Here is a 121,512-nt window from a genome sequence, read left to right as displayed (position 1 = left end):
TATCATTGACCTTCTGCTTTTTATTTCTTCTAGGCAGAATACATGGCATTCGTATTCTGGCAGCCTGACTCAACATAAGGACATTCAGCCGAGTCAGTAAACTTTTTGGTCCTTGTTAAAGACACAGCAGCTCACTCGCCATGGAACAAGAGTGGCACCCAGTGGTCACAGAGCTTGGCCTAACATTCATGTCCCGAAGTTTCTGCCTTCTGCATTTTATAAACCCCCTTCCCACATACTGAAGACAGAAATCCTTTCATGCTCGAGCTCCCAGACCCAAATCCCACCTCTGGACTTGAAATACAGAAACTAGAGAACTGAGGCTAAAAGGTTTCCTCCCTGTCATCTTTTTTCATGTCACATTTTCTGGGACCATAAACAATCTACCACAGCTATAAGGCACTTATAAAGGGTATTGCTTATTTCTGAGGGATCAGGCAGCAGCTGACTTGCCTGACACATGCAAGGAAGATGAGGAGTTCAAGGACCTCATCTAATCTAACGTTGTTCAGTGATCCAGATGAGGTAAACATGTTTTTAAACTGTCCTGCAAAACACCTGTGGCAGCAGGAAAGCAAAATCAGGGACATAGTCTGTTTTGTGATCTCCCCTCGTGGGGGACATACAAGGCTCTGTTCCACTCCTAGTCCATGGGTGGGTTTAAGAAGACCATCAATTAACTATTGCAAAGGAGGCACAGCAGGAAACATGGTGTGGCCATGAACCTGTGTGCTCCTCAAAGATTTAGGTAATTTTTTACTTATTTTCTATGATCAGAGTACAAAAGCCTGGGTACCAATTGAAGTGGTATGTTGTATTTTGAATGAATATCTTCATGGGAGCTGTTGCAAGTGACAAAGCTTTCCATATTTTTAACTTGGGGATACTTAATGCTTAAAACTGGACTCTTAGAGCACCTAATTATGATTCAAACAACTATTATCCTCAAGGGAGCATACTCCAACACAGACACTTGGATGTTGGGTGAACAAGACCAAGCTCACTGAAATACCAATGTTTCACAATGCTTTAAAATTCCCAATGATAAATGGATGAAAAGGACAGCTGCTGGCAGTACTGTCTGTGGTTTTAAGTCCTACTTGCAAGGGTGAAAAACCCCATTTCTACAGAAGTCACCAGATAATGTAAATGAGACCAGTCTTGATTCTCATAATTCCTGACATTCCCCAAATTTTAACCCAAATTTGCATCAACTGGTATTTCTTATAAATGCCCTACCACCTAAAAGGGCATGATCAAGTGAAAGTCAAAATTGTCAAGTAGAAATAAACTTTCTAGTGTGGATGGCTACAGCTAGAGCTTTACAATGTGACTGAGTTAAGTGGCTCACAAATAAAAAGGCACATCAGAAGAACTGAGCAGTAAAATAAATTCTAATACTTTAAAATAAATATAATGATTTTTAGCCATCTGCTATGACAGTACAGAAAGCCGTGGATCTTTGTACTTTCTGAGTTATCTTGGGAAAGAACTCAGCAGTCTGGACAGAAATTTCTGCCAGATTTTTTGTTAATGTGAAGTCTTTATTCTTTGAATGTTTAGTTTTGCTACACAACATTATTGAAATGGTAACAAAAAAACACTGTTCCTGGTCAAAATGTGGCCTGACAAACCCACAGTGGTAGACTGACATAAGAAGGAAGATTTCCTCCACAACTGAATTACTTGGCTCTACCAGAAAAAATAGCTGAAGTAATATTCAGATTTATTTTACACTGAGTATAAATATTGAAGTGAGCAAAACATCTAAAATGTATCGCCTCCACTGTCAAAGAGCAAGAAAACATATTACAGAGCCTTGACAGAGTTAATACTGAAGAGGTTTCATAACAGTTTTGTACTTTTTTTGCAGCTCATGGCTCCTAAAATTACTGTGACTACACAAATGTACATCTCTCTGCTGTTATATTCCCTAAACTTCTTCCCATTTGCTAATTTATTTTCCTCAATATTTTATTTGGTCACAAAAGCCTTGCTGAGAGAGTCCAGTCACTGTATTTGTTTGTACAGTGCCTGGTGCAACGGGCTCCTATCATCTATTTAAGATCCTTATGAGGTAGTGCAACAGAAAAAAATAAACATTTTATTTTAACAAACAATAGAAAACAGTGTCTTTGAGAGCCAGCTGAAGAATAGAGGCCTTGTAGTACGAAAATATTTCCAGCAGGGTGAAAAATACAAGATTTTCTGCCTCTAAACCCTTTTGGGTGCTACATTTCTTTATCATTTTACAATATAATCTGGGCATTTACATCTTGTTATCTTATTTACCTTAACTTGATGTGAAATAACTGTCAAATAGATTTTTCTGTCTCAGAATTGAGTGGAGTGTGGCACTTCAAGAGCATGGTGTGGAGTCTGTTTTTCACAACAAGATGCCATAATGTAAAACTAGTAACAATATTCCCAAGCAACAAAACATTTAGCTCAGTAAGGCTGCACTTGCTTTCAGAGGGAGTTATTTTAAAAACCTGAACATAGGACCAGTAAATAATTAGCATCTATGAATGAGCTCAGCAAGTCTGTAAAATTAACTTCCCACTGGTGAACATGCTTTTTCATCATTACAGGCACAACTTTGGTTTCAAACCTTGCAATGCTGGCAGGTGAACCTGAACTGAAGCTGTAGCCAAGAGAAGAACTCCAATTGATCCCAAGATAGTGTCTGCAAAACTGATCTCAGAACCTAACCCTGAGCTTCTTCAGATGCTCAGTTTAGCTTTCTCTGGCATCCACCTGATCTGTGGAATATGTGGTAAACGTTTCATTGGCTTAAAAATTACAGGCTCTGCATGTAAGGTTAAGACACGATCGAACGATGAAATAAGCAGATGGTGGATCGCTGCCATTCCCAAAATAAAACATTCTTCCAGCACTCCAAAATTCTCCCTTATTTTGTTTATTATTTTTTTTCCAACTGCTTTAATCCTGGAGGAATGAAAGAAAATAGATTAAGAACTTCTCTAGTAGATTGTTGGGCCAGGTTCCAACCTATAAAACCAGTATAAAAATGGACTTGTCCAAAGTCTGGGAGGTTAAAGTTTTATTATTACTATTTATACAAGTGCTTTCCATATTCCATCCTCTTTCTGCATATTTAAGGACTGCCTTGATTGTGGTGCTTGTAATCCCTTGTTGTTACATTGGTACCTTTGTGGTAAGTAATCAGAAATATTTTCGGGGGACAACTCCAGCACATCAAAGGACAAAGAGACTGGAGAGTCCCAGGGTGGGTGGCAGGCACTCACAGGAATGGACAAATTCCTTCCAGCTTCCTTCTCTCACATCTCTTTTGTGAACTCTGTTAGGACCATCAGAAGGAAGTTCTCTTCTAACTGGCATGAAAGGGCTGGAATAAGGAGAATAAAGAGATGAAAGCTTGGAAGGCTCACTTTTCCTCTTGCATAATATGCAAAACTTAGCTGGAGACACCTTCTAGAAATGACCAGTTGTTGTGGTTTAAAACCAGACAAAAAATTAAGCTCCAATCAGCCATTTCCATTGCCCCCACCCTCCTTAAATAAGAAAGGGACAAAAGGCAGAGATTATGTTTTGAGATAATAATTTACTGGAAAAACAGCAATTAAATATGGAAAACAAACCATAACAGCAATAATACTAATAACAACAGCGTATAGAATAGGATGATTGCACACAAAAAATTCCTTGCAGAAGTCTGACCGATCCAATATTGAGATGGATCAGCAACACGGTCTGAAAACATTCCAGCTGTAAACTCAAATTGTTATTTTAGCAAACAATTTTTCTACCGAAAAGTTTATACAGGTGAAAGTATTAGCAAAGATTATTGGATTTCATTCAACTATATCTATTATACTTTGTTACTACAGTAAGAGTTACGACCACATTAAATAACCTAGAAACTTTAATGCAAGTGCATCTAATCAAGAAAAAGCACGTACTTTTAACATGTGAGACAAACACTTGTATACAAAGACTGAGGAGATTTGAGGTTGTGAGATGAAAAAGTTCAGCCTTGGTGACAATCAAGTACGAAATGCATTATTAAAACAATGTTCTGATGTGACTTTTTTTACATAGAGACAAACTTAAAATTGGCATCTTGTTTTGCTTGAGAACTAAAACAGCCTTGGGAGCTAAAACAGGATGCCCCAGCTGGTCATAAAGCTGCTTGATCCCATGCCATTCTCATACTTGCTTCTCCTGAGATGCAGCCCATATTCTTCATATTTCTCCAGATTTTAAGCAGAAAAATCACCATTATATCAATTTCTTGTAAAGCCCTTATGGAACTGAGATAATCATAGAGCTAAGAGCAAGTATAATTTGAAATCCCACATTTTCACCAACAGGTGGAGCTTACATTTTATATTTAATTTATAATTACTTTAAATTCAAATAATATATATTAAAAATGATACTTTATACCTCACAGACTCAAAACTCCAGTGTTTCAGATAAGACTAGGACCATGAGAGTTTATTTCAGTATTCCACTGTATGCAAGTAAAGCCTAAGCCAGATCCTTTTCTTACTGATGTCAGTTGCAAAGTTCCCTGTATTTTTAATGACTGAATAATTAGATCCATTTCCACTTCTCTGTAAACATGGTTCCTCCTATTATATTCTCTCTCCTACTGACACCACTTTTTCCCAGTTCTTCATACACACACAGTTTTCTCACACACACAGGTTTCAAATGTAATAAAGTTTATTGATCTCAAGGCTGAACCCACGGCTGTAAACAGATATTGGTGCAAATATTGTGTATCAGCCTTCTTCCATTTGCTTCTTCACAGGACAGCAGTAATATGCATTACAACATCTGCTGCTATTATTTAACTGGAGCAGGCTGTTGGTGGTAGAAGCTATGCCTAACACAGAAAACTATTTAGAATTACTCCCATTATTTCCCCTGAGTGTGAAATTAGTTCTGCAAATCCTTTAACAGCCTTATTTCTTTGCATCTACCTAGTAATATCCTTTATTATCTCTGGCTTTTTAGTACAGTCTAGCTTCCAGGAAACACCTTCTTAACATTCTTGGAGTCATAATAACACGGAATATTACAGGCAAAATTGAAAAAGAACCTTAAAATCAAATACTTGTTTAAAAGTGCTGTGGAGAAGGGAACTTCCTTAACCCACTGTGACAGAAGATAGAGCAGAAATGCTCTGCCAAAATGGCTTTTGGCGGCACCAGTGTATCTCAGCCCGAACGAAACAAGAAAATGCCTGAAGAATACATCCCTAAATATAAATACACCTGCAAACATATGTAAGCACACGCACTTACATAATGTTATTACGCATAGGAACACTATTATTAAATCCGCTTCTCCATTGCTAATTTCCCACTCCCCCTCAGAGCCCAGCCCCACCCACGACTCCCACTGCGCATGCTGGGTAGCACGCGCGGCTCCGCCTCGCCCACGCACACCCAGGTAAGGCGCTGGGGCAGCCGCATGCGCAGCGCCGCGCCCCTTTCTCTTCCGGGTTGGCGCCCGCTGCGCCCCGTGAGGAGCCGCGGCGCTGCCGGGACACCGCTCCGAGCGCCCCTTTCCGCTGGGAGAGCCGGGCAGAGAGAAATCGCGTGCGGCGGCGGCGGGGCGCTCCCGGCCTGGCCCAGCCCAGCCCGCTGCGTGCGGCGGCAGTGCGCGCTGCCCCACCCCCGCGCTGGGCCCGCCCCAGCCGCGCTGACGGCGTGTGCGCCTGCGCAGTCGGACGGCTGGCGGAGGTGTTCCGGCCTTTCTTAGGGACGCGTGAATTAAGCACATTGTGTGTTTACATGGTGCAGTGAGGTCGTTTTGCTTACTGAGTCTAAAGTAATGAAAGATTGACGCCGAGTATTTATGAGAGGGCTTGGTTTTACCTGAGGCTTTGGCAGATCTGCAAAATGGACTTGCCTAAATACCCGAATTAGTGCCTTTCATAAACACTGCACCCAGAAGTCAAAGAAGTGATGTTTTGGGGTTTAGTCCTCCTATAGTGATTTGTAGATCACGCCTTGGTTTGTAAGCTTAGTAGTGTTTTTGGTATTAATTTTAATTTGTTGTTTGTAATAGAATAATATTTTTGGTGTCTCTCTAGGAGGAAGGAATTAGAGTTTTGTCTTATGGCTGCTCCAGGAAAGGTGGCAGCTTTCCGTCTGCCTCCCCTGCCAACTATTGGAGAGATTATTAAACTCTTTCGCCTTAAAGCACTGAAACAGCTTTCCCAGAACTTTCTACTGGATTTGCGATTGACAGGTTAAATATTTTATTCTAATATTTTTAGCTAACATAGGACATGTATCCCAGTTTTTGTCAGAATCCAAAGTATAGCTAAGAAGATGTTTGCATGGTATCATTTGTCAGAGTAATGCCAGCTCAATTATAAATAATAAAGATCTCTTTTAACAGTAGTTTTACGTTAGGTTAATTGCTTTTACTTCTCAAAAATAGGTTTCTTAATAAATAAATTGAAGTGCAGTTTTTCTTACATAGAAATGATATTCCTATATAAAATATGGGTTATTGACTGAAATGCAAAAAATCTATACCAAAGTAGTACTTGGGTACTATTTTGGTTTATAAGTTTGACTTAAAAATTAGCATTTCTCTATCAGATTATTCTCTATTGTAGAAATTACGTGACACATCAGGCAGTTTAGAGTTTGCTGTGTGCTGTGGATAGGAGAGTCATTTGTCTCAGTTTATCAGAAATGTAGCTGGTTTGAAGCACTTGCATTGTTCTGAGCAATTGATTTTTTTCCGGCTTTGTGTCAGCAGTGGGTGACAAAGCTGGCACTGTTCTGTCAGTCAGGGGTGGGTGTCTTCACTGGCACAGTGGTGGCTAGATTTTGCATTTAGATATGCAGTGCCGTTTCATGTAGCTAATGATGTGATTTTGATGAATCAGACTGATAAAAATTCAGAACATGAAACTCAGTTCCACTTCCTGAACACCCAGACTCCTACCCTGGAGTACAGATTTCTGCATGCCGTTAGTAAAACTTTACAGGTACACAGGTCTTCGGATATTTTTTATTGCAAACGTAAGAGGTCATGGAGTGAGCAGCATAATTTCTGTCTGGGTCTTCTCTCCATGCTTCCCAAGGATCCCTTCATTTCATTAGCTAAATTTTCTAGTCCTTAATGTGTCTTCTTTCCTGTCTATAATGCTTCCTAATGTTGTATCGTTTCACTTACATATGGGTATTCCTTCCTCACCCTCCAACTGCCCTGTTTTCTATAGCTACCACTTGCCTGTGTTCCAGCTCTTCATTTAGTCCAGTTTCTCCCTCATAAAATTGCTCTGTGCATAACATAATCTTCAAAGATTTACTGTATCTTTCTTAAATTGCCTTGAAATAGAGGTGCTGTAGTGAAATACCTTTATAAGGACAAGTAGTGAGACTTTAGGATGTTGGACACAAGTGCTTGTTTCCAGCACAATAGTACTGCTAGTGTACAGATGAGTAATATTCTCTTTTTATTTGATTCTGTAATGAACACAATAAATACTAAAGACATAAAACTAAAAGTAGCTTTTTTTTTTTTAATAGCTCAGTATATCTTGTAGTATGGAACAAATCTGAATTCTGTGCAGTCTGGCAGGCTCGTGATGATTTAACTGGGATGTGTCACTGTTTATGTCTGTTCTGAGATAAGCATGCTTGTGCTTGTGTAACAGTAAACAATGAGGTTATCTTGGTGAGCTGAATCTCCCAGAAAATAAAGGCTTAGTATGTCCTTTGTGTCTTGCAGACAAGATAGTGAAACAGGCTGGTGAGCTGAAGAATGCCCATGTTTGCGAGGTGGGCCCTGGGCCAGGAGGAATTACCAGATCCATTCTCAGTGCTGGTGTTGAACAACTCCTTTTAATTGAAAAAGATGCTCGATTTATCCCAGGATTGCAGGTACCAACTGGAGAATAATTTGTGTACATATAACAACAGCACTGAATAAGAACCTTCTGAGAACTTAGAGAGATTCCAGGTGTCTTGCTGGAATCTCAGCACTGAAAATAGGTTTGGTTCTGTGGCAGAAACCAGAGCTATAATTTGCTTGAAGATACACAGTATGGCAATTCATTATTCCTGCTTTCTCATAGGCCCTTTAGGACCTTATCCTGCAAATGAGTTACTGGCAAGGCTTATTGGTTTTGTCGGGTTTTTTTCAGGCTGAGACATTTCAGGTGCGTTCATCGTGCTGGTGAAATCATAATTTGAAGGCTGTATGTAATGTCCTTATGTATGGTCTTCATTTTAATCCTGATAATTATGCTTTATAAAATTGGGAAGGCATATCTCCAGTTAATACAGTCAATGTGGATTAACATCCAGGTAGAGAAGAATAAAGCAAGCACGTATTTTACATCTTCAAAAAAACATTCTTAAGCTTTTCTTCCTTTCTTTTAAAGTTGGTATCAGTTCACAAATCATTGTGCCATTTTCAAACGCTATCTACTTGTGTTGCTGGATGTTTATGGAATTTGGCTGTATAAATCCAGCAAGAAAAATATAATCCAAAAATCTTAAAATTTTACTCTTTTCTTATGTCAAAGCAATCTCAAAGCAATTCAAAGGGCTTTCATTAAATTGTGTGTCTTTTTCAGTAAATCAGCAGTGAAAATAAATAAGCAGTTCACTTGAGAACTGCTACTGTTTCTTTATATGATAAAAATAATGTAAAGTATGAATGAAACTGCTCATACCCTGAAACTGAATGTTCATGTAATTATGTCTTTGTGGGATTAGCCATTAATAACGTATAATATGCCATATTCATTTTATGAAATGTGAAACCATGTTTTTACTTGAGTGGGGGCAATCTGTATTTATGTTTTAGATTTTTGAGAACTGGTTTGGGACTGGAGAGAATTTGAGGTTAAATGGCACTTGTTTTAGTTAAGAGAGCTTTTTAAGTACTTGGATGTTTTTTTTCTGATCTTCCAAAATGCGTCCTCTGCAACAGTTTTATCTGAATAAAAGTATACTTCTCGGCATCTAAAATGAGCTTTTGGTATGTAATTATCTTTACTGTTCAAGTGACATAATGCTAGTCATTATTTTTAATTGCTAATCTCCTCAGAGTAGAAGTGAATGTCTGAATGAGGTTATTGAACATAGAGGTGGTATAACTCAGTAAGAGCGGATGTGAATGAGCAAGAAATGTGTTGCAGCCATTAGTGTTCAATTTGGTATTGCTTTTTTTCCATACGAACAAGATACATAACAGTGAATCTTTCTTTTCTAATAATATGAGTTGTAATAATTTTTCTGGTTTCCAAAGCAAAGTATCAAAACTCATGCTTATAAAATGGTTGAGATTTGAATAAGGGGAAACGTCGGAGATGAAAATAACAACTGGGGACTATTACTAGATACTTTTAAAATCACTGATGTAAAGCATACAGCATTTTTCATTAACTGTTTTTCAAGCTGTGGTCTCTCACAAAACTGAAGTGAGGATATTCTTTACTGCAAAGCTGAAATACAGTGAAGAACATATGTGTACTGAGTTAAAGTTTACACCAGCTGAGCATCTGTCAGTTCTGTCTCAGTCTTAAAGAATCCCAACCTTTCTATGCCATATGCCCTAATAGTTTTTAGGCTGGAAAGATTGATAAAGAGAGAAAGGGAACAAGAGAATGTGTTTAATATAAAATTATTCCAGGAACACCATTTCATGTTTTAAACTTATGCCCCTTATGCTTCCTTTGTGCCCTTTTGTATGTGAAGAATGAGAGTATCTGTATGATGGAACACTCTTGGCTGGTCTCCTTGATGCACAGCAGCTCCTGGGGCTGTGTTAGCTGCACACATTTTCCCTTCAAGTAAAAAAAGCTTCACTGGGTTTCCAAGTCTTTATTTCAAATTAGAAATATAAGACAATGATTTTCTGGTCACAAATTCAATGCAATTCTCAGTTACGTAAAGTGTGTTATTCAGCAGCCCCTAAACTCAATCTTGATAAGAAAACTGTTATTAGCAAATGACACTATTTTCTAACTTTATTAATCTTACATTATCTTTCAGTATAATCCTGCTAGAGCATTTATAACAGCTTCAAAGAAAGGTTTGACAAACCATGGCAGATTAGTGAATTTGTGTGTCATGTAATTGCTAGTGTAATGCTGAAAAGTCCATTAAGTGGTTTGGAGTTGAGATTAGTTGTATTTTTTCTGTTTGGAAGTAATTGCACTTAAAACATGTAGGAACACTTCGTTTTTTTTTGTTAAGCTTTTATTGCTGTACATAAAACTTAGCTTTTCTGATAATTAAAAACCCTAAACTTTTACTGAAAAGAATTTCATTACAACATTATATGAACAGTAGGAGAAAGCAGTATTTTCCTTTGGCTCGGAGAATTGTGAAAGCTCTTTGTGCCCCTGAGCATATAAACATCATTCAGGTTGAAAATGGTAGTAACAATGATGAGCAGTTTATTTTGGCAGTTAAGCCACTGGCACTTAACTGTTCATGAATTTGGATTTCTGTGCAAAAGCAAAGTTGTTCTTTAAGCCATTTCTCATTGTTGTCTTATAGAATCAATAAATATCCCCAAATGTCATCTTTGAAAAAGTCTCCACTGCTTTTGAGTTGTGCTGGTTGTGCATAGTTTCATAGTGTAAGAGAAAAGATTAGTACAACATTAAAAAAGCTTAACTAATTTTGATTGTGGGAACTGACACCAGAAATTAAAGAATTGGTTGTCAAACTACAGCCAGCACTGAGTTTGCATATCAGCCTTTTTTAAATACTAGATAAGCTGTGCTAGTGCACTGCAGAAGCTGACAGTGGAGATGATTTTGTACTGTCTATGAAGATAGAAATTGTTGAGATCTTCTCTCCTGCTAGGTACTCATTCCATCTTTTAAGTGGATTCCTTATTTTTTAATGGTATAAGTGTAGGCTACTACAGGGAATATAATCTCTTCCACATTTTTCATGTAAAAGGAAAAATTAGTATTTCTGCAACCTTGTATCGCATATGGCTGAAATTGGATAATAGGCTCTAAGGCTGTGGGGGAAACAGAATAAATAACATGAGGTCTTATTTTCATAGGTAATTGATCTAAACACCTTTAAAAACCTCCTGCTTGCATTATTACTTAAATCAGGTGAGGTCCTGCTAGTGACCTGGGAGTTGTTAATTGTTGTTGTTGAAGAGACTCTTAGGAGTCTTTTTAAGTTTGAATTCTCTGTTAAGAATTATACATTTGTGAATTTTTAAGTGTTTATAGAATCACACATTAATCTATATCTAGTGTTTGCTATTTGAAAGTCAATACTTACTAACAGTGTTTTCAGTTCTAACTCCTACTGTGCTTTGTTGTGTATTGAAGAAAATATACAGCAATGGTTTAATTCCTGCAGTGGCTGAAACTGGAAATCAGTTTGTTTAACACTCACTGTTTCTTTACAAACAGATGCTATCTGAAGCAGCTCCAGGAAAAGTGCGCATCGTTCATGGAGATATCCTGACCTATAAGATGGAGAAGGCTTTTCCAAAGCACTTAAAAAAGGACTGGGATGATGGTTAGTATTTGAAGTTGGTTTACTTCATTTTTTAGGGCTTTTGAGTTAGTGTTAAGTAATGATAAAATTGAAGTTCGCTCAGTGCAGCTGTTACTCTCTTCTGGGACATGTTGAAGATAAAGAGACAATTGTTTGGTTTTTTTCCCCTAGAGAAAACCTCTCTTCCTTTTCCAATACAAAACAGTGGAATTTGTGTGACATTTACCTTAGTTTAAACTGAGAAGCTTAGCAGTTACTAACCTTAGAGTGTCTTGACTGCACAGGAATGACTTCTGGAAAGCATAAAAGGAGATCAAATGGTGCACTTCCTGGCTTTTTCCTCTTTTTGAAGAAGTCAGAAATCACCACTGCTGCTGTTCCACTGAAGAAATTTCTGTAACTTGCTTTGAAACTTTTGGAAAATTTGCGTTCAAAAATGTAGTTTTTTCTTTGCTTTCGTTTCAGCTGGATATCTTTGGCAAAAGTAGCATCTCATCAGGATTGTAATTTTTTTGCCTTTTTTTTTTTAAGCCTGAGGTTGCAATAGGGCACTCTTTCATTTCCCTTTCAAAACATGTATTACTATTAGATAAATCAGATATAACCTCCCAGTCCCCTTTTCCAAATTTATTAATATAAGGTAAAGTCATTCTTTGCCATGCCTGAAGAGCAGTAAAGTGCTTTCTGACTTAGGACATAAAAGACCATGGCACATCATGTTCACCTAGAAAAAGTGTATGTTTTATTTGCCTCATTGCAAAAGACAGGTGCTTCACAGAACAACTATGATAAAATGTACATGTGAGAGTGTAGTGCAGTTTTAAAAAATTACCTTTCTTGAACATAGAGTGACTGTTAGGTTTTGAGCTAACCAGTTAGAGGCAAGATACATTTCTTCTGTATTATTGCCATATGAAAATCTCAAAAGCTGGTGGGTTTCAAAACCCATCATCTCTGATAAATGTGTAATACCACAGATAGACTAGAAATATCAGTCTAAAAAGTGGTAATAAGTAAAGTGTGCCAGAAAAACAGCTTGAATTTGAAATTGTCATCTCTTATTCATGTTATTAAACATTGTCATATCCAAGAAACAGCACACTGGTTTTGGATTTTGCCCACTTCTTTGCACTTCTCCTTAGACATAAGAGTCCCTGCTACTGAAATCCCCATGTTGTGTTGTACAACACACAGAGATACTGTTATGATGCATAACTGAAAAACAGGTACCATTCTTGTTGCTAAGTTTTGTACTTTAACACCTTTTGATTTCAGAGGACTCTGTACAGAAGGAGAGCTCTTGTCCACTGTGAGTTAGGTGGTTGTTTTGAGGATTGTTGGGATTCAGTAAAATGCATCTGGGAGGATGTGTTGGACAGAAGTATGAGTATGGCTATTTACTCTTCACCTAATAGTCATAGTTTGAAATCCCAAGAATGCTGTTGTGGTTTTGCCATTCTAGAGTAGCTCAGCTGGAATTTACTCATCAGCTGAAAATCATCTGAAAGTTACTGATTTATTCAAATGTAAATAAGAACCAGACCTAACCACTTTTTTCCAAGTAAATACTGAGAACAGTAATACAATTTTGTCAGTGTAAGATGAGTATAAATGGACAGGCATCATTTTGGTGTGACATGATAAAAAAATGTTTCCATATTTTAAGTCTAGGTTGATAGGATGTATCTTTCTTGTATTTTATTTCTTGGCAAAATCTTCCTCAAAGCTTTTTCACAGCTGTTTTTCTTCTGTCAAATGTCAACAGAACCACCAGATATACATATCATTGGGAATCTGCCCTTCAGTGTTTCAACTCCTCTAATCATCAAATGGCTGGAGAATGTTTCTAAAAGGGATGGACCTTTTATTTACGGCAGGACACAGATGACGCTGACTTTTCAAAAGGAAGTTGGGGAGGTAAAGTTTTGGCATTTTTTCAATTTTGCATATTGTTAATATGCAATCTTTTGTTTAAGACTACAACCCCGGTCTTAGTTGACTTTGAAAAGAGAGGAAAAGGTTAGTTCAGTTTTTAGTTTATGTGGTTATAAATTGTGAATTTCGATGTGTTAATTATCTACTCTGATCCTTTCACAAGAATGTAATTTTTTTTAATGTCTTATGCAGGGTTATATTTGATTAAGGTGCTCTTTCTGTTCTTTTTTGTAGTCTGATTTGTTTAACATTAATAGATTGCACAACACTCTTCTGTTTTCAAATATGTTTATTCTCTCACAGTCATTTGTGCAGCATGTCATCAATCTGTTTTTCCTTACCTTTCATTTATCTCAAGAAATACACATATTTTTCTTTGTCCTCTATATTAAAATAATTTTTAAGAAACTCCTTCCTTAAAATAAGGAAAAATTGAAGATTAGCATTATTTCCACTTGTGATTAAGCACTTAAAATGCAGGGGGTGTTTGCCAAGACCATGGAAATTGGCATTGACTTTCTTGAATGAGACTTGATATCAGAATTATTAATGTATTCTGCCATTCTGTGTGTAAAAAGGCTTTAATTGACTTCAGTCACCACAAGTCCAAGAGCCAATTGCTCTTTTACTTTGTATTAATAGTTAGTTTCTCAAGAAAGGCCAGACTGATCTGCAGTGTAGTAGTGTTAATATTAGGTCAGTTGATACTCGGTTGGCTACTCCACAGTGCTTTCAGACTTAACAATTTATTTCTATTGACATTGCATGAAACATATAAAGCATAGAGAATGGATAGCTTTTTTGCTTTGCAGTTATGGAAGCAGTCTGGCTTTCAACAAGCATCTCGCTTACATTTATAATGAAAAAAAGGAGTTGCACATCAGCCTGAAAACTGAATTTCCATCTTATTACTTCAGTGTTTATAAGTGCTGTGTTTTGTCTGTGCAGCCTCAGTGTGTATGTTGTTGTAATTTTAATCCTTCAAAGTAAAAATTCGAATAGGAAGATTTTGCTGGTTTTTTTCCCACTGTGAAAATGAGTAATTATATATGTGAGTGGAATGTCTGCTGTAATTTTTTGGGTCAAAGAAAACCATGTTGTGTCATCATTGCCCTAGCCTTGCAATCATGATTGAAGAAGTATTTCCAGTAGGTGGCTTTAGAGAACACTAGGGACAAACATTTGATATGAAACAAACCAGATTTCTTAATATACCTTTCTTAATTCAGTTCTGGGCTCATTTGGTTTCAGGCATTACAGAATCCAGGTCTGTTTCCCAGAGGACTTCAAGTCATGTGAGATTAGGCCTTGTTGCGAAATATGGCTAATAGACTGTGATGTAAAATGCAGAGTGATGATAGGTAAGATGCATAGTTTTGTGACAGAAAAATTCACCTAACACTGTGTGAGAGCACTGTGTCTTTTATATTGCTGTACCCAGCTGCATATGTCATTGGTGACATGCAGTTTACAGTTCTTCTGCACCCAGCATAGCTCAATTAGGTGCAAAATCCCATGCATACTTAAGCTCTTTACTTAAAACACTGAGGAGTTAGAAACACTAGGAAATGGAGTATGTTGTTCAAGGTCATACAGTGAAACAGAGTTAATTGTTGAGTTTACAGTCTGAGATCTCTTGATTCTTGTTCAACACAGGTCTTCCTCAAAGACAAACTTGTTCATGGTTTTTGGTTTGCATTTCCATTATTGGTTTGATACCATGAAAATAAATTGTTGTAAAGATACTATTTTATTTTATGATTAGGAGAAAGAACAATAATTAGGCTCTGTGTCTTTTCTCCTGACCCTCTGGAGTTGCTTAAGGTATCCACTGTAAATTGGTGTGTACAGGCATAGTCAGCATGAGGAAAGAGAGAACAGTGTAATGCAGATCATAGTGAGTTGCTACTAATATTTTGTGTATCTCTGGATTTATAGTCCTGATAGGGGAATTTGGTATCCTCCCTGGATATTTCCAAGCTAAGAACCTGAATATCAAAGAAAGTCTGTGTATATGTCATAAGCTCAGCGAAAGCATAAGATGCATCATGGAATGTGACGTGCTTTATAATTAGTTAGGATAACTCGATGTTGACAGTAAGAAAGTGAAGCAGTGTACTCTCTTATTTATGGTCAGACTTTGTTTTGCCAGTATAACAGAGAAGTTGATACCTTTGCCTTTCTTGCTGGTATTTTCTTGCTTTTCTGTTTTCTTGTAGCACAGCAATGTTGGTGTGAGTTATGTCACTAGACACCTACAACTGCAGCCCACTCTGCTCTGGTATGGTATAAATAAATTGATTAAAGCTGATGAGAACCAGCAGGTATTTTATATGCTGAATCTGAGGCCTGTTAAGGAAGAAAAGGCCAAATACCCACATCAGTGAAAATAGCACTTTTGAGTGTCAAGCAGATAATTTTTTTCTTTGTAGTTTACATTTGTAAAATTGCTATTCACTTTGTGGCTAAGAACTTTTGCTTTTTCCCAAATTCTTCAGTGCTTCATCTTGAATCTGTCATCCTAGGCCAAGTTTTTCCAGCCCACTTACTCTAAAATTGATCCTCTGACAGGGCCTGTTGCTGTAGAACAAGGAGTAGTGGTTTTAAGCCAAAAGAAGGTTGATTTAGATATAAGGAAGTAATTTTTTACAGTGAGGGTAGTAAAACACTACAGCAGGTTGCCAAGAGATGGGGTGGATGCCCTGTCCCTGGAAACCTTCAAGGTCAGGCAGGGCAGGTCTCTGAGCAAGCTGACCTAGCTGCTGCGCATGTCCCTCCCATGGCTGGGGCTTTGTCTGGCTGATCTGTGCATGGGTGCCGTACACAAGTATGCTCCTGCTGCTGTGGTTGAAGTGGTTTAAGATGTTGCTATCCAGATGTTAAGTTATCCCTTCTGTAATTGAGAAGCAGGAGCTTACTGCATGAGTCTTGCTAGTTGGTTTCTGGGAGAAGTAAAGATGGGTTTGTTTGAATTGGCACTGGAAGTATTGCTACAAGTGTTGCCATTAGGTCAGTTTCATTTCCACTGCAGAGGTTAAGGAAGTGCGTGTCAGATTGCATTGTTAGACTTTGCAGTCTGGGTTTTTTTTAGAGAATAATCATTTCCTCCGACACAACAATGAAGGTAGCTTTAAATGCTGGCATAGGCAAAAAGAATCACTGAGCATTCTTTCCAAAAAGTCGTTGAAAAGTATTTGCTCCATGCTGAACAGCTTTTAGGAAGAGTTGTTTGAAAAATGTGAAACTTTGGCAACTGGTTTTACTTTTAGTTTTCAAGCATAAATTTAATCAGCATGACAGCACTTCATGAGTAGGCTTTTCATGTGGAATTACGTGCTGTACAAATATTACCAGATATGCATATTGGGGTTTAGTTTTTATTTTTTATTGAGGTGGTGGAAAATAAGAACATGAATCATCTTTATTCTATTTTTGCATGTGTTGGTGAAATGACTTCTGTAATTTGAGTCTTGTTTTACAAGATGCTTTATATGCTTAAATTTTGTTTGTGCTAGCAAAACAATAAAATACATTTCTTGCCAGGTCACAAAAGTTTAGGAAATCTCTGTCCAGGTTACTATTTTGAAAAAAAAATTCATGGGAAAATCAGAGAATACTTAAATTGAGTTTTAAGTATTAAATGCTCTCACTGTTAGGCATTCTAAATTTATGTAAAGTAGACCCAGCTTCCTTGCAGATATTGTAAGCGTAGACCAGTTAATTATGAAGAACTTTTGATTTCTAGCTTATCTTGAGTTTATGAAGCTTTGTTTCGTCTTGAAGAAGAAAAAGAAGTAGTAATGTTTTATACAGAAACAGTGGAAGGAAAGGATTGTGAGAGTGCTGTCAGCTGCTGTTAGGTTTGTTTTGAATCCTGCAGTCAGAATAGTTTTAGTTTTCTCTTGTATCCATAGAAAATTCTTTTGACATTCATTTAGATCTGCAGAATTTCTAGGAGTTCCTTTTCATGTGCATTTAATTGCAGGACTGAGGTTGTAAATCAGCGTGGTATCTTAGTGAAATGCTGCTATATTGGAGAAGAAAATTTTAGATTAACTGGGCATACAATTTGGTACAAGTTTTTAATGATTAACTGGTGTCTTTTTCTTCAATTTGATTATACAGAAAATCAAGCTTTAATACAACTGGTCACTTGGTCAGTTCAGTATCACTGATGTACATGTTTTGATTTTCCCATAGAGACTTACAGCTAATCCAGGAAGTAACCAACGCAGCAGACTGTCCATCATGGCTCAGCATCTCTGCACTGTGGAAAACTGTTTCATAATTCCAGGTCAAGCCTTTGTTCCAAAGCCAGAGGTAGGTTTTCCTGTGGTTTTTTGTAGTTTTTGTTAATATGTCACTCAAGCAATGTATCTTATTTTCACTAAGGAACATTGGTGGCTGCTCTGTTTGAACATCTCCATATTACGAAGTGGAGGGATGTAAAATTCCTGTAAATGAAGCATGCTTATTCTGAGAAAGTGCTTTTTCCTTTTTTTTTTTTTTCTTCTGTTCCTCAGAACTTGGCTTTCACCTTCAAACCTATCTGCGAGGTCAGCATACTTCTTTGGGTGTTCTGGAGAGGGAGATTGGATTTAGAGTCAGGATAGTCTGCTAGGATTGGAGTATTTTTCAAAAGCCTGCTATTTTACAGTTGTCATTTATAAACAGTTTGGGAATTGTGCCTTAAGGATTTGATGGGTCTTTTGAAAGACTGTGGTAAGAAAAGCTTTTCATTTTTCACCTTTGTCAAACATCTCTAATTTTACCCTTTCTATAATCTTTATGTTTCACCCCAGTCATCTTTAGCATATTTTACTCCCTCCTATTTGCTACAGCACTTTGTCAGCTGAATCCCACTAGTTGTTTAAAAAAGTAACAATCTTTTCTCTCTCTTATATGTTCTTGAGTGAGTAGAGAACAATCACTTTGTTGTCCTCTTATCTACTGCCCCTGGTTTTTATTAATAGCCATTATGAGTACAGGAATCAAAAATTAAAAAATAATTTAGTATTTTAGACAAGAAGCTTGTTTTGTTTTGGGTTGGATTTTTTTGTAAAAATTTGTGCCTGACTTTAAGTCATGTCTGTGTCCCTGAATGTGTGTGGAAATCCTAGGCTTATAGAAATATTTGGTTGGAAGGAAGGTCATTTAGTACCGTTCCCATGCAATGAGCAGGAACATCTTCAACTACATGAGGTTGCTCAGAGCTCTGTCCAATGTGATCTTGACTGTTTCCAGGTATGGTGCATCCACCATCTCTCTGGGCAATATGCCTGTGCTATACCAGCCTCATTGTAAAAACCTTTTTCCTTTTATCTAATTTAAATCAGTCCTTTGGGAGTTTAAAACCATTACTATTTGTTCTATCAAGTTGTCTGTCTGTTTCAGAAGTGAACTTGCGGCTTCTGAAAGTTCCTCTTTAATTGGTTGGTTCAGCTCTTCAGTACATCTCCCTTCTCCTTTATCAGTCTCTCTCTCTATTGGTCCTTTTTACTTTTCTGGCATATCTCTTGAGACCCTGTGGGAGGTTATTTTCTTCTTTATCACAGTGAATTTTAAGGTCTCTATCTGGATATATTTTGATGATAATTTAATGAGCAAGTATTTTTTGAGCAAGTTTTTTGAGAAAGTAATTGTTCAAACATGTTAAATTACAGCAATCTGTTGTGAAAGAAAATGACCATGCTTAAGAAATCTTATTTTTTGCTTTGAGGTTTTGGCTTAGGTTTTTTTTCCCTGTTTCCTAGCTGGATGGAAAATAATTTCAGGATGCCCTCTCACTGTCAAATATATGAAATAGTTTTAAGTAAGGCTAAAATTCCAGTTTTATGGTGAGGATTTCTCAGTGGTGGGTACAACTTGAGTGCTAATAAAGCTAATGCTGTTAAAAGTCTTGTGCAGACTGTGTCCCAGAATTGGGAAGCTCTAACTGATATTTCCATTTTCCTGTACTGAAAAGGCCGTAGTTGACCAAGAGAAGTAACACACAGAGTACAAATATCTTGATATAAACACATCCTATAGTCAGTTGGTGCTCTGTTGAATAAAAAAAGCAGTACATAAAGGCAGGCATACTTTTATTTGATGTATTTTTTGAGTTGAAACAAGTATTTCTTATATTGCAAAAACAGAAAGTAGAATTCTTTAAGACAGGACTGGCACCTGTTTTCACTATTATTTTGTTTCCTTCACACACCTGTTGTAGACCAATCTTGTGTTTTGTCCTTGTTCTTTTAGCTGTAGACTGACTTGGTTTTAGATGTTACATTTTCTCATAGAATTTATTTTATTGGAAAGCTCTTGCAGCATACTGTGAATTAGATGGCTCCATCCTTGATTTTTGTTTCACAGCTATATGAAGTACAGCTACTTTTTATATAAAGTTTCAGGAAGAAAAGTTTGCAGTATGTGTAACCAATGAACTTCTTGTTGTGCTCATGGTATGCTATTTATTACCTTTTTCTTACACCCTCCTGTAAAAATGCCTCTTGATTATAACTTTTTGCAAAAAGATTTTACTCACGTACATGGTAATGATCACAGCTTAGTGTCATGTCAAACCCCTTTCTGAAGGTGAGATGCTTGTTTGTGAGAAGGGGTTGTTTACCTCATTTGCTCAATGCATGAATATTATTTCAGCATTTCTGTGAGTGTTGAGACATAAAAGATTCTTGGTTAATGGAATGGTGCTGCGCAACATAGTGTCTAGGAAAAAAAGAAATTGGCTTTTTGGTTATAATGAAGTCTCTGCAATACCTAATAACTGCTGATAGTTGCATTAGAAATGGGAAAAGTCAAGCTCCTTGATTAAAACATAGAAAACTCAAAATAGGTATGTAACAGTAGAATAAAAACAAGATGTAATGCCATTCTGCACATGAAAAATGAAGACACTCTATGAATAAAGACTACCTACATATTAAGTCCATAAAACAGTCCACTTTACCAAATGCTGTAATGAAACATATTTTTCCAACATACCAAACAAACATTTTATGTTTTGGCTCCTTCATGGTCTTTTAGCAAATTTCAGACTAGTACTGTGGAAAATGAAAGTTGTGTATAAATATGCAGAATAAATAGCAGTTGATTTTATTGAGAGTCTCATCCAGCATCATATTCCTAAATTTAAAGGTCTGTGCCATACCCATTTTCATGCTTGATTTGTTCTCACTTAGGCAAGTATTTAAGTAGAACATACTTTGCCAATAACCAAAACAAAATCTGTGTGGTGAAAGAAAAGGTGAAAGGATTTAAGGTAATTATTCAAAATAAGGCAGTTAAAATAAAGAAGCTGTTTCTTTTTCACTGTTGTATAGTACATTTTACAGTAATAGAATACCTGGGAGTGGGCCTGGAGCAGATCCTACAGGAATAATTAAAATAACTTAAAAGGTTCTTTCAGAAGGTCAGAAATGTAGAAGGCAGTAAGTAGTTACTGTGTTATTTGAGCTGTTAATAACTGCCTTTAACAAGTGTAAGCCAGAATGTTTACAGATTCTTGAACATAGATAATTTGGTTTCTATCGTGTTACAGTTTGCAGGTGTTTTGACAATTATGGTTACATTTCTCTTGTTGTATTGCTCCTCATCTCTGACATTCACTGTGTTAGTAGCAGTTGGTGACTGTCCAGCCTACTTTTCTTTAACAATAATAAATGAAACCCACAGCAGGTGGCAGTTTGGGGCAGGAGAGCTGGGTTTGGCAAGAGCTGAATGGTACTGCTGATCCTTCAGCCTGATACGCAGAGTATACAGTGCAGCTAAGGTTTGGAGCCTTGAGCTTTTGTTGTGGATTTGTTTTGGTTGGTTGATTTTTTTTTTTGTATTTTTTATTTTTTTTTAACAAAATCTAGTTACCACAGCAATTTAGAATTGAAAATGAAAGGCAGATGTGTCCGCTTTTTTAAAACCTTTGAAGTGGGCTTCTTGGACAAATAGTTTCTGGGGTTTTTTTTCTTGCATCATAAATAAAATCAAGATAAAAATGTGAAATACACTGTAAAATGTCATATGTTATTGAAAGTCTGATTCACTAAACAGAAAGCAGTTAGTTTTTAATCGTCTCTACTGTAACAAGACATCGATGCATAAATTGTACAGTCAGTTATGTTTTTAAAATAGTTCCTTGTTCTTCAATAACTGTAACTTGGGAAGTCAGAACGAAGGGTTTGAAAAATCAGCAAAATAAAGTACTCTTGTAGCAGACAAGTATCTCTTCCTACTCCTTCCTTTTTGTGGATGCCCCTGTAAATGAAATACCTTGCATAAGCATAACTGCAACCCAGATACAGGAAAGATTAAGTGCTATGTTATACATTCATTGAAATAACCAAACTAACTTAACACACAAAAAACCCCCTTGAATGAATAGAAATACTTCAATGGATAGAAATAACTATTTATACATAGTCCTTCAGGCTGTAACCTGCATTGCTCTCCTGCTCTGTGGATGGAAAATGGTGCTGCTTTGGAGGGTAAATCCATGCTCCTTGCTGCCTTTTAAAACAGGAAGAACAGAAGATCACACCTGCGATAAGCAGAAATCCTGCTGAGATGAATCCAGTATAAACTGCGCCTCCTGGTTCATGTTTACTACTCTCTGGAATGGTCTGGTCCAGAAAATTTGAAATAATTTCTCTCGTGTACCAGCACGTTGGTACTAATCCAAAGATTCCTGCAAGAATGAAGCAGATTCCTCCAGCAAAACAAGCGTTATTTTTGCTGTCAGTGTCGCCTCCTAGCCTTGTGCATTTCATTCCGACTGTAGTGATGCAGATCCCAAAGGCTGATAGGATACACGACAGCACCATGGTGGTCCGTGCAGCCTGGATGTAGACGGGGAGAGAGAGAATGGAGTATTTCAGGGTGCAGCTGAACATCCCCGTGCTGTACCATGTGCAGTCCATCCAAAGTCCTTGCATCTGTGTTATAGCTGTTATGATATTTGAACCAACGTCTGCATTTACCTTCCAGTTTGGTAGCAAGGTGGCTGCGATATCTCCAAAAGCACCAAACAAAGCCAGAATAAAAGCAAAGAACTGCAGGCTTGCTGATGCCATGATGGTTATCTTCTGTCACCTTTTGTCTGCCTTTTCTCTCGTGGAATTGAGTAACTGGGAGCTTCGTAGCCAAGCTGTGGCCGTCTGTGCAACAGGGAGGAAAGGGGGGGAGGAGAATTTCAAGGGGGAAAGGAAAAGAAATCAGCAAACAAAAAAAGCTTGCATTTAAAATTAGAGCTATCTGAATGAATATCTGAATATGACCCTGCAGCAGCTGAGTTGCTGTACACAAGGTACTTGAACAGGGATGATGGCAAATGGACTGCGCTTTAGAATTGCTTGTAAAAAGGAGCTGCTGCCCTTTCATACATGATTGCAAGCCATCAAGCAAAACTTATTTTACTGCAGTTGGTTTTGGTAATAGCGTACAAATTTCAGGCTTACTAGACAAATATACATTGTAAATGAAACACTAGAAACTTGCAGATTACAAGTCATTCTGGTAGGAAAACATCCTGGTAGAAAATATATTGTACTCTTCAGGTGCCTTGTTTGTGTTGGTAGCTGTAGTCAGTTCCTGTTGACTTTTTTATAACAATGGGCACTGTTGTACTATCTCTTATTTAAATTATGATTAAACGTAACTCCTTATGTCTGTTTTTTAAATATTATCTGTTCATGTTTTTAATAAGTATTACAAAATATCTTAGCTTTGGAGGAGAATTAAATGGAATTTAGTTTTTGCATTTTCACAATTAGTCACGTGACTTTTCTAAATCAATATTATATTTTATTTCATTTTAAACTTACCGTTTTTTTATTTTCAGTTATTTCCGTTCCTTGACTTAGAGCAGCAGTATTTAGGAAGTCATAAGAGTGAATATGATGATCTTCTGCTTCTAAAATGTTTTTAATACTGGTATGAAACAGCTCATTTGTGGAGATGCCTTCTTTGAATCAGTCACCTGTCTGAAATAATTTGCAAATTTGCCATTTGGCAAAACTGCCAGAAGTGGCAGTTTAAAAAAAATTATTTAAAAAGCTCCTTGCTATTCTTTTATAAAGAGTCCACTTTTATTTGACAGATGAAAACATTTTGGGCAGTGTGATGACTGTGCAGCTGGGAAGACAGAACTGTTGCTGGCACCTCAGCTGGACTGTTGGGATTGCAGATGCAGAACAGTGGATTGAAACCTCTGAGAGGAGGATTAGAAAGTGGTACCCTGCTTTGCCTTTTGCCTAGGGCTGGATAATTGGCAGGTTTCATCTTTTATCAGTGGTAGACAAAGGACAGGCTTCTGTCTTAGAAAGCATGATTCAGACTTTTTATCTAAACATGTGCAATGATATTAAAATTGTTCTTCAGCATTAGAACTTTTTTCAAAAGCCATAATAATAAGGAATAAAATTAAAATAAGGGGAATACAAAATATCTGTAGCATTGTACTCTTGTTTCAGTTCATTATGCATAACACAACAAGGTTTTGATCAATATGTATTCTGTCTTTAGTGGCATTTCTGAACTAATTTATGTATTTATCCTTTATAAGTATAATGCTGTTATCCTCTATTATAATGTATAGTATAAATCTCTATATTCTCTCTATATAATTTTTATACTTATACTCTAATCTTTTCATATTGTATTTATTTCAGGTAATAGTTCAAGGATTTGCTAAATCTGTCCAGCATATATATATATATATATATATATATATATTAAAAATGCTTAAAGTTAAGGTGAAAATATTAGCAGCTAGTAATTGTTAAAACCTTATTTCAAAGATCTGCCTATTTCCAAATCCCTTCAGTTTGTTCAGGCTGGGAGGAGATGTTCTGGAAAATACATATAATTTGCTGTACAGGCCCATGGCAAAGATGGCTTAACTTCCTTTTACAGAAGGAACTGACAGGTCTGGGTTAGCTCAAAACTCATTCAAAAACTGATTTGTATTCTCATTCATATTCTGAAAAAGCTAATTAGTACTCTGAATCAGCCTTTTTCATTGCTTCCTTTTTAAAACATCAGTATATAAAAACATGCAAGCATAAACTAAAAACACTTCAAATGGTAGCCATACATTACATTTAGTGGGGTGAACCAATTTAAAGGCATGATAAATTCAAGTATAAGCACTACAGTTGTAATTAAAAATACAGTTATGCTTAATTTCTGTTTGTGTAGGACTTACTGCTTTTTGTGAGGTCTGAGATGTTTTCTTCGCTGTAGGTGTCCTGGTAAATGCAGTTTCTCTTGAATGCAACTATCCCTTCTCATATAAAACTGCATTGGCATGTATTAACAAAATTTCTTGGAATGTTGTTTTTTTTTCTGTTCTCCACAGCAAGTGCATTACTGCTGTTTGTTCCCTCTCTTAGTTCCATCTACCCGAGAATAAAGGAGTACTTTGTTTAATGAGTTTTGTTTGAAAAACACTCAGTAAGGGAAAGCAAAGAGATTATGGAATAAAACAGACGGCGGCCCTTAGTCCTAAATACATAATGATATCCAGGTTCTGTGGTGGAAAGTATGAGCAGTGATAAAATGAAGTAAAATCTTGAGAATCCAGAAACTGTAGACTTACAGACTAGGGGGAAGAATCATTTATGTTGCACTGAGAGTCAGAGAGTTTTCTTGTTTGTCAGTTGTTGTTTTTTTCATCACAGATAATCTTATTAAGAGTTTAATTTTCCCAGAAAAGAAGTGTGCAATTTGTTTTAATTTGTAATTGGAACAGCAGGACACTTCTATTCAGCTGCAGGCTTTGCTTATCTGTTCTTGATAGCTTTAGCCTTCCATAGGTTATCCTCTAACTTGTTACCTTTGTGTAAGGCTGTATAAAAGAATAAGGGAATAAAGCTGCTGGTGGGGCTTCCATGGTAAATGCAGCACATTAGAGAGTGGCCTTGACAAGTTGGTGTGAGAAATCAAGAAGCTGGGAGAAAGGTCTTGCACATTGCAGCAGTGATAGATCCACAGTTTCCGTACCTGGCTTGGGGTTTCTTGTGATTCTGTTTGTGAGCCTGGTGTGAATGGAGTTACTAGAGATCTTCTTACACAGAGGTAATTTTTATTACTGTAGAGACATAGTTACTTTCTGCTGGAAGTGAGCCAGAAGTGAACTCTCATCAGAACAAGATTGTGCTGCAAGTTGCACATATCTGGTGTTAGGCCTAACATTTGTTTGTAGTAGACAGATAAAATAGTGCAGAATACTTGGATTGTGAAAGTGCTGGCTTAGAACTATCTCAGTAGGATCTCAAGCAGTCTGTTTTAATGAAATTGTAATATATTCTTCCTCGGTTTTAGTTCCCTATGAGCAAATTACATCTTGAGGAAAGGTTGTGTGGGTTTGCTTTTAATACAGCCCTGTTGCAAGGTACATGTATTGCCCATTATGAGACCTTTGTTGTCAACAATTAGTAAAAATTGTCTCATTTAAGCTTATTCTGATTTAGTATGTTGATTTCATTATCAAGGCAGCAGACTTGTGTGAATTAAATTGTACTCTGTTATGTGTTCCTCGTACCCTACCAGAACATAAACCTTCATTGTACAGTTATACTAAAACAGTAAGGGGTGAATAATTGCTGTACTATTGACAGTTTGGGGTGTATCAGTTGAATGATTTCCGTATTCGTTATTTTGTAAGACTTGAGTGTTATTTTGTAAATATTTCTAAAATACTTGGTTGGGTGAAAAGTGTTACCAGTAAAATTACCAAATCAACATGTATATTTTAAGTGCTCTTATGTGCTCTGTTAGCTTTCATAATTCTACTCTCTATTTGATGCATATTAAAAGGTATGGGGAAAATAGCATATATGATTTTAAAGGAATGGCCATTTACAAATGAAAAGCTTTCTTCTGTATCTGTTGCTATAGTAACCAAGCATCTTTCCTGGGGTCCAAAGAAAACAGTGTCTATAATGGAACTGAGAAGTGCTGTGTTTGGTTTCAGAAGCAGAAATTATTGCCTACTGGCCTTGAGATTGCAAATTGAGCTGTTTGGCTCTGAAGCTGTACACTGTATCTAGATTAGGTGCTTTTTTCCTTCTGAAATTTTTGTTCAAGATGTGGCTCTAACTCCCAAAGAGCCCTTATTTCTCACTTATGAGCATTTCTGCAAAATTGAGGTGACTAGGTGATGCCACATGGACTCTGGTTGTTTTCTTACCCTAATTTTGTGGGGTAATACCTTGTTATATTTCCTGACCAAAACGTAGATAAACATATGCATGTGCCCTTAGTATTTCTGTTCAATGAGCTGATTGGACATATGAAGTATGTATTTAAAAAATTAACTTTTCTTATACTCAATGTGAGCACCAGGGTTTTTTTTCTATATCCCTGTGATCTTCCTGATAGGAGTAACCCATGACAAAGGCAGATGCTCTGAACACTTGAAAAATTAAAAATCTGCTTTGGGAAATAATTTTTGTGTTTCACTGCAGATTCCATATGTCAAGCTTTTTTGTCACCTGATTTTTAAATAACTTTTTGTGCTTCACATTTCAGTAATTTTAAGTATTTTTTCTGTTATATTTTTAACTCTAGTTTTCAGAGAAGGTGGACAACTAATGAAAAATACTCCAGTAGTATATACTTGGGTCAGCAGTGCTAAAACTGGAAGCTTGCTGTGGGGTTTTTCTTCATCAGCGCCATTAATTGGTATTTTCTTTCCTTTCTCTAGCCAGTATTTTTGCTCAGCTTTGTAAGTTCTGTCTACATAAAAAAACTTACATTGTTTGGATTTTACAATTCCTTTGAAATTTATGTTATAGAAGCATTTGTACTGGATAGATGTGCTTAATAGCTGAGCTGTTCCCACAGAAAGAACAAAATGGATGTTTAGTACCTTTGTGTCAGATTATGTCCACATCAGAGGGTGCTGTGAGCAGTTTTGGTTGAAGCAGTAGGAGGAACACTTTCTTTTTTGAAGTACTCTCATGCTCTGGGTTATCTCAAACAATTGGTACACTGAGACTGTGGTTCTAGCAGCAGCTGTTCTTTGGTCTGATTGTGTCTTTTTTTCTGTCAGAACTAGCACATGTGATCATAAATTCATGTTCTCTGAGTGCTAGTATTGACTGTCAGATATTTTTAAAAAAATCAGTAATCGCCTATCATTTTAGCAGACTCTTTTTAATAAGTGACTAAATACTTTTTTAAATCTGGCACTTAAAAATTTGTACAGTACTTGTACACATATTAAAAATTTTTCAGTGTGCTCCTCCACAGAAATGTTTCCTTTTTCTTATTGTTAATATTTAGTTTGAAAGACGAGCTGCTTTATTCATTGTTGTGCAGAACTGGAGTTTTTTTCCAGCTCCTAATTTTTAGTACAGAAGTCTGTATTCAGAAAGTTTCTATATAGTACAGTGTCTCTATAATTGCATGGCATGCATACAAACATATATACACACACACAAATATAAAAAACATAAAGTGTGTACATATTATTTCATTCTGCTCTTAGACACAGGGCACGTGACTATTCTGTGAACCAGTCTGATTTGAGAACTACAAAAGAATATATACAAGCTTATCTTTGTGGAATTGTTCAGACATAATTTTGGATGAACTGTGATACACAGTGTAAATACAGAATTGTATGGTCACTTAAACTGAGTGCACTTATTTCTACGTACCATTCCTAGAAATCTTAATACATTGAAAAGCAATTCCTTGGCTTACATTTTAGAAAAGCCCTGAAGCAACAGAAAACATATAGGGAATGGGTTTGATTTCTAATTATAATACCAATTTTCTCCAGCTGCCCTTCAGCCTGTATATCAAATATTATCTAATTTGTGCATCATGTCAGAATTATCTTGTGGAAGGATCTGAAGACAGAAGTGCTAATTACTTTACAGATTACATGAAAGTTGCTCTAAATGGACAAAGTGCCATGGGGGTAAAAAGTACTAAGTACTGATGGCATGTGAACTAATTGGAAATATGTAGATAACTAAGACTAAAATTCTGTTGGGCCTTGAAAGCTAAGGCAAATCTTTCTATTCCATACCATGCCATTATCACTGCATGGCTGGCTTACCTGCTGCAAGAATGCCTTCCTATATTGTGCCTGTTTGCTGATGTCTACTTAGAAGTAATGTCTACCTAAATTGATCTTTCTTTTCCATATAGGTGGATGTGGCTGTGGTGCACTTCACTCCATTGGTGCAACCAAAGATACAGCAGCCATTTGAGCTGGTAGAAAAGGTGGTTCAAAGTGTTTTTCAGTTTAGAAGAAAATACTGCTTCCGTGGAATTGAGTAAGTATTTTTAATGAAAACTTCCTAGGAAATGGTTTTGTAAATGCATCAGCTACTAAATCAGCTATGTGTTTGATTTTATTCTTGCAACTTTAAATTTGTCATCGTAGTTCATCAGATCTTTCTATTTCAGAATGGTTTCTGGACACAAAAGTGTGAGATTAATATCTAAAGTAATTATGTAGTAATTACTTGTGCATTTTTGTTAGTGTGTTGAAGTTGTTAAAAATCATTAGGATAAAGTGGTCATCTTTTCAATAGTTTGTCTGCCTCAGAAATGGAAGAGCCACAAAAACTACAGAATGATTGAGTTAAAAAATGAAAGTATCAAAATCCAGAACCAAAGATGGCAGTGTGAGGAGTAATCTGTAGGAAATTTTACTTATTTTGGGATGTCAAAAGGTCAAATTATGGAGTTCTTATTGGCTCTTTAAAAATCCCGCTATCTTACAGAGGGAATTTATTAGGTTCTCTGATATGAGAAACCTGCAGTCTTTTTTCCAAGGATCCTGTTTAAACTCCAGCACTGCCATGTGTCTGACTTACTATGGGCAACCCCCAGCACTCAGCTCTGTAGAACGTGTGACAGAGCTGCTGTTATGACTGGAGGCACCTCCTGCAGCCTGGGCTCCCTGAATGTTGCTGGGCATAGTTTTGGCCCTGATGCAGTCTAGAGCTAGGGTGGATACCCTACTGTACTACAAGCCTTCTGTGTCACTGTTTTAAAGGTGAGCAAAGAATTTTGCATCTAGTTTTGGGTTGTTGAGTTCTCTTTCCTTGACGCCCTGAATGCCATTGATATGTAGGACGCGGACATTGGATCTAAAATGAGTATAGATTTCTTTGTGTTAAAGTTTGAGTATGCATTTCAAAGTGTTTAGAAAATGAGGTGTCCAAACTCTAGACTGGTTTGTTTTTGACATACAGGGTGGTGGTGGTTTTCTTTCTTTTCTTCTTCTGTGAAGGAATGGTTTCTCTTGACAATGTAAGCAAAAGGCACATGCAATCAGCATATCTATGTTGTTTACAATATTGTTACCAAAGTTTAAAAAAAAACTTTCCCAACTTCTGTGTAATCTCAAATTGCTAAGAACTGCTTTACATTCTTTTGAGGTGAGGAGGGGAAAACTGAACTTTTGGACGTCACGTATTCCCCTAGCAGCTTATCATACCTTAGCCCTAGTGTGCAGCTAAAAACCACAATCCTCTTACTCTTTAGCTGACCTGAAAAAAATAGCAAATTTTGGTCTATAAAAAAGCTGTTAAGTTCATTATAAGGTTCTCTATCACACAGACTGTATAAAAACAAGGCAATAGAATCACTTTATATTTATGTATGAATTCTGGGCTTTGAGATGTGAAATATAAGATTGTGCTATGAAGTCCATATTGTACTTTGAGTTGTGGTTCATGATACTTACAGGATGGTTCATAGTCTGTAAAAAAAGACTAGATAGACTTTGCTCAAGGTATGTTTTTTAGCTACGGAATCAAAGAGGGATATTGAAATAAAAATTGACACATTGCTGACCTAGATGCTGAACTAATAGGAACATTTTGACAAAGGCCTGAAGTAGCATATGCTTCAAACAGCGTTCCTAGAAGTTTCATTTTTCATTTGTAATTTTAAACTCCTTCTTAACTTCGCTACCAGCTATAATTTCTTGCACAAAGCCTTTGGACTAGTTTGTCCAGCCAACCAGCCAAACACATCTGGTGGATGGCAGGGAGGAGGGCATGTGTTATTGTATTAGATGCACAATATTTTTAGGTATTATGTATATAACACAGATAGAATTTGAAAATTGAGACATGCCCATGAGTCATGTGCAGATTTTTTGCCTTTCTGGCCTATTTTAGACTGAGAACTACTGCTAATAAGAGCTGGTCCTTTCAATAGTTTGCACTGTGTAGTATGTATTTTTGTGTGACATTAAAAATCACTTACCTAATACCCTTCATTCAGATTTGGGGGACTTCTGAAAGAGAGGTGGTAAAGCCCTAGAATAAATGTACTTATATGCCTGTCTGTGAACAAAGCTGAAAACAAAATCTAGGACTCCTGCCACATTCTCCCACATTCTAAATACTAAAAAGTGAATGGCAATTATTTAATTGCCATATTTAATTGCTCCTTTTCTTATTTTTGGCTTTTTTTTTTCCTGACATTAGAATTAGGGTATTAATGATAAGTGATACTGTCTTCTCTATTGTAATGAAACAGTCTGAAAGAAAGTCATATTTATTTGAATCTGATCTGCTTTGCACAGTTTAATATGTTGTTGCTTTCTAAATACGAGTCTAATTGTAAGAAGGCTCTGTGCTTGTAATCATACCCAAAGCTCTTTTTAATGTTAGTAATCATGAACTTACGTGCATGTGTTTAGTCTGTAATGTATGTATGTGCTTTCCTATGGTATCATAATTTGCATTGGCAGAAAAAGGACCCGTATATGCTTCCATTGCTCAGATAATGAAGTATGTTGAGTGCCAGAGCTAAAATAGTGACATAATTAATATAGGTTTACTATTTAATTCCATGTTACTCTTAAGGGAAATGTAATTGTCTGTCTGAATTGCTGAAATTTTTCTTCACCCCATATCTTTTAGGACCTTGTTTCCTGAAAATGGGCGCTTGAAAAGAACAGAACAGCTGATGATGACAGCAAATGTTGATCCAACTCTTCGTCCTTTTCAGCTCTCTATGTCACAGTTTAGAAACTTGTGCAATGCATACAGGAAAATGTGTGATGAAGACCCAAGCCTTTTTGTGTTCAACTACAGAGAAGAACTACGGCAAAAGAAGATGACAAGAAGTTTACTTGGAAGTACTGGTCAACCTGAACGGACTGAAGAGGAAAATCAGCTGTAACAGCACAAGTCTGACTTTTTTTATTAGTTTTAACTCCTTGATCTACAGGTGTTGACCTAATAAAAGAAGGTTTAGATGGTCCTACATTTATGCAGCTATGAAAGACCTACTTTTGAGAATGTGGTAGAGAGAGAGGGCATCTCTCTATTCCATTCAGCAGCAGACAAAAGGGAAAAGGCAATCCAGGTTCTTTTTACTTCAGGGAAATGGCTAGAACACATACCAGGAAACAAGGTACGTTGTGAGAAAGGTAATTAAGTTGCAATACTTCTGATATAATTGAATTCTGTATAAATGCAAGTGCTTTACTGAAATTGAAGAAAAATACTTTTCAGACATCACTACATAAGATGGTGTTTGGGTTTTTGTGCTTTTTTATCCTGGAACATCCTCCTGTGCAGAGTAATTTAAAAAACAGAAGCCAAGACTCTTATAAATACACTCACGTGACTGGCTTACGGGAGGATAAAGTGCACCAATTGCCTCAAGGTCTGCTAATACTCTTCTCTTTTATGCAGAAGCAAGGAATTTGGGATTTAAAGTTTCAACTACAGAAAAGCAGTACAATAAAAAGTAGAAAACATGGCTAAGTACAATACTTATTTGTCTTTTACTGTACAGGCTCATAGTGAAAATAAAAAATACAGTCAAATAAAAGATTACAGGCCAAGCTTTGTTTTTGTATTTACACATATGTATAAAGTATAAACAGCATTGAAACATACAAAAATGAAACTTCTGCACTGTTGTGCACTAAAACACATTAAAATAACTTAATTGTGCTTTAAATAAAGCAAACATGAAAACCAAAGAAATAAAATGCCCAAGGTACTGAAAATTTCAGTTTGCAATGCTACTTTCCATTGTAAACCCCTCTGCCACTCACTAGCACCTTTTCCACATTACTTAAAATATTAATGAGGCCATCCCCAAGAACACTACATTGTCTTAATAAATGCTTGAAAGGGATGAACTAATTTACAAACCTGGGCCAACTTAATCTATTTTTGATCCACAATAAATTAAAATAACTTAAGAATCCTTTACAGCTGTTTTTGAGCAAAAATGTATTAGTGCACAAAATCAGATAGTAGTTTTCCTGCAGCTTCCATGAATTTACTAGTTTTAAAGCAAAATGTTTGTTGAATTTTATGTGGACTTCAAATTAATGTTTTAATATTAAGCTAGGATTTTCCATGCCTCTCCACAGCTTCATAAAAACAGTCCTCATTAACTACAGATGTTAAACTCTGGACACTAAATTCTCTCTCTAAAATAGAGTTCAGATCCAGGTTTGCAGTGTCAGAGTGACTGTCAAGGGATTGGTGACGTTCTTGCATTGCCATTAGAGTTCCTCTGCTGCGCTTTGTGCTGTTAACTTTTCTCTTCACTGGGCAGAAATGGCCGCGCACGAGCTTTGGATGCTGTGCTATCTGAAAGCCATCTTCTTCCTCATTTTCAGCAGCTTGATCCTGTTCAGAGTCAGCACTGGGTTCCTCTGAAATCTTCAGCCGCTGGAACTGTATTTCAATGTCTTTTGTAGGGCTGCTTTTCTTTAGGCTCCGATAGTCCTCATCATCATCATCATCACTGAGAATATCGGATTCTTTGACAAGAACATTAGAAAAGTCAGACGCAGTGTTCTCTGCATGTTTATCGGGAGATGAATTTTTGGGCTCCTGGATGCTCTCAGAAGTGTGGCAGCTGCTGCTCTGAGTACTGCTGCTAAGGCTGCACTCATCAGAGTCCTGGAAGGTGCCTCTCCCCTGGTCACCGTTCCACTCGCTGCTGGATGACTTCTTCAGTACCTTTAAGGATCTTGTGGAAGCTGTGCAGAGTAAAAATGCAGGTTTATTTTTTTCAGAAAAAAAATTGGTTATACCTTTTATCTTAATACCCCACTTACAATTATGATGGACATAGTCATTCCAAGTCAGATGTGTCAGCACTCTGATACTGACAGTGTGCTCCCAACGTCACAGTTTTCATTACACCTATCCTAGAGCTCTGTAGTTTCTTTCATGTGTAATATATAGCAAATCCTCCAAAAAAGTGTAATCATACACGCACTTCTGCAGAAAGAAAGTTTGACTTGGGCACCTCAAACACTGAAGGGCCCTGGTGTAGGCAGCAGCTGAACTCTTCCAGATCCTCTGATGTTAAGGGGATTTTAGAGGACTGATCTGATAGAGAACTTGAAATACTAGTAACTACTAATTTAACTAAAATTTCTGAAGCCTGTACTTAATTACAGTATCAGCTGGGATGCAGATTTAGTGCATTGAAAGAAGCAAGACCCCCTGCCTTTTCCCTGTTGTTCTAGCTGCAGATGTTATTAGGGCTGAGTTACTAAAGAGAACCCAGAGGAAAGAATGCTAATGTTGTATGGCAAAGGGTGTCCGTTCCTTCCCAGCAAAATTAATTGGGGCCTTATTAAGTCTTCTCTGAAGAGAGCTAATGACACATCGCAGTGTGGGGAAGTCTGCTTTTCTCCTCTAGCCACACACTGAGTGGTAGAAAAACTAGTCCTGCTCCAGTCCAAAAAAAAAGAAATGGGATTTGTGGGTCTGACACATGACACTTTATGGTCATGGTGATAATTGTGAACGCCCTACCAGCACTGGAGTCCAGACTCTTCAGTTTTCACTTGAGAAGGTGTTTCTTACCCAGTTTGGCTGTTGCAGGTACACGATTCTTAAGTGGGATGAGGCGATCTTTACTTTTTTTCTCCAGTGGTAGCTCACATTTAATGTGACGTCTGAAATTCTCCCTCAGAATAGAACGGATGACCTTCACAATGTTAGTCTTGTTCTCAGAATCACTGCAAGTTTAAGGAAACACACAACTTAATTTCCTTGCTGAAGTAAGACATGGGGATAAAATGTTCCCACTTCCTTTCTGCTGATGGGCTTTACTGCAGCACTTTTTTTCAAAAGCTTGCTTTAGTAGTGGGTTTACAGCTATCATAAGATCATAGAATGTTCTGGGTGGGAAGGGACATTAAAGTTCATCAAGTTCCAACCCATATGCCATGGGCAGGACATCTTAACAGACATTTCACACACCTTGTGTTTTGAGATCTTAGTTGCTTCCTGTTAGAAAATTACTTGAAAGGTAACATCTGTGTGAGGAAATCACCACTTCAGGAGAAAGTAATCTTTATGAGAAAGTAATCTCTGTTTACCAGCTGAGAGTGATAAAATCAGTTACTGTGCCCATACCATACTGGAGCTTATGTTCATATAGCTGCAGATTTCTGACATTGGATCACTACACTTAATTCACCTATTTGAATTTGTTATACTTTATGCAGTTAAAGACTGGCATAGCGCCTAGTTTCAAATAAAGAGTGCCACTTTGAAACTGCTGATGTAAAGGTCACATGGGGGAAAATATTTTACTTTTCTTTTTTAATTCCATTAATGTGATATGTGAAATACAGCCTCCATGTAAAGCTTACCTGCTGCACAACTGAAAAATTGTTTCTGGCCTGCCTTCTAGTTCTGACTTGGTGTGAATCAGTTCCCAGATACAGCTGTTCTCTGTTCCTGTGCATGGAAGGAAACATTACTTTTGCATACACTCCACAAAAACTTTGGTATTAGAAAGACCACAGCAGAGCTCCTCCACTCTCCAGAAGGCCATATTAACTCAGCCATGTGTGGAGCTACAGAAGATCTCAGCTAAGGTGGAACCCAAGAGAAAGTCCCCTGAGCTCTCTTCTTGTGGCAGCCTAGCACTGCCTTTGATAACTTCTCCCTTGGAGAGTTGCTTTCCCCATTCTTGCTGCTTCTCTGTGTCTTCCAGCCTTAACAGGCCTTCAGCCAGGTGTGCTCTGAAGACTTTGTGACACTTTACAGAACATACAGAAGTGGATAGGACTATAAAGATCAGCTTGAAAATAAACCCACAGCCCTTTACTACCACAAACTACAGCCACCTTTCTGCTGTTTGAAAAAACATGAGGATCAGTACACACACACAGCTCCAGTGTGTCATCAGGATGTCAACTACAGTAAACCACCTGCTTTTTACTGGGAATTTCCATTCTGTCATTTCTTCACATCATGTCAACACCTCCCTTAATGCACAGAAGTCAGCATACCAAGTGAAGAAAGTCTGTAGATATATCAAGCCTGTGCCCCCTGAGTGCAGAGACAACAGTGGATAGATAATACTTTCTCTAGACCTGCTTGTTTCCAGAGGCTCAGAAAGACATCTGAAAGAAGCAGTATTACAAAATTCCAGAAAAGCATTCAGTCCTAAAGTATTTACCACAAGAGAGTTACCTGCTGTGTTCCCCAGTCGAACTTGAAGAGCAGATAAAGGAATCAGCCAACGAAATTTAAATGGATCCAAGTCACCATAATTATGTACAGCACGAACATTAGTAGGCTGTAAAAAGAAAACAAAGGATATTTCTAAGAAGTAGAAAAAGTGGTGGTGTTTTGTACTACTTTTAAAAGATCTGCCTTTGAAGAAAAACTAAATTGATTAAACTTTCCTTCACTACCTTAAAATGAACTTGTAAATGTAGTTGAAATGGTGATAGACACAACCTTTGGAATTCATAATTGCTTCAACTTTTAAAAGCCATTTGATTTTAACTGATAAAAATAAAACTTTGCCATAAGTACTACCAGGGAGGAAGTTCCCTGTATGTTCTCATACAGACTGTTGATTAGCAGAACACATTAATCATGTAGATGCTGCTGCTACTTTTAGAGCTCCTCCATCTGTTACAATGAGCATGGTGCAGTATATCACCACTGGTACTTGGAACATACAATTTGCTACCTGGCTTCCACATTTCAGGCCTGTAAGTGGGTGCAGAGAAGGTTATGTCTATAATGCCCCTTTTCCTTGCCTTCCAGGGTAATCAAGGGTCCATAAAATAAAGGTCTTTCACCTGCACCCCGTGGTAAGGTAGGCCATCATAAATGCTATCTGGAAGAATTAGTGATTTCTGCATAACAATGTTTCATCTTCCACTTGATAAAATTAACATGGGCTTCACATAGAAAACGATGCGGCTTAATAAATAACAAAAAATATTTATTGCTACACAGATACTGAGCATTTGTTTCAGCAGTATAGCCAGAACTCCAGCCTAGCAAGGGAAAGTGCCCCTCAGTCACTCCCCCTCTAACACTGTTATGGTCCATCTCACATTGCAGTGATATCCTGAACACCCACCATCTCCACTGATACCAGACTTACCATTTTCTTTTTCAGTTTGTAGTTCTCCTTATACACCAGTATTACAGCCCTCTTAAAAACTGAAAAGAAAAAAAAAAAAAAAAAAGGAAAACTGTTAATTATAAGCATAATATTACAATATTCTATGAAAATACTATCTTGGAGAAGCTGATTATTATAGTCATGAGAACGTGAAGGATGAGGTAAGCAAACATTGAAAAGCATTTGCCCTGTGCTGAGATGACAACTGGGTTTTTCATCCTGCACTTTCATTCAATGGCAGTATTTTTCCCTCAGATTTTGTTCTCAATGTTTAGGATGAACCCATTCTGTACATTTATTCTGAAACTACCAGTAACCACCACCTATCTATCTTCTCTAAGTCTTCACATAAACAAATACAGAAGATGTAGGTTAGATGTAAAAATTTTCTTTCTGTAGATAGTGGACATTTTCAAGTGGAGTGAAGGGCCTATAGCAGGAGAGTGCTGTGAAGGACACAGTCTGTTCTTCCTGCAGTTCAACAGTTTGTCCTTCTGTTTGGAGCATCCCCTTCCCTAACCATGCTTCCCAGGGAAGGAGTGCTCTGAGAAACCTGTTTGACATCAACCTAGATTTCTTCTGAAGGTGTTTACCCACTGAAATATTAAAATAATCTTTATTTTAAGAAATGGATTCTTGTTTGTATTCTCTCATTTCCACATCAAGCTTCAGGTTAAAATAGTCTGGATAGGGATTTCAATGCAGTAGCTGTAAAGCAGAAGTTAGTTTGAATTCACAAGAGTAGAATAAATAATTAATTTCCCACAAGCCTCCTTTGAAAGCCTCATTTAACAGATTGTTCTAAAGACTCTAATATTGCCTCTTGAATATCTTCCATAGTTTAAATATAGGCAAGACAGCAGCTGAGGGTGGCTCACAGAGCAAACAGTACCAGCAAATAAATAAAGAGAAACTTTTTTCATGTTAGGAAAATACAACTATGTATTTTTTTCACATGTAAGTCCATCCTACATATCACATGACTGGAGGGAAGGGAGTTTGGGGCTTTTATCCTGTGAGAAGATCTAATGTGGCCATCTTCAGATTTGAAAGCACAGAGTCCTTAAGGAAGACACTTACCAAACACTGTAAGTTCAAGGTCTTTCCTTGCTTTGCCCAGCGATGGAAAAGGATTCAGCCAGGTAACTGTGGAGTGCATCAGAAGTTCTCCCATTGAAAGCTCTGTCACCTGTATTAAATTAAAACAGTATAAATATCTACAGCAGTGCTGCATTTTAGTACACACCAATAACTTTAAGGATTTTTGTTTTCTGTATTTATGTATAGAAAGAGATCTTCACTACAGCAGGAAAAGTGTGAGTAATCCATTTTTTTAAAACAGGTTACAAATATACAAAGTAATAGGCCCAAAGTTACGAAAGCTGGGTAGAAGTTCTCACTATTAACAACTTAGAAGAATATTAAGCTGATCTGATAATCTTACACTTCCATCTAGCCAGTTATGAACTGCCTGATTTATTACCTGTAAGTATCTTTAATTTCTATAGAGTAATTAGTATTAACAACACTACCAATGGCAGAATTAACGGAGGTCTTGTACTCTGAGGCTCCTTTCTTCTGTGGGACACAACATAGTGCTGAAGAATATCCAAGGCTGTCAAGTTTTGTTTCCCCATAAATGATAAGAAACCAGGTAGTCAACAGGGACAATTTGACTTTTACTAGCAGGAAATGAAACAACTGAGATGACATCTCTCATATCTGATATCCAACTTTACAGATTTGATCTGCTTAGTAATTGTTTGATGTAAATGGCTAAGTTGAGACCTTGCTGCTCCAGTTCTGGGAGATGACTGCACACAGTCTGTATAACTAATGGGTTTTGCTCTGCCAATACTCATGGATGCCTCAGCACTGGAAGTGCAGAGAATGAGAATAACAGACCTTAATGTGAAATCCCTCAAGTTGCCGTTTTCATTTATATGGGTGAAAAAAATATGTTAAGAACTTAAGAACTCAATAGCATAAAATCTGAATGCCTTGGGGCATGGATAATCTCTGCAATGTTTTGACAAGAGGGTTTTTCCTACTGAGAACTCTATGTACTCTGGCTTGCAATTCCTGTCAGTCCAGAATGCAGCTCTGGCAGCTGTCTGAAAACTTTACCATAACCTACTGACAGAAAGAAATTTGACGGGCAGATACAAAACAGAAGTCAAATTATTAAAGGAGAAAGGAGCAAGCCCAGCGCAAGTAAATTCCCCAGATTACTTCAGGAAAAGAAGAATCCCCTACAGCAAGCTGGATAATGCTTCAAGAGTCAACGTAATGTGCTGTTTCTTCTCTTACCTCTTTCTCTGTTCCACTTTGTTCTGCAACCAGTTGGTCAAATACAGTGCCATAATCTTCATATATCTTCTGCATCTCATTTATGTGACTTGCTACTTTTTCCATTGCCTTCAGTGCTTCTGTAAGGTTTAAATATTTCATACACAGCTATGTAATTCATTTTTATTTTCTAAATATGGTAATTTTAATTCCCCTTGAAGCATGTAAAATGATGTTGCCTTCCAAAGGTTTGGCGAGATGAATTCTAGCTCTGTGTCAATACTTTCTCATAGCAACAGTAGAAGAAAAACTTCCTGGTCAGAGTAAGTGAAAAATGCTCATGTGGTGTCTTAAGTGGCTGAAAAGGGTGCAATAAATGACAATGACAAGCCCCCAAAGTTAGCAGTATGATAGTACCATGGTTAAATTTTGCATCTTGTGGATATAGGGCCACTAGGTCCTCTGGAGTAATCTACGCTCATCCTAGAATAAGTTATCTAATGATCTTTTAGAGAAACAAATTGCATTTGTCTCATCCCAGAATGGACAAAAAACAGTGTGAGACTGTACAAATTCTTCATATGCTGTACACATGAAATGCTGTTAGCAAGATTTTGTTTAAATTTTGTTTTCCAAACAAGAATGTCACTAGATTCCATTAGATTTTTGTATTAATTCACAATGAAACTGGACAGGGATCCTTTGTTTCATCAGTTCTTAATGGCGCAGTTGTTTCATCGATTCTTAATTTTAAGTTTGGCATCTATCCTGACCTGCAAATACATCCCCAGCCCCAGCTTGTTTGGGGAAGGGAACATTATTGGAAGCTCCTTTTGAAGTCAGTAAGATTGTCGTGAGTTTTTACTGACACTGTATTTTGCCTATATCCATTTTGTGAAAATGACAGTCAATCCATAAAATATATCTCTTGATTTTCATCCACCAGGTGCTGACAGACCTGAACTGGAATTTGCCGGGGTGAAGTCCCAGGCATGTGAGCCTAGAAAAGCAATCAACTCTAATGCATGTCAGATAAGTCTCTCCACATGGGATGACTGCAAACATTTGACGAAGATCTCTTCTACGCAAGCAAGTGTCACAGAAGGACCTCTAATAACATATATTTTCTTCTGTGGTGCTCTTAAACTTTGACATATTTCAAAAACTAAGTAATAACCACAAGATGGAGCCTTGGTCAGTGTTTCTCAGTTGGGTTAAAAAAAACCCAAAAGGCAACACTGTGACCAGAATGCTCCTGTGCATGAGGTTTAAGATCCCAGTCCTACTTGCCGTGGCAAATCCTGGGCATACCTACTTCTCAAAGGGACTTGGACATAGCAAGTAGGACTTTTAGCTAAAGGGACAAAAAAAAAATACTTAGTACTTTTTAGAAGAGGGAGGGAAACCTGTCTAGGTTTTGACAGGTTCTGTGCTGTCTACCAGAATGCCTACCTGTACCTTCAGAAAGGGCAGGAAATAAAACTTAACTCAGTCATTTCTGTAGAAGAAAAGTTACCTGTCAAATGATAATGCTCCTCACTCTCATTGTCTGTCAGAGACACCAGCTCTTTTAAAAGCAGAGGATATTTCAGCACTCTCTGAACAGGCTTTATGAGATATGACTCCAGTGTAGAAGAATGTTGCTTTGTGGGATTTCGAGCATCCAGAAAGGTCTTAAAGGCACTATCTGTTTTGGCTAGATTAAAAAAAAAAATAAATAAATAAAAATTTGATCAGTTGAACATGAAAGTCATGGAAGCTACCATTATTGAAAAACACAGAATTGCCATTTGAACCCAGCACCAAAACTCTTGCCCTTTTCAATGAATGATTTACAGAGTAGCATATACTATTCAGTTCATAATAATTTCTTGCATCAAATAACATTCAAAAGGGCTGAGAGAGAATTTTATGAACATGAGATTATTACTCTCATTTTTCCACTGCATTGTAGTGAATGGCAAAGGAATTAATTCCTGATTTATTCTACCATTTGTTACTGCTTTTCTAGAGTCTGGGCCTGCAGACAGCACTAAGTTGTGGAAGGTGTTACTACAGCTCTCCAGGCTACTGCCTGGAAGTTACAGAAGGAATCTTGTTCTTCAGGTCTATACCATACTTCAACAGAACCTGTGATCTTAGATCTTCCTGTTGAAAGATACGTGATTAGTCCTTCTTTTATACCAACATTTATTCCTTGATTTTCTCCAATATTCTCTGCAAGTTGACAAGATTTGTTACAATAATTCACTGTAGTTTGAATTCTTGTAAGTGAATTACAATAATGAAGACAATAAATTACCTCTCTCAAGAACTTTCTGAACTTTGATGTGGTTTGCACAGAAGCCACTGTACAGTTTGAAGTGGTCAGCATAATACAGAAAGGAGCCACCAAGGGAAAACAGCAATTTCTGAAATCAACACAATCAAAATATTAGTTCACTACTAGAATCCTAAATAAATATTCAGGCATACAACAAGCAGGCTCAATGGTGGATTATCTGCTGTCTTTCTATACATATATTTTATATATATATATAACATGAATATACTACTGGTAGTAACTTGATGATATTTTTGTATTTTGCTGAGTGTAGAGGTCAGCCTGCAATTTTCTCCTTTCTTCCTGAGCAGGTATTCTGTTTTACTTTATATTTCAGGCAGCACAGGAACAAAAATCAGCAAACATAAAACTATGTTGTGCTGGGAAAAAAACGTGAGCCATAGGAAGCAAGGCATAAAAGTGCCAAAGCCAGAAGGGACAGAGTAAAACAAATACAGGATTGCTTTCCAACTGTTTTCCCTTTTTCAGGCAGGTGGTAATTATAGGACACCTCTGATGTTCTTGGATGAAGGAGAAGTTGGGAAGATGTGGGAGGGACTGAATCACAAGAGAGAGGTTTTAAAAGAAATGCCTACCAAAGCAAATACAAGAAAGAGGAGTAGTGAGGGAGGAGGAAAGCAGCTCTCTCCCCTCTTTTAATCAATGTTTGCTCCACAAAATGCAGCAAGTGTTCAGGAGACCTGCTAGCAATCATGCTCAGTCCCGAGCCAGTGACTCCATGGCCAGGGAATCCACTTCCTTCAGTCAGGGCAGGTACTGGGTAGTGCTAAAGCCATTTACAGTTCACAGACCTGCTTCTTGGACCTCGCAACATGGGAAACTCGTGGCATTAAACAAGAAAAGCTCCCAGTCTGCTGGGGGTTAGTTGGGCACAGCACAGAGAAGCACAGGCAGGGCAGAATTCAGCACAGTGACAATAAACTCTCCACAAAGGAGTTCTGCCTTACAAACACTGCCAGTTTATCCTCTACTCCAAGTCTACACTTTTTTTCTACAAAAACATGGGGTTTTTCCCATGTTGTAACTTTTGCCATGGGGAGGAAGAGAAGACCATGAAAAATAGCACTTGTCTTTCATTGCTGAATAGAACTCTGTAATCCAAAGTAAAGCTTCAAACATAAAAGCAACCCTATGAAACTTCTAAGAGCCAGAAACATCTCAAAGCCAGATTTTCACAAACATTTGCAGGCACCCTACAAAGTATGAAATTATGGAATATTTACCCGGAACTGGGATGGTGTTTCCAATGTATTAAAATCTGAGGAAGAAGATATTCCATCCTCAAGGGTCTCCAAAAACACCTTCTGAAAATCCAGCATTTCTGGCAGGCTGCCAAACAAGGACTCCATCTGTGGAAAACATCAGGCCATGAAGTACAGCACTCCATGGACCTAAAAGTCTTTTGAAAACAGTGGACTAAGGAGATGTAACACACAAAGAGATTGCAAAGGCTAGTAATATCTTTGTTAATACTTTTCAAACAGGTTTTATAAAAAATCCCTGCAAAAAGTGAAGGTTTCTCAGCAGTTAATTCAGAAGAACAATTACTCTTTAAGAAAAGGAAGTGATGCACACACCAGAGAGAAAGGCACTGACTGGTGCCATTCCTATTGACATCTTTGTCATTTGCTTTTTCTGTCACACACTCAGCAATAAAAAATCCAAGTCTCAATGTCTTAGCCCATAAAAGAATGACAAGGACCTTTGTCAGATATTCCCTCACCTCATCCTGAGTAAGGAAGGTTTCTTTTTGAAGGGGCTCCAAGTAGAGCTCGAAGAGGCAGCTCAAGTCCTGAAAAAAAGAGTATTTATTCACTTTTTCTGTACCATTTGGAAACTGTTCTTTATGTGACAAAAAGAGATACCCCAAGCTTACCCTGAGATAGGGGTAAGTTTGGGGAATGAACTAAAGACACAATTCCTTTTCAGTAACAAAATAGCCTGCATGTTGTCAGCACTGAAGTTACTGCTAAATTAGAGGCAAACTGATTTCAGTGTAATGTTTTTGTTTCATCCTTAAGGCTTTACAACTTTGGTTATAACAAATTATATTTTAGCCTAGCATGAGGAAGAATTGTTACAGATGTTTATTTTCGAATGAGTCCATCCATATGAACAGCATGAAGTGTCTTAATTATTTATGTTACATAAACTGTATAAATAACCACTTATTTAAACATCTGTAGTAATATTCAGAAGGACATGTAGCATTTTAAAACCCTATGAGTTATTAAAGTGTTCAGTTATGTTGTCAGGTGTGATCAAGGGCTTTTTCAGTCACTTCTTCAAAAAAATTGGTGCCACTTTTGAAGACTTACTATCCCATACCAAAGCATGACAGCAGGGCTGGGGCCCACTACAGGGCTCTCCAATCCTGGGAAGAGACACACCAGAAATTTTATGTAGAAGGAATAATGAGCAGCTCCCTGAAAACACCATAACAAGGATTGCAACCTGCCAGGATTTTTCCTGAGGCAAAATTTCACGTATATCAGTGGCCTCCATGGTCATGCTTTGTTCAAGTGATTCCTCTAAAAGAGACATCAGGTGGACATAAATGAGGGTCCAGCATATGGCTGTATCAGTGCATTGGTGGATGAAGTGTTTTCCACAAATGTTATTGCAGCAAGTACTGCCATCTGTAAATACAGGTTTTGAGATCCAGAAAAGGAGATGATGCCTCCTTGCTGGAAGTCAATGAAATTGATGTTTTCATGTTTCCTTTGTCAGACAGTCACATTATTTTAGAGTTCATGAAAAGAACTTTTTCATACATTGAACAATTTGCAGGTATATCAGTCAGAAGAGAAATAACTTCCCTGTCATGCTACAACCCACTGGAGTTGTGCCTTTTAGCTTTCTTGCATGCACTCTTTTCCACATACTCATTTGTAGGGGACTATTCTGTTCTTCTACCAGATTTATCTTCATCTTGAAAACTGGGGAGACATCCCCTGGAAAAACCCTTTTTGTTTGCAGGTATCTTCTCTTCTCCCCACAGATGACTGCTCTCCAATACAACTACAAATTAACTACAACTAATGCTACTACATCAAATCCTACACCCTCAGCTACAGGAGCAAGACTGCCAGAAACAACAGGAGCAATTAGATAAGGAGACTTTGTAGGTTATGGCCCCTGCGGAAGGCTGTTTGTGTAAAGATAAGATCAAAATATGTTAACACCATCCACAAGTCACGATCAGTCTCAAAAACAAGTGAGCCGTGTTTTTCTTTTACCTTGACGTACGATTTCTCGGTGTCCATAAGTTCTTGGATGACTTTCCTCAGTCTATCTGCATCAGAAAGGTGGCGAGCCAGTGGTCGTGGAGGTGGATCCTGGCAGTCCTTCTGTCCTTCCATATTGCTTGCTCGGACTTCCTGGAAGTTTCGGCACAACGCACTGATCTGCTCTGCGCTCTGTTCAGTGAGAAGAAATAGACAAGCAACGATGTTTTAGAATACAAGCTGTACTACAATTATTTCTAAATTCCTCCAATTTTGCTCCTCTTCCAAATTCAGGGGCCAGAGCATGCCATTGATTTTTGTCAAATATGTATCTTGACAGTCTTTGAACAGCTTTAATTTACAGCAGAACCAGATGAGACCAGTAAAAGGAATTTAAAATTGCTAGTGATTTTCCAGCACAAATTATTTTCAGTCTTCAGATACAAGCTCATAGAGTGCAGAAGATGACAAAGCACTCGGATGTATCACATACTTTTCTTATGACACTAGCATCACACTGTTTTCCACCTCTCTTATTTTGCAACACTCACTGCATCAAAATTGAAAGGATTTGCAGATAAACATCTTATAAGCATCCAGAATAATTATTTTGTATTTCATCTGCGACTTTGTCTTGTTGCTTTCTAAACAATGAGACATGAAGATGAGAGTTTAGATTCCAATTTCTGGGGGTGTCAAAAAATGGCCAGATGTTTTCTTTGAAAGGATACAACTACACGTCAAGACCTTTTGCTTTCAAAAAAGGCAACTGGAAAACTAAATATTTGATATTCTTTAGAAGAATTATTAAAACAGAATAAATAAAACCCAGAAAATGTTCAAAGATAGGAACTGAAGATAGAACAACAACAGTTCATCTTGTAATGCAAAGATGGAAGACAAGAAGGTATTTCTGACACTATGAAGTAGTTATGCAATTTGATCTTGGTTGACCACAGCTAATATCCAAGAAAAACTTTTGCAGGCCATAATCTTCAATACTCAATTTGAAATTATTCCACTGTTCTCTTTCTTACATAGTGTTTCCCTGGAAGCTAAAACATCACTACCATTACCCAATTCTACATTAACAGCATTCGGTATCCACATCTTTGTAGTACATGAAACAATTCTTTAGTGCTTTTGTCATTCAGACACTTGCACAAACTGGACAATTGCATAAGCTGTGACCTTTATCACCTTGTATTTAGCAAGTCCATTCAAATAAGGACTACATGAAGGCTGCCTTATTTCATGTGTAAGTCTTTTTATAGTGATATCAGGACATGAGTGAATTTCAGAGTTGTCTTAATTTGTACTTTATTTATTCCACAAGCTGTTTCAAGTCATCCTTTTTGGGTTTCCTGATTCACCACTGATTACCTTTGTAGCTTGGTTCACCAAAGTACTAGGTCATCAAATGAACAAATGCAAAAGTTAATCTGAAAATGAACTGAGCTATACAAGGTCTTTCAGTAAATTGGAGGCTAAATGGACTAGCAATATTTAATCTCAACCATTCCTGTGATTAAACACCTATATGATGAAAATAAATGTTAAAATGTCAGATATTTGCCATGTAGTCCATATTACTCAGTAGCTTCCCAGCTCCCAGTTTTGAAAAATGCCACCACTCTAAAAAAAAAAAAATGAAGTTACTTTCTTCACTGATATGTGGAACCCTCTTCATAATCCAATATAATGACAGTTTGCAGGACTATGAAATTTAGATATATTTAGAATTTTCAGCACTTATTAGAACCCAAAAAATTGCAATATGAATTGAATGATGTTAGTTAGAATTACAGCTCCACACTGATGGAATAAATTTAAAAATTGTAGTCAGCCTGTGACACTGAAATTAATTAGTGGCTTGCAAACAAATCCTTTAGGAAGTGGTATGTGGGGGTGTGTGTTTATGTGGGTTATTTTAAAGCACCTTCTAAACAACTGACTGCCAAAGCACTTCACTTTTGTTTTCTTTGTTTCTGATGTCAGAAAGGTTTGTATTTATATGAGAATGTTTAGATTTTACACTCTCTACAGCTCAAGGTGTGCATGGGCAGCTTGATTTACATCAGCCTGATGACTGATCAAGGACACAGGGATCAAGGATGCAAGGCAGCCTATTGAAAGCAAGTCACAAGCATCATCATCAGGCGCAGTTTTACAAGGAAGAGTTAGAAGTCCTCTATTCCTCCTCAACCACCTTTGCATATAGAGCAGGCAGACATTGGGGAATGTGCTATTTCTACATTCCCCCTTGAGTTTTGGGGTCAGTGCTGCATCTGTCACCGAGAATCACTGTATGGGAAAGCATATGGAAATAGATGATACTCCTCCATATAAATACTTTTTGATCACCTAAGCAATATAATTTTGCTGTCAAAAATTGTTCTGCATAGCTGGCCTAAGCCCAAGGCACAGGATTACCTCTCAGGTACTGCCAACAAGCACTGATTTTTATAACCTTTAATATGTTCCTGGATATGTTTGAAAATTTGGCATTAAAAATATTGCCCTTGACCTCCCTGCTCACAGGATCTTGTTTTTTCCTTAAGTCTTGCTGCTCTGTGTCCTTCCCTTTACAAGAGGGAAGAGTCTTCCAGACCACGCAGTATCCAGACCTCACTCTTTGTACCACTGTGGTATTTACACTTGAGTCAAAGCAAGCATGAAATGATTCTTAATCACAAGACAAAAGTGTTTCACACTCACTCATACACATTGTGAAGACCATAGAAGATGAGGGAACCCATTTTGCCAGTGGAACCACTGGTTTTTGATAAGGAGCGTAGTATAAATGAGAACATAGCAACAAATAAGTAGAGAAGCATAAACCAATTCTTCCTCCATGTTTCTTCCCAGAAGTCTCTTACCACCCCGGTCGGGATCTCTACCCTTTTTCCCTAGTGTTCTGGATGATGCTTTCTACCTTTGACACAAAACAATTTCCTACTCTTTAAAACTGTTTAAAACATCCTTTCTAGAAAGTCTTGAGTGACAACCACTAGGACCAGCACTTTTACATCTGACATGTGTGGGCAGGAGAGGCTCAGCCTCTGTTCTCTGTCTGGGATTGCCCTGCAGCTGGGATGTCAAATCAAAACTTGGTAGTCCAGCACCCTTAAGCCCAGAAGTCTCAAAAGGAACTCCCTCTTGATACTACACAAATCCACATCTATCTTGAATTAAGGAGGGAATTAACCCTGAATTTGCTCTGATCATGACATTGCAATGGTTAATACAGGCAGATATGACTCTCAGATAAAACTGATAAATTCCTCAAGCACACAGCTGATTCTATTTGCGCAGGACCAAGACTGTTTGTACTTAGTAAATGGTACAAAAAATATTTATGCCAACCTTTATAGTGTCCAGCTTATCAGAATAAAAACATTTAAAACAGTAAAAAAGAGAAGTCCAAATAATTGACTGCAGACAAGGCTGCAACGTAGCTGGGAACAGATAAAACCTGAAGGAGAAACTACAATGGAAGCAGCAAACTTCCTCCAAAATCCATTACTTGAGCTTGTGTATGCCGCATTCAGCAGCATGTACAGGGGACTACAAGCGGCTTCAGCTTACCTTTGGCATTGAAGAGCAGACATGTAGGGCTAAATATCAAAAAATTTAGACTAACAGTGCTAGAGGTGGGAAAGAAAAATGGAGTTTATGCAGGGCTTAAAGGAAAAAAACCCACATATATTTCAGGGGGAAGGAAGCTAAGGAGCACTGTGCTTTAAAAACCTTATGGTTTATTGGCCATATTCAAGATTTTCCAGCAAAGCTGTATAAACTGTTCTACAGATCTACCAGTCAGGGGAAGCAACATCCTTGGCCTCTTAGAAAACAGAAGGATGTGTAGAAGTAGCCTGGAGAAACATTTCTTTCATCCCTGCATGTTTGAGACTCAGGCTTAAGGTTCCATGTCCTTCTGCAAGGAGTATTCTCTGTGAATCGGGACTGCTCAAAGTAACCTTTGAAGGGAAAGTTCCAGCCCACAGAGATGTCACCTTGACCCACGGCAGCCAGCAACCACAGTGGTGCTCAGCTTGTCAGATGGAGATGCAGCACATTCCATTTTCAATAATAGTTGTGGTAAGAAATATTACAGATTATTCCCCTAAAGTGAGCAAAAACATACTCTTAGAAGGATGTCTTACAGATTTTCTTTGCTCCTTGCAGACAAGCATATCATCATTTGAGGCTGTGCTATCCCCACCAGAGTAACAAAACCCCATAAAATTAATCAGTGAGAGAGCAGAAGACATTAATCAGCAGTGGTTAAGAACTAGCACAACGATTTCATGGCTATCCTGTGACTTTTTCCTGAATTATACTGATTGAGCATAAATGCTGCACAAGGTCAATTAGTGTTACAGGGTCTCTGTGTGCTGCTGTTTACTTTACCCTCATTTATACATATCATGTACTCCACCAGTCTGTCAGGGTTTGTTTGAAGCAGTGATGGAAAGGAATATTTCAGTAGACTTAGAAAACTCTACACAACTTAAGAAAGACTCCTTGGTGAAGTGAAAGCTATGCATGTCCTTTGAAGAGTGTTCAAGATTCAGTATCCTTGTGCAGGACACAGACCATATCTATGGGCTGGATCACCAATCCTTTGAACTCTCTACCCTAAGAGGAAACATGGTCAGAAACATCCTGTAGAAATAGATTAGACTTGTGCCCTCCAAAAATGAACAGCTAACACGTCAGCTCTATCTGATGGATCTATTTCCAGGAAGACTGAATGCACCAGTCAGCAGAAGAAATACAATTACATGGAATTTTGAGCAATGAACAACTAGCCTGAGACACCTTTACATCCCTTGCTCTGTGTGAGAAAGGAAAGCTCTTGGAGAAGTCCATCCCTTTTACTTTTTGTTAGAAGCTGTTTCTCTCCAGAACAAAGGTAGCCCTGGCAGACACCATTTTTTGGTGGGTGCATCACTCTGGGCATCTCTGGCATCTCCTCAGACTGGGAAGTACTTTGTAACCAAGCAATATAAAAGGCTACAAAGTTGAAGGTTCTAGCTTTCTTAAAGACCACAGAAAAAAGTTGCTTTATTTTAGACACCAATACAGTACCTCACTTCTCTAATTTGTTCATTGAAACTTAAAAATGCCAGCAGAGCTGGCATTTGTGGCATTTTCGCCATAGAAGTCTGGGCAAAAGTGCTGCTCAGCTTTTGGCAACAGAAGCTAAACCAAAGCAGTATCCTCAGTCATTAGTTATCTTCTGCTCCTTCTCCTTCTTTTCCCAACTCCAAGGCCACTCAGTATAAACTTGTTCCTGACTGACAATAAAATTCTCCGGATCTGTGTTTGTTTCACTCTGTCTCTTGCATGTCTTTTAAAGAAAATATTTGAAACTTTGCTAAAAGAAGGGCATTTTTTTCATGTCCACTCAGATCCTTCATAGAAATATGCAAAACATAGAGTTATGTTTTAAGGAGGGAGAAGCAAATCCTCTGCACCACAGGATGAGAAGGTGCCCTGCTAGACACTACCAGATCATACAAAAGATCATACAAAAGGCAAGGCTTTAACAAGGAACTTTTGTCATTGAGTTAGAATTTCCCAATTTCAGAGAGATTTATGTTAGCAAATCAGACTGTTAACAGAATTTGATGTCACCAACCTCATTTATAATTATCACAAGTATTATAAGAAGATGGAGGGGCTGCTGACCCAGTAATTCTTTCCAGAGAGCACATGGTAAGGCCTGAAAGAAGGCTGAGCATACAGCTGTGTAAAATAGCCAAGATGCAGCCCACCCGATGTGGTGCCTGAGCTATTGATATTTGCATGGTAGCAATTCTTCCCTCTCACCGGCCACACTTTCTCTTTGAGCTCAGAAGAACCATCAGTGGTGCCTGAGGTACTTGACTGAAACTCTTGTTAGAAACCAAGTCAAGTAGTAGGGACCTGGGCCCAAGAGCCTGCATTGACCAGATCCCCAGGACAAGCAGCAACCACTGAGTTCATAAATGCTGTGTTCAGTTTCTCTAGAATCAGTCTCCAAAGTCATCTGACCCAACTCATACCAAAGTCAAAAGCAACACAGATGTGATTTCCATTGCAGGACACTAAATCCTGACTATACAAAATGTAAAGATGAGAGCATCAGGAAAAGAAAAAGAAGAACCCTGACAACCCAGGTGACAAAAAAAAAGAGTCTTATGAGACAACATCAAAGCACACAATAAAAAATTTCCCAAACCCTGGTTTTGTGAAAAAACTGTCAGTTCTTCCTACCCCAGGTCCTTATCCTGATATTGTCAATTTTAATGCAGGAGACTCATGTTATTTTTCTGCAACCTGTGTAATGCATATATACATACACATATAGATATAAACATACATATATATATATTACACACACATATATACAGCTACCTGTGCAATACATATATACATACATAAACATACATATATACGTACATATATGCACCATGTATATACATACATATATACACCATGTATACCTGTGCAATACATATATACATACCTATATACAGCTACGTGTGTAATACATATATTTTGCCAGCTTTACCTTGATTATAGATCATATTTTTCCCTCCCTATTTCCACAGTACTAACTTAATTGTGAAAAAAACAGAGAAACAGTTAAAATATTCAGGCTGCAGTTATTTCCAAGTTTCCATGAGGAATTTTTTTTAAAACCTTCCCACTTCTTGTCAAAATATGGATCTTACTTAGTCCTTTCTCTGAGATATGCAAGAAATAACAATTTGCTTGAGCCCAGCAGCAAACAGTGCAGGCAACCAACCCACCCTTCCCTCCCCCAAACTTCAGAAACCCCAAACCTGTTCCCATGCAGAGTACTGGTACAAACTCAGACCCCAGCTACACACCATGAGAATCCATGATTTGACTGCTAATGCTGGGACAGTCATTATTTATCAGGTACAGGCAGCTTGGATGCTCCTGCAGCCCCATCACCCCAGCCTCACTGAGCAGCACCCCCAGCTGAAGCCACGGCGCTGCAGAACTCACCACAGAGAGCATCCTGTGCAGGGAGCCGCAAGCTGCTGCTGCCTGCTGCTGGGTTTTGCGAGCCAGTGCTAAACTCTTAGCTCTGGCTTTACTCCTCCTGAAGGCGGGCATTGCGGCTCGCGAATGCAAAGTTTGCCAAAGGAAAGAGCCCTTGGAAGGAAGCCACAGATGTTGTGATCCCTCACAAACACACCTTCCCTCTGAGCTCAGCTGCACAAGCTTCTCTTTTGTGCCGATTACCCAAAAACAGAGAAGCTGACAACATCCCAGTGCAAGGAGGCTAAGCGGCATATGAGGGTACAGACAGACCTGCCATGCCTGCCTTTATTGCTACAAATGAAGGAAAAGCATGCTAGGTGAGAAGGTTCTTTTATAAATAGCTTGATGTGGTGAGTGCAGGACAAAGTTATGACAAGGGAAGATGGGTTTGATCTCCCCAGAAATATACCTGCCTCCCTGCCTGTGAAATTTACTGCATAAACAAAACATCAGGTGCTTTGAGAAAGTTAGCCAAATACCTAAAAATATCTAGAGGGTGCTGACTGCCCTGAAGGTCAGCATAATTTATCAATAGCACTGATGCTCTGTCAAGGGTATATGCTGCTAAATGTTGAGGCATACAAATGCTCTTAAAATGATAAAATGAAAAACAAATAGGCAGCTCTCTGGATGATTTCTTTATATAATTATGCTTGTCCTTTTTTTGAACTTTTTAGCCATAATTACATCAATAAAAAGAAATTTAAAATGAGCTCAGTAATAAATTCAGGCTTGAAAGTAAGAGTTCTGATGTTGACATATTTACACAAAACCATTTGGGTCTACAGATAGATTACTCTAAGAACAATGCAGCTTTAAATAAAACATTATAGGACATGACAACATTGAACTGGAGAGAGAAAAGACTGACAAGCAATTCATTAATAAAAGGAGAACTACACCAGTGGCATAATAAAACACAGCAACTCCCATGTTGCCCCTATCACAGCACTCCTACAGTGCAATGAAGTTGAGCTGTAAGGCTTCATTCAACACTGCCCTTGGCAGCACCTACTGCTCCCTAGGAAACCCTTTTTCTTGAACCCCACTGATACACCAAGCCTGGGTGTCTATATCCTTGGTTATGAGCGCACTGCTTCTAAGGTTTCAAGGATGTTCACCTTCATAGAAGCAAGGGAATAACACAGCTTTCTCCTTTAATTACTGCAATTAAACTTACATCCATCTCTTTCCAAATAATTAGCAAAACTTGACAGCTCAGCATTTGCCAAACTGTACAGCTCAGTCACTGAGAGGCTGCCTATCAGAGGAAAAATGATGCTGGAGCCCTGAAAAAACATGCTGCTGATAAGACATGCAGAACACATCACGGCAGCAGGAACCTCTTGCTAAGCGGATGGACTGTGCCCTTTCTTCCTCTTGGAGACATATCAGGTTCACTGGGGGAGAAGACTGTAAACAGAAAATTGAGGAAATGGTCTTGAAGGAGCAAGAGAGGTTTTGCCTGCTCCCTTACACTTCATTTTTTCAGTGGATGTACAGTCTGTTAAAAATCCAGATTCATAGATTACTGTGCAACATGTACATGGCTACTGTTCTTATCCACCATTAGTGGGTGCCTCTGCAGTAGTCCACATATCCTAGGGATCCACAGAACAAGTCTGAAGATAAGAAACAAAATTAAATAAGTAGTTCATGGAAATTAAAAGTTTAATGTTCTACATAGGGCATTTTAAAAATAACGCAGGCCAGGTCACCAGATTAAGATTAAGACAGTGTATTAAGAGTATAACTATATTTCTGGAGAGCTACTTTTTCTTTGTTCTCTATCTGCATTAGTGGTGGCACTTCAAGCTCTATTTTCCTAATAGACACATGTAAAAACACAGCTCATCCACTGGGACTGAGGAAAAAAAAAGCAGGTTGCTAAATTTCAGGTCCAAGCAATATTGTCAATCTTGATGAAAAACAATGACAGGCCTTTTTAATTCCATATTAGGAAGTTATTCTTCCCCAGATTTGCTAATTAAGCCTGCATTATTAGCTAGCCATATGCCAGCTAAAAGATGTTACCAATTAACAGCTTTTTTTTAATGTGTATTCATTAGAAAAAAGACAATTATGTTTCAGTAATCTTTCCATCTCCTATTGAGGGACTTGGACAAATCAAAAAGGAGAACAACAGAAACTAAAGCAAAGCAAATGAATGAATGCTTTTCATTTAGCCTTTCTTTTTCTTTAGAAACACACAAGCAGCACTCAAGCACTTTTCAAAAACAAGTGAAATAATCCATCACTGTGAAATATTTTTAAGATCACTGGAAAAATGACATAGTCCTGTTGTTTGTTCCTGTGTACTTTGAATAACGCACATTCCCTTTACCGACATCTGGTTTTCATCTTTCCATTTCAGTGGCACCAGCCTTGATAGTTACCATAACAGTGACATCCTTCATAATACGGGCTTCCCTCTATTGTCCCGATACGTGTAGGTGTGCTTATCTGCCTCCAGTTCATTTCCCATCCCGCTTTTGCCCTTAATGCATGAAGGTAAAAGGCTAATTTTGCTCCGTCAGTGTACACTTTGAATGAAAGCAAACAGTCCTGAGCACTTGTGGGCTACTTTGTAATATCAGTCTGGACCACTGGTGACACAGAAGCATAATTAACACAGACAACATACATATCTAGAGACACAGACACATATATTTAAAAACATACATGTACTTACGTACCCTGCACTAACAGGAGCTCCGCAATGTTAGTGCTCTCTAAGCATTATAAGCTCAGGATTAATACAGCTTGTCTCCAGACCTCTACACTGATCTAGAGGGAGTCTGTTTTTTACTTTTTATAACTGTGGGTGGATAATTTTTCTGCCTATTTTCCTGTCATGCTTATTATACTAATAACATGGTTTTTAAATGCTGTCAAAATGTGTTTTCAAAGCATAATTGACCACAGTGAAGACACTTGCTTTAATTCCAGTGATTAAAATATTGGTTAGCATTCCAAATGTTTAAAGTGAATTCTTGTTTTATTTTTAATTTCAAGCATCTTAAATATTGTTTGCAACATTCCCACTCAAAGTGTTTTGTGCTGAACGCAAAAACTTTTCTCAAGTATTGCATTAGAAACTGTAGCAACCACTGAGACATTATCTTTGCAGTTGCACTCATGTTTCACAACATAGTTTTGCAGTGCAACACCTTTGGAGGCAGAGAAGGCAACTCCTATCTGCTCTTGTTAGTAGCCAGCATTTTGCATTCCAAATGTTAAAAGATGCAGTAACTCCCCTGTAACAACAAATATAGATTCTCTGAACTCTACACCAACCTCTCCCCTAGTTTTAGCAAGGCTTTGTTTAGGAGCTACAGGAGAATTCTACTGTCCCAGGAGGAAATAATGACCATATGAGAGGATGTCTATGTCTGCTGACAATATGTTAACAAGAGACAACAGGTAACAAAACATGAAAGTTTGGTGGAACTTCTCTGTGCATCTGACTCAACTAACCCCTCACTTCTTTCTTGAATTCTTTTGCCTCTTCCATTCTTTCATGTACTTTTATTTTGCAGAATTTGCTGCAGGTCAAAAATTGACATTTTTCAGTTTTGGTATTTCATGTCTACCTTTGTCATTACATGTTCCTGACAGAGCAAAACAGGAATCAAAGCTTCATTGAAGTTATGATGGTATCCAGGATGCAGTATTTATCTGAAATCCTGTACTGAAACTGTGCAAATTTAAAGTGACTTTGTGGGCTATGAGTGACTGCTGGGCACATCACATACCTTGGCATGCACTAAAATTGGGTTTAGAGACTTTCACATCACAAGGAAAAAACACATACGTTACTGTCAACACTTCAACTGAACAGTACCTTCATTTTTAAAAAAAACAAGCCACCAAATATTCTGCAGCTAGCAGAGAGGTTATCCAGTTCCCTGTGTCTATCAGAAGTGTGATTAGATATCTCTGCCTTTCACTACAAAGTGAAACACTGCCGTCATATCCTGCACCGCAGGTGACCGGGATTGCTTTTGGAGGCGCAGGGTAGTGGGCTCCCAGGCAGCTTCCTGCCCTTCATCAGTGAAGTCACGGACATCTCCAGAGACACTGCTAACCATATCCTGTTGTAATGATTTAGGGCCCCTGTCATATGCTTCCCTTTTCATCTGCAGGTAAGCCTTATGGATTTTTCCCAGATGACTACAAAAAAAAGCTGTGTTGTAAGTCCTCTCCCACCCGCTTCCTTCATTTGCAAGCATCAACACAACACAATTTCTTTTCCTGATCAAAACCATCTGTATGTTTTACACCAAAAGCTGTCTCAGTACTTTTGAGAGGACATTTCCTTCAGTTGGAGGAAAGACAACAAATATCCCCTCCCCTAAGCCCCAGGGCCTCAATGTAATAGCACAAAACAAAGCCCCACAAGGTCACACTTCTGCACCTCTGTGCAGACCCTTTGGTCTTCTTTCCCACCATTCTTGTGCCTCCCTACCATGCAAGCCGGTCTCCATCTACAGCCTGACCTGTAGGTTACAGGCTCACATTAGGTACAGCACTTTCCATGCTTTAAGCCTTGTGATTTTGCAGCTCCTTTGCTGTGTTAGCCAAGATTCACAGCTCTTACATTTGAATTTTGGGCCATCCATAGGGGGTGCAGAACTCCAGGATCAACACAACAAAGTGAAATCCAGGACTGGGCAGTAGCACTCACTGGTAGGTTTATAGTAAGCCTTCTGTAACCTATAGTCTACCAGTTCTGGTGCTTCTCTGAGCAATAGATTAATACACTGAATAATTAATCCAATTAATTAGATTAACTTTCAAAATTCTTATGAACTTCTGAAGGGCTACAGTTTCACTGATACCCTTCTCAAAAGGCACAGGAAGAGAGCAGGGGTCTGGCAGCAGGTCCACACTGCTGGAGCCACCAGCTCTGGTAGGGTCACCATAGGCTTGGGCTATCTGCAAGGGAAGCACAATAATTAGCAGAACTCCCCACAGGCTTGTCATGCTTTCAATACAGAACAGTCCCCTCCAGACACAAATGAATCAAAGAAACCACTCCTGAGAACCATGCTATTTTCCCCTGTTAGCTCTGAGATTCCCTAAATGCATGTCACATCTGGAAGAAAATAACACTTGGATTGCAGAGGCTATACATGATTTTGAGAGTACCATGTTGTTAATCCCACTCCTACAAAGTAAAAAAAAAAAAAAAAAAAGATGTTAATTGCAGACTACTCCCCAGGCTTTTGGATATCATCAACTGCTAAAAAGAAGTTTTCATGATTAAAATAAAGGAAAAATCCTTCATGTCCTATGGATGCTGAGTAAACCTTCAGGCAGGCAGCTCTCCTGCAATTAATGACATGCTGCGCAAGTGGGAACTGCCCGGGCAATGCAAAACAGAGCTAATGAGAAGCCATCACGACATTCAGCTGGAATTGCCTACATGCAAGAAGTGGGTATGGGGCTCTGTTGAGCTTCTGGTCATTTCTCCTTGGTTTTCTTTCACTGGAGCTCAACAATTGGTGTTTACTTGGTTAGTACTAACATTCCCTTTCCAAGATTTTTAATTTTTATAGTCTGCTTAAGAAAATTATTTCACATACACTGTTTATATACATGCAGTCAGACTGGTGATCCCATACTCATCTCTGAGAGTGATGAGTGCCATCACCAGACCAAAATGAATAAATGAACCACCCCATATATATAATACATGTGATCCATATAATAAATAGGATTACATTTACTGACAGCATCAGTAGAAAGCAGTTGGGTGTGTTTTGAATAACACTGCCCTGAATTACTCCAAAGCCCAACTGCTACAGATCACAATGTACAATGTTTTCTAGGTATATAAATCATAGGAATACATCATTACTAGCATCCACTTGCATTTTTCTGGAAGAAAAAATACCACTCAAATCTTCCACAAACTTTGAACAATTGCATGAATTTTCTGTTGGGATTGGATTGAAAGTATGAGTAATGATTACTAACTACCTTCCACTCCTGCCATTCCATGCCAACTGCCACAGTTGCCCCCTTCCTCTCACCAAAAATCAAACCATGCTTTTTTTAATTCAACAACTGAGCATTCGGGCAGACCAGCAATGAGACACATTTTCTCTCATCCAAGTTTGAACTTAAACCTCAATGTATATTGTACCTAGGGATTTTTACCCTTGAATTATTCTGCATCATAAATTGATGGCTGTGGTCATACTACTAATGGAGGGGTTTTGAAATTAGCTTTAGAGATTTTGAAGACAAAATGCCAATTTCTTCAACTTATGAAAACCATGCCTGCAGTGGTGGCTATGTTGTATATACAAGTGGCCAAAATCACAAAAAGCAGCAAGCTCTTTACAATACTCACTGATTTTCATTACAGAAATAGCTGTGTGAAATCAGCCAATAGATAACAGAGTGATTTCCTGTTTGAAATCCCAACACATCTATTTTGCATCTGTTGAAAGCACTGTTTTGGGAATCTTCCTAAGGTAGCTGCATGATATTGAACTTGGAAGATGAGTTTGCTTTCTGACTCAGCCTCTCTCTGCATTCACACCTCCTGGGCACCATCCACTATGAGCAAACGAGCTGCTCAATTGCACATATACCTTTGATTGGAAGGGCTACAAAATAACCTGAAGAGTTGCCCAAGTCAAGTATGTGTCATGTTGGCTCCTTGAACACGAAAAGCAGCGCTGTGTGCAGGGAAACCAAAACCAGATTTCTCACCATGGTCCCAGACATGCTGACTTCATGGAAATGTACTTCTCACTGCACTGGCAAGTGGAAGAATGACCATAATGGGCATCACAATAAATAGAACACACAAGCTTAGAAAACACTGCAAGGATGATTTGATATTACATAGGAAACTCAAGCATCCAAGAACAAGGCTTCTGAAACACACAAGGACATATTTTTTCTACATTCTTTTTGTTCGCTATATCTGTAAAAATGGGCATTTCAAGGAGGGCTATCATATTGACCTGGATCTCATCCCTATAAAAAGCTGAAACCATTTGATGAAAATGCTTCCTCCTGCAGGAGTTGCAGATTTGCACTTGCCAAAAGTGTCATGAACTCTGCTGATCAGACTTGTCACAAACTTCCTTATCAGATGAAGGAATAGGGAACACGGTCATCAAACAGGAGGGAAAGATTAATTAGCTGAGATAATCTAAATAAGCTCAAGCCAGGGAAAGGTGTTCCAGGATTTTTAACCATAACTTCTGTTCATTGCATTAAGAATGATATTCTCAAGGGGGAAAATGGGTTTTGTCTCTGCAGTGTACAGAATTTATTTCTTTTTTATTAAGAGATGATGGGGATAGATTTGTCCTCATATGCACAAGTCATGTATGATCAATAACCCATGCTGAGAGTAAAGTGACTATTTCAAGAGGCAACAGCAAAGGCAATGTCCCCAAGTTTCTATATTCAACTTATTCCCAGGACCAATTTTACTTCATTGTTTGAAAGAAATATGGAAGCATTTCAAATCCTTACAAAGTGAAACAGTTGGCCATTCTTTAAAAAGCCAATTCTTGTTAACATTCAAAGTTTCTCACACAGCAGCTTCCATTTCTGCACCTGCAATGTTAATTTTTGAAGATGCCACCATAAAATGATTCTCATTGACTGTTTCTATAATGATTAAAAGCCATCACACTATCTATTTTAACTGAGTTTCTTGAGTTTCTTAAAGACCTCTAAGATACAGCTGAGGATATAATGAAGTTATGTGAAATATTTGCAGAGAGTATACCCTAAGGTTTTTTCTTATGATCTGTAAAATACTTAAAGTGAAAATACATCTTCCCTTCTCAGACATGCATTTATATGAAGTTACTTTTTTATGTCTGTTAGATTTAATATGATTTCAGAAATGCATCTCTCCGATGACACTCAGAAGATTCAGAGCAACCAAAAGTCAAATCACAGCAAGTCTCTTTCTAGAGACCTTAAAATAATAGGTAATTATACGGTAAAAATTCCCCTTCTAGTTATGTTTCATAAAAGATTGTTTTTCATACACTGAAAATACAAAGTAAAGATAAGCAAGTTAGTAACAGACTACTAAACTTAATCTTAAAATAAACAGTGGGCTAGAGAAACCATTTCTAGCCAATATAGTTTGCAATTAGAAATCACAGCTAGCTAAAGGACAAGTTGCATTTTTTGTTCATTCGACTTCATGCTACTGTGATGTAAAGAGAGCTTGATTCTTGGCAACTGCCACCATACCAGGATTTAAATGCGCACCAGGAGCACAGACAATTACTTCTCAAAATTATTAAACATAACTAAACCTAATTACACTGACAGGCATGCTCAATTCACAGATTTTCTGAGGTCACATATTCTTCTGTCAACAGAACATCTACATACTCCAGAACCAAGAGCAAGGACAACATGCTGTTGCCACATAAACAGTATTTTAACACAGTTTGAAAATGTACTGCAGCACAATGTGTTACAAGTATAGTATCTATCCCTGTTAAATGAAATTGAAGATAAAGGTATTAAAGTACAAATGGGGTATCCCAGAGAATACAGAGCTGTCAGAACAAATGTGCATCTGGAATGGATGGTTCTTGATATCCATATATTTTTAATAATATTTTATAACTTAAGGGACAGCTTCCATTTCCAGAATGATACTAGCCTCTCTTGCCCTCCTAAATGCATTCACTTCCCAGTCTACCAAAAAAAAAAAAATCCATGTATGACTGACTAAATGAAGGTATGTTTGAATGTAGTCCACATGCAATAAAGACTTATTTCTCTGAGATTATAAGGTACTTCTGAAACACCTCACTATACTTTCAGTTAAGATGATGCCTAACCTTAGCTTGGTATGAGATCAAGAAAATAGTGAAAAACAGACAAATGAAAATGCTCCAAACAAAAAACAAAAAATCCAGAAATCAGACATACGACCATTAAATCCAAAGCTTTAAGACTGTTTTTTATTTACTTACATGTTACGGGACAAAAATCAACCAAACTTCAAAGGAGCCTGCTCCCTCAGAGCCAAACAATCACATCTACAGTTGCTGTCAACTGGAAAGTGAGCATCTCTAGCTGTGTCTCCCCTGAAATAATCCCAAACTGCCTGTTGTTCCAGGCTGTGCTCAGAACCTCTCAGCACCACCAGCCTCTCCTCCACAGAGCTGTGCTTGCAGAGCTCCTCTCCCCCATACCATACTTCTGCAGCATCGCCTACTTGCCTACTGCACTAATGGTGTCCACAGGCGTGGGAGGTCAAGTCAGCACATGCAGGAAACAGAAGGCAAAGGAAAAAAAAAAATCCACAACCCCAAATCCAGATGCTACACTTTTCAAGGCTGCACAATTTCCTCAAACTAGCTTTTATTAGCAATAGTTATTGTTCATCTGGTAAGCAGTCCCAAATCACAGCTATAAAAACAGAAATAATTTTAATTCCTGATATACATAATTACAAAAGCACATACAATATACACCACCTGAACTTAACTGTTAGGTTTGGATTTTCTTTACTTCTACATCTATTGGGGACATCAAAAGGGTCAGACAAAAAGCTCTGACGGTAATAGGCACCCTCCAACAGAAAGACAGCAATCAATTACAAACCATTTGCAGAAATTATAGAGCTGTCACAGACTCGTTTACAGCTGCAGTCTGACTGCCTCTGATTGCCAGGCTGTTTTCCACCCTTGTACCTACAAAACCAGCACAGCCTCAGATATTTTTTAAAATGACACTAGCAGACCTGCATGTCAGCTCAAGAAGTGAACTGCAATACAGAATGGGCAATTACTTCAGCAAATCATGAAAAAGCCCTAATAACTGCTGAATCTGACAAATGTGAGGCTGGAGGGAGGGCAGGGAGCAGACCTGTCCGTTTTCCCCTCTTTTCTGAGCTTTAATTGCAGCATGTAATTTAGAGCATTGGAGCAAATTTAGTGCATTAAAAGCAGCAACTAGTGTACATCAATTGTTCTCTGTGTATTTAAATTCTCTGAACTCTCCCTAATTTTCTGGCACCTGGTGTATTTGACACAGGCAATCAGGATTGGCTTTGTTCTTCTGCTAGAGCAAAGCTGATGCCTCAGAATCATCTCCCCTCCAGCAGGATAGAAGGTCAGCATTTATGTCCACCCAGTGCACAGGGGACACTGCATAATCCAGGGGAGCAGGGCACCCCAAGGTACTCGGGGAGCCTGGCCTGGTGAAGACAGCCATCAAAGCATCCTAACCCTTGGGGTCACCTCTGCTGTGCTCCCACAAAGATCCCCACCCTTAAAGCCAGGGACAAGTACTAAAGCAGAGCAGAGAAATCCACAACACCCCTTTCAAAATTTTCTCCTCCTAAGGGGAGAAAATGCAGTTTGTTCTTGTCTGGTTGCAAAGACTTTGGGGAAGCATAAGCAATCCTCACACAGGACACAGATCATCTTTGTGGGAATCCCCTTGTGCAGCAGGAGATGGGCTGAAGACCCATAATCACTGGACGACTTCTTATTCTTTAGGGAAAGGGCATAAAATCGCCTATATAAGACTGAAGTAGGTTACGAAGTAATTAATAAAGTAAGATTAATAGCTCCTCTCAGTAGGTATGGTTAGAGGCACAATGTATCCATCTATTCCAGTCTTCTGAGTTTTAACATTCTGTCTCATCTCCACCAATTTTTCATACAACCTAGCACAAGACAGTAATATATTCCAGAACCATAAAAACTCTAACGTCATTCCTGTTATGCAAGACTGCTAACACAAGTGTTATCACAAATTTGTTTGAAGATACAACCAACCCATCAACAGAATTTAAAAACACGTTTCTGTTGTCAGAATGGCAATGCCAGGTAAAATCATGGCCACCAACTCAAAAACACTACCCACACTTGCAGTTGGGAGGTTCGAAACAATATGCACTTCCATTGGACACAGGTTGCAATTTGCCTGATTCAGAGCAAAACGGACAAAAAGCTGCACTTTGGAGACCAGTGCATGAAGGTGGGAATTCCTGCCTCAGCCCCCAAAGTCCTTGCTAAGAGAAGGAAAACCATTAGTCCAGCCACGTCAAACAGAAGCTGCAGACACATAAAAGGTCTCCAAATTAGAGAGTGGCAATCACTGTCTCTCAAACACTGCACCTCTCCAACCCTGTAGCCCACTTTAAAACCACTAACATAGTATTGCTATGGTCACTGCAATATTATCAGTAAGCTCTGGAAATATCAACAAAAAGAGAAGACAAAACAAACTGAATCATTTAGAAAGCTGCAGTAGCTTTACTGTTCGCTGCAGGAACTGGGTTCAAGCCACACAGAAGAATGAATTTGACAAGTTTCCACCTGCTTGCCATTTTCCCCCATCACACTACTCCTGCAGATGCAGCAGCTGTGCTGTAGATGCTGACCTGTCAGGGTGACTTCAAGATAGTAAAAAACCAAGTACAGCTAATATGTGTACAAATTTTTTCAAGCTAATGCCATATGGTAAATTCTTTCCAACAAAATGCAGAGCATTAATGCTGCAACATTGACTTCTGGTTCGTAAGGATTGTTGTGTCAAGCATTTTCTTACCCTGAAGGGTGGATCAGTCTTCTCACTGTGTGGCACTTGGTCCAGAGTGCCATCAGTACTGCTCCTTTTCAAACTGGATGTGATGTCAGGCACGTTACTAAAGTCTGCATTTGAAATAAAAGACATAAATAAATTAGAAGGTTATACGACAGAAACAGGAAAAGTACTTGCTCTTACCTGGCTAACATGTTCAGTGTCCAGTACAATTACAACAGCAGGAGAGAATCACAGAATCAATTAGGCTGGAAAAAACCTCTGAGACCATTGACCGATGACCTAACACCACCATGTCACCTAGACCAGGACACTAAGTGCCATGTCCAGAAAAAATACAAAATTTGCAATCATCTCCACCCCTCAGAAAACAATGGGAGAGGTCAAAGCAAGGAGCAACTATGCCTTGAAACTCTGCTTTCCAAACAGCAGCTGGACATGGGAGACTGTCTGAAGCAATGTGCATATCTGATCTACCAAAATAAATGTAACACTCTTGCTAACAGCATGCTTTTGAAGGCAGCACTATCTATAATCAGCACACTCTGTGCTGAGACAACCAGTGAGGATTATTAAATGCACTCAGCAGTTCTCCTTGGATGAACACACCATTGTTCAACATGACTTAGTCTTGAATCCTTTAAAGATTTAAGAAGAAAAGAGAATTTTGCCCTGGAACAAACACTGTAATTCATAAAACAGACACAATCCCTTCTTCTTGCAAATACTTTACCAATTTTCTCAAGTTTGGAGTCCATCTACACAGTAGCTGGCACAATGCAAAAACCAGAGCACTGCTCTGCTCTACTTACTGACAGACTGTAGCTTTCAGTAACATTCACATTTAAACTCAAAAGCTATACAACAATGCTGAGCATTCATTTAAAAATTACTTTCTTTATATTTCCTCAATTGGCTGCTGAAAATCTGCAGAGATGTTCACATGGCAATTCTAATTAAAAATCCTAGAAGTGAAGAAGTGATTTTTGATCTGCAGTATTATCAATCCATGTAGCTGAAAACTCTAAAGCAACCAATAAATTTAAAAAAAAATATTAAAAAGGATTTTCAGCAATCTCAGATAGTAAAATAGCAATAAAATAAAGGGGGGGGGGGTGGTAAAGTTTGCTGCTTTGTTTCCTAGCCTTTAAGCCTCCAGAGTATAATTCACACCCCATTACCACATTTTCAAACTCTTTCTCAACACCTACAAATTCTGAAGATTTATTTTTAAGTGAAAGGTAAGATTCTTATTTAATTGCCAACACCAGCAACTGAAATGGTAATTAAAACAAATACCACCCATCTTGCAGTGAAATCATGACAGCTTGCAATAAAGAAATTGGGAAGGACAACAGAATTTAGCTGCCTGGGTGTTGCTGTTGTCAATGCAGAGCAGGACCGGTTCCTCTCAGAGAGAACTGAACAACATGGACTGAAGCAGAGAGGAAAATGGGAATTTTAGGCCCAAAAGAGCACCTTGCAACCCACAAGGAGCCTTCCTGGTAGGACAAAACATGGCTGACAGACTCCAGAGGTAATTCAGAGAAAGACGTACAAATAACTCTGCACAATGTCAATTTGGATTTTTCCATATGTTATTAAGGTGCTCACGTCAAGCTTAGCATCGAGGCTGACATTTTCCACCCACATGCCAAATGCTTGACCACTTCCTCATTTCCCTATCCTTGCAGAAACAAGGTCTCATCACTTTTCTCCCCTCAGGCTTTGTTACCTTCTCCTCCCAGAGTCACGGGCTGATCCTGATATATAAGAGCCTGTGTAACACGCAATACCCCAAGAGTTATCACTTTTGCAGAAAAAACACATTTTATACAACTCCACTCCTGCCATCCATTGTCTGTAAGACCTTAAGAAAGAGTCTGTCAGACCTTAAGAAAGGGTCTGTCTTGTCTATTATGCTTTTACTTCTCTTCTTCCACCAAGACTGAGTAATTTCCTCTTTCCCTGTGGACTTTTAAAGTAATTTTGAGGCTTTCTTCTGTATATGAGTACACATGAATGACTATTGACTTCTCCCATTGTCAACTCCTGGGTAAGCCAACCCCTAAAACTTAAATTGACTTTTAAACGTTTTCTTCAGGGTAAGGTGATGCCAAGGATATTATTTCCTGTTGCTTCCCAAGTGAGCTCTTTTTACTTGCCCTCTGGGTTTTAATGCCCTTCTCCCCTCCAAACAGCATGCACCTGAGCTATATTTTGCAATGGTGTAAAGATCTAGAGTTTGATCTCGGGTAGTTAGCTAGTGAGAAAAAAAACCCTATTTCCCTGATTTTACAAAGGCACCATTAAACATATTTGTCCTTTATGAAGCAGTAAAACTAGCTTACACAAGCAATGAAGAGAGAGCATAAATGTGGGAGGAGGAAAATAGGGTAAAACAATCAGCAAAAAACATAAACAGAAGCAATCAGGAAAACAACACCCAAAGAAGGCAAATAGAATATTGTATTGCTTTTTCCCGATGACCCATCTTTTCTGCCTTTACCCTCATTTTGGTTTTGCTTTGTAGTTTACAGGACTCTCAGAGCTAGGTCTATATAGTCTTGCACACTTTTATAGCATTTCTTGTTGGCAGAATGAGTTGCTGACGATGGAGAAGCAACAGTAAATGTTATTTTAAATAGCAAAACCTAAAAAAAAGTTACACGGAAAGAATCCAAGGTGAAAAAAGACATCCTACTGCATCCTACATTGTATGCAGAACTAACATGGGGAGGGAAGAAAGGAAGGAAGGAAGGAAGGATGTATGGGTTGTTGATCAGTTTAGCATCCATATCCTGTCTCGTCTTCCTTCTTTTGCTGTGGAAGGGGACTTCCTTTGGATCTGCTCCTACAGACTATTCCCAAAAAGCACAGAAGCACCAATATCAGCTGCATAGCTCAACCCCCTCACCGCATCCTTCCCCCCCCCCCCAAAAAAAAAAAAAAAAAAGATACTAGAGAATGGGTAATTACAAATGCAAAGCTTAAGGACATAAACACAGCAAAAAGTTTAACACTGAAATTCTTTCTACTTCCAGTGATAAGTGCAAGGGGACTAGCAAAGCCAAACTCTACAAAATCTATCTTCTTTTAACATTAAAATTTGGATTTAGGTCTAAATAGAATTCACATTATCAAAGATGTTCACAAATAATAATGTGGAAGTATTCTGTTACAGACTGGCTAACCAGTATTCTTTCAGGTAAAACTAGCAACAAAATTGTATAGAATTTGCACAAGATTAAGAATGATGCTATCACTGTGCAAGTACAAATTTGTTCCAGTATATATTATTCTGGTTCTTTTGCTGGCCATGAGGATGGAGAAGTATACAGGGAGATATATGTTCCTAAAAATCTTTGAAATTCAAGGTCAAACCAGCACGTCCAGGATTTTTCAATCATTTTTTTAAAAAAAAACCCAAAACTCTGATGTTACTAGAATTATGCTTCTCTCTACTTAAAGAAAACATGGAATACTTCACTGAAAACATTGCTTGAGAGGCTTTCCAGCATAGTAAATGGTGAGTGTATCACAGCTAAATCTGCCCATACAGCTCCATTACAGTAGTACATTTGATTTATTCTACTGACATACTTGTGATAAAACTGTCTGGAAGAAAAATGGGACTGATAATAATGAGTTAAACAAAACATGGTTTAAATCTTTTAACATAATTTTTCTTTACTGCAGTACACCTCTGTCCTGTTTACACACACACTCATGCTTGCTGAGTTGAAATGTTTATTACTTCCAGCTGGGATACAGGAACCTCTGAAGCAGATACTTTTTCCCAGTCTAGCAAACAGGAGTGTCTCCAGAAAAGAAAATACTAAGTCAGTTTGGTAGGTTGACCCTAGCTGGACACCAAGTGTCCACCAAAGCAGCTCAATCACTGAGCTGAGCAGGGGAGAGAAATATAACGGAAGGGTCATGGGTTGAGATAAGCCCAGGGAGAGCTCATTCACTAGTCACAGGCAAAACCAATGCAACTTGGAAAAAATTGTTTAATTTATTACTAATCAAATCAGAGTAGGATAATGAGAAATAAATCCAGATCTTAAAAACACCTTCTCCCCCCCCCTCTTTTCTTCCATGACTTAACTTTATTCCTGATTTTCTCTCCCTTTTTCCCCTGAGCAGCACAGGGCATCAGGGAATGGGGGATTGTGATCAGTTCATCACACATTGGCTCTGCTGCCCTTTTCCTCCTCATGTGGAAGACTCCTCACACTCTTCCCCTGCTCCAACATGGAGACCCTCCCATGGAGGACAGTCCTCCTTGAACTTCTCCAGCATGACTCCATCCCATGGGCTGCAGTTCTTCACAAACTGCTCCAGTGTGGGTCCCTCACACAGGGTGCAGGCCTTCTGGAACAAACTGCTCCAGGGTGGATCCCCCACAGGGTCACCAATCTGGCCAGCAAACCTGCTCCAGCATGGGCTTCCCATGGGATCACAGCCTCCTTCCTGCATCCATCTGCTTTGGTGTGGGTCTTCTGCAGGTGGATCTCTCTCTGTGGGCTGCAGTGGAGCAGCTGCCTCACCATGGTCTGCACCAAGGGCTGCAAGGTCTGCTCCAGCACCCAGAGCACATCCCAACCCTTCCTTCTTCAGTGACCTTGGTGTCTGTTTTTCTCGGACATTCTCAGTCCTCCCTCCAGCTGTGATCATGCAGGGTTTTCCCCCCCTTCTTAAATATCTTATCCCAGAGGAGCTACCAACACTGCTAATGGGCTCAGCCTTGGCCAGTGGTGAGTCCATACTGGAGCCAGCTGGCACTGGGAAGCATCTAAAAGCTTCTCACAGAAGCCACTCCTGTAGGCCCCTGCTACCAAGACTTTGCAACACAAACCCAATACAATCAGCTTATTGCAAGCAAGAAGAATAGCAACAGCAGATAAATGCTAGGATTCCCAGAAAAGCACAGGGGGGAAAAGAGTGCCTCTATGTGCAAAGCTTAAACTACATCGCATGAAATGCATATTAAACATTTTTCTTGGTGTCTAGCAAAGAACCACCAAGAACTAAGAACACAGCACCTTTAGTTACCAACAGCACCACCAAAGAAGCCATTACAACTGCAATGTGTTGTGTCTTGCTGGCAGGCAGGTAAGTGACTCAATCATTCAAGAGAACTTAGAGTGTAACCACTAAAAACTGAGAGTAAACACACTTCTTAAGTCATGTTCCTCGCTGCTCAACATTCAATTAAAAACAGGCACAGAGCACACAGATGGGACAGTTGGTTTGAAAAACAAACACGTGCAGCATATCCAAGAGCTCTGTATGCCTATGGGAATGCTTCTTCCCATGTTGATACAGTGATACACGCACAAATGGTGAATGTGGAAGTTATTCATGTGTTTGTGAGCAGTGAGGTACAATGGAAACTCATCATCTAGCAGATGTGTGAGACAATAATAATCTCTGCTGCAATCCCAGCCAAGAATCCAAAGGAAATCAACTGGAAAACATCAACATCGACCATCCGGCAATTCATTTACCATAAAGAAGCCATCAGCAATTGCAAATGTCACTTATCTTTCTTCTTCTGTTTAATTAACAAAGAAGCCTTAATTACTTTCAAGTCATAGATGTTCTTACCAGTTCAGCTGCTCACTACAAAGGCAAAATCATCATGAGGAGAGAGTAGGAACTGAGGATCCTGTTTCTTTATTCATAGTTCTCTTTTCATAATGCATCAGAACTTGTTCCATTTCAGACTGCTCTTGCTGATTTAAAAAATGCCAAATAACCATCACAAGCATGTCAAGTGTTATCAAATGTCAAGCACTGTGTAGGTGGTGTAACCACCTCTTTTTTCAAACCATGGCAAGAAGGAGTGTTTCCACCTGCACTCCAAAGACAATGACAAATTGAATAAAAATTCCTTTTACATCTACATGAGAAGACAACACAGAAAAATTACATCCACTCAATCTCTCACTCCAAGACCACTGCAGGGCATCATTTTCAGATCTGTGAGGAGCAGCAGCTCTGTGCACTACTTGATAACTATCCTCAGCTGTAGGAGAGAGAGGGCAAGCGACATGAAGTCACGTGTTTTGTCAGAATCAGGTGAGGGAACTGCACCCAGGCTTGTCTCAGCTAAGGGGAGGTGCTTGATTAACAGTGAGCAGCTGTGGGTCTTTCCTGGTATCCCTGACTTCACCTGATCCACTTACCACATCACCAAACACTCACTAAAACAGAGTCAGGGTAAAACCAGTCCCACAGGGCTTGGCTGAACTAGGCTGAAATCTGTCTGTAATCAACAGGGATGAGTAAGGCAGGACAGCAATTAATGATCAGAAAATGGCCATGTCTGAGGCGGGTGCAAGCCATGCTGCACTCAAGCAGCTGAGCAGAGGACTGAACTTCAGCTCTCAACATATAAAACCTGGCATGTGAAATTGAAACTCAGGAGCAAAGATATCAATAAATTGTTCAACTGATAATGGGGAAAAGAGGATGAGGCTATACAGCCGGTGGATAACATCCAATAGATATGCTTAGAGAAAGAATGAGAATGCTGGGGTAATCTGATTTTGGAAAATACAGATCTATACCTATGTAGTAACCTTAGGCTTTCACAATAAATTCAAGGAAAGAAAAATCAGAAATGTGAGGATAAATGGACTATAACATATATACATTATGGGTAAGCAGATTGTGTCAAACTCATCTGACATCCACCTTCAATAAAGTATTTTTTTAAAGACAAAAATAAAGGATAAAAAGAACCTTCTGGAAACTTAGCTAAAAAAGAAAAAAAATAGGAAACTTTTATAATATCCCTGGGGAAATTTTTATCCAAAATGAAAAGGATAGGAATTAAAACAAGACAGAATTAGCTAGCAGGTAAGATGAGAAGAGATTTGTCTGAATTAACTCCTAGGCCTGGGAAGGGCTAGATTGTAGTTTTTGTGCAAGGTGGGTTTGGGGACTAATTTTATTTGATATTTTCATTATTTGTCTCAGCAAAGAAAGTACAATAGTAAGTACTCCAATTAAATACTCGAATCATTCAAAGTTACTACAGAGCATTAATTAGGAGCACAACTGGAGATGCATAAAGGACATGTGGATGACCTTGAAGATGAAGGCACAGTCCTAGAATGAAATCACATGGAAGACACTTTCAGGGACCTGTGAGAAGCATTGCTTCTATAAGCTGGGACTCCTGAGTTGGAAACATGAAAGGAAAATGTGGAAGTGTGGAGAAGGGGTTGACAACATGTAGCTGTGAGCTAGAGTTACTTAAGCAATGGCGAAGGTCATCAGATCCTGATCAGTCATTCCACAGGCCAGGAATATGTCTGCGCTGGCAATTAGAACACTGGTTTTCAACCATCACACAAATAAATTTCTAGAACATACTTACCTAGGCACAAAGACTGCAAACAATCTATTTTAAAATGGAATAGGATAAATGTATCAATAGGGTTGTCCAAAGCCATAACAAGCAGAGGATTGGACATGCTGAGTCTGGAAATTCCTTCCCATCCTGGGTTTATCTATCACCAGCATAGCACAAATATTACACAAATATATACATACATAATACAGCTACACAGGTTAAAATAGCCAGAAGCCTCTCTCTCTTCAGTAGAGCACAATAAATACTTTAAGTTTCATTCATACTGGTGCTTAAATATCCTGGCAAAGAATGTTTATGACTTAGAGAACATTTATATCACAAGTGCACAGGGGTAATGAGCCCCAACAGTTGACCTACCCCAGTTTCTTGCTGATTCCAGCTCTGATGTTCATTAACAACTCTACTGCAACAAACTCATCACTTTCTTGTTTGTAGTTCTCTAGTACTTGAAAGGGAAAGAGGACTCTCACTTCCTGTCCTCTCTGCTGCAGTTTTTAATCTGCAGTAGTGAGATGCTGTAGATACAGCGGCACTCAAGCAGTTATGATGGGCTTGGCCTAGTCTGTAAAAGACTGATATCCTGACAGCAGATCAGAGCAACTGACAGCATTTTTTAAACAGCAGTATTGTCCAGTGATTTCAGACAGATTGTGCAAAACAGCAATAAAATGGGCATCAACTTACTTCTGAGAATAGTAATATGAATTTTAGCTTGAAAAAAATTAGGATCCAAAAGTGTAAAGGATTGCAGGAGGTATCCACTAGCAAAGAATGTATTCAATATTTTCAGTAATTCCCAAATGTTCTAGAAACCACCAATAAAACACAACACAGCTGATCTTCGGCATGTAGGATATTCCACTCCCTGTTACAGAGAGTTTCCATAATTGCCTGTATGGTTTATCTGGAAATGAGATATTACATTTGGGTAATAAATTTAAGCCAGGTGTATGGAAAGCTGCATTTTTCATTGTTTTGCAAATTCCCCAGACGGATCAGTTAATTATGATAAGCTTACAGTTATCATATTCTTCTAGCCAATGTTACTATCAAGAGAAAAGTAAACTTCCAAGAGAAGATAACAAATATTTCCAAAATCCCTGGTGTAAATAATACCAAGTCTGAGCCAACTCTCACAAAGGAATAAAGCTTTGGTGGTTTTCATGACTTCAGACTTGCTGAAAAACAGGGAGTGGTAGGTGAACCATTCCAGCACTGCCTGGAGGTGACAAATAGTAACAGTTGATCTGAAGGAATTTATTGAATGGTTTTCAAAATACATTCTCACAATCTCTTTTAGAGAAGACATCCAAGTTCCACCAGTGAGATGAAGAGTTCTGGGTTCACTAGTTCAGCTATGAATAACTCATATGTCTTCTTATGCGAGGATAAATCTTTTCAGTTCTTTGGCTCATGTTATCCCCTGGGATCAGCATGGAAGGGGCACCCACCAGTTAGTATACATGACAGAGCCCACACAATCTCTACAGTCCTTTAGATTTTCCTCTAGGTTGCAGAGAGACATTCAATTCTTCAAGGCCTTCAAATAAAGCAGTTTTTTTACTCTAAACAATCTTTGGCCAGAGAAAGGTTATTAGAAATTTGGTGATAAGTCAGCTGAGGAAAAATTCAAAGACCATGACACAAGAATGGTCCAGCTCAAGTAACAAGTGGAGATCTGATTTCCACCTAGGAAAAGTGGACTGAAAAGTCCTACTTTACCTCATAATTCATCTAGTTCTTTTGCATGTCGTAGGAAATAAACAAACAAATCAGTTTTTTGCATTCTTACATCCTACTAGAACAAGCCTCAACATATGAAAAATAGCTGCTACACACTGAGCTTATTCATGAGGAGTTTTTATGGTCACATTTGATTTCTAGGCTGAAAACTGTCTCTAGGTAATTTCTGCATTAAGAAAACAGATTTTTAAGGGAAGGTGGGTAGATTGCAGCCACAGATGAGAAATGCCCATTGAAACTCACCATATTCTCTACCATTTCAACCTGACAGCCAAAGCAATTTGGTTCACTTTTTTATCTTCATTGAGGTTCTCTATGGATTTGGGCAAGAGACTAAGGTACCATGGACCCCAAGTGCAGATTCTTATTAATCTCCAATTAATTGAGTGCTCATGTTAGCTCAATTCATGGAATCTGTATAAGTTTTTAAGTATTGCACAGTGCCAGTCCATTTTTTTCCCCCACAGCTGGTACTCACAATATTAACTCTAATGTTGGAGTAAATCCAAATGTATTTGCAGGCAGTAATTGTGGTTACTAACTGTACAGTGGTTTACAGCTTTCATGCTGCTTTAACCAACAGTCTAAAAGATAGTGAAACACTAAATTTATTATCAATTCAAAACCACCTTCCTCTTTTTGCCTAGAAAATTTTCAAGTTCTTCTGAAAGCCTTTGAACTAACTTCAGATAACAACTAGCTCAAATTCTTATTGCTATATTATCGTGACCTGAATCTCCTAGCACTAGTAACTTCAGTCTCTAGAAAATTGAACACAAGTTCAGTTAGAAAAACACAAATACAATTAAGTGAATTTAGTAATTCAGAAATTATTACATCTCTGTAAGATATTTTGGCTTGTAACATTTTTTGGTGGTCTGGATGTTTGTAACCTATTTTGAGACTGGCTAGAAGGTATGCTCTCAGGTTAGGCTGTAACAAATCACTCTTGATGTAGCTGGAGACTCATTCAGGAATCCTTTCCATATGTTAAAATCTGGAAAGAAAATTAGCATACAGCTGTCATAACATCAGACTTCCTAGACAGGATTCTTAAACACAGAATTACTAGAGCCCTGTCACTAACTAGAGTAATTGTTACCAAACAAGACATGCAATTACAGACCAGCCAAGAAGATTCCCTTCATGGCCCCTTTCATCCACATGTTTTGGCTTCAGGGAGCAAACTAGGAAACATCAGAAGGTGCTTTACATGCTTCCCAATGTACAGTGCAACCTGGCTGCTTCTATTTGCATATGTGATACTGCCTAGACAAAGAGAAATTCCTACTTCTGGCTAGGATCTGAAATGATCAAGCAGGACAAGTCTTTCTCCTTTGTTCTCACCCTTCAGTGAGGAAAGTGACACTTCTTTTAACATTCCACATTTTCAAGTATAGAAAAAGGCAGTATGTTCATGCAAATATTCTTGTATCGTACAGCTTTCTTAAGACATTTTCGGCGACATGCTGAACAGTGGCTTCACTCCAATCAACCACCTACTTGTACAAGTTTGATTTTCTATAGGCTCTCTTATATTTCTTTTTTTTCTAAATATCTACAGCAACATCCATTTTAATGCTAGAGCAGAGTCCTTTAGATTCCTTTGTCCATTAACAGCTCATGGTGAGGCAAGGTCATTTGACTCATTAGCTAATTCAACAATCAATAGGAGATACAAATTAGCAACACAATAGGAAATAGCTGCCTGCACTTCTGTAGCAATGCCTGATCAGCCCCTGCGTCTCAGTGGTTTGTTTCTATACGGTTATTTAACATTCTATACTTTCTCTGCCCAAGTATCTGCCGGTTGGGCAGCTGTTCAGCCTTTTCAGTTTGAAGTTTAACACTTCACACCAGCTTTTCAGACTATTACCTAAATGCTTTTGTTTCCTAAGTGTGTAACAAATGCCTTCTTCCACACAGTCTCACTGGAGGCCAGTGCTAGCCACAGCTCTGCATCACCCTACTATTCCAGTTCAACAGCTGGACATGTGTGCCTGCAGGACCCAAGCTGGGTCCTCAACACCACCATCCTCTCTAAGTCAGCAAAGGCTGCAACCCCCTGCTGCCAATAGGCCTTCCAAGCTACAGCTGCTGGACATGCCGGGGTGCTGTCAGGGGTCCCTCTCCTTGTTTTTGCTGCTTCTGCAGGATTGCTCACATGGGAGGCTTTGGCTGCCCTCAGAGGTCACTTCAACTGAGGAGGGCTGGAAAGCAAATGGAGCTAGCTAGCCCTGCCCAGGTTCCAAGTATACCACCTCAGCAGTGCATTTTCTTCTCCATCTCAGATTTATAGGCACAAAAGTAATGAAAACAGAAAGGAAAAAGGAGAGCAAAAGTTACTTAATAGTTAGCAAGAATTTGTGGCTAGCTTAGACAGTTTTTATCATTACTCAACCTACCTTACCTCTGTGAAACACAGAACATCTGCTATTTGATGTGTTTTAAATCATGCCTACAGCACTAGTCTATATGTGGATGTCTCTAACTTTATCATAATTAATAAACCTCCTTGCTATCCATATTGTCACTCTACAGAATTTAGTAGGAAGGGCAATATGATGATTTATGCCTACATATCACTGAGCCAGAAGGTGCAGCTATACAGGGTGTAATGAATTTTACATTCAGGGGGAAAAAAAAAAAAAAAAAAAACCAACAACCCAAAAAAACCCACAAACAATTTGGCCCACTGACTTCACAGGGATTAAATCATAGCAGCATTTAGCAAAGCAGAACAGAATGCTCTTCCAGTAGGAAAGGACAATGAAGAGCATTTTATAGCATAAGCAATTTTTTAATTTGGTGCACACACATCTAGCAGAAAGCCAACAGGAAAGTTTTTCAAGAGCCAGCAAGAGCTCGTTGAAGTGCCACTCTTGGGAAACACTTGTATTGCAAAATACGCAGGAGGCAACAAGTGCTCCAATGGATCCAGCTTCTGAAAAGACAAATGCTTCCTCTGAATTGATCCCTACACTGCTACAGTCCCAGGAATTGTCACAGGTCAGACCTAGTCTTTTCCCAACGATTCACAAGAGCGCAGGACGAAGACACTTGTGTTCACAGTGCACAAACAGCTTGGAGCAGGAGCCAACCCACCACAGCTGTCCAAGACTACTGTCAACACACAGCCCGCCCCTTGCGCTTGCTCTGACGAGCATGTCCTATCACGTCTTTGTGGTTTCCCACTGAAAGGGGTAATAAGTAAGGAAAAGAAAGCCCAGCAGACTGACTATATTCAGGCAGATAAGCAGTCATGCTGCATAGACAACTACATGTATTGTCTGTATTGCAGGGAGGCTTTCCCATTACGTTGCCTTACACCACACAAAACAGCATATACCTGGTATTAGATCCATCAGGCAAGAGGGAGCAATGTGTGCAGATCTGCACAGCTAACAGATATCAGGGCCCATTATCTAACAGGACTGCGGGCATCCTTGGGACTTGAGAAGCTAAGAAGCAATATTCAGCTCTTCTGAGCTCAAAGGAATTTTCTGTGAAAGAATAAAACCAGATTTCTTTGATACCTCAAAGCACAAGGAAGGAGATGCCCTACAGCACAACAAAGAGAATTTATATGTTGAAACAGCATTTAGGCAAACCAACAGGACCTGATTTGGGCAGAACTAAAAGTAGAAGTCATTTTAGAAATGCTTTTCAGTTAAGTTTTAGTTTTACTTTAGTTTATGAAATGCTTTCAGCATTAAAGACATTTACAAAGAGCTATGGGCAGACAGCAAGAAGCAGAGTGGTCTGAGCCAGTGGTCCAGGCACAGCCCCCAGCTGTTGGAGCTAGAGTCCATCATAGTGTCAACATCTTCCTAACTTTATCTCTTCTCTTAAGAAGGACACAAAGTTCTTTCCGATATTCAGGGTAGGTTGGGGCTGAAAGAGGACATACAGGGTGCTATGTGGAAAGGTGTGCACAGCGACATGCAGAGAGACAGCTGGTAGCAGAGCCAACCTCTTTCTTCCTCCCTCAACTCAGTGGTATCTGAGTTGAGGGAGGAAGAAAGAGGTTGGCTCTGCTACCAGCTGAATGAAGCAAAGTTTTCTGGAGAAGCAGTGAGTTGTAATTACACTTTACAGAGGCATCTAGAACACCTAGCAAAGTGCATTTGAAACAGGAAGTACCTTGTAATTGAATCCAAATCAGTTGTTATTATTAAGGTAATTTTTTTAATAATTTAGTCATCTAAAAATTAAACTTGTGATCAACTGATGTGCTTTGCCTCTGCGGGTGCTTACTAAGATTAAAATCAGATGCTGCACATGTCTTGGTGAACAGAAGAGCCGCTTTCCATGTGAGGATTCAAACCATTGGTCCTCCTCCTGAAGCACTGACACTTTGCAAAAATATCTCAATGTTTAGCAGATCAGGGGGTAAAATGTAATTGCTCTTCTCCAGCACACAGCCCAGCCATTTGTCAAAAAAGCACGAAGCCTGACTATCTCCCTCCCTGACTCCAGCCGTGCCTTTTACAGCACAAAATAGCTTCAGCAGGAGTGACTCAAACCAGCATGTCCCAGACTACACTGCTGCTCAGGCATTAGTGCAAGAGAGAGGAAAGCAGAGGGCAAAACCCTTGCTCCAAAGTGGCTAGAGCAGTGTTCTGCGGGCAGCTGAACTGAAAGAGAACTTTCTGCCTCTGAGAGTAACTCTCCTTGCAAGCAGCTCCCCACTGGCACCTGCCTGCTCCCCACTCCTCCTCCTCCTTACCTGGCTCTGGCCCTTGTCAGAACTCTGCACCCATCAGTTCAACTCCCTGAGTGTGCGGGGGCTGGGGAGAAAGATTTCTCCTCGATTAGCTGCAGCAAGTGCTGCTGCCAGCACAGGGGTGGGAGGAGTGCTATGGGGCTAGAGGAAGAGGAGGAGGAGCAAGCCTCCTCCTTGTCAGCTGCACCCAAGGCTTCTTCACTGCTCCTGGGACTGCGCTTCCAGAAAGACAGGCCAGACAGGAACCCTGCACAGAAGGTAAGCGCCCCACCCCACAGGTGAGGAGTACAACACGGAGCACAGGAACAATATGCCCATTTATTTTTTACTTTTTAATTTTCTTCTTTCTTTCTTTCTTTTTTTTTTAAGTGGTTTCTTTCCCGTTTAACTCCCGTTTAACTTTCTAACCCTCAGAGAACCTTGTTCTATTTACAAATTAGGGTTGATTTTAACAGTGTCAGCTAACCAAAAACGACAGCTTTTTTTGGCTAAACCACACTTGCTGGGGAAAAAGAAAAATTGCTCAACTCTGACAGTAACTAACATTCTGCAACCAACTTTCACACCTACTAATGCTTCTGCCTCCCGCCTCATACCATAGATATGGTATATCTATAGATATACCATAAACCCACACAGCATTGCCCTAAATATAGTTTTCAATTCTGGTGCCTTCTCTGTTGTTTTTTCCTCAAATATCCATGCCATCCTAAAATGAGGCACTTTTAAATTTTATATTTTTTTTAATTTTTTTTTTCTCTCCACAGCTTCAAGAACTTCATTCCAATTTCCTCATTTTTTAATTCTACATAATTATTTCTTTAAGTTTCTTGGCACTGGGGCTTGGAGCAAATTTAGTTGCTCCACATTTATGAGTACATTTTTTAAAAGTATTTAATCTCATTTCTTTTCCAGGATAAACTTATTACTCACCAAGCAGCTAAGCAGCAGGAACATAGTGGTGCCATGTGGGAGATCAAATGATACAACCACAGAAGGTCTAAAATACAGCTACAAGGGTACAACAACCTCTTGGAGAAAATGAATCACTCTCACCAAAAACTCCCTGGGAATAATTTTCAGGAGTGGCAAAATTAGTGGCTTTGGAGAAAGTCAATCACTTCCCTTCTGTACAGTAAAAGCTGCCATGGTTTGCCACGAGGTATAATTGGGTATCCTCAACACAGCAGAATATGGAGGAAAATGCATTCACCAGAGTTACTACAAACAGTTATAAAACTGTAAACAAATGTGCACAAACTATTACTGTCCAAGTTATATGAAGCCAGTGATTTTAAGTAAGTTCTGTTTTGCTTTCGCATGGTGGTCATCACCAACCACTAGGCAGGGCACTGCTGTGTGACTCAGTGCTGAAAATTTCCACTTTCTAAGCACTTTGTTAATTTTAGTTCATTAATCCTCATAGCACTCTAGAAAGACAGGGTTAATTTCTATAAACAGGGAGACAACAGCAGAAGCATTGAATTTTTTTAACTCCTGATAGGTACCTTCAGCCAAATTGAGCTTGATTTTTTAAAAAGGTCCCTTCTTCCAGCACTAACTGACTTTCAAAGGTGCTACTTCAGAAGAACAGACTCAATATAGACAAGCAAACGTTAGAAATTATTTTTGAAAACTGTGGCCTTAACAGTGACCCCCTCAACTCTACCTAAGCAGACAGAACAGTATTAAACAGGACAGCCAGGGGACAGGTTTAAGAAAAGCACGGTTTAGGAGAGGTAACACAGGTTTAGGAAAGCCATGAACTGCTTGAACCACCTGACCTCCTGTAACGATGAGGTGACCCAACTGGTGGATGAGGGAAAGGCTGTGAACATAGCCAACCTGGCTTTCAGTAAAGCCTTTGATACGGCATCCCACAGGATTCTGCTGGAGGAACTACCAGCCCATGGCTGGGACAAGTGCACTCTTCACTGGGTTAAAAACTGGCTGGATGGCTGGGCCCAGAGAGTGGTGTTGAATTGGAGTTACATCCAGCCATAGCCAGTCACGGGTGGTGCTACTCTGGGCTCAGTGCTGGGGCCAGTCCTGTTAAATATATTATCAATGATCTGGACAAGGGGATGAAATGCCCCCTCAGTCAGTTTTCAGGTGACACCAAATTGGGTTGGAGTGTTGATTTGCCAGAGGGCAGGAAGGCTCTACAGGGGGAATCTCTGGACCAGTGGGCTGAGGCCTGTGGTACAAGGTTCAACAAAGCCAAGTGCCAGGTTCTGCACTTGGGTCACAACAGCCCCAGGCAGAGCTACAGGCTGGGAAGAGAGGATGGAAAGTGGCCTGGCAGGAAAGGACCTGGGGGTGCTGGTCAACAGCAGCTGAACATGAGCCAGCTGTGGCCAAGAAGGCCGATGGCATCCTGGCCTGGATCAGCAATGGTGTGGCCAGCAGGAGCAGGGCAGGGATTGTCCCCCTGTACTCGGCACTGGTGAGGCTGCACCTCAAATCCTGTGATCAGCTCTGGGCCACTCACTACAGGAAGGACCTTGAGGGGCTGGAGCATGTCCAGAGAAGGGCAACAGGGCTGGTGAAGGGTCTGGAGAGTGAGTCATATGAGGAATGGCTGAGGGAGCTGGGTTGTTTAGCGTCAAGAAAAGAAGGCCCAGAGGAGACTTTCTTGTCCCCTACAACTCCCTGAAAGGAGGGTGTAGCCAGGTGGGGGTTGTCCTCTTCTCCCAGAGAGCAAGTAACAGGACAAGAGGAAATGGCCTCAAGCTGCACAAGGGAATGTTCAGGCTGGACATCAGGAAGTATTTCTCTACTGAAAAGGCAGTTGGTTAAGCATTGGAACGGGATGCACAGGGATGCAGTGGAGTCACCATCTCCAGAAGTGTTCAACGAACACTTGGATGTGGCACTGAATGCTGTGGTTTGGTTGACATGGTGGCATTTGGTCAAACATTGGATTTGATGACCTTCAAGGTGTTTTCAACCTTAATGATTCTATGAATTTCCTAAAGACTGGATATGAATTTAAGAGTCCTTGGCCTCCAAATCTCTGCTTGGATCATTAAATATCCCCTCCACTAATCTAAAATCTTATTCAATTCCTGAGTAACAGGACACAGAACAGTTAAACCCTTTATGATTATCTATTAATTCAAAGTAATGCCATTTTCTTCTGTTTCCATTTGAACTGATCAGGTAATCAGACACTAAGCACTGAATTCAATTAACATAATTGTTCTTCTCACGAAGCTTAATTTAGAACTATTTGTTCCCTTTCAGAATAAAATAAATCTTCCTTAACTGCTTTTAAGCAGAAAAGCAAATATACTATGTCCCTTTATCCACTAGTGCTTAAAGTATAATACATACTACAGTAATTTCCTATTATAATGGAATATTTGAACAGGTTGCAAATTTATCCCTGAGGAATGAGGAATCTAGTGAATGGACACATACATTTATTACACTGAATACTCGAGGTAATGCTGGCCTATGATATCAAGCCAACAAGCTTAATGATAGCCCTGATATAATTATGTAATTAATTAGCTCTATCATAATTTTTGGTTTATGACACTAACTTTTATGTGCCACTAGTCAATTTAATGGCATTTTAAATTGAAATAAGGCCCCTGAGAGAGATACTACTTACTGAATCACAAATCTTGTATTCAGATTTCTTTTAATTTCAAAAGATGACCTAATAAAATTGCTTTATAATTAAATCCACTCTAACAACTTCTCCTATGTGATTCTTTCTCTTCTCCCATTTTTAATTACGAAAAAAATTCCAATCAGAAAACACTCGCCATCGTAATTATATGCAAAAATCAGCGGTCTCTTTTTGAATCTCTTGCTGCTCCCTTCACTCAGCACTGCATCCTGGCTAGCTTTCCTGCAGAATTTTACTAGCACCCTCCAGAGTCATAGCGACGAAACTGCACCTTTTCCACTGAAAATCTCATTAAATTTGCTTCTACCTTGTTTGAAAAATAGTCAAGGCATGGGAAGAAAGGGGAGCAAAGCCCCACATTGTTTCTATTTCAGACAGACAATCACAAGTGTTCTGGCATCACAAGATGTGGTTCTCCAGTGAAGTAACATCAGATAAAGGAAGCGAAGGGAGACCATGGCTCGCCTCCACCCCCAGCGTCAGAGTGACTCTATGTGTCACCTCCTATTTCCAGCTGGAAAGGCAACCCAGCAGTGGGCATTGGCACCTTCTTGGGGCTGGGGGCCTGTGATGTCATCCAGGAGCGTTCCTTACCACACAGGCACCTTCCCTGCCTGGTGCTCCTCACATGGCAACCCACCAGGATCTCACCCTGACACAGCACTGTTAGATACATCCTCCACCCAGTGCTTAAAACAGTGGTATTACACTGAGTAAGGAATGTGAGCAGGCAGAAGCAGAACAATCCCCATAAAAGCTCTTTTCATAGGCTTTATTCTACACAATGGCTGCTGTATCCAACAGGAGCACAGTATCACCGGATGGGAGCAGAGCCTCCTTTCTGAGGTGATGATGACTACTGCATTGAAGATACCCTTAATGTAAGTGGTACTTTGCCACACAGAAACATGGCAAACACAGAATACTCTGCTTCTGAAAGCCATCACATCATTTCAACCACTGATGCCTGGGAAATGGATCTGTTGGAGATACTCGAGATGACACAGAACAGTTAAGAGAACACTTGATACTACTGGATGGTAAAGACAAACATTAAAATATTATAATTTCTCTGCAGATATAATCATATTCTGTTCCATTCCTGCTCCCTAAAAAATAATAACAGACAGATATTGAGCACAAATGGAAGTTAAACAGTTTGTACTTGTGTTTTTAAGGCAAGCACACAATTTTAATTATGACTGAGTTTTAAAAAACAGTGATATTTGAAGTGAGGTGGAAGTAATAGAATTATTGTCAATTTCTTACCATTTGCTGTGTTCTTTTTGAAGTTATCTAGAAACTCTTCCAAGAGCTGTGACTGGTTTGGAGGGGGCAACAAACTCTTTGGGTCCCTGGAAACGTCACCATCTGACCAGGACACACATAAGAGTCGCTGGCTCGTTCTCACTGTAAGCATTACGCTTCTCTCTGAAAACAGTAACTCCATCTGCCTGAGATCAAGATCAGACACAGCCTCTCCATTTATGCTCAGGATTTCATTGCCTACTCGGAGCCCTGGCAGCATGTGAAAGGAAAAAAAAAAAAAAAGGTAATATAATGTAAAAAGGGTAACAACTCAAACCTTATGTTGGCTTGCCTTTTATCTTTTTGGTTTGAATTCAAATACCCTAATCCTACCATAAGTCCATCAGAACCAATGGGAGCTTTATTTGTGCTGCAATTATATAGATTGACCTCATGCTTGCTTACTTTGATAGGTGCTACCCACAGTACAGCAATCAAGTTGGTTTTGCTTAAAGATGCTACAGAATTGGGTGGGTGGGAGAGCAGCACAGCTTTCAAGAAGATTAGAATAGAGGCACCTCTCACAAGCAGATACCATCACTATACAGCACCATAACACATATTTCATCAGCTGTGAAGAACAAGGCAAGAGTCATGCAGATCAAATTATTCATGCAAAGGTGCAACAACTAAGGATGGAGGTTTTTATCAGCTTTTATATAAATCTAAACAGAGGCAAGTGCTGTCTAAGTCAGCAAACAAGCAGATATTAACACCAGGTAGCAAATTCAGATCTCTGTCTCCATTTCTCTGGGACTATTTTTCAGATAGCAGAACCCACATGATGCTCACACGTGCCGATGAAGAGCGGCACAGTTTCTGAGCAGCACAGTGGGAAGGTGCTCACAGAAATGTATGCAGAAAACTGTTCTGGGAAGGAAGGCTTTTTGCCAGCAAAAGTGAAGCAATGGGTCATAGAAACTGATCAAGCCCATGAAGTTCCCTAGTGTGAGATGAACTCTTTCTCCAGTCTGTTCTCTGTGCAAAAGCACTCAGTTGGATGGCTGAACACAGACTTTGTCTCCAAGGGTGAATAAGAACTGTCCCCACCGCACTGAAAGGATAATTCAGTTACTCTGTATACACTATTTTTCCTACTATTACATACTTTCCATGGTCTTCAGGAAAGAAAACTGTGAATAGTAAAAGCCAAGAAATATTTGAGACAGCATTACTAAAGCTCCTTCAAATTTTTTGGACTCAAAGAAGATAATGAATAGTTTTAAACAAAACCAGGATACAATACCTTCCTTGTATGCCAGTCCATCAGGAAGAACATCACTTACAAAGATATGGGTGAGATGTTCATTCTCGGCAACTTGGGCTGTGACAGCAAAGCCTGAAGTAAAAGAGGTTTAAATCAAATAAACTTTCTTGGGAACATTCCCCTTTTATTTCCTGTATTTAGTAGACTTTACATGAGAAGGAAGATACTTCTCATGAGAACACACCCATAGAGCACATAGAAATTATCACAAGGTTACCCAGTCATTATAAGATCTGTTAAAATTAGTAAGACTTTTCAACTCCCGGAAAATGCCATGTTCTGATGTAAAAAAGAAAAAAAAGTTTCAAAAAAAGTATTTTCTACCTCAGCTCCATGACATTTCCATAACACAGCACAGTCCATCTTTACAGTAAGAGCTCTGCAGAGTGTCCCTCAGACATAGAAGTGTATTAAACAATTCCAAAAAGTGGAAACCCAAACTACAAAGCAACAAACTATACTAGATGAATGAGTGGGAAAGGTCAGAAAATAATAATTTAAAACTGACTTGCAGCTAAAGTACAGCATAAAGCTGCTTTACAAAGGTATCTTTGCAAGGTATATAATTATTCCTAGGCACAGCTACCTCCCCTGGACAAAAAGCCTGTCAGAATTAGTTCCAAAGTATACTTTTGATACTGTGCCAACAGAGGATCCCACTACAAAAAAAAAAAAATGGCAGACCTTGACCAGCGCCTGACTGAGCACTTATATTAGTCCTGGCAAAGGACATTCATATTTCTAACAAGCCCATGCTTCAATTATTTGGCCACTGTAGGAAAATTAGAAAGTGGACTCTTCCAAAACATAAGAAATGCAATTGCCAGTGTAAAACAATCAATTTGGATCTTTGTTATAATGCCTCAAGTTCTTTGCAGACTCACAGTTTGAGCTATCAAGGACGGCTCTGTCTGCTCTCAGAAACTAAAAAGTCCCGAAGAGAGAAAGTATGCAATGAGAAGAATAAAAAGACGAATTCCTGAGAGCTTACCATAATCACTTATGTTTTCAGTCTTTGTAAGATGAACATGATAAACATTTAATGGACAAATTTCTATTTCATCATACACCTGTTAGAAAGGAACAGTAGCAGAAGTCATCAAACTGAAAATGTAAGCATCAAATCCCAGATATGGCATGAGAAACAAGCACAAAATTCTTTGCATCAAGACTTGCTGTCTTTACATAGAGAATTGTGTTACTGTGTAAGCATCACTGCTATTAGTGGGACTAAAGTTAAAGACCAACAATCCACTCTGGAGTACAGAGTGACACCTTACTTTTGTACTAAAAGCCTCATTCAAATCTTCAAACTCTTCTTGAAGAAAGTATTTGCAGTGCCTAGACACTAAAAACTGTCAACCAAAATAACAGAATGCAGTCCCAGTACAGCTTTTAAACCTTATTTTAGATCTCAATTTCACATATTTGCAGGTGATAACTCAACTGCAACTAGGGACATCAGAAAACTTTATCAAAAAGGAGATACACTTTCCTGGTCTACTATGTATTCATATGGTTCAGGAGCACAATACTCAGTATTTTCATCAACCAGTCTTCTGAGTTGTAGGCTGTAGTGTCTTGGCTCCAGCTGTTTCATCTAAAGAAGAAAAATAATGGAGTTTGGAATTCATTATTTATTTCCAGAATCCTAGAAGACCAAGAAATGACACACACACAACAAGCTTCTAAAATCATGCAAAAAGCAATCTCAAAAATATTTTTCTACCTATTTTTGTAGTATAAACAAAACTAGATGCACTGCTTAAAAGATAAGATTCCATTTTGCTTTATGATCCTCCCAAATCCTTTAATAAACACTCTGTCTTGGCTATTAGATTAACTGAGCACTAATATCGCAACAGTCTTCTGGCCTTTTGAACTTAACACTCACAACCACCTTTTACTATGACTGCTTCTGATGATTCAATTCTGCTCAGCAGCTTTTGCTTCTGATGTAGAAAATGTGTGTGCATGTATGGGCAGTTAGGAGAGGAGCTGGGATGGCAAGCAGGTTCCCTAAGGGTTTGCCTTTATTAGATTTTATTTTTATTGCTGTGTTTCATCTATGATCAGAGAGTTTCCCCTATTTTTTTTTTTTACCACATGAGGTCAAAGCAAAGATCCTGTCTCAACAGGAAGCCAACGGGAAATAGGGATATTCCCAAAGGATATTAGCCTGAAAGTGCTGAGCCCCTGATGGGAGGCTCTGAAAAAATCAGGATACTGGTGAGACCACGGCACAAAACGTTTCATTTTAGCATATTAATAGACCAACAGTTCTAAAACAGGAGGAAGCAACATTTCCAAAAGAAGAGGACTGACACCCTCTCTGAGGGTTATTTAACCCCTTTAGTGCATCTCGGCTACTTACAAAATCTAACTCTACTGAGTAACTAGCAATTAACTTAATTTTTGTTACTTGCTGCAGTTTACAAGTCACTTGTGTTCTGAATCCTGAAAAATTGAATTAAAATGCACAAGTTGTTTTATACGTGCTATCCAAAAACCTCAGATGGAAAACAGAAATGAGAAAAGTATAAACTTCATAAAGCATGGATGAAGGGGAAAAATAAAACCCTAACAACTCTTCTGAACTTCAGCCTTATCCACACAGCATTCAAACATTTTCTTTTAAGAAGAAAGATTCCTTACACTCACCAGAGCAGAATGAAAATGTAAGAAGGAAAAGAACCAGGACAGATGAGCAGAAAGTATTCAGCATTAGAGAATGCTTATGAAAAGCTTTACACACAGAATAGAAAGACAAAATAAAACAGAAAAACATTTAAGAAAAAAAATCAAGGAATTTAAAACCAAATTTTCATGTGATACAGACAATGACAATTAAAAGTCAGCTTTACAATTACAAATATTTTTGAATGATAGAGTTAGAGAGGTAAGGAATTTCCTTTTCCGACTTAATTTCACTTTTATTTTCCTCCTTTAGGAGTCTCCCACGGCGCCCCAAGGACTTCAGACTGTTCTGTCTCTTCCGTGCCACCTGGTGGCCAAGTCGTTATCAGACAATCCCTTCAGCCTGACCGGGCACAGGCAAGTTTTTAAAAGTAAAGCCAAACATTAAATATTTTCTCAAGGATTCAGTCTCCATCAGAAGAAGCCACAAGAAGATAATTTCTTCTTAATGTGCCCTGGAGATGCATTGGGACTTGCCTAAATCAGAGCGCTTATTTTGATTTTAAAAACAATAGTTTACTCTGGATTGTTAAAAGTTTTTCTACTTTTTTATTTCCACCCAATATTAGCATGTGAAAAGAGCCATTAAATTGGGCCCTTTCCTCCATTAAAGCCTCAAACTTCTTTAACTTCAAACCAGTTCAATCAGTTCACATGGAAATTCACCGTAACCTATGCCAAAAGCTACAGCTGGATCTTGTCCGGCACAGGACTCCTTTTTTTCCTGTTTTTTCCCTTGTGAAGGAAATAAAATATATTTACCAGTTGCCAGAAAACAGAACTTGGGGGTAAAGAGTATTTTTTTCCAAAAAGCTGTTTAGCATAATTTAAGTGTCTTGAATTGTGAAGTTATAGAGTTCAAGCACTGACACATATGGAGGCAGAAATGTTAGGTATATTACAATGTTCCAGAGGTGCCGGTGTTTTGTCTGTAGCTAAAACTGGTATTTGTATTTTACCTTCAACCTGTGACTGTTTTCTGTTCCGTGGTCTATAGCAATCCCTCTCAATTCGCCAGCACTGACTTTCACAAGTGAACTCACTCTTTGAAATTCACAAATAGAGCTTGTATTTAATTAAAAGCTTATAAAGGGCATTTCAGAAGCAAACCTATATGATAGCCTTTGTCACAGCAGTCTTAAATGTTTTAATCTCCTGGCTCTAACTCAACCAGTCCCTGTTGCTCCTCTGTGATTAATTTGCACAGAACAACCAGGTTTGCTGCAAGGACAAGACAGAGTGGACACGTGCTGAGGCTGCCCAGGGCTGACTACCTGGCACACTGTCGCTGCTCTGGAAGTACCTCCTGTGTGCTGTCTCCAGCAACGCTCTTGAAAACCTTTCCACAACCCTGCTGCCTTAGCTACAGCATATAAAAACCACAACTAAGGAAAGAGAGCAACGTGCCTTAAGCATCTCCCTGTTGCTGTCTCATTATGTATTATTAGTATTATGTATTATCTCATTATTGTATTATTATATATAATGACAATCTTACCACAGTTTTCCCTATTCATGCATCCACTGATATACCGCGTTCCTTCTCAAGTCCGCAGCTATTTACAAGGAGCAATTTTACATCAAAAATAAGTACCTTGCATGCCAAAGACAAAACATCCTCCACCCTGTGCTCTGGCTTGAGTGTCAGCGCCACAGCTTGGCCATCACAGAAATGAACATACGTCTGTGTTTCCCAAGCATTCTCCTTCTGGATGCCCTCTGGCACTGAGCAGTAGACATTCAAAAAATCGTCGACTTGCTGCTGGAAACAAGAGAGGAAAGTACAACATATATAGATGTTAAAAACCAAAACAGAAACAACCAAACCAAACTAAACCATTTCAATTACATTAGAAGTTTGCAGTGGCTATGACTCAAAAACAGTGCTGTGTATTTTCCCCATGGCAATCCAGGCAGAGTTCTGTTACCTGCTCTCATTCATTATTGAAGACCTGATTTTCTAGAGCTCAGATTGAACTTGCTGTGCTTTCCCATTATGGAGTTTTATGCCTTTATCTCATACTAATCATTGATATAATGTGGAAATAAGTATCTACCTGGTTTTATATATACAGTGGAAATAAATTTTTAAGAAAATTGACAACCACAATTGTAACTAACCAATATATGTAAAATAACTCTGTAAATAAATAAATAAATAAATAAATTGGTGTCATTTTGACAGACGATGACAAAAAAAATTCCAGCAGAGAGCGCTGTGGGGCAAGGCTAGCTATAACAAAAAAAAGGCCAAGAGTAAGAATGAAGTGCTCCTATTTTATTTACAGTTTGAGAACATGATGTTTCATTGGCAGCAGAGGGTATTTGCCTGTTTACCATTTTGCTCCACATTCTCCCTCCTTCCAACGCCACTCTGCTTGATCAAATAACATCAGTCCTAAATGAATTCCCTGTCACTTTCTCACCCTTCACACTTTCACACTTTCTCCTGTACTGCACTTCAGGCTGAATGTTTCAAAGGAAGCCACACAAGGACAAGACATACACCAAGAGCTGTTCAGAATTGGAGTTTCACATATTATTTGGGTCAGCCTGTTCAGCACATCACTTAATTACCTATATCAAGGCATTTAAGTTTATGCAGATGGGGTCCCTTGATTCCCCATACAGCCACTGGAAATAGACAATAACTCCACAGAGTGGCAAGACTTCCACTCAAGGCATATGTTAAGATATCCTGAGCTGTTCCCAGGCATCCCTACCACCTTCATGCTTTTTGTTAGTATTTTTCGTTTGTTTGTTGTGCTGGGGGGATTTGTTGCCTACATAAAGACCCTTGATTACACAATTCTGCCCCCTCTCCATTGGGACACAAGCCCGGGGCGCACCACAATTAAAAGCTGCTGCAAAAGCTGCACAGAGCCTCTTTTCCTTGCTGCAGGCAGCAAAGTTATTGACAACAATCTGTCAGTAACAACAGAAAAACCAATATTCTTTTCTTTTTGCAAATAACAACTGTGGCTGTAAAAACAGTGGGGCAAGCAATCCTATCCAGGTAATTACCAAACAATGCAGAAATTCAGGTTACAGACAACCCAGATTGTGGCGTAGTAATAATGGGATGGAAGAATAACACTGGTTTGGTGGAATAATATTAATGAACTAAGTCTTTTCATTAATCTTGTCTGTCTTGCTCAACCGTCCCTTTTAACTAGTTGAACATGAAATTTCAATTAACACAGGTGATGGAAATGCTACTGAAATCTATCAATTTATACACAACAGGAGTCATGTTCTGCTACTGCAATTAACACAGTGTTGAAATCCACACCAGGAGAAGTTTGACCTTGGTGGCTGTAGGTAATGCTGGTGATGTTGAAGAAGATAATTCCTGTGGAACTCTAGTCCTCTCCACACTAAATCAACTGCCTGAGAATGAAGCCTGACCTACCTCCACAGTGTAAATAACAGAAAGGAGAAAGGGGGCAAGGCAGGGAGGCTGCAAGAGATTAGCACATGAGTCAGGCTGAATTTCCCTGGTGGCTTTCTCCAGGGAAAACCAATGCTATGCCTGCCTCAGTAAGGGAGGTTTGCAACTGCTGCAATGGTTTATTGCCCTGCAACACTAGCACTCCAAATCTGTACAACTGGAATAAATCTCACTATTGCCAGAGATGATGAAAAAAACCCATAACCTCATATCATAGAGGATTAAGGTGATGAGAAATAGGTTCAAGGCCACCTTTTGATGTAACCTTTCATAACAGGACAGAAAGCTCTGCAGACAGCGTGAGCTACATCCTTTCCTTGCCATGTACATTGATGCTCAAGCATACAATTTGAGATAAACTTCCCTCTGTTATTAAACATGACTGTGTTCCTTAACTGCAGTCAAGGAACCGTTGCTTCATCCACATTTTCCATCTCAGAAAATCTGACATGAAAACAGTTTTTTTTTCCTGTTATGCCTGCAGTGACCAATTCCACAATAGTTCATTCATTCATTGCCACATGAAGTTACAACAACCCATCCAATTTTCCAGAAAGAGGCGCCAGGACTTGCAGACTGTCACATGTTGTGCCACAGGGCTGCTGCAGGACCAATAGGTTACTTCATAATTTCCTCCCACTATTTGCCTCTAGTTTTATCATCCTTTTCAGGGAAAATACAGCTTCCCTGGCAGACTTCGCTATTTGTCATACCCAGGCAGCATTTTATAAAAGTTTTGATGCTGTTTTTGTTTTTTTTTTTTCATTTTAAATCAGCAAGTGAAACCAGGCTGATGCCAGCATAACGGTTTTCAAAGTTATGATGAATCATTTCTGAGTTGTCGTATGATTCACCAAAATGTCAGGATCTTAAAAATGCCCACGCTGTATTTAATACCCATTGAAAAAAAGGTTTCAGAAATAGGGTTGAAATAATAAGGGAAAAAAATGTTTTTCTCCAGCTCCAGAGGTCTGCTCAGCACCTAAACTGTGTGTGTTTTTCTAGTCTCGAAACCCTGCTAAATTATTAAATCCTGGCCCAAAACCTGCAGCCATATTGACCTCTGATGGTCCCCCTCTACCTGGGGAAGAGGGCTGTGAGCCCCTATCTGAATTTAGAGAAGGCTGCTTTACCTAGAGCTGGGACAAGAAGACAGACCTTATCCCTTTGCTGACACTTCACCAAAGGGAGAGCATTTCATTCTGCCTGCTCCCGAGTTCAAAACATTTCTCTGTCTCCTTAGAAGGGTTCAGGAGGAGTAAATGCTCCTGTTAGGCCAGAGGACAGGAGAACCACAGCAGACCCTGGTGTATAAGGCAGCTGCAGCAACCTCCCAGCCCCGAGGGGGTTGGCACCCAACCAAAGGACTGGTGTCACAGCCCTTCAGGAGAAACCTTCAGGGGCTGTGCCCAAGAGATTTGGTCGCTTCTCATGTGGCAAACCTTCCCATGTTTCAGCATGTTTGAACAGGAATGCATTGTGTTTGCTGTCCCTGAGATGGGAGAAGAATGCCATCTCACACCACACACAATGGTACATTCTGGAGGAATTTTTTAAGTGTTCTCTACAGGAGTTGATTTCAACCCAATAATTACAATTTATTTTGAAAACAGAGGAGTGATTCGGTTTAAATACTTTCCCGCTCCAGGAAATAACAGGCAAGTGGCCGAGTAACAAAGGGAATTCCGGTATTTCAATCCATTTTTTCAAAGAACAGACAAAATGTGAAGATACTTTCATAAGGCAAAACAGTGTTACAGGATTACAGAATAGCTGCTGTCAGTGGGAGATGTCCTTCCAGACTGGGGAATGGCAACACTGCGCCCCAGGGAGGCTGAAGGAATGGAGAAGGGCCATGACTGAAGCCAGGCAGGCAAAAGCAGCATATCTCCTCCTGGGTATCAGAGAAGATCAATTACAGCAATTTACTGGCTAATGCAGCTAAGGGATGCTCCATCCTTCTCCTCTACTTGGGCAATCTCCAGCTTTATATTAAATCTCACTTCTCTGATAGGGTGGCCCATAGACTTTACATAGATTTTATTGCCTTAAAACTTGAAATACAAAGGTTCTGTTGAAGCAGACAAAGGGGAAAAATATACCCTGGGTTTCATCTCATCCCTGGAAACCATTAAGGTCAGATTGGATGGGATTCTGAGCAGCCTGATCTAGTTGAAGATATTCATATTTATTGCAGGGGGTTGGACTAGGTGACCTATAAAGGTCAATTCCAGTCCAAACCACCCTATGATTTGCCATACTGTGAAAGATGCTTACAAACAAGCTCGGCCCCAAGTCTCTCTCACAGTGTATAGACTGTATGCATTAGTGTGTGAAGAAGCTTCTAGGAGTTTGGTTTGGTTTTTTAAAGCTTACCATGAATGCTCAGAAACTTATGTTGATGTGGTTTCAATAGCAGAGTTATAATCCTGTCATCTAACAGCAAATACATTTTATGAACCTCTTTAGGGTCTCTGAACCAGCCCTGCCATTACCTTAGAGAAATGCATTGAGGAACTCAAAAACATGATGATGCAGAATGAGAACAGGCATATCATACCTCAGCAGAGTTGGCTGAATTCTGCACGCCAGAAAATCCATGTCCTCCTGCTGTATCAAAAACCTATTGAAAACATCACAGATAAATGAGTAGGTTGAACAAATAAACACCTTTGCTTCTGACAAGTTTTGGGTAAATCTATTGAAAAAACAAAAAATAAAATTACATTAAGGAATATATATCAACCTGCTAAGTCACAGGGATCTTTTGTACCTTTTATTGCTTTATTCTGACTAGAAGTAATAAAGAAATACAACTCTCTCCATATAAAGAAAATTTAAGCTACATGGACACTCAGATTCAAATACATATAAAACATGTTCTTATTTTTTTCCTATCTAGTATTTACTAATAAGATTAAAGTCATTTGCCTTCAAACCATACACTTGGATGTGGAATTAAAAATTTCACCCTTCAGGATACTGTTAGGGAGAGCTACAAATCTCATCATGACTTCAAGGGACTATTTCAAATAGTTGTTGCTGGTTTCTAAAACCTCCTACCATACAGTTTTTCATCTTTTCTAACCAGTTTTCTTGGCAGTATCAGTTGAAACTTTTAGGTTAGCTTTAAAGGCATAGTTGACCCAAACATCACACTATTAAGCAATGAAAGTAGCTGACTACTCTGTCTGCTTTGGAAGTGGTGAAGGCAGGACCTCAGATGTGCATTGCCCACATGCTTTGGAAATTTAACTACTGGTTATCTCACAAAGGTGCTAAGATTATTTTTTTTTAATAAAATAAATGGCTATGGATACAAATATTTCAGTGATAAGGCTGGTGTAAACACAAGGATAGACCTATACACTTTATATATCTGAGATTTGCAGGTAATAACATTACCCTCCTAAACTGCAAATTTTAAAAACCATTTTTTCAACTTCTTCTGCAGTCAACAAATTAGGACAATATCACACTTACAGCTGAGCTTTTGGGGGGTTCTGGTATTAGCAAAAGCCCTTTCAGATAATCCAAGACAACAAACTCCCTAGATTTCATATAAAATCCAGTTTCTGCCAATGCAAATAAAAGGTACCACTTCTGAACTTCCTTGTCTCACCCACAGATATAATCAAAGTATGTTATTGCTCATGATTTTTCAAAACAGTTCACCATTTAGACATAGGAAAGCAGATAAGCATTTAAGAAACTGAGGATAATGTGAGCCTAGACATCCCCCATCTGCTACAGTGCAGTTTTATTAACTGATTTGTAGAAGACTGAGCCACTTCATTAATGTTTACAAAAGCTTCCCAGCACAGAAACTCTGAACATTTTTATTAATGCCATAAAAATAAACAAGATAAAATTAAAAACTTCTCTGACACAATGATCTTCAAGAATATACCATCTAATTTTGAAGCTAGGGTACTGTAGATCAAAACATACCAGCTACAGACAAATGAACCTAAATCCAAGAAAGCAAGACTTTTTTTTAATCTACTGTTTGACAGAAACATCTCAACACAATGAGCAGAGAAAGAACCTCCACTTCTCTGCTTAACCCAATTGGCTGAAAAAGACAAAAAAGTTATCCTCAGGCCTATTCTGATCTTGATATAGAATTATGTGCATATACACAAGTCTGAGCAAGGCTGTGGCTCTTTCTTCAGCCATCTTCTAGGTTCATGGGTCAGTTTTTAAGCCATGCCCATAAAAATTCCTGACTTTTATGGGCAACACTCAGCATTTAAATTTCCTTACTTATATTGCAGGGTGTTTAATTACAAAAAGAAAAACAAAATTAAGAACTCCAGCTTGTCTATGAAAATGAAAACATTTTTGGGCCAGCTGGTTGCAAGGTTTGAAATAAGAAGGGTAAACACCCATGGGGGGCACCTCTGCCTGTGACAGGCCTCCCTTCTCTTTGCTCAGAAAAGCACTGGGAGGGCAGCAGGAGCCTCCTCTCCTTGCCACAGCTATAATATTCCCTGTCCCTGAGCTCCACAGAATCCCCTTCATGGGCTATAAAGCATATGAGAAGACTTATTACCCAGTTAAAAACAGTGCAAGGTATCAGCTCTGCTGGGAACAGAGCTAAAGGGTATAACATTCCTTCCCTCAGTGCTCACATTAATAAAGAAATAGAGGTGCAGGACTCCCAGACCAGATTCTGCTGCTGGAGAACACAGAGGATGTGACAAGGATGACCTAGGGAAAATTTCTCCTTTAGTTCCTTCTATTGTAACACAGACTTGAGTTTTATTAATCAATTTCACCATGTTAACACATCTCAATCAATATGCTAAAATGTGTAACAGGCACAAGTTTAATGCCAGTGTAATACGTAGATATTTACCTTTTAAAAATACAAACCGCTAGACCAGAAAATCCTGATGTGTTATTTTGCAACATGAAATCTGTTGGATCAGCTCTGTGTCTATAGCAGGACATGTACAGATAGGCTTGTTTAAATATTCTGCAACAGACTACCACACATGCTGATCAGAGATTTTGTGACTAATAAAATCAAGGGCCAGGAACAAAGTTACCTAATGAACAATGCACAAAATACTTCTTTGCAGGAGCAACAGCAGACACGGCAGAGGCTAGTGAAAGCAGTAGTGTTCTGAGTGAGAATGCACCTCTGTAAATTCAGCCTCACTGTCAAGAAGCATCTCTGCTCTTATTTACCTTTTTTTCAGGGAAAAGGCAGCAAACTTTTTTTCGCATATAACTGAGCTTTTATTGAGAAAACACAGACTCCTGAAGTGTGGAGCTTGCACCAAATGTAAGCATGGGCCATTAGATCCAGAAAGAGAAAAAGATGCTGTGGTTTCACCAGCAGTGCAGCCCTTCACTGGGGGCACACATCAGCATAGTCCCTCTCCCTAGAGCCAGCCTGACCCTGCACACCAAACCTGTGCTAAGTCTTCAGTAAACTGGTCTGGCATTATTAGTCAGCTGTCTGTACTGAGAGCCAACTCCCTGCATGACAGCAGTCTTCTCCTGGTGGCTAAAATGTACTGCCAGGCAGTGTGTGCTGCTTTAAGAGGCCATGCCAAAGATGTTTGTCTCTGCACAGTCTCTTTTTCCCTTGAAGAATCACCTATGTCACTCCATATTGAATTGCAACAGTTGTTCAGAGTCCCAGCCACAAACAAGCACACACGGTATTAAGGACTGTGCAGAGAGGCTATCTTGAAAGAAACCCTACTTCCAAACAGTTTGCAATGTGCCAGAAGAGAAGTTTTCTTACAAATTCCAGCCTGATGTTCTTATGCTGACAATAACTGAATTACTGGGTCAAAACCTGTCATTCACCAATCTTATTTATCACAAAAAAATCCCAAATTAGACATATACTCTTCACAGGTGATCATCCCATTGCAAGTTTGCCAAACCTGCTGAGACCCTGGAGGTAGGTTTGACGGACAAATGTCTTCTACCCTGTGCACCAACAGCACCTTGCAGGATGAACTCCAGGAGAAACAAGCCATTCTGTGCCATCCCCAGCAAGTAAGATCTACCTGAGTTATGGAAGGTCGCTTTTCTTTTCCTTTTCTTGCCAATGTGTCCAGTCCTTTTAGAGAAGAAAATAAACCCTTCTTATTTCGAACCCTTTGGGACAGAGACAGGGTACGTTTCCTGAGAGCAGCTTCATCCCTGGAGCAGATCTATTTAAACACAGAGACAGACCCTCTTGTATCACTTTCATAACAGAAAGATATTGACTTTCATAACAGAAAAATATTTCAATCTGAGGCATCAAATGGGGGTTACTTCAGTTCATCTCAGTGTAACATGCCAAAGTGCAAATACAATGTTCTAAGCTTTCAGCAGTGATGCTTGTTTCAGTATTTCAGTGGCATGGCAGCATACTTTTTTTTGTCATGGGGCAAAATTAGAAGCCATAGGAAGGGAGAATCTGATAAAATATTGCTCTGTAAAACAAAAGCTAATGAAAGGGCTCTGAAGAACAATAACCTATCATTCAGATATGAAATTTCTAGAGGAAGACAGACTCTCCAAATTGCCAAACACAGGAGATAAATGCTATGGCATTGAGTTATTAACAAGGAACGGCACAAACCACACAGATAAAATCAGTGGTGGAGAGGAACACATTCCCTGACAGGTCTTTCAGTACTACTCTTCAGACTTTTCATGCAGAAAATGTGATCCAACCCTCTCTGCCAAGATCACCCTTGCAGCCCTGCCAAGGTTGAAGAGCAGAGGCGAACCTGCTACTGCTGTACTCCCCTTGAAGCAGACAGGGTGGCAACAGCTTACAGCTGAGGATCTCACTCATTCTTCCTTAGAAACACAGCCCACAGTTCTTAAAAAAAGTGACATTTAATTTTTAATTGTCTCTAGCTTTAGCCTGTTCTAAGAATACTTCCTTTTTAGGAGGGACTCCAAGTCTGGAGTCCTCTGGGGCCCAAAAAAAACCCAAAAAAAAAAAAAAAACATGGTGGCCATATCCTGCAGAAGAAAATGTATTTGCAGGCAAGGAGCAGGCAGAGAGGGTGACAAGGATACAGGGCTGTCTGAGCAATGCATGTGGGTGCAGCCATGTATTATCCCAGCACAATTCCACATCTAAGCACATGGAGTTTTTGTGTAACACACCCACAGAAGTGCATTTGGACTTACCAGTGCATGGAAGGATGAGACAGAGAAAATGCCGAGCCTTCCCAACGCCAGTTTTGAAGGACGACTGGCAGCAGCCAAAAGGCTCTTTGGGTTTGGGAGCTCCCCACCTTGCAAACTGGATAGGTAACATCGCATTCGGAAAAGGTCCATGTTAAATTTTTCCAGGTTTTGTTCCCATTGCTGGATCTGTTTGGATATAAAAGGGGACAATTAAATGGGGGGAAAATGCCTTTGTGGGCTGCACTGAAAATTCGAGCGTTTCCCCAAGCCCAGAGTAAATTGCTTTCATCTGGTAGTATATGGATTAGATTAGCTATTCCCTGCCAAAACACATTCAGTCATATTGTGTTACATCAACCCAAAAGATGACTTGAAATAAAACAAAGCTGGTGGTCTTAAACACATACTGACAAGATGAACATACCATGAACTTCGGGTAGTTTGATAGCCACAAAAACAGTTACATAAAAACACAACCCTATGGTTCACAAAAGTTTGCTTTTTTTTCTTTTTCTTCCCTCCCACCACTCCTTTCTTTTTGGAAATTAGTTTTGGGGTGGTTTTTTTTAGCTTAGATTGTGTAGCTGGCTGGCTGGCTGAAAGTAGCAAAGTAGCTACAGGGGTAGGTTCTCTTCGTCTTTACTACCATCCTATGGCTCCTCTAACTGTAAACAGGAGACAACACTGCAAACTGCAAAAACAGCTATACAGACCCAATAGAAACCACTGTACCAAAAGAAGTAATGTAAATATGCAATTTTTAAAATATATCTACCACAGGTACATTAAGATGTAACAATTTAACCCCATTTCAATGTAAAATTAGAAAGTGAAGACTCAAATATTTACTAGACTGAAAGCTCTAAATCAAGGTTTAGATGACAGGCTTTAAGTATTTTTGTAAATACGCACTCATTTAAACAAACATATTCACACTCATTTAAAACAGCATACTTATTTAAATACATATTCTTATGCACTGCACCAAAGTCAAATTTTGCTCTTCATTTCCCCAATTTACATACCGGTTCTTGCAGCAAAAATCTGCCCTGCAGATTGTACAATTAATGCACATCACACAGTAATACCTATAGATAGTACAAATAAAAAAGGCAGCAAGCACACTGATAAATGAGAAGGCAGAAAAGGCATGTCCATTAGGTCAAGGAACACCAAGATCATGTACTGACAACTGTTGAAATAACCCTGGCAACACTGAACTTTCAATGCCAGCTCCAATCACTGCAGACTGCCTGCTCAACAGGTTGTTTAGGGCTGTGGAGAAAGTTCATCACATTTTTTCTAATGACTGTTGGCTTTATACCTTTTTCTGGCACACCTGCCTGTCCCCATGTGCACAGGACATTATCACCTCACACTGGGATCAGCCAAGGCTGGGACAAGCACCTTTGTGGCTCAGGAAACAAGCTGACAAATATAAAACCTCAGGTGGACTATGTCCTTTAGGCTCATTTAGAAGCAAAACCAGTTCCGTTTCCTTATAATGCTGCCAAATATTTCAAGAATTAAGTAAGTATTTTGCCACTTTACTTTCAAGAATGAAAGAAGTAAGCAAAGAACATGATGCTAAGGTTTGTGCTACATCCGATAGAGAGCCCACCCAGTCCAGCTTCCTTACATATGTGCTCACCAATTGTTGCATCAGGTACTTTTGGAAGTAAGACGTAAATCTTATTTGGTGAGTAGGGTGAGGAAATGGAAGACAATATACTATTTTTCACAGGTATGAATGCAAAACTGTAATTCACAGTGCACTTAAAAAATCTTTCAAAGAATGACTATTAAAGGCAAAAGAGAGAATTTACAAAAGCTTATAATGAGATAAATTCACAGAAGTCTAGTGAAAATGGACAGAGACATACACATAACGAAGATGCCTTGTCTAATCTCTCATCACAAACATTTGAAACATGCATCTTCTCCTCTGTGCTCCAGAAAGAAAAGAATAATATTTCTTTTCCCTGGGTTTATTTGATTTTTTTTTTCTTTCTTTATGCTCTCAGATGCTTCTTAGAGCATTTTTATGTTTGCCAGTACTTTACACATGGGACAACTCCAATACGAGATTGTGAGATGGGCTCTTTCTCTGCGTCAACATCCAACTAGAATGAAAACATGGTTGTCAGCTTTTCACAAAGCCAAAAGCTACAAGCTCAGGTAATGTCTTTCCCTTCAAGATGACACCTCTGTGGGTACAGAGCCAAGTCAACTTTTAATAGATCAGGAACAGAGGAAGCTTTGTTCTGGGCACTGCTGTAGTGGGGCATCCTGTCCTCACTGAACACAGGATGAGAACAGGCATCCTTGTGTGTCTTAGGCCTTCTTCAAAATCCTCATTAAACATTTACATGAAGTTGTATTTTAAAATTTAAAAAAATCTAAGAAGGGGAAGTGGGGAATGACATGGGGGCATTCTGAAGAAATAATTAAATTACAGTGTTTATCAGTCACACAGGATACTGGCTAATCAGCTCCAAAAGCATCGGTAATCACAATGTTACATTTAATGGCATTAGCAAAAGCTGTAGGCAAGGAATTTCTGGGATTGTCTTGTAGTCTTATCAAAACCAGGGATGTCTGGAACCAATTGCAGACCATGAACCAATACCAGCTGCTATTTGTCTAGGGCTTTTAAACTATGATAATTCTTCCTAGAGATTTATATTCTTGAAGACTAAACGGGAGAAGCACACAAATAAAAAAGCAACAACTTCAAAGCACAGTATGACCTGGTCCATGAAGTTAATTTACAGCCTGCAGACTCGCTGCTGCAATCCCTATTCTGCTATTGTGTGAGGCAAATCTCTGTCCCACGTGGGAGGACTACCCGAAAGAAGGCTCAAGGACTTAACTTCATCAGAAAAAACAGCCTTTTGAAATCTGCTCGAAAGCAAACAGGAAAAAGTGGATGCAGCAGACAGCTGTGGGAGCAGGAACGGGTGACAAAGGCTAATGCCAGCATAAAGTGAGTCCAAAAAGAGATGAGAGATATGGCCAGAAATGAGGCATACCAAGACTAGTGAGCAGACATGAAACATGAAAGAATTAAAGCGTTTTTCCAGAGGAAAGGGAGGATGTCATTGTCAGTCCAGGGAAATGTTAAGCAAGAATTTCTCGGTTTAATGGCAGCATGAACGAGCTTGGAAGAAAGGCAAGAGGGGGCCACCCAAATAAATGTATTGAACTTAGCAGGATCCTGTAAGGTAGAGTGGAAAAGGAAGCTGTGGTAGAGAGATAAAAAGGAGTAAAAATGTTGGAATCCTTGAGAATTATTTAGCCTGGGCCACCAGGAGAACTCATGCAAGGAAGCCTGGTGCAAGGGCAAGACAGTAATTATGTGAGGGATAAGCTTTTGCACCAAAGACTTAGTGCAAGAATGAGTTATTAAGAGTTAACACACAAAGGAAGATCAGCATGGTACTGTTGGCAGTACTTCAGCAGTAATGATCATTTTCAGAACATAAATAGTCAAATCTCCTCCAGGTTAGCGAAAAATCTGGTTAGACACTAAGAAAAAACTGCAAATTAATTACATTTTAAGTCACACAAACAGAGGAGCTAAAGGAAGTTGTTTGAAAGCAGGTCTCTCTCAGACCAATAAACCTGCTAAGTTCTCTATAGCTAAACTTTAAAGTGGGAGCTTGGAAAAAAAAGAGGTAAATATATACAGGCTAATGGTTACCAGCATGTGATCTGGGGATCCATAGTTCCTACATGCTCTAGTTCTCTCTGCAGGTGACATTTGCGGTGGCACCAGCTGGTTTAAACCTCAGCTGGTTTAGGGTTTGCAGGCTGGGAAAGGGAAGGCCTCAGCAGTCCCAGCGAAGGCAGGGTGGCTCAGGGATGGCTCCTGGCCCCTCATCCTTCTTACACTACAGTGCAAACAGTATCTTTTGGGGAGATGAGGAAGAACTGTCTCATCTGCAAACGTGTTCTGCACAAAGTAAAAAGAGCTCAATATAATAAAACACAAACCAGAGTGTGAATGGTGTAAAGCTGGACCAGAAATTACACTGTATCAACTCAGTGTAACAATACCTCAAAGACCTAGAAGGAGGGTGGAAAAAACTTCCTGGACAGCTCACCTGATAACAAAACACCAGCTTTTCACTTGGTATCTATTCAAAGTAGCACAAAAGAAAAGATGCACAGGAAGGAGGGCCTTCTCTCAATATTTCAGCCTTCAAAATTGATTTTATTTAGCAGTAGTTCCTATACCATGCAGAAACATGAGGGCCTTGCTGACACAATTCACTATCTATAGCAATAAAAATTCTCAATTTTTCCCTACACAATATCTTATTTCCAGATGGAAAGCGTCTCTACAGGCTGATGTAGGGAACTCTGTGGATTGAGAAGAAACTTCTGCTGCTGTTTTGTATGTACAGCTTTTCAACCACATTACAAACAACACCAAACTCTTTGCATTCCAATCCCGGTTCTCAGACACAATTCATATTGTATCCATCTGGAAAAATGAGTCACTTGGTTTCTGGGGACAGGGAACAGATTTTTATTGTCATTACTTCCTAAAGAGAACTCGAAAAAGCAAAACCATCACTCTTCCAGAAATTCCATTACTTTAAAAAACACTACTGAGATGCTATCATAACTTTTAGTTTAAAGAAATAACGAAGGCATTGTAAAAGAGTACAACAACACTCATGTGAAATTAGCAACACTTTATTCTTCATCTGCATGGTGACTTAAAAAAGGTTAAGAAATCTTCCTGAAATAACAAGACAATGGAGATTTTTTACAATAAATGCCATCTTTTTGGTTGCATTGGAAAAACAGAATTTTCATAATTTTTAACCAAAACAGATAGAGGTAATCTTATTCCCAATACCAATGATAGCATGAAAGTGGACACGTGTACCCATTTTACAGCTTGATGAAAATCCAGTGGAAATTGGTGGTACCATATATATGTCTGCAGCTAGGGATGTAAGTAAGGAAGCCACTGAATTTTATTACCCAGCTACCCTCTCCAAACCCAGACCGTCATCCCTTTCTGAACAGGCTGCCCCACCAGCTCCATTGTATGAGATAATGCTGTGCAACTCCACACTCATTTTTCATTACCTTATGCTAAATCTTTGCAAAACAAAGAGGGAAATTCATGCATCTGTAAAACAGTAACACCAGTGCAGAGAGAATGGAGTTGAACTTCCCTAACCTTCTGTCTGCCTACTCATTTCACTTCCAGTCTACTACTACTAAAGTACTTTGCTAATGATGTAGGGAAGGTAAAATGAAGTAAAATGTTACTGAAGAGCAACATCTGGAAAGATATTGCACCAACCCCTCAGGAAGCAGAAATCTGCTTTAGCCAGTTCAAAGACCACACAAACTGAAGGTCTGTTCTAACAAGCTTGGACTTTTTTTTTTTTTTTTTTTTTTTTTTTTTAATTTGAAGAGGATATGGAAGAATGAAAAGTTACTATGTATTGAGATTCCAGCTGAATTTGTCTGCAGCAATGATGGCATGTGTTAGCAAAGTTCCCTGAAAATACTGCCTTTGAGTGTTACTGAGAATTTGGATTTCAATGTCAGAAAATATTTCATCAAATGCTTTATAGAAAGTTAAGACATGAAATTTGAGCTTTGTGGAGGCTGAAGAATAAACTCCCAGACCTACTCCAATCATCCTTCTTCAAATGTAAAAGAAAAGAGAAAGAGTCAAGTACATTTTAAAAACAAAGAAATGAAGTTATGCTCTTTGTAAAAAGCTGGAGACCACTACAGGGAAAGGAAGAAAGAAAGGTACTAATGGATTTAACGACTATGCAGAATCAGCAGACCACCATCTTACTGATCCTTTTTTTTTTTTTTATGGCAACAGACAAACTACTTTTAGGTGGAGGACACATATGAAAACTTACAAAAAAAATACCTCAAAAAAAAGCATGCGCCTGTTCTTCTCACTCACTAACACTTCACCATTTCAGTGCCTGCCAGTAAATACACATGTTCCTAACCCTCTGAAAAGTTAAAAATTATATGCAGAGAAAATATGAATTACATCAGAAACCTCTGAATAGCTTGGAAAACATGATTATGCCAACATATTAAAATTTGAAGACAAAACTCCATAATGCTTTCAAGCAACTATTAATCATGCTATTGTTCTAAAGTGAGACATCAGGATAGACTTATGTACCAAGTACATAAACAATTACACAAGGGCTGCAGTGGTCTCTCTTGCGAGATAGGTTTTCCACCCCATTAAAACCAGTTCTGCAGGCAGAGGCAGCTTCACTTCTGACTTAATGTGCAATATTTTGTTAAAAGAGCTCTCTTTGTTAAGAGAGAGATGATTATCTGAACAAATGCTAATAATTCCTTTCACTAACAGGGCTCCGTATTCACAGCAAACACTGTGGTTTCTCTAGCAGGTTAAACATCTAGGAAAACTAAAAAATTTTTAAAGAAAGGCTTTGAAATTCATCTTGGCACCAGGAGTTTTTCAAACTTACTACCTATTGTCCTAATTCTCTTCACTTGAGGGGAGAAGTTACATGTTGGGAGAATACCATCACACACAACATATTTATTTCACATAGTAATAATATGTGGCTGTAGGTAGCATGTGCAGACTCGAGATTTCCAGCCACACTGCCATCTTGCAGATGCTTCATTGATCTCTTCTAAATTGACCAGCATCACCAATAGCTTTGCGAAGGGCCACAATTTTCTCTTAAACACTTACAAACTCTATTTATTTTATTATTATTATTACTATTATTATTATTAGGCCAGTAAACCCAGATAGAGAGAATCCCTCATATAAGCCACAAGACTGAAAGTATTTCCCAACCAGTTTGATAGCACCAAGCCTATTAAACAAGAATTTCTCTAGAAAAATGATGTTTTCTTTGTCTTTTTTGTTATTGTTGTTTGTTTGCTCTTCTGTTTAGCACTCATTTTATCAATTGATTGATTGCCTTCAAATTCACAAAATTTACCAGACAGTACTGGATGAGCTTCTCCAATCCATTTGCTGGACACCAAAAAGAAGCGTGTAAAAGTATATCTAAATATCCACAGCATCTTTAGAAGTGAAGGTTTCCTTAGTACAACTGCCTTTCAGGTGGTAGTAATTGTGAAACAAAAAAAAGGTTTTTCTTGCTTTTAAAGTCCTGAGAATTATTAAGTCTTCAGCAGAGAAGTATTGGTGTTAAGTCAATACAGAATTTAAAGAAAAGAGTAAGCTGACATTTGGTGTTTGCTTTTCTGAGGAAGGAAAAGGAGAAAGGCTATAGAAATCTGAGTTTCCAAGATAATTTCCCAGTGAAAATAAATTATTTTTATGTAAAAATCCACCACAGTCCTTCTGAAGTCAATCACACTGTTTCCCCTGGCTTCCCAAAATAAATCACCATTGAAGATTTCCAGCACAGAATGCATGGCATGCTTAAGAAGTACGGTATTGGCAATACTATGTACTTCATCATGGAGGAATAATATCTGCCCCATGATTGAAACATCATCAAATTTACACAAAACCAAAACCAGAATTTATATTTTCTTTTTTCTCAAAATAGGCAAAATACAACTAAACAATCACAGTTACTAAACAACCACAGCTACATATATGCAAACTATTCCCTCGGGAATAACATTTTCTCAAAATCATTACCTTACTAAGTATATTAAGAATTCTCAGCTACTAATTGAATCAAGATTTTCTTTTTTCTTTGCAAAAGCCAATCTGAGACAACAAATTAGAAGATTAGGCAACTGAGTTATCTATCGACTTTTCTCTGAAGTGACTTCACCAGCAAACCTTAGGCAATTGTAAGGAGAGATTTTAAAGAGATAAAGGGATCAAGAATGGAGAAAATTCTTGCTATAAATTTATTCTTTGCCAGCTACTGGATGTTTGCTGTGATCCATTTCATTCTTTGTGCCAGTGGTCTGCCCCCATTCAATGTTCTGAGACACACATAGACAGAAGATTAACAGGAATAAATTTTCTGCAGTCCTGAAGATGGATTTCAGCTCTACAGAATGAAGCCATCTTCTTATAGAGCTGGAAAACAATGACAGTTCTTCAAGGACAGAGCACCTAATTAGCAGATATTAAGACAGATCAATAATACTCTTCAGCTGACTCTTAACGAACTGCTAACAGGAATATCTGATGAGGGAGAGATAAATTAAGTTAATATACATCAGGATTTTTCCTCAGTGCATCACATGTTACAAGCACTAGACATCTATAGAAACCTGTATATTCTTCTAGGTCTCAAAGCCTACTGCAATAAAAGGATGTTTAACATTTTTCCTCCTCCATTCACCTCACTCAGCTCTGGACCATGAAATAAAGTGACCTGGAAATAAATTATGAACATCTGAGCACTCAAAGGGCTTATGAACATCTGCACTGCAAATCCCTACACAAACCTGCATGTTATTTGAACTCTGCTCATACAGCTTCAGACTCAAATGTGCCACAAGAGCTTGGCAGTGAGGTCAGTACTACTCAGTCTGCTCTTCATCAAGTCCAAGCCAGTAGAGTAAGAATTTTAAATATTATAAGCATCAAATCCCAGAAACTACAACTGTTTCATTAACCAAAGAAAAATAATTATGCTGTATTGGCTCGAAGGAAGTAAACCTCATTTGCTACTCAAGGGGCCATAATACGCAGCATGAAGTACTGACAGAGGAATAGTTACTCTGACTGGAAAGGCTCTCAAAGAACAGTAATCACTTCAAGTTATCAGAAGTCTTTTGCAAATGGCCTAATGAAACTACAGATACAGCAGCCTCAGTCCACAGACTTATTTAGGCTAAACGACTAGACAAGTTTAGTGCACAAGAAGCCATGGGTAGTAAGGCTGTTGACTGAACACTAAGCATGTCTAAATAATTAAAGCATCTTTTGCCTGCTACTGTCTGCAAAACTGGGGGCATGGTCAAGACATCAACACTGCACAATGTACTTGCATAAGGTATCCCTGGAGTGATTCCTGGTTCACATGCTAGAAGTGAGGGCAGAGTAAGGCCTCATGTTTGTTCACCACTACACAGACAATCAAGTGATCATTAGTCATGGCTAAATTTCAACTGGAAGCACATGGTTTTGTCTGCCACTACACAAATAAAGTTGGAGGAAGGACGAAGTATTCCTCGTGTGCTGTCTTAAGGTGCAGAACAATACTGCCAAGCACCTACTCGTCAATCTCTTCCGCAGTACAATATTAAATTATTCACAGAACATACTGTATGTTCTGTGGTATGCAATGTAACAGCTAGATCTTATTATAAAACAGTGAATATTTTCACAGAAGAGACAAGAAAAAGTTGTGTGCTCTTGAAACAGAACAATTTGATGCACGGGTTTGAGCAGCCTGCCTCCTGCACTGCAGTAGAAACCTGGCAATAATTACAACCACTGTGCCAGCTATGCCCAAGAAAATTATTCTCAGGCCTAGAAATCACAAACAGAGACCAAAGTAAGAATTAATGATAAATATGCTCTCATAAAAAAAAAAATTGTTTCCAGTACCTGATTTTCTATGGCCTTTCTGTTTTTTGGATCGCTAACAATTGACAGCTGCAGCTCTGCCATCTTTTTCATTTTGCCATCCATGTCAATCTTCTGGAAGAGACTCTTGGTCTGATTTTTCAGCAGCCTGACAGTGTCCTCTTTCCCAAGCTTCTTTGCAAAGAGGGAAGCACAGGCTGAATGTATGGCAGTAACCCAGTTTTCCAGATCCGTCTGACTTGTTGCCTGTGAAACCAATCAATGGTGCAATGTTATGAGCACATAAGAGAAAAATAAAATAAAATGAACAGCTCTAGGGCATGAAGTGCTTGATGGGCTCACTGTTGTCTTAGGAACTTTATCTTAATCAAGTGAAATAAGGTTTTCTTTAGAACTGAGCAAATAAAGGTAGTCTGAGATATTCCTACACTCCATCATGACTTGTCTCCAAACTTCAGCTTATGCTTCTTAGACCTGCAAGTTCTAAAAGCCCCAGAAGGCCAAGAGCCAAGAAAGATGTGACTTGCATCTTTCATCCCTCCAGATAATTAAAGTAAACCCTACCAGATATCAAACACAAACCTTCTTCACTGCTGCGACAGCAGAGAAGATTTTATATGTGAGATTCTGAAAAGACGTATTTGCTTACTTAAAAAGTGCCGAGTTAGTGGAGAGGCAACACCGAGGTAAAGAGAACGCAATCTGCATGAAGTATCTCTGGAGATATGTACAAGTGTGCCAAGAAATCAATATGTTTCTATGCAAGCAGTTCCACATAACACTGTTCTTTATCAACATTTCCAGTGGTGCCCTTGAGCAGCCAAGGTATTTTCATTATTTTTAGCTCTCTTTCTTGAGTATCTTTCTCAAGCAAACTCTCTGTGACTAGCAGATTCAGGGTTGAGCACACCATTCTGTAAGGGTGGAATGCTAATAGATGTAAAAATAAGTGATAAAAAGTTGATTTTTCAGAAGCTTGTGATCAACCAGGTACCCAGAGCTTCTTGCAAATTTGTGGTCCTTGTTCTTTTTGTTTCTGAACTCTATCTGACTGTGCCAACTGGTGTAATACCTGAAGTCATATCATATATTTAATATGATAATAGTGTAATACAACAGTGCAGTCGTGCTATTATTTTTAATTCAAAGGCAGAAATATGATGTGTGTGTGCATGTGTACATACAATCATATAGATACATGTGCAGACTCACAAACACATCCTAAAATGGAAACAACCACCAAGTTATGCATGCATCCTGTTACCTGAAATAGGTAGACATCTCCAAAAGAATTGCTGAGACAGAACACATTTTCTTTCTTGGGATGTTCTGGAACAGACTGAACTATACTGTCTTCTGCAAACAGGGCGTACCGAGGCAAACTGCTCTGCTCCATTGAGTTCCTTCCATAGGTCTCATAAAACAGTAGAGTACAACCTTTTGCAGTTCAGAGGGACAAAAAAAAACATGAGGAGAAAGTAAGTTATGGATCTCCCAACATTATATAATGTATTTGTGAATTAAGACACCCTTCAGAGACAGAGAACATCAGTTCCGCTCCTCTTCCGAAACAGATAAAAAAGGAAGATCTTCTACACAGAAAAACAGTTAATGACCAATTTGCCAATGAAAAGTTGAAACAGACATTAATACAGCCACGACAAACATTTATGGACCTAATAAATAAATCAGGACACTTCAATACAGAAGCATCCAAGGGTTAGGGGAGGATGGGGTTTGAACAATCTGCTGTAGTGGATGATGTCCATGCCAATGGCAGGGGAACTGGACTAGAGGTCCCTTCTAACCCACAATATTCTATCAATAAACCTAGCCTATTAAAATGCTAAGGCATGTAGAAGAGATTAACTCCTGCTTAGTGAAATCAGCTTTTGTGCTTCTTTATTAAATTGAACCAACTCTCTCATAACAGCCACTTAAGAAATCTTCGTATTTGTTGAAAAGATTTGCAGAACTCTTTGTCTTCATACAACATGCTTAGTGAATAAACTTCTCAAATTTAAACCAGATTTCCTTGAATCTAGCTGAAAATTGGAGACTCAGACAATTCTGAGTAATTCAAAACAGTTTAAAAGGGCTGAGTTTGAGCATGTTCAGTCTTGTAAATAGTGTAATATCTAAGGCATGAAGCTTGCATCCAGAAAACAAACTTCATCCTTGATGACGGCAATCCCAAGTATAACAAGTGGAATTACTTCTGGAGGAGAGTGGAGGAGACTTGATCCCAGCAGAGGACACTTGATCCTAGCCCACAGCAGTATGACTACAGTGCCATGTTGCCTTTGGCAGCGATGGTGCCTCAGGAAGGGCCTGTGCCCTCCATCCCTGACAGCCTTTCCTTGCTGCCTTGTTATAACCCACTGTCCTCCAAGACACACCAATTTGCGTGTTCAACAGGTCATGGACTGAAGTGCACTTCTAAAATAACATTACAAAGGGAAACCCATGTCAGAGATTTCTGATCAAATCATCCATTGACTGAAAAGTTTTTAGAGAAAGGAATCTAATACATAGAAATACCTCTATACTACATAACTGCACCTTTTCCTGTTAATGTTCAAAGTGACTGGGAGAATATTTTGGGTAAGAACAAATCCTACAGAGTTGGTCCTGTCTATCCCATTGGACAGCCCTCATGTTATCTTCTTTATGCCACTGAAACACTTGGAGACCTCTGCAGTTGGAAAAAAGGATATAGTTTGCAATACTCTGCATATCGGAAATGTAATTTGAACATAATAGTGCAAACTAAACCAACAAAACCAAGTCTTCTCTTGTATTCAGCAACAGCAACATGCAACCACTTCCACTTCTATATTTTAGGAAAGTGCAGAAGTTTAAAGTTTTTAAGATTTGTTTTAAAATATTTCCATATTTCCATATTTTGCCTATTTGCTCTGACTGAAGATAAGTCACATTTTATCCTGAGATAAAATAAACACAAACAAAAAATTTTGAAGGGCATGTATGCATACTTGGGTGTATGGCACCCCAGGTATATCTTTAGGTCAAGTCCAGTGATCCCTGGAAGTAAATAGTTTCATAAGCTCTGTCAGACCCACAGGGACTGATTATTGTCCAAATATTTTAATTAAAACTTGAGCTGAAGGGAGAGAGAAAAGGGAAAGCAATTTACCTCGTTAAAGGAAACTAATTGGACAGGAAAGATGGAAAAGAGAATTTCTCTTGGTACACAGTACTATTCAGGTTCAGGTCTTGGTGACCCTGCAAGTGGAGCAGAGGCCTCAGGACATGTATACTTTTAAGTCTGGCAGGTAACTAGATAGTTATAAGCCTTCTGCATATTTATAATTAAACACATCTCAACAGAGTGCAAATAAACATGCTGATCTCCATTTACATATTTAGAGCCATGCTTTAAAATATCTTGGCTATTTAAACTTCAAGAACAAATTAAATACTTATTCATTCAAAAACCTGTGTAAAGGAACCAAAGCAAGTGCCTTGATCTTGATATAGCAATTATGAAAACAGAATTACGCCTTGATATCCAGACAGACAAGTTTATTTTGGAATCAGAAGTCTCCACAGGACAAAAAAGGTAAGAGATCAAGGAAATTAGGAATGCATATTTAAAACAGCTAGCAAAGTGCAAAAGACTCTGTACCATGAACGCAGACAGATCAACCATTGAAGTAAAAAGCATTGTATCTAACAGTTATAATGTTAGAAGTTAATAAAGTTTTTTACAAAGAACTTTATTGTTCCTTTTTTTGTAGCTGTGGAAATTCAGGTAGTAAGAAGAGACACAATTTTTTCAAAGTCACCAATAAGCCAATTTTATAGCCAAAAAACTGAACATGAAGGACGTAAATTGCTTGCCAGAGCTTCATTACCCCAGAAATGCACAATCTACTAGTATATAACATATTTCAGTTTAGAGTTTTGATAGAATTGTTTAGAACCTGAATTTTAGAAGAGGCAGATTAAACTATATTCATACTCCATAACATAAACACACATAATAAGAGGGTGCAATTCAGGTACTGTTTTTCCCTTGTTATACACTGCTTGTACGCATGAATCATGCTATCTGATTATCAGGGCAAGTGATTTAAACTGCTAAGCCTGCCTACATTTTGATCCCTTGATAACAAGTCTCTGAATTTTTAGGCAGAATTGCCTCATTCTAGCAAGTTTGCTTCTTTTCAATCAGCACTATCAAGCACAACATTATCAGGACTTGCTGTTTGCTGTTCATTTTTCTTCAGGTCTACACCCATGCACAATTTTAAAAAGGGCAACCTGTGGGAAAGTTGTGATTTTCTCTCCTCTAGTCCCAGATATGATAGGAAATTATCAAGCTTGATGATTTCCTTGCTCATTAACTTAGTATTATATTTACTGAAAGACAAATCCTTTGGATGCAATTCAAAATTTAAAAAAGGCGTATTAACTCACCCATTAAATTTCCCTTCCTCCCCACAATAGATATTATTTTCCTTCTCACACTTCCTGACACCTGTACACTTCTCACAGCACCCTCTAAGCCACAAATAGAGCACAAAGATCACACCTGCAGCAGCCCCCTTGAGTGGATTCCCCTCCCATGGGGCTGTTGTCACAACAGGAGCAGCTGCAGGAGACGGGAAGCTGGGCATGCCAAAAGCCAGAAGGGGTGATATTGCTGGGAGCAAAGTGTGAAAGACTATCCAGGGAAAGGAGGGAGACCTTCAAGTCCTGGGAATGGTTGCCTTGGGCATCACAGGGCTTTCCCTGCTGCTGATTCAGCTTCCCCTGCTCTGAACCACACACACTTCTCTGTGTAAATGCTCTGGCACTGGGAGTTCACCTCTTCCTTATATTGCCACCTAAAGTGCTGGAAATGAACAAAACATTTTTACAATAAACTACTCCATCCTTCAGTAAATTTCATAGCAGAGCCTAAGGAACTGTGTGTCTCTAACAAGGAATTGGGCAGCAGCAACTTCTCCTGACCCTTACATTTGGTTCAGTTTGGTCTTTGACCTCCAAACATCCAAAAGCATCTTCTAACTCCCCAATCTGATGTGAACACACAAATTAGGAAGTCAGACAAAACAATTCCCACTACGGTATGAAACACAAGGCTGCACACACAATCCCAAAGACATTGGCACCTCACTTCAGTGGGCTGCCTAAGCACATGCTCCACTTTAGGTGGTGGGTAGACCCTTGCAAAGTTAGGTGTGATTTTCTGATCCCCCTAAATCTGCTAACAGAAGCCAGCATGCATGAAATGCTGCTGAGACACAACCGAAAGAACTGCTGCTGCTAAGACGAAGGACCAGCGGGGTGGTTTTACCTTTGAGTGTAACCCAGTACTGCTTCCACTTCCGTCGTGTGACCAGTTCCAGCTTCTTTTCCTTCTGCAGGGTCACCAAGGGTTTGAAGAACAGCCACCCTGCCTTGCGCACCACTCCTTGCTCTTTCTCATACAACAAATCCAGCTGCTCCAAGGAGCTAAGGGACTCGCCACTGGAGTCTTCTGTTTCTGATGAGGTCTCTGTGTTCTCCAAGTTCATCCTGCTCATCTCCAGCTCTCGCATGAAGTTCTCATAAATGTTCTGCCTCAAGGCATCACTGCTGACAGCATTGGTGGACTCGCTTCTCTGGGACAGGGCATGGCTGGAGCCAGGAGACCACAGTAAAGTGGAGAGCTGTGATGGTGCCAGTGTGTCCGTAGTGAAGTTGTCCATTCTGCTGTCAAAGTATTCACTCCCATCTTTACACTTTGGCTCCTGTGCATAAAAGGAATTTATCTGTGATCAGTCACCAGAGCTACAATCAAAAGACACACCTCATTTATCAATTAAATTTGTATCATGTTTAGCCACTTCCAGTTCCTTCATCTTTTTGACATTACATCACAGCCTTTGCCTCAGCCACTGACACCACCACTGTTACCATTCAGTTTTTTCAGCAGAACCCCATTAAACCCTATCCACTAATCTGAGCACTTTGGTAATTCCAGCATGCTTTGAGTAATCTCTAATTTCACTAGAAACTACTGTCTGAAACCTGAGGTACTCCAGGAGACAACTACATCCTCCATCTGGAATGCAGACACCATGTTTTACATGTCTGAGTATGAGCAGGAATAGTGTCACAACAGGTTTTTTTATTATTATAGGGTTTTCAATACTTTGGTGCTATCACATTGGTGCAAGATGGCTAGGTTTAGCTTCAACACAGCAAGGCTGATTTTAACCTCCACTTTCTATTTGTCATACAAATGGTGCTTAACCGACAAAAAAAAAAGGTCAAAAGAGAATATTTTAAGCTTGTTAGAATTGATCCATTGACAAAAATCTAATCTAAAACAATATGTGATTTAAAAAAAGAAAGACATGCTTGCTGACTGGCTTAAATCCAATCTCCAGACTGCAGAGCTGTGTATTTTCTGAGTTGCTGGGAACACCCTGAGACTTTGATCATCCCATCAAGCACTGGCAGGCCTTTCTCCTAATTGCACTGTGCAACTTCATCCCTTGGATTGAGAGGGCTAGCTAATTTTATTTGAAATAATCAGGCCTGATGGTATGACTTCAACTTTGCCTTTGATATGGATGCTAGAGTAGGCCTATTACTTGCCACTGCTTGTCAACGTGGGACTTCGTTGGCAGTTTGGACCTCTTCTCTTTTAAGCCTTTCCAAGTAATATGCTGTCTGATCCCAACTCTCCCAAGCTCCAGGGATGGACAGGGATTTTCCTACTACCCAAAACAGAGCTCCCTGGAATAACTTCACTGTTGAGAACCACACCATCCATCCTGATAAGCCATTTATTGTCTTCCGAACTCAAGCGCTGCCGATGCTATTTAAAAGCAACCAAGATTTAAGAACCTAAAACATAAAAGACATGTCGCCTTTTGCAGCAAAAGTGCGAGGGAAGAGAAAAGAAGATATTGCAATAAACCATTCGAGAAGTGAAGCTATTACCCTGGGTAATAATAAAGCCATTATACTTTCAAGTTTAGACTACCTCTCTAAAAGCATTTATTTTCTCACAGACTACTGTACTAAGAACTAAGTAAACAAACATTGTTCTCTTGGGAGCTGTTCTCCCCAGCAGCTTTGAAAACAGCTACTTTTTTGTTTCTCTGCTTCTTACTTGATGCTCTTCAAAACCGCAGCAGAAAAGCTGTGCTGTGTTTTGATAGCATCAAGACCTCTGGTGTGTGGCCAAGACTGGGATTGTACACCCTCCCAGGTGATGCCAGACAAACCACTTTTCTAGCAGCAGGACACTGCTGTTTGTGGCCTCACAAAAGCCAGCTTGACCTGAAACCCACGTTCCCTTATAGCACATTGAACTTTAAGTCTGGCTTTTCAGATCACTGTCCGGTGATCCGATTCTCATTATAAAGGAGCACCTTCCTCAAATCTTGTTTCAGAGTGTTAATCAGTGTTACCCAAGAGTAACTCCCTAAACAGCAGCAGTTTAACTGGTTTTTATATGGTAAAGGGAAGAAGATCAGCACATGGGGTGGCAAACCAGGATAAAATCCTGCATGTAATGCATTTGTGCCACAAAGCGACTGTAGAACATGGATCGTACAACTGCGCTGGGGATCTGTATTTCAGGGGGAAACGGAAAGCTTTCTCCACCCTTTTTTTAATTGCTGCCACTGTACTTGTGTGCCAAGCATTTTAATTGTTTGACTTTCTCCAGGAACGGCTAGTCCCCTAGAAACCATTAGTATACAGCTTATTAAGAATATGTATTTCTTTCAGTCTCAAAGCACTAGTAAGAGACACAACACAAGGCAAATACATAGAAGGGGTCTGTTGTGAAAACCCACCACTGGAACAACAAGCATTAAGGAAAAGGGTGGGATGTAACCTGTCAATGACCAGCCACTAACCAAATCCTATGTTTTCTCCTCACACACAGAAAGGGCAGGAATGAGGAAGTACCAGAGAAGAGAAATTCGATAAAGAATCCAAAATGAATATATACACTTCACCAGGACACCATCACTTGTATTTTCATTTTCTTAAAGAATTGAATTGGCAATGTCTGGCAGTCTCTGTTGGACCTTGACAAGGCTGTCATTGTAGCAATATCTGCCACTCCTGAAAAGGTTTGACCTAATTTCTGCTCCAGGTGGTTTCCCTGCCAGGCGACTTTCTGCTGGTTTTTGCTCTGTTGAATCTAGTGATGATAGATCTCCATTTCTGCTCAGCTGCATTCAAGATCTCTCAATGTTTGAGATATACTCTGGAATAGCTAACGATAAGGCAAAAGATAAAGTGGCTAAGATACCAATTAGACAAAGTGACACACATAATAATTAGCTGTAAAGAACAGCACAGGAAAAACTCAGCCTGCTACACTCATTAGGAGCCGTGCTAAAAGGAGCATCTAATACCAGTTTTCAAGTCAAATAAAGAGGTTCACTCAATGTACTTTTCTTTTAAATTCTCCTTATAGCCCACATCAGGACTCTGGCTTATAGACTCATAAAATTTCAGAAATGATTCCTGAAGTGAGGTTATTTTACTTAATTCAAGAACCTTTCTTCAGTAGCTGTTTCTGGTAGATAGATTTTCATTTTACACAGAAATTGCTAATGTTCTCTATGTTAAAAAGCTGCACAGAGTTTACACCACCATCTTTAGCCATATCTGGCTGTGTAGAAAGTCTGTCTAAATTCTGTCCACAGGTCTCACATACGTCACACACACCTTTCAGCTCACACATATTAAATTGCGACTCAGCATCACCCCAATACCATTTCAGCACAGATTAAACTAAATGAAAATGTGTGCTTCACTACAGTACCAGTGATGCATTGAGGGAACACTTTAGGACACCTTCATGCAAGGAAAACTACGTCTTGGAAAAGATTATTGCAAGTCTTGAAGCAAGTTCATTATTAGAAAGGTAAATTCAATTCCAGGATACATCAGATCAAGCAGACATAAGGAAACATCCAAGTAACTGGACAGGGCATAACCAAGGACTCCCCTGGAATATCCCATATGCAAATCTGTTTGTGGATGATTTAAAACAGATGAGGAGGAAGGGTGCCAGAATGAAAAGGAAATAGATTTCCAATCTTAACACAGGAGACCAAGGAGAGTCTATATAGCCCCACAAATGCAAGCCAAGAAAAGACACCACTTCTCCCTTTAAATAAATCATAACAGATTAAAAAATAGGAAAGAATAACTAATGTAGAAGGTAATACTGACATCAGAATGAACTGTCTGGAACTACATTTACTCAGCCTATTAGCAAGCATTGAATCAGGCGGCCTGGAAGAAGCCTTCAAGATGGAAAAAATCCCACCTGTGTTAAAGCTGCAATTTGTTCACAAAGGGGATTTAACTCCACTGCCTTTCTAGTGTCAGGGGTCTGGCCTCAGTATCCTAAACCTGTGCCTCCTAGGCCTGTGCTCCCATGAAGCAGAGGGCTTGGCTGGTTTGTTTCCACTGGGGCAGCTGGAGGGACTACCCAGCCACCACCGGCATTTAGGCCCACTTACAGGGAAATATTCCAGCTTTCACCTACGTTCAGCCCAAGTGACTCACAGCCAGTTATTACTAATGTACGGAGGAAGGGACGCGTTGTTCAGAGCAAAGCACAGATGCTGCCATTGAGATGAAGTCGCACAAACAGGGACCAACCATGTGACAGATCAGAACCATGCATTACACTGCTGTCCTTTTAAGCTAAAGGACCTGTTAAGAGTATAAGCACTTCCAAACTACAACCCAGCAATCCCCAGAAGAGGTGGCAGGTTACTCAAAGTGTGAAAGATGGAAATGAACCAATAAAGCCACACAAGGAACTGCAAAACTACAAAGCATTCACTACCTCCCTCTTACCCTTCCTGTTGCTGGATACTTGTCTGATTAAAATCAGTGACTAACCATTTCCTATGCCTTTTTCTAAGAAACCACCGTTTTTGGAGTTAGGGCTGTTTTCCTTCTACCAGCATCTGATTCAAGCTTGATGCAATCTCGCCAGCCAAATTTTCTTGCCGCGTCTGAAGTCAGCTCACTGCACAGTGAATTCAAAATAGCTATGAATTGCACACCACAAATGCCATTCTGAAAATGTCATAACTAAGTAATACATACTAAAGGTCTGGGATGCAGAAATCACATGTAAAGCCTGGCAGTAAAATCCAGAGCAGCTACAGATGCTGAAATCACTGAAGAATCGTGGAACACAGCATTGAGGCTCCTCAGTGATTCCAGGTTTTTTTGCCCTCTCTTTCACAGCTGAGTAAGAAGGTGAAAAGACAGCATCTGATAAAGTACATGAGCACCAACTCACAGAAGAAGTGATGCAAATAAACAGCTTTCATTTACATTTCCCAGTTCTGTAGTCCCCATCCAGGATGCACATCAGCAAACCTTACGCTGAGCTCAACTCTGAGCCTAAGGGTCTGTCAGAGTTTTACACTGCATTGACAGATGCACATGGTTAAGCACAAGGCCTGTCTGAATTTCCAGCACAGGAGACAGGAAACTTCTGAAGTGGCCAGCACATCAATGTTGCTGAAAGGGAGCATCCTTCATTTAGGGAAGCACAGTGACTGTTCCTGTATGAAAAACACCAGGGAAGATTCAGGGGGAAAAAAGGAAGGAAAAAAAACCAAAAATCCAAACCAAATCCAAAAACAGTCTCATCTCAGCTTGCAAACTCACACGCAGAGACCAGACACAGTCTGGTATTTAAAGAGCCAATTCTGGGGCCTGCAGCTAGAGATGAGAATTTCATTCCTGACCACAGGCATCCTAAATTCCTATTAATGGGATTAGTCTTAAATTCTTCTAAAGAAACATCCTTTCCCTCCCTCTTGCTCTCCCCTCCCATCTCCTTCACACTACCATCTCCCAGTGAGCCAGATGGCAACTCAAGTTTTTCCATCTGGTAAACTAAGTTGACATACAGGAAGGAGGAGGTTGCTCCATGTAATGCCTTCAGAGGATGCAGAGGGAGAACCAGCACCTCTGGTCAATACGGCTGCTTGCCTTGCTAGAAATGGGCCAACAAGCAAACATGAGTGGTGAAGCCAGTATAACAGACAGGGAACATCTGAAAAGATGGATACAATATCTTCCTTCTACTGCTCCTTCCACTCTCTTCAAATAATGTATGCTAATCCATAGCACATATATAAAGAGAGGTTGTATTTTCATACTTGAAATAAAGAAAAAAGTTTTAACCCCAAGTCACTTTTTAAGTAACGCAACAATTTCAAAAGCAAATTCACAGAGATATTAGGCTGCAAAAACTGGAGTTAACTTTGAAGGTGACAAAATATGAAAATAGAAAGGGAAAATTTGCACAAAATAATGTGTATCTTTTTTTGCTGCTGACATTTCACCAGGGATGCAATGCTTCTCAAAATTCCACGAATTACTAAATGAGATAAGCAAGTATATAACATGCAAAAAAGACAAATATCATGCAATCACTATGCTTATAAAAGGAATATAAAAACCAACTTTCATGCACTTAGGCTGGTTTGTACATACCTGCAGCTTCCTTTTCTTCCTTGAAAGACTTCCCGTCCAGTCACTGATGCGCCGCATTCGGTTCTTTAATGTATCCTTCTTGGATGCATCCTCACCAAGGGGCTTAGCCTTTCTGCACGGGAGGGTGTAGGAGGTGTAATGTGCAGGACTTCCCTGCTCTACCCTGGAGGGAACATCAATGTCTGAGGCAAACGAGACCCGGTTGCTTAGGCTACCAGGAGTGTCAATATACTCATCAGACAGCCTGATCCCAGGTGGAGGAGTGCTTTCCAAATTTGTATCCTTATAGAGATCTCGGAGTGATGAAAGAGATGAACTTTGGTTGAAGGACTTCTTGTTGTCGCTTGCTGGGAAACTGGCATGAATGCTTGTATCTGGAGTGCTCCTGGTCAAATATGAACCATCTAGCTCATTGATATCCCCAGCATTTCCCCAGAGAGAGTCATACCACGAAGACTCAGAGCTGAGAGAGCTCCCTTTACTAGACCGCAGCCTTGAATCGGTAGGTGACAGACGATGGCTTGAAGAACAGTCTGCACTGGAGTTCCTCCTGACATCAAGGAGGTTATTTGGCTTAGATTCCAAGGCAGGGGAATACCTCAGCAACTGCACTGGCCCACTGGACTCCTCAGTTGGTACCTTGCTGTTGTTGCTGTTGTGGAACTCAACCCTCAAGCAACCGTCCAGCTTCCCCAGAGTTTTAATGAGAACTTTAGGACTCCTCCTGTCCTCTGATGGGGAGGTTGATGCAAGACTCTCATTCTTTCCATAGCAATTTAAAATGTGGCCATTGCATTCTCGAGAGGGAGCATGATTACTTCCAGCTTGGAGGCCAATATAGTGGAAACCATTCTCTGGCAAAAACATCATGTTATTCCCATGGCAGTAGTCTCCTGAGGCATTTGTCCTGTGTTTGGCATGGACGTTGCTTTTGGAGACCTTCATCACAGAGTCACCAAGTCTAGAGGAATAAGGCTGACTACTCTTGAAGTGTGAAAGGCAGCTTCTGGCAAGGGACCTTGACTTGTAGTTTGAGCCACTGTTGGTATGTCCCCATCCATGCATAGAGCAAGACTTTTCATCTTTAGCATGAATGCTGCGAATTTTCAGAGAGCAAGGCTTTTGCTTGGCACCAGCTGTAGTAGCAGCATGATTTTTTGATCCCTGAAGACTGTATTGGCTTTCTGAATTCCCCATTTTCCACTAAATTAAGAAGAGTTTCATTAGAACAATGGCTAAAAGATAGAGCAAAAAGTAACAGGCCATTTTTACCCTCTACACAGGAAAACGCCTATTTAAAAAATGATATGAAACAATTGTTTCAAAAAAAGCCATTAAATAGCCATGTACTACATTAAATTCATAACTGAACTTATTTTAGGAGCAAGCTAGGAAAGCCTATTTTCTCTTTGGTTCATTATCCTTCTGTTATAAAGCTGGAATCTAACTCCATTGAAATCATGTCAACACCTTCCTCCACCCACACCCTTGGCAACATCCTTTTCTTATAACTTACAAAATCTCTGGCTCCCAAGAACAATGGCATAATGAAAGGGAGACAGCAAGATAATCATAACTTAGATGCAAAGTGAACTGTACTTTCAGAGAAATCTCTTCTGCCAGCAGACAAGCCCACTGCAGTTTCAGCTTGACTGATTTCTGTGCAACCAAGTGTTGCCTCAATAAAATGTTCAGTAAACCCCAGCTATGTGTTTAAATGAAGCTAGTCTAGGAGAAAGGAAAAAAAAAATGCCAAAAATCAGACAAAAAAGAACTTGGTTAGCAAACAGCCTCATCTTCCACTACAGCACAAAACTGCTTTATGTTCAGCACAGCACAGTTTGATAGTTTGCTTGGTGAAATGCTTTTCAGTTTTTCAGTGTCTGCAGTGAATAGCACACACTGAAGCATTTAAACTGCCCCACTGAGGTGACTGAAGATTTCAAACCTACATAAAGTGCATCCCAAAGTAAAAAAGACAGTTCTGTTCTTTTTGTAACTCAGAATGAATCTCCAGTGTTTGCAACGTACAGAAACAACACCAAAATGCTTATTCCATCGGCGCTACACTTCTTTACACATGGAATCTCAGACCATCACCTGGAGGAGGATACACTGCTGCCTCATTAAAAAATTGTCAAAACAAGCCACTGTGAAAGCATAATCTTATCTTTGAGAGTTTCTATGTTTTAACATCCCTACTTAAAGCCCTTATAACTTTTAGATTAAAAGCATAGTATAAAAGAAAGAGCAAACCTGTAGGAACACTCTCAAACACGGGCACGGTTAGCAGTCAGTATGTTCTGCATTGTCTTTGTGGCCAGCCACTCTGCTTGCCAAAACCAGAATGGAGCTGCACACAGCCTTCCTAGAAAACACCAAAGTGACAAAAAAGCATTTTCAGTCAAATACAACTTACAATTTACTCCAACTGTACACAAAATGAATAAAAAAGAAAAAAATCAAAAGTTACAAATTAAGAGAAATTTGATGAAGAGGATTCCTGGAATTTAGACATACATTTTTACAAGCATACTTTAACAACTGACATTGAATTAGTAGAAATAAGTCATTGAGTAAATGTTTCATTTTCTCTCCTCTTTGTTTGTCTTTCTCTCCTCTCACTGATGAGTCAGGACAAACTTTCATCCCTCTCCAGTTTTCCTTTTGGGAGACCAATTACAGTTCACAGTATTGTGCAATGGTCCATTACAATGTGGACCCAACTGATCAGAGCAATGTCCCACAGCATCTGTTTATCTTTCCCCATGCCTAGATTCCAACCATGACCTTTGCAGTGAAAGGCCACCATGAAATTCACTCCAGCAGCCACTCAGTAACCTTCCTCTTTAGGTTTGTTCTGATTTTAACTTAATCTGCCAGTGAAACAAGAAAAAGGCTACACCAACTTAATCTGCCAGTGAAACAAGAAAAAGGCCCTGAGGTAAAAAGACCCAAGCTCTTCCTAACCCTCTGAAAGTATTGGCTCTTCAGTTAGCACACAAAGATCGCAACTCAAAGCAAAAGGATCTCAAACCTGGATCTCATAGAACACACCAGCATCTTAGGGACTGAAACACTCTATAGAAAAGAAGTACAAGATGTTAGACTAAGTTTTGGAACACACAGTTTAAGTTACAAACCATTCTTAACACACCACCACCAAATTTTTCCTTTCTGTCTAAATTCCATGGCTACCATTCATAATTTTCAATTGAATAGCTACTTGATTTGAACATGCTGGATTTTGCTCTCATTGACTCTTTTTGTGGCTATTTACTATGTAAGAACCTTGAAAGAGTTTAAATAAATTCATTGGTATGTAGCTAACCTTACCAAAAAACAAAGGTAAATGTTGCCAACTAGCACTAAAAACAGTCTTAACAGCAAGCCTAGAAAAATGTTAGCAAATAAATCAGTTAGAAGGGACAGATCATGACAGAGATGCTCCAGACCTATAAACATGAATTAATGCCTATTATCACAAAGATATTTGATAAAACAGATAAGCCACAGAAATTTCATCTTACACTCAAAAAAAGAAAAAAAAATCTGTAATTTTCTTGCTCTAACAATTTGGAAGTCTGCTTTTTATGACACCATTGCCTGTGCAGGTTTGATTTGCCTATGCTGCTAAGTGTACTCCTCTATGTGAACAGTTTTTAAAGTGTCATAAGTGATTTGGATTGAACAAAAAGACTATTGATTCAAGATTAGCAGAATACAACACACAAACTTCCTTAGCTCCAAGTTCCTGAACAAATTGCCA

The 121,512-nt window shown here is 39.1% G+C and overlaps 3 protein-coding genes across 6 annotated transcripts; 1 reads left to right on the top strand and 2 right to left on the bottom strand.

The window, feature by feature from the left end:
- Nucleotides 1–5,406: 5,406 nt before the first annotated feature.
- Nucleotides 5,407–32,257, top strand: TFB1M (transcription factor B1, mitochondrial). Of its 4 annotated transcripts, none has more exons than XM_041423967.1 (8): nucleotides 5,407–5,445; nucleotides 6,092–6,249; nucleotides 7,750–7,901; nucleotides 11,417–11,525; nucleotides 13,270–13,421; nucleotides 17,640–17,759; nucleotides 28,599–28,726; nucleotides 31,337–32,257. In XM_041423967.1, the coding sequence occupies exons 2-8, from the start codon at nucleotides 6,117–6,119 to the stop codon at nucleotides 31,596–31,598; spliced, it is 1,056 nt and encodes a 351-aa protein (XP_041279901.1). In that variant the 5' UTR covers nucleotides 5,407–5,445; nucleotides 6,092–6,116; the 3' UTR covers nucleotides 31,599–32,257. The 4 variants fall into 4 exon arrangements, with proteins under 4 accessions (XP_041279901.1, XP_041279898.1, XP_041279900.1 ...); XM_041423964.1 differs by lacking the exon at nucleotides 5,407–5,445 and adding an exon at nucleotides 5,475–5,738; XM_041423966.1 differs by lacking the exon at nucleotides 5,407–5,445 and adding an exon at nucleotides 5,475–5,779.
- On the bottom strand, nucleotides 21,848–22,580 carry CLDN20 (claudin 20). Its single transcript, XM_041423968.1, has one exon. The coding sequence runs from the start codon at nucleotides 22,505–22,507 to the stop codon at nucleotides 21,848–21,850; it is 660 nt and encodes a 219-aa protein (XP_041279902.1). The 5' UTR covers nucleotides 22,508–22,580.
- Nucleotides 32,186–120,117, bottom strand: TIAM2 (TIAM Rac1 associated GEF 2). The gene is made up of 26 exons (XM_041423960.1): nucleotides 120,000–120,117; nucleotides 117,744–118,946; nucleotides 111,550–111,985; nucleotides 107,488–107,660; nucleotides 106,245–106,469; nucleotides 96,707–96,892; nucleotides 95,581–95,727; nucleotides 92,109–92,171; nucleotides 87,692–87,856; nucleotides 84,896–85,000; nucleotides 84,392–84,470; nucleotides 83,380–83,472; nucleotides 82,095–82,343; nucleotides 63,333–63,436; nucleotides 44,712–44,891; nucleotides 43,196–43,264; nucleotides 42,696–42,821; nucleotides 41,431–41,539; nucleotides 40,645–40,824; nucleotides 39,150–39,268; nucleotides 37,920–38,028; nucleotides 36,819–36,877; nucleotides 35,888–35,993; nucleotides 35,059–35,146; nucleotides 34,265–34,419; nucleotides 32,186–33,426 (listed from the first exon to the last, which is right to left on the bottom strand). The coding sequence occupies exons 2-26, from the start codon at nucleotides 118,938–118,940 to the stop codon at nucleotides 32,783–32,785; spliced, it is 5,166 nt and encodes a 1,721-aa protein (XP_041279894.1). The 5' UTR covers nucleotides 118,941–118,946; nucleotides 120,000–120,117; the 3' UTR covers nucleotides 32,186–32,782.
- Nucleotides 120,118–121,512: the final 1,395 nt, after the last annotated feature.

The sequence above is a fragment of the Onychostruthus taczanowskii genome, unplaced genomic scaffold, assembly GCF_017590055.1.
Source record: "Onychostruthus taczanowskii isolate IOZ18803 unplaced genomic scaffold, ASM1759005v1 scaffold8, whole genome shotgun sequence".
In the NCBI taxonomy this organism is placed as follows: domain Eukaryota; kingdom Metazoa; phylum Chordata; class Aves; order Passeriformes; family Passeridae; genus Onychostruthus; species Onychostruthus taczanowskii.
The sequence above is the reverse complement of the archived record's forward strand: the minus strand, read 5'-3'. Positions and strand labels throughout refer to the sequence as shown.

Bases quoted from the DNA above. Each gene is read 5' to 3' on its own strand.
- TFB1M (XM_041423967.1), top strand. From the start codon at position 6,117: ATGGCTGCTCCAGGAAAGGTGGCAGCTTTCCGTCTGCCTCCCCTGCCA. The intron at 7,902-11,416 runs GTACCAACTGGA...CTTTACAAACAG, and splicing joins GATTTATCCCAGGATTGCAG to ATGCTATCTGAAGCAGCTCC. The intron at 11,526-13,269 runs GTTAGTATTTGA...AAATGTCAACAG, and splicing joins AAAAAAGGACTGGGATGATG to AACCACCAGATATACATATC.
- TIAM2 (XM_041423960.1), bottom strand. From the start codon at position 118,940: ATGGGGAATTCAGAAAGCCAATACAGTCTTCAGGGATCAAAAAATCAT. The intron at 63,437-82,094 runs GTAAGAAATTGA...TTTCAAATGCAG, and splicing joins CAAAAAGAACACAGCAAATG to ACTTTAGTAACGTGCCTGAC. The intron at 38,029-39,149 runs GTAAGAGAAGAA...AATTTAATACAG, and splicing joins AAAGTGGAACAGAGAAAGAG to GTGACAGAGCTTTCAATGGG.
- CLDN20 (XM_041423968.1), bottom strand. From the start codon at position 22,507: ATGGCATCAGCAAGCCTGCAGTTCTTTGCTTTTATTCTGGCTTTGTTT.